The sequence below is a fragment of the Aegilops tauschii genome, chromosome 6 (assembly GCF_002575655.3).
Source record: "Aegilops tauschii subsp. strangulata cultivar AL8/78 chromosome 6, Aet v6.0, whole genome shotgun sequence".
NCBI lineage: Eukaryota > Viridiplantae > Streptophyta > Magnoliopsida > Poales > Poaceae > Aegilops > Aegilops tauschii.
Window position 1 is genome coordinate 426,688,650 of NC_053040.3, and position 143,754 is coordinate 426,832,403.

The 143,754-nt window shown below is 49.2% G+C and overlaps 4 protein-coding genes and 1 long non-coding RNA gene across 8 annotated transcripts; 3 read left to right on the forward strand and 2 right to left on the reverse strand.

Annotated features, from left to right (window-relative positions):
- The first annotated feature begins 68,755 nt into the window (after window positions 1-68,755).
- LOC109754498 (condensin complex subunit 2-like) lies at window positions 68,756-76,878 on the forward strand. The gene is made up of 13 exons (XM_020313401.4): window positions 68,756-69,110; window positions 69,203-69,304; window positions 69,421-69,538; window positions 70,122-70,192; window positions 70,277-70,337; window positions 70,432-70,626; window positions 70,714-70,991; window positions 71,673-71,832; window positions 71,906-72,162; window positions 72,244-72,274; window positions 72,999-73,138; window positions 75,286-75,396; window positions 76,484-76,878. Exons 1-13 carry the CDS (start codon window positions 68,811-68,813, stop codon window positions 76,694-76,696), a joined length of 2,037 nt encoding a protein of 678 aa, XP_020168990.1. The 5' UTR covers window positions 68,756-68,810; the 3' UTR covers window positions 76,697-76,878.
- A 4,191-nt stretch (window positions 76,879-81,069) lies between these two features.
- On the reverse strand, window positions 81,070-82,876 carry LOC109754502 (GDSL esterase/lipase APG-like). Its single transcript, XM_020313404.4, has 3 exons — window positions 82,527-82,876; window positions 82,318-82,448; window positions 81,070-82,121 (listed from the first exon to the last, which is right to left on the reverse strand). Exons 1-3 carry the CDS (start codon window positions 82,786-82,788, stop codon window positions 81,369-81,371), a joined length of 1,146 nt encoding a protein of 381 aa, XP_020168993.1. The 5' UTR covers window positions 82,789-82,876; the 3' UTR covers window positions 81,070-81,368.
- A 15,294-nt stretch (window positions 82,877-98,170) lies between these two features.
- LOC109754496 (uncharacterized) lies at window positions 98,171-103,820 on the reverse strand. Of its 4 annotated transcripts, none has more exons than XR_012188059.1 (9): window positions 103,641-103,820; window positions 103,116-103,188; window positions 102,948-102,992; window positions 102,570-102,658; window positions 99,551-99,631; window positions 99,328-99,395; window positions 99,086-99,140; window positions 98,517-98,569; window positions 98,171-98,334 (listed from the first exon to the last, which is right to left on the reverse strand). It is a non-coding gene; the product is annotated as an uncharacterized lncRNA (long non-coding RNA). The 4 variants fall into 4 exon arrangements; XR_002230729.4 differs by having other exon boundaries at window positions 99,328-99,449; XR_012188060.1 differs by lacking the exon at window positions 99,086-99,140.
- Window positions 103,821-107,671: 3,851 nt separating this feature from the next.
- On the forward strand, window positions 107,672-114,400 carry LOC109754497 (uncharacterized). The gene is made up of 13 exons (XM_020313400.4): window positions 107,672-108,082; window positions 108,164-108,313; window positions 108,811-108,941; window positions 109,403-109,532; window positions 109,631-109,911; window positions 110,215-110,339; window positions 110,670-110,713; window positions 110,821-110,952; window positions 111,316-111,393; window positions 112,283-112,365; window positions 112,699-112,821; window positions 113,839-113,899; window positions 113,992-114,400. Exons 1-13 carry the CDS (start codon window positions 107,795-107,797, stop codon window positions 114,145-114,147), a joined length of 1,782 nt encoding a protein of 593 aa, XP_020168989.3. The 5' UTR covers window positions 107,672-107,794; the 3' UTR covers window positions 114,148-114,400.
- Window positions 114,401-135,126: 20,726 nt separating this feature from the next.
- On the forward strand, window positions 135,127-139,257 carry LOC109754495 (TORTIFOLIA1-like protein 3). The gene is made up of 5 exons (XM_020313399.3): window positions 135,127-136,129; window positions 136,226-136,355; window positions 136,570-137,111; window positions 137,896-138,284; window positions 138,779-139,257. The coding sequence occupies exons 1-5, from the start codon at window positions 135,335-135,337 to the stop codon at window positions 138,786-138,788; spliced, it is 1,866 nt and encodes a 621-aa protein (XP_020168988.1). The 5' UTR covers window positions 135,127-135,334; the 3' UTR covers window positions 138,789-139,257.
- Window positions 139,258-143,754: the final 4,497 nt, after the last annotated feature.

Sequence of the window (143,754 nt, forward strand, 5' to 3'; positions counted from 1 at the left end):
TCTTCCTAGCGTCTGTACCCAGACAGTTTGCTTCCGCATGTGCTTGTATGATTGTATGACTTGAGTGTCGGGTCATGTGACCCCTATCTGTATGAACAAGTTATGTAAGGCTCTCCGGAGCCCTTTAAATAAAGTACTTTGAGTTATAGAGTTTTGTTGTGATGCCATGTTGTATTTGCACATATCGAGCATATTGTGTGTATGATTGAAATGCTTGGTATGTGTGGGATCCGACAATCTAGTTGTTTATCCTTGGCAGCCTCTCTTATGGGGAAATGTAGTCTAGTGCCTCCTTGAGCCATAGTAGTCCGCTACAGCCCGGTTCACCGGAGTCCTGCTAGCCCAGCACTACTGCTCTGGACACTTGACTGGCCGGCATGTGATTCATATCGTTCCTGTGTCTGTCCCTTTGGGGAAATGTCACGCGGTGACATCCGGAGTCCTGCCTAGCCTGCTACAGCCCGGGTTCCCGGAGTCCTGTTAGCCCCGTGCTACAGCCCGGATTCACACGCTGCTGACCAACACGTTCGATGTTGATTCATGTATGCCTGTCCCCATACGTTAGTGCCGCTTTGGGTTCACGACTAGCCATGTCGGCCCGGGTTCTCTGTCATATGAATGCTAGCGACATTGTCATATACGTGAGCCAAAAGGCGCAAACGGTCCCAGGCCATGGTAAGGCGACACCCGTGGGAGTACCATGCGTGAGGCCGCAATGTGATATGAGGTGTTACAGGCTAGATCGGTGTGACTTAGAATCGGGGTCCTGACAGCGTTGGCATCAGAGCCGGACTGCCTGTAGGTGCGTTAAGCCAAACTGGTCGATGTCGAGTCTAGAAATGCTTTAGTTATATGTAGGGGAATTGATTGTGGGAGGGAACGTAAGGTGCTTTTACTCCTTTACCTCATGCCCTCTGATCTGAGTCATTCTCTTCTCATTCTACGTGGGTTAAGGACTAGGCTCTCTCCTCTCTATCAGGTTCACGTGTTACTAATCCGTAGTAACTTATAGGATTGTTGGTTCCATGCTTCAGTTCAGTTTCTACTACCTTAGTATGTTGTCGGTTGAACCAGAACCTTGACATGATGTTGTTGAGTGGTATTGCAAACTGTTGCGAATGTCTCAAATCCTTTTCCGAGCATTTACAGCTGTTATGCTGTCTGAATTCTCCTAGAAATACTAATGCCTTGCATTATTCGTGCTTTCAGATGGCCACCCGTTCCCAGAATCAAGTGGTTCGTCTGACCCGGTGCCTCGGCGTACCTGGTCACACGGCCATGCTGGTCCGAGTGATGGTTGAGACAGGCTATCGTTGGTATCCCGAGTATACCGTCGAGGAGCAGTTTCGAGACTTCAATCAAAGCCAATATTTTTGCATAGTCAGGATTTACCCATCCTATCCTGGAGCCACTGAACCCCTCCATTGCTCTTATGGACTTGGGATTGCCATCGAGATGTCCGTGCAGGACGCAGCTTACTCAATGATGACTATCATGCGAGCCAGAACTGCCTTGCTTCAGAACACTGACTTCCGCTATATGCCAGCATCACTCCGTGGGACACAGGGGTACTATCAGGCTACCTACTGTGATCCTACCCATGAGGATTCACTACTCCGCACCACCACGGAGATGCTTGAGGACAAGGACCGTGAGAATCGTGCCCTGCGAATGGAGCTCTTTAATGCTCGTGCTGATCACTGGGCCACTCTGACACGGTTTGCACCTGCCGTGCAGGCCGGGTATATGGACATGAGGGACTTGTACCCCGTGCGGTCTGGTCTGCCAGAATGTATGGAATGGTGTGATGTAGGAGGCATCACCCCTCCTCGTGGACCCCGTTTGCCACCGTTTGTTGGACCAAGGCCACACCCGAGTCCTTATGGACCGCAAGCTCCACAGGACCGACTGTTTCCAGATGATCATGTTCAGCTCCCAGGACATGGTGGTGACTTCTATGAAGATTACTATGGAGACGTCTGAGTTGGTGGTAGTTCCACTAGTATTGTAATAGTTGTATTCTCCACAGTCCTGCGTGTCTTGTGGGATACGACTTGGTGTGTATCACGTTCCGGAGGTGTAGAAAAATAATGTATAGGAGCTTGGAATGCCTCTGATGAGATGTATCGTTTTTCATCGTAGTTGTACCCTAGCCTGGGCTTGTACTAAACTATGTATGGTGTGTATGACCGTTGGTATATGTATGTCGGTTGCTACATTACCATGTCATACTGATGATCATCTCTGCATTCCGTGTTATCCATTACATTCCGCATTTCCCTGCCAAGATTTATCCATCCTTGTCTAAACCGTTGTTTTGTTTCTCCTAGGATGGTTAACACCCGCAACAACCCTGCTGTCCAGGCGCAGGGTGAAGCCAATGCAGTTAGGGGAGAGAATCTGCCTCAACCGCCTTCTCTGGCTGAAGTCATGCTGGAGGCAGAAAGAAACAAGCGTGAGACTAACCGCTTGCTAGAGCGAATTGAACAGAACACTACACGTCATCAGAGGAACGACTTGGTGTCCATCAATGACTTTATCAAGTTGTACCCACCGAAGTTTAACCACTCCGTCGAGCCCCTCGATGCGGATGATTGGCTTCGCAGCATCACCCATAAGCTACATTCTGCCAACGTAGCCGAAGCTGATAAGGTTACCTACGCTGCCTATCACCTCGAAGGCCCTGCTAGCCTTTGGTGGGAAAACTTTGAGGCTATGCGCCCAGCCGGCCAAATCACTACTTGGGTTGAATTCAGTGAGGCTTTCCGTGAGCATCACATTCCGGAGGGTCTCATAGATCGTAAGCGTGAAGAATTCTGCAACTTCACCCAAGGCAGACTGACTGTGGATGCATACAGCCGTGAGTTTGGAAATCTAGCACGCTATGCTCCTGAAGAGGTATCCACCGACGCCAAGAAGCAGGCAAGGTTCCACAACGGACTTAGCCCCGAGCTTCGCCGTGATCTTCGTCTGCATGAGTGCACCTCCTTCCAGAAGTTGGTCAATAAGGTCATCAGTGCCGAGACAGGTTAGACTGACTATGATGCTACACGCAAGCACTCTCGCGATTTTGGTTCCACATCCGGCTCCGGATCCCAGAAGCGTCGGGTCTAGATTCCAAACACTGCTCTGCCACCTAGGTTCACTCCGAGGCCATCCTTCGAGGCGCCTCGCCCCAACCAGCAGTATGCGCCGCCCAAGGTCTATGGTGGCCCCGCTACTAATGCTACTCCACGCCCCAATGTTGTGACATGCTTCAAGTGTGGAGAAACGGGTCACTATTTGCGCGAGTGCCCCCGAAACAACCTCAATCAACCTGGACAGTCCGTTGGCCGTGGTAAGCCAGCAGGAAAGACTTACTACGCCAAGCCAGCCACCACTGCACGTGGCCATGTCAACTATGTTTCAGCTGAAGAAACTCATGAGGATCCCAACGTCGTCCTTGGTACGCTCCTTGTTAATTGCCATCCGGCAACTGTTCTTTTCAATACTGGAGCATCTCATTCATTTATCTCTGAGAGCTATGCTCGATTGCACAACACCACATTTTGTGACATGCCCACCTCCATGGTAATTCAAACCCCTGGTTCTAAGTGGCAAACCTCTAGGATAAGCCATGGAAATGAAATTCTTGTCGACAGATTGGTCTTCCTTGCATCACTAATAGCTCTCAAGTCCTCGGACATAAACATCATCTTGGGTATGGACTGGATGTCAGCTCATTATGCTAAGATTGATTGCTCTACTAGAACTGTTCAACTCACTCATCCGTCGGGCAAGACAGTCAATGTTTTGACCCGAGTGTCTAAGCGTCAGCTTTACTCATTAAATGCCAACCCTCTTCCAGACCTCGAAGATGTGCCGGTAGTCCGTGACTTCCCGGATGTCTTCCCTGAAGAACTGCCAGGTATTCCACCTGACAGGGATGTCGAGTTCGTGATAGACCTTGTTCCAGGAACCGTCCCAATCTCTAGAAGACCTTATAAGATGGCACCCCTAGAGCTAGCCGAGCTTAAGAAACAACTCGATGAGTCCTTGAAAAAGGGTTTCATCCGTCCTAGTTCTTCTCCGTGGGCTTGCCCCGTCCTCTTCGTCAAGAAGAAGGATGGTACGGATCGGATGGTTGTAGATTACCGACCTGTCAACCTAGTCACTATCAAGAACAAGTATCCGCTCCCCAGGATCAACGACCTGTATGATCAGCTCGCTGGATCCTCAGTCTTCTCTAAAATGGATTTGAGGTTGGGCTACCATCAAATCAAAATCAAGAACGGGGACATTCCTAAAATGGCCTTTGTTACTCGTTATGGCCAATACGAGTATACCGTCATGTCTTTCAGTTTAACCAATGCTCCAGCCACCTTCTCTCGGTTAATGAACTCAATCTTCATGGAGTATTTGGATAAATTCGTCGTAGTATACCTCGATGATATACTCATCTACTCCAAGAATGAGGAAGAACATGCCGAGCATCTAAGGCTAGTATTGACGAAACTTCGAGAGCATCGCCTTTATGCTAAATTCTCCAAGTGTGAATTCTGGTTGCCAGAAGTGACCTATCTAGGCCATGTAATCTCTGGTAAGGGTATTGCTGTCAACCCCGAGCGAGTTCAAGCCATCCTTGACTGGACTCCACCTGAATCGGTCAAGCAAGTTCGGAGTTTCCTTGGCTTAGCGAGCTACTGTCGCCGCTTCGTCGAGAATTTCTCCAAGGTTGCTAAACCTCTAACTGAACTCCTCAAGAAAGATAAAAAGTTCGAGTGGACCCCACAGTGCGAGTTCAGCTTTCAGGAATTGAAAAGATGCCTGACATCTGCCCCCGTACTCATACCACCAGATTTTTCTAAGGACTTTGTTATCTATTGCGACGCCTCGCGACAAGGACTAGGTTGCATACTCATGCAAGATCGTCATGTGATTGCCTACGCTTCCCGACAGTTGCGTCCACATGAGGATAATTATCCCACACATGATCTAGAGCTTGCAGCCGTAGTCCATGCACTCAAAACATGGCGACATTACCTTCTCGGTAACCGTTGCGAAATTTTCACTGATCACCAAAGTCTGAAATACATCTTCACCCAACCGGATTTGAATCTCAGGCAAAGACGTTGGGTCAAGTTGATCACAGATTACGACTTAGGAATAACTTACACCCCGGGCAAAGCCAACGTCATGGCTGATGCGCTAAGCCATAAATCTTACTGTAACAACTTGATGTTACAACAAAGTCAACCACTTCTCCACGAGGAATTTTGTAAGCTTAACCTTCACATTGTTCCTCGAGGGTTTCTATCCACCCTGGTGGCGAAACCTACCCTTACGGATCAGATCATCAAAGCTCAGAAGGTAGATCCGGGAATCTCCCGTATTAAGAGAAACATCAAGAAAGGAGTTGCGGATTGCTTCTCCGTTGATGACCAAGGTGTTGTGTTCTTTGGAGACCGCCTAGTGGTTCCCAAGGTACGCAACCTGAGGCGATTGATCCTTAAGGAAGCTCATGAATCTCCTCTCACCATTCATCCCGGTAGTACTAAAATGTATCAAGACCTACGCCAGAGGTTTTGGTGGACTAGAATGAAGAGAGAAATTGCTCAATACATTGCTAATTGCGACGTCTGCCGTCGTGTTAAAGCAGAGCATCAACGGCCTGCTGGCACCCTTCAGCCTTTGGCTATTCCTGAATGGAAATGGGATAAAATCGGTATGGATTTCATTACCGGGTTTCCCAGGACCAAGAGAGGGAATAATGCTATCTTCGTTGTTGTAGATCCTCTTTCCAAAGTAGCCCACTTCCTACCTGTTCGTGAGAGTATAACCGCGAGCCAGCTAGCTGACTTGTACATCTCCCAAATAGTGTCTCTTCATGGTGTTCCATTGGAAAGTAACTCAGACTGTGGAAGTCTCTTCACCTCTCGATTTTGGGAAAGTTTCCAAAATGCTATGGGAACTCGTCTCTCTTTTAGCACCGCCTTTCACCCTCAATCAAGTGGTCAGGTAGAACGAGTTAATCAAATTCTGGAGGATATGCTCCGAGCTTCTGTCATCTCGTTCGGCATGGATTGGGAGAAATGCCTTCCATTCGCCGAGTTCGCTTATAACAATAGTTATCAAGCTAGCTTGGGCAAAGCTCCTTTCGAGGTTCTCTATGGACGAAAATGTCGAACGCCTCTTAACTGGTCAGAAACCGGGGAAAGACAACTCTTTGGCCCGGATATGATTCAGGAAGCAGAAGAGCAGGTTCGCATTATTCGTGAGAAATTGAAAACAGCCCAATCTCGCCAAAAGAGCCATTATGACCGCAAACATAAGGCTATGACTTTTGAGGTTGACGAGAAGGCTTACCATCAGGTTACTCCTTTAAAGGGAACCCATCGATTCGGTATCAAAGGCAAATTGGCTCCTCGTTACATTGGACCCTTTCGCATTCTTGCCAAGCGAGGAGAAGTTGCCTACCAATTGGAACTACCTCCGCATCTTTCCAAGGTTCATGACGTCTTCCACGTTTCTCAACTCAGGCGTTGCTTCTCGGATCCTATCCGTGGAGTGTACCACGAAACGCTTGATCTCCAAGATAATCTCACATATCGGGAATATCCCGTTCGAATCCTTGATCAAGCCGAGCGTACCACTCGACGCCAAAACATCAAGTTTCTCAAGGTTCAATGGTCACACCATTCCGAGAAAGAAGCTACTTGGGAAAGGGAGGATCGTCTTCGACTTGAGTACCCCACCTTCTTCCCAACGGATCCTAAATCTCGGGACGAGATTCTTTTGAGTGGGGGTGAGTTGTCACATCCTAGCTAGTTCATGCATTAGAGTGTTGCATCATGTCTATTTTCACAGAAACTTGAAATGGGGATGCCAGAAACCCCCAGCACACCCCCCTGAAACAACTAGGGTTTACTAAAATCCTTTTCAATGAACCTGAAATGCCCTCCATAAATGTTCACCATCTTTGGTCCTGGCTAAAACCTCTGCCAAAAATGGTTTCATATTTTTGGAGGCCATTCTTGATTTTTCACCAAGCCATAAGTATTTGCATTTGGGCAATTTAAATCCTATAAATATTTTAAAATGCCCAAATAATCTTGAAGGTATTTTTAGGCTGTTGAGAATAATTTCAAAGGTGCCTCTGAATATTTCCAGGATTTTCCTAAATGAAATAGTATTTTTACTATTTCAAAACACAGAACAGAAATAAATAAAAAGAGAAAAACAGAAAGCAGAGAAGGACTTACCTAGCAGCCCACCTGGCGGCCCAACACTGTGCTGGCCCATAGCCAGTCACCTGCCTGCTCTCGCCAGAGCAGGCAGAGAGGTGACGCCGGCGAGCGCCAGCTCGCCACGGCGCCACCTGCTTGCTACCTCGCCCGTGGACGCGCTGGACGACCTCCACGACGCGCCCCCGAGCCCCTGGACACCCCCTTTCTCCCCCATCGCCTCTCCCTCGCCTTCCTCCACCATGGCCGACGCAGCCGCTGCCACCTCGCCGGAGTAGCCGCGCCCACCGTCGTCCTCGCGTCGTCCCACCGTGTCCAACAGCTCCGCCGTCGCCTTCTCCCTCGAGCAGGTCGAGCCCCGAGCGCTCGCTTGCCCCGAAGCCTCTGCTCCGACCTCGCCTTCGCCGCTCACCGTCGGAGATCCCCTCCGCCGTCACCACCGCAACAGTTCGCCCCCGACCTCGCCGTCCGCTCCGTCGCAACCACCATGAGCCTGGCCACCTTCCCATCCTCTCCTTTCTCCCTCTCGAGCTCCGTAGCCACCGCACGTAGCTCACCCGTACGCGCCGCCGCACGAGCTCGTTGCCGACGAGGCTCCGGCCATCCAACGGTCGCACCACCATGGCCGTTAGCTCCACTGCATCGCCAGGAGCCCGTAGCACCATCGCACGCCCCTCGCCGTGCTCTCTAGCAACGGGTTCGACTACACACGTACCCCGGCAGCCGCACGGCTTGTCGCCGGCGTCGATTCCGGCGACCCCGAGCTCCACCACCACCACCAGTCGATGTGGTTTGCTCCCAGCTACACGTAGGTGCCCTCCGCCGTCCATTTGGTCGCCGGAGCACGAATCCCGCACTCCACCGCCGCGTCTGGACGTCGCCGGCGGCTAAACGCCGGCGAGTCAGCGTGGTTTGACCACGGGTTGACTCCCCAGAGTCACTGACAAGTGGGGCCCGCCTGCTAATTAATCTGAGTTAGAGTTTAAAATTAATCCTAATTAGTTAATTACCTAACAGTGACACTAACAAAGGGGACCCACACGTCAGGTTTGACCTGGACGACCCCGTTGACCGCTGACGTCATCATGACACCCTGCTGACGCATTAAGCAATTAATTACTGGAATTATTCTTATATTGGAAATTCCAGAAATTATCACAAACTTCAAAAAATCGTAGAAAATAATCTATAGCTCAGAATGAAAAGATTTATATATGAAAAATGATCAGAAAAATCCATTCTATCCATCTGTACTGGTTTCATGCATGTTTAAGCAAGTTAACCTACTGTTTAATGTAGAACAAGATAAAGCACTAAAAGAAGCCACATATGAACTTGGAATTTGAATCTTTGATTCAAAATAGTCCAAACCCATCTGGTCTTAGTTGCATTAGCCCAATACATCCATTTTGCCATGTCTCATGCATGCATCATATTGTTGCACTTGCTTGGTGTTCATTGTGCTTCGGTATGTTCATTGTGGTAGGTCCTGCCTCCGAGGATATTCACGAGTATCCAACTGAAGGGCAGTATCCCACCACCACTCCGTCAGGCAAGCAACCCATTGATCATTTCGATACAAACCCATCTTCTCGCTTCTGCTCTCATTTACTGCATTAAGACAACGCGATTCAAACTGCTGTGTGTTGCGGTAGATGAACCCACTTTCCTTTGCATGACCTGTCATTGCCACAGTAACTAGATGAAACCCACTAGCATGTGTAGGAGTTGATTGAGCCATGTTGTGTTCCTACAATGCTATGCTTGCTACGCTTAGAGTCGTGTCAGGTCTGGCTCATCAGGGTGATGAACTAGAGTGAAAGCGTGTGTCGGTAATGAGAGTGAGGTGTTGAATATGATTTGGTAAAGGTATCGATGGGAGGCCATGTAGGAGTACATGGTGGGTTGTTTCATTGAGACCGTCCCTAAGAACTGAGATCTGTATGCGTGATTTAAGATTCAGCTACTACCACGCATTGGGCCCGAAACCAATGGACCCCCTCGGCTTCTTAATCACCCTTGTCCTCTGTCCAGGAGTTGCACGTAGTTTCTGGTGTTTGTAGTAAGCTGGAGGCCGTGGACAGCGCTGACCAAGGGGTGGGCTATGATGCGGTAGGCTCGTGGCACGGTGTACCGAGTCGCCCGTTTGGTGTCCGGGAACCCTGCACACATCGTTTGGGGCCGTATGTGGAAACCTCGGCCGGACTCCCTGCGGATGGAACCTAAATAGGCGATAAACCTGGACTAGAGACTCGAGTGTTTGGGTAGGCTGTGGCCGACACCCACGTTGGGCTTCCGCTTGAAGGTTGCCGAGTACACGTCGTGTAGCGACGGTAAGTGGTGAGAGCGTGTGTGACGAAGTACACCCCTGCAGGGTATGAAACTATTCGAATAGCCGCGTCCGCGGTTAAGGACTACTTGGTCGCTTATGCAGTTCATAGACAAGTAAATGGATACTATTAAAAGCCTCAAGATAAGTGTGAGTACCGCAGATGGCTCTCTCGTGGGATGACGAGGGTGGATCCACGGTGGAGTATTGAAATGGTGTGTAGTGGACTCGTGTGCGAAAACTATTTCACAAGTGGTGTCTCGTAGGATAGCTTAGCCAAGAGTCAAAGCTGGCTTGCTGCAATAACTCCACTACCTTCTTGAGAATGAACATGTATAGTAGGATCTGTTGTAAGACTTGCTGAGTACCTTTGTACTCGTGTTGCTTCAATTACTGTTTTCAGACGACAACACCGCCCCTTCTGATGGGTTCTATGTAGAACTCGACGACGACGAGTGACTTGCCACCCAGGTGGTGATCTAGGCTTGTGAAGGGCCTACGTAGATAGACAGGCTTCGTCAAGCCTTCTTTCTTCCTAGCGTCTGTACCCAGACAGTTTGCTTCCGCATGTGCTTGTATGATTGTATGACTTGAGTGTCGGGTCATGTGACCCCTATCTGTATGAACAAGTTATGTAAGGCTCTCCGGAGCCCTTTAAATAAAGTACTTTGAGTTATAGAGTTTTGTTGTGTGCCATGTTGTATTTGCACATATCGAGCATATTGTGTGTATGATTGAAATGCTTGGTATGTGTGGGATCCGACAATCTAGTTGTTTATCCTTGGCAGCCTCTCTTATGGGGAAATGTAGTCTAGTGCCTCCTTGAGCCATAGTAGTCCACTACAGCCCGGTTCACCGGAGTCCTGCTAGCCCAGCACTAATGCTCTGGACACTTGACTGGCCGGCATGTGATTCATATCGTTCCTGTGTCTGTCCCTTCGGGGAAATGTCACGCGGTGACATCCGGAGTCCTGCCTGGCCTGCTACAGCCCGGGTTCCCGGAGTCCTGTTAGCCCCGTGCTATAGCCTGGATTCACAACCTGCTGACCGACACGTTCGATGTTGATTCATGTATGCCTGTCCCCATACGTTAGTGCCGCTTTGGGTTCACGATTAGCCATGTCGGCCCGGGTTCTCTGTCATATGGATGCTAGCGACATTGTCATATACGTGAGCCAAAAGGCGCAAACGGTCCCGGGCCATGGTAAGGCGACACCTGTGGGAGTACCGTTCGTGAGGCCGCAATGTGATATGAGGTGTTACAGGCTAGATCGGTGTGACTTAGAATCGGGTCCTGACACACATACCATGCAAATCAACTTGCACAGCTGTATGTATCAAGAATCGTCAGTCTACATGGAGTACCCAAGACTATCACCTCCGACAGGGGATCTCTTTTCACCTCCGCATTTTGGTCCCGACTACATCAAGCCTTGGGGACCGCTTTGAAGTACAGCACGACTTATCATCCTCAGACAGATGGACTAACTGAGCGAGTAAATCAAATACTCGAGGATATGCTCCGGGCATGTACATTGGCCCAAGGAACCAAGTGGGAAGACTGTCTGCCCTATGCCGAGTTTTCCTACAACAACAGTTTCCAGGCCAGCTTGAAGATGTCACTGTTGGGGAACGTAGCAGAAATTCAAAATTTTCTACGCATCACCAAGATCAATCTATGGAGTAATCTAGCAACGAGGGGAAGGGGAGTGCATCTACATACCATTGTACATCGCGATGCGGAAGTGTTGCAAGAACGCGGATGAGGGAGTCGTACTCGTAGCGATTCAGATCGCGGTTGATTCCGATCTAAGCACCGAAGAACGGTGCCTCCGCGTTCAACACAGGTGCAGCCCGGTGAGGTCTCCCACGCCTTGATCCAGCAAGGAGAGAGGGAGAGGTTGGGGAAGACTCCATCCAGCAGCAGCACAACGGCATGGTGGTGATGGAGGAGCGTGGCAATCCCGCAGGGCTTCGCCAAGCACCGCGGGAGAGGAGGAGGAGGGAGAGGGGTAGGGCTGCATCGAAAGAGAGACGTTCTCATGTGTCTTGGGCAGCCCAAACCTCAACTATATATAGGGGGGAGGGGGCTAAGCCCCCCTCTAGGGTTCCCACCCCAAGAGGAGGCGGCCAGCCCTAGATCCCATCAAGGGGCGGCCAAGGGGAGGAGAGGGGGGCGCCCCACTAGATGGGCCCTAAGGCCCATCTGGACCTAGGGTTTGCCCCCTCCCACTCTCCCATGCGCCTTGGGCCTTGGTGGGGGGCGCACCAGCCCACTTGGGGCTGGTCCCCTCCCACACTTGGCCCACGCAGCCTTCTGGGGCTGGTGGCCCCACTTGGTGGACCCCCGGGACCCTCCCGGTGGTCCCGATACATTACCGATATCACCCGAAACTTTTTCGATGACCAAAACAGGACTTCCCATATATAAATCTTTACCTCCGGACCATTTCGGAACTCCTCGTGACGTCCGGGATCTCATCCGGGACTCCGAACAACATTCAGTAACCACGTACATACTTTCCCTATAACCCTAGCGTCATCGAACCTTAAGCGTGTAGACCCTACGGGTTCGGGAACCATGCAGACATGACCGAGACATTCTCCGGTCAATAACCAACAGCGGGATCTGGATACCCATGTTGGCTCCCACATGTTCCACGATGATCTCATCGTATGAACCACGATGTCGGGGATTCAATCAATCCCGTATGCAATTCCCTTTGTCTAACGGTATGTTACTTGCCCGAGATTCGATCGTCGGTATCCCTATACCTTGTTCAATCTCGTTACCGGCAAGTCTCTTTACTCGTTCCGTAACTCACATCATCCCGTGATCAACTCCTTGGTCACATTGTGCACATTATGATGATGTCCTACCGAGTGGGCCCAGAGATACCTCTCCGTTTACACGGAGTGACAAATCCCAGTCTCGATTCGTGCCAACCCAACAGACACTTTCGGAGATACCCGTAGTGCACCTTTATAGCCACCCAGTTACGTTGTGACGTTTGGCACACCCAAAGCATTCCTACGGTATCCGGGAGTTGCACAATCTCATGGTCTAAGGAAATGATACTTGACATTAGAAAAGCTCTGAGCAAACGAACTACACGATCTTGTGCTAGGCTTAGGATTGGGTCTTGTCCATCACATCATTCTCCTAATGATGTGATCCCGTTATCAACGACATCCAATGTCCATGGTCAGGAAACCGTAACCATCTATTGATCAACGAGCTAGTCAACTAGAGGCTTACTAGGGACATGGTGTTGTCTATGTATCCACACATGTATCTGAGTTTCCTATCAATACAATTCTAGCATGGATAATAAACGATTATCATGAACAAGGAAATATAATAATAACCAATTTATTATTGCCTCTAGGGCATATTTCTAACAGTCTCCCACTTGCACTAGAGTCAATAATCTAGTCCACATCACCATGTGATTAACAGTCATAGGTCACATCACCATGTGACCAACATCCAAAGAGTTCACTAGAGTCAACAATCTAGTTCACATCACTATGTGATTAACACTCAATGAGTTCTGGTTTGATCATGTTATGCTTGTGAGAGAGGTTATTAGTCAACGGGTCTGAACCTTTCAGATCCGTGTGTGCTTTACGAATATCTATGTCATCTTGTGGATGCTACCACGCGCTATTTGGAGCCATTTCAAATAATTGCTCTACTATACGAATCCGGTTTACTACTCAGAGTCATCCGGATTAGTGTCAAAGTTCGCATCGACGTAACTCTTTACGACGAACTCCTTTTCACCTCCATAATCGAGAAAATCCTTAGTTCACTAGATACTAAGGATAAGTTCGACCGCTGTCATGTGATCCATTCCCGGATCACTATTGTACCCCTTGACCAACTCATGGCAAGGCACACTTCATGTGTGGTACACAGCATAGCATACTGTAGAGCCTACGTCTGAAGCATAGGGGACGACCTTCGTCCTTTCTCTCTCTTCTGCTGTGGTCTTCAGTCTTACTCAATACTCACACCTTGTAACACAGCCAAGAACTCCTTCTTTGCTGATCTATTTTGAATTCTTTCAAAATCATGTCAAGGTGTGCGTTCTTTGAAAATATCATCAGACGTCTTGATCTATCTATAGATCTTGATGCCCAATATGCAAGCAGCTTTTATCCAGGTCTTCCTTTGAAAAACTCCTTTCAAACAACCCTTTATGCTTTCCAGAAATTTTACATCATTTCGGATCAACAATATGTCATTCACATATACTTATCAGAAATGTTGTAGCGCTCCCACTCACTTTATTGGAAATACAAGTTTCTCATAAACTTTGTATAAACCCAAAATCTTTGATCATCTCATCAAAGCGTACATTCCAACTCCGAGATGCTTACTCCAGTCCTTAGAAGGATCGCTGGAGCTAGCATACCTTTTAGCATCCTTAGGATGGACAAAACCTTTCTGATTGTATCACATACAACCTTTCCTTACGAAAACTGGTAAGGAAACTTGTTTTGACATCCATCTGCCAGATTTCATAAATGCAGCTAATGCTAACATGATTTCGACGGACTTAAGCATCGCTACGGATGAGAAAATCTCATCGTAGTCAACTCCTTGAACTTGTGAAAATACTCTTTGCCACAAGTCGAGCTTCATAGACGGTAACCTTACCGTCCACGTTCGTCTTCTTCTTAAAGATCCATTTATCTCGGATTTCATGGCTTCTAACCATTTGTCTGAATATGGGCCCACCATCGCTTCTCCATAGCTCATAGGTTCATCGTTGTCCAACAACATGACTTCCAAGACAGGATCACGTACCACTCTGAAGTAGCATGCATCCTCGTCGTCCTACGAGGTTTGGTAGTGACTTGATCCGAAGTTTCATGATCACTATCATAAGCTTCTACTTCAATTGGTGTAGGTGCCACAGGAACAACTTCCTGTGCCCTGCTACACACTAGTTGAAGTGACGGTTCAATAACCTTATCAAGGCTCCACCATCCTCCCACTCAATTCTTTCGAGAGAAACTTTTCCTCGAGAAAGGACTCGTTTCTAGAAGAAATTACTTTTCCTTCCAGATCTAAAATAGGAGGTATACCCAACTGTTTTTGGGTATTTTATGGAGAAGCATTTATCCGCTTTGGGTTCGAGCTTATCAGCCTGAAACTTTTTCACATAAGCATCGCAGCCCCAAACTTTTACGAAACGACAACTTAGGTTTCTCTAAACGGTGTCGTCTCAACGGAATTGCGTGGTGCCCCCCCTTTAAAGTGAATGCGGTTGTCTCTAATGCCTAACCCATAAATGATAGTGGTAATTCAATAAGAGACATCATGGTATGCACCATATCCAATAGGGTGTAGTTATGATGTTCGGACACACCATCACACTATGGTGTTCCAGGCGGTATTAATTGTGAAACACTTTCCACAATGTCTTAACTGTGTGCCAAACTCGTAACTCAGATACTCATCTCTATGATCATATCACAGACATTTTATCCTCTTGTCACGACGATCTTCAACTTCACTCTGAAATTACTTGAACCTTTCAATAATTCAGACTTGTGTTTCATCAAGTAAATACACTCAGCATCTACTCAAATCATCTGTGAAGTAAGAACATAACGATATCCACTGCATGCCTCGGCATTCATTGGACTGCACACATCAAATGTATTACTTCCAACAAATTGCTCTCTTGTTCATCTTACTGAAAACGAGGCCTTTCAGTCATCTTGCCCATGTGGTATGATTTGCATGTCTCAAGTGATTCAAAATCAAGTGAGTACAAACGATCCATCTGCATGGAGTTTCTTCATGCATATATACCAATAGACATGGTTCGCATGTCTCAATCTTTTCAAAAATGAGTGAGTCCAAAGATCCATCTACATGGAGCTTCTTCATGCGTTCTACACCAATATGACTCAAGTGGCAGTGCCACAAGTATGTGGTACTATCATTACTATTTTATATCTTTTGGCACGAACATGTGTATCACTGCGATCGAGATTCATTTTAGGTGCAAGACCATTGAAGGTATTATTCAAATAAACAGAGTAACCATTATTCTCCTTAAATGAATAACCGTATTGCGATAAACATAATCCAATCATGTTTATGCTCAACGCAAACACCAATCTCGATGGTAGAGAGAGCATGCGATGCTTGATCACATCAACCTTGGAAACACTTCCAACACACATCGTCATCTCACCTTTAGCTAGTCTCCATTTATTCCGCAGCTTTTATTTCGTGTTACTAACACTTAGCAACCGAACCGGTATCTAATACCCTGGTGCTGCTAGGAGTACTAGTAAAGTACACATTCATATAACGTATATCCAATATACTTTTGTCGACCTTGCCTGCCTTCTCATCTACCAAATATCTAGGGTAGTACTGCTTCAGTGATTGTTCCCTCATTACAGAAGCACTTAGTTTCGGGTTTGGGTTCAACCTTGGGATTCTTCACTAGAGCAGCAAACGACTTGCTGTTTCATGAAGTATCCCTTTTGCCCTTGCCCTTCTAGAAACTAGTGGTTTTACTAACCATCAACAATTTGATGCTCCTTCTTGATTTCTACTTTCGCGGTGTCAAACATCGCGAGTTGCTCAAGGATCATTATATCTATCCCTGATATGTTATAGTTCATCACGAAGCTCTACTAGCTTGGTGGTAGTGACTATGGAGAACCATCACTATCTTATCTGGGAGATTAACTCCCACTCGATTCAAGTGATTGTAGTACTCAGACAATCTGAGCACATGCTCAACGATTGAGCTTTTCTCCCTTAGTTTGCAGGCTTAAGAAACTTGTCAGAGGTCTCATACCTTTTGACGTGGGCACTAGTCTGAAATCCCAATTTCAGTCTTCGGAACATCTCATATGTTCTGCGACGTTTCAAAAACGTCTCTTGTGCCACAATTCTAAACCGTTAGCATTACGCACTAAACTATCACGTAGTCATCAAAACGTGTATGTTAGATGTTTCGTAACATCTACAAACGACGTTGAGGTTCAGCACACCGAGCGGTGCATTAAGGACATAAGCCTTCTGTGCAGCAATGAGGACAATCCTCAGTTTACGGACCCAGTCCGCATAATTGCTACTACCAACTTTCAACTAAATTTTCTCTAGGAACATATTTTAAACAGTAGAACTAAAGCGTATGACATAATTCGCAAAGACCTTTTGACTATGTTCATGATAATGAAGTTCATCTAATTATTGAATGAACTCCCACTCAGATAGACATCCCTCTAGTCATCTAAGTGATACATGATCCGAGTCAAACTAGGCCGTGTCCGATCATCACGTGAGACGGACTAGTCATCATCGGTGAACATCTCCATGTTGATCGTATCTGCTATACGACTCATGTTCGACCATTCGGTCTCTTGTGTTCCGAGGCCATGTCTGCACATGCTAGGCTCGTCAAGTCAACCTACGTGTTTCGCATGTGTTCCGAGGCCATGTCTGTACATGCTAGGCTCGTCAACACCCATTGTATTCGAACATTAGAATCTATCACACCCGATCATCACGTGGTGCTTCGAAACAACGAACCTTCGCAACGGTGCACAGTTAGGGGGAACACTTCTCTTGAAATTTTAGTGAGGGATCATCTTACTTACTACCGTCGTTCTAAGCAAATAAGATGCATAACATGATAAACATCACATGCAATCAAATAGTGACATGATATGGCCAATATCATTTTGCTCCTTTGATCTCCATCTTCGGGGCACCATGATCATCTTTGTCACCAGCATGACACCATGATCTCCATCATCATGATCTCCATCATTGTGTCTTCTTGAAGTTGTCACGCCAACGGTTACTTCTACTTCTATGGCTAACGCGCTTAGCAATAAAGTAAAGTAACTTCCATGGCGTTATTCAATGACACGCAGGTCATACAAAAATAAAGACAACTCCTATGGCTCCTGCCGGTTGTCATACTCATCGACATGCAAGTCGTGATTCCTATTACAAGAATATGATCAATCTCATACATCACATATATCATTCATCACATCTTCTGGCCATATCACATCACATAGCACATGCTGCAAAAACAAGTTAGACGTCCTCTAATTGTTGTTGCAAGTTTTTTACGTGGCTTGTATAGGTTTCTAGCAAGAACGTTTCTTACCTACGTAAAACCACAACGTGATATGCCAATTTCTATTTACCCTTCATAAGGACCCTTTTCATCGAATCCGTTCCGACTAAAGTGGGAGAGACAGACACCCGCTAGCCACCTTATGCAACTAGTGCATGTCAGTCGGTGGAACCTATCTCACGTAAGCGTACGTGTAAGGTCGGTCCGGGCCGCTTCATCCCACAATGCCGCCGAAACAAGATAAGACTAGTAGCGGCAAGAAGAATTGGCAACATCTACGCCCACAACTACTTTGTGTTCTACTCGTGCATAGAAACTACGCATAAACCTGGCTCTGATACCACTGTTGGGGAACGTAGCAGAAATTCAAAATTTTCTACGCATCACCAAGATCAATCTATGGAGTAATCTAGCAACGAGGGGAAGGGGAGTGCATCTACATACCATTGTAGATCGCGATGCGGAAGCGTTGCAAGAACGCGGATGAGGGAGTTGTACTCGTAGCGATTCAGATCGCGGTTGATTCCGATCTAAGCACCGAAGAACGGTGCCTCCGCGTTCAACACACGTGCAGCCCGGCGACGTCTCCCACGCCTTGATCCAGCAAGGAGAGAGGGAGAGGTTGGGGAAGACTCCGTCCAGCAGCAGCACAACGGCATGGTGGTGATGGAGGAGCGTGGCAATCCCGCAGGACTTCGCCAAGCACCGTGGGAGAGGAGGAGGAGGGAGAGGGGTAGGGCTGCACCGAAAGAGAGACGTTCTCATGTGTCTTGGGCAGCCCAAACCTCAACTATATATAGGGGGGAGGGGGCTGCGCCCCCCTCTAGGGTTCCCACCCCAAGAGGAGGCGGCCAGCCCTAGATCCCATCAAGGGGGGCGGCCAAGGGGAGGAGAGGGGGGCGCCCCACTAGATGGGCCCTAAGGCCCATCTGGACCTAGGGTTTGCCCCCTCCCACTCTCCCATGCGCCTTGGGCCTTGGTGGGGGGCGCACCAGCCACTTGGGGCTGGTCCCCTCCCACACTTGGCCCACGCAGCCTTCTGGGGCTGGTGGCCCCACTTGGTGGACCCCCGGGACCCTCCTGGTGGTCCCGGTACATTACCGATATCACCCGAAACTTTTCCGGTGACCAAAACAGGACTTCCCATATATAAATCTTTACCTCCGGACCATTCTGGAACTCCTCGTGACGTCCGGGATCTCATCCGGGACTCCGAACAACATTCGGTAACCACGTACATACTTTCCCTATAACCCTAGCGTCATCGAACCTTAAGCGTGTAGACCCTACGGGTTCGGGAACCATGCAGACATGACCGAGACGTTCTCCGGTCAATAACCAACAGCGGGATCTGGATACCCATGTTGGCTCCCACATGTTCCACGATGATCTCATCGGATGAACCACGATGTCGGGGATTCAATCAATCCCGTATGCAATTCCCTTTGTCTAACGCTATGTTACTTGCCCGAGATTCGATCGTCGGTATCCCTATACCTTGTTCAATCTCGTTACCGGCAAGTCTCTTTACTCGTTCCGTAACTCACATCATCCCGTGATCAACTCCTTGGTCACATTGTGCACATTATGATGATGTCCTACTGAGTGGGCCCAGAGATACCTCTCCGTTTACACGGAGTGACAAATCCCAGTCTCGATTCGTGCCAACCCAACAGACACTTTCGGAGATACCCGTAGTGCACCTTTATAGCCACCCAGTTACGTTGTGACGTTTGGCACACCCAAAGCATTCCTATGGTATCCGGGAGTTGCACAATCTCATGGTCTAAGGAAATGATACTTGACATTAGAAAAGCTCTGAGCAAACGAACTACACGATCTTGTGCTAGGCTTAGGATTGGGTCTTGTCCATCACATCATTCTCCTAATGATGTGATCCCATTATCAACGACATCCAATGTCCATGGTCAGGAAACCGTAACCATCTATTGATCAACGAGCTAGTCAACTAGAGGCTTACTAGGGACATGGTGTTGTCTATGTATCCACACATGTATCTGAGTTTCCTATCAATACAATTCTAGCATGGATAATAAACGATTATCATGAACAAGGAAATATAATAATAACCAATTTATTATTGCCTCTAGGGCATATTTCTAACAGTCACCCTATGAAGCCATGTATGGCCGGAAATGCCGCACCCCTTTGAATTGGTCTCAAACTGGAGACAGCCGTATTTTCGGGACTGATTTAATGCTTGAAGCAGAGAAGCAAGTCAAGGAAATCCGGGACAGATTGCAACTGGCCAAATCCTGACAGAAGAGCTACTATGATGCCAAACATCGTGAGATCAGCTTCAAACCCAGAGAACGCGTGTATCTCCGAGTCACCCCTATGAAAGGAGTCAAGATATTTCAGACCCGGGGAAAATTGGCACCCCGATATATCGGTCCATTCCCCGTCATGGCCAGAGTCAGAACAGTTGCCTACCAGTTGGAATTGCCATCAGAATTATCAGAAGTACACAACGTGTTTCACATCTCACAGCTAAGGAGATGTATCTCGCCTTCGGAGAAAAGGACTGATATGGCAGAAATAGAATTGGCTATGGATTTTACTTATGAGGAAAAGCCAATCAGAATATTGGATCAGACAGAAAGGGTCACTCGCAGCAAAGAGATAAGGTTTTACAAGGTTCAATGGGAGCATCACACCGAAGAAGAAGCAACCTGGGAAAGAGAGGAATTTTTAAGGACTGCATACCCAGAATGGTTTTCCCAAGCAACCAAATCTCGAGGACGAGATTCATTCTAAGTGGGGGAGGTTTGTGACAGCCTGGATTTTTGCCTTCTCTCTTTTGTCGAACTTGCCTTCTCTCTTTTTCCGGACTTGGTTTTCGCCGTGGTTTTTGCCCTGATTTGACTTGGTTTTTGAATAATTTCATATGGACTTGTCACTTGGGCATATCCTTGGCTTTCACCCAAGTGACCTATCTACATTATTCTTCCAACAAATTCCCAAAATAATCAAATGAATATTTTTCCTAAAAAGAAAAATATTCACTTCCCTCTCTGAAACTCACTTTAGAACCTTGTGCTCCAAAGCAACCTCAATTTTTCTTGCTCAAAAAAATCTGAGATAATTCATGAATATTCTTAGGACCCTGGCACACCTTCCCATGCAAAAATATTGCATCACTTTTTGTAATATTTTTGCTGTAGAAAATCTTTTCACTTCTGGACCAAAAATGCACTTTGTACAACAAGTGCATTTTTCCTTGAGCTTTTGGCCTTGAGTTTTCTTGAGCTTAAACACCTTCCTAAGAAACCCTAAACCCTAGGAGATTAGCCCTAATGGCCTTCTAGAAGGTGGCCAAACTTGGCGACCAAGTTTCTGACCAGAAACTTGCCAGCTTCGTAGAGTCACGTCTGGTCGGCCTGGGTATGATCCATCACCTCTCCTAGACGTAACACTGCACGGTCGAGCGTGTAGACAAGGTTCCGCTCCTGGCCATCGTTTTAACCATGCCAGCTTGGTGACCGCGCGAGGACACGGCGCCTGGCAGCGTCTCGACGCGCTCTGGCTGGCGCCTTGCTCTCTGTTTCGCGCGTGCTCGTTCCAGCGCTCGCCCCCGACTGCCGCACCGCGCCTCAACCCTCGACCCATCAAGCTTGACCCCTCCCTGGCGCTCGCCGACGCCGGAGCCACCGTAGCAAGCACGGGCGCGTCGCGGCCAAAACGCCACAGTGCGCGTGTGTGCTTGTCTGTTTCCCCAACCGCCTCTTGTGCGCGTCCGCAAGCGTGGGCAAGCCCCTGAGTCAACGTAGCACCTTGCCCCCTCGCGTTGGAGCTTCTCGTCGACGTTCGCCGTGTGTCCAGAACGCTCCGGCGGCAACACGTTCCCCCCTCTTGCTTCGGTTATATAAATCCACCCCAACTCGAATCCTGGCCACGCACCACTCCACACAACCACCACGAACACGTAGAACGGCCGCAGTTCGGTCGGGCAGGCCTCTAGCCATCGCCCCGACCCGAGGACTCCAGCGATCCCCGCAGGCCAGTGCCGTTCTCCAGGGCCTCTCGAGCTCAGGCAACTGCTTGGGCAGGGCCTTGGTGGTCTGTTGGTGCTGTTTGGAGGCCGCCAAGCCCTCGGAGCTGCCTCTAGCCGCCGTCTTCAACCTCTCCGGCGAACCCCGTCCACCACCAAAGCTTGCAAGCTCAACCCCGAGCTGCTCCGTCCACCTCTCGCCAAAGCCACGGGTACGGGCAAGTGTGCCGCGAGTCCCGCTTCCAATCTATCCCTCTAGCCTAGCCCCAAACCCCCTCGTCGCGGGCGTGAGCTCCGGCGAAACACTGCCCCTCCTCTGATCTCGATCCCCCTCTCTCTCCTGACTGGCGGGCCTAGTGTCAGCCTCACCACTCGCGCCTGAAGCGGTACGAGTGGAGGCGCACTCCCGTTTTACGTCTTCGACGTCACCCCCCCCCCCCCAGGATTTTCTGTTTATTCAAATTTAATTCAGAAATTTGACTAAACTTTGACCAGCCACCATTTCTAAACCATAAGTCCAAATGAGTTGATTCTTTTTGCATTGTCTTTGTTACATAAAGCTCTAACAGCACACCAAAAGGTGGATTTTTCCTTGGTGTCTAGAATTTCTGGTGATTTTCAGAATGTGTTTTGACATTTATTTTTGTGGTTTTAAATTATTTTTCAGAAGGAGAAGCTTGTCTTGAAGCAAACCAAGAGGGGTGTGATCCTCCTCTACACTAAAGCAAGCTACGCCAGCATTTGGATGGTGTTACAATATCTATGATTTTCTACTTGAATATGAGTTCTTATTTACATTTAAAATTTGGTAAATAATTTTGGTAAATTGTTAGTTACTTTATTCTGTTAGAAATGCTTGTTTTAGTTACTGGTTGCATGCATTGAACTTGTTTGGTTAGGTAGAGTAAGATTTTGCACTATACATATTGCTATGGAAATTAATGGTAGTAATTTTCACTAAGTGATACTTTCATTTAAATAAAGAACTAATAAAAATGTTGCTTGCTGGGAAAAATGAGGTATAACCAGAAAGTTTGATCCTTAGTGTTGCAAGATAGTTGTGTGGTTAAGTTTGATCCATGAACATGAATTGTTTACTTTGCATGACGAGTAGTTGCATGATTTCCGGTATTATGTCATGTTAGTAATAAAAAGTTTTCTTAAAGTTAAACCTGATTAAGTTCAACTTGAATATGAGGTTGATCACATCATGGTGCCACTGAATCGGGTTTTCAATTCAGTGCGACCACATTTACCTAATGGGAAGGTCTTGATTCGGTCCTTTGTTGTGGCTCTCACCGGTGCCTCCCGCGAGGGAAGGTTATGGGCATGCATACCCTGGCCCGGTAGGCAGACATAACCTTGTGTGCTCATTTTTGTTTTTATGGTACCTTGTCCCCGTTTGGGACCGTTTTGCCACGACGGTGGCCGTTGGTGTCTTTGGTAGACACAGGGCCACCCAAGACCTAGCCCTGAGAGGGAGATGGTCGGAGTGGTTGGGGAGAGTGCATGACAAGGGGAGGGTTTCGTCAGAATATTTTGGTCCACCCGAATGGGAGTGCGAGGCCAGGTACTCCGTAGTGTGGGTAAAGTGCGCTACCTCTGCAGAGTGTATTTAATCTATCAATAGCCGCGCCCTCGGTTATGGGCAAGACTCGGGAGTAAGTCACACCATGGATCAACTTTTATAATTAATCTTGTAAACTAAGTGATTGTTGTGATGCATTGTTTCGTGGTGAACCTTGAACACTCAAGGTGTTCATGGATTTTTGGTTTAGGTGTGACCCCGGTGTGGTCACCGTGTGGTTACGAGGTAACCGTCTGGTAAGCGAGTCCGCGTGACTCGGTGCACTGTTTGGCTGCATTGCATCTGTAGTATTTCTTGCATTAACTTAACTTGCTTAATTATCATGATATTGTCTGTCATCATGCTTATGTTTGTTGTGAGCTTGCAAGTACATTCAATGTACTGACCTGGCGTGTTATGCCAGCAGGCAAGTCGATTCGCGTCGGAGCGCATCTCGTGTCTAGGCCGTGTCCACGTCGGTGTCCCTGTGCTATGGAGTTCCGCTACGTCGTTCTTCCGCTGCCGTGTAGTTTCGTGTGACTGAGGCCCCAGCCATGTTCATTAAATAATGTACATACTGTCCAACAGCACCGTGTGTGCCGCTTGGCCTCGCATCTTGATGTAATATCGGACCTATGTATCCCGCTAGTATCAATAAAGCGGTTATTTCTGTACCATGTTTTGTTGTGTATTGCCAGAAGACTCGATCTCTGGGCTGGCAATGCAGGGTAAACCGGTTGATCTGAGCCGGGGTGCCACAGCAAATGGCCTGCAATTTTTTAGGAAAAACATAAATGGGCCGCATGGACGCTACATTATTTGTTCACCCAACCCAGCTAATGGACTGTAATTCAAAAAAAAAGATCAAATGGACTGTAAATTCTACCCCCAAAAAAAGACTGTAAATTCTGAAAAAATGGGTTGAATACGTGCCACATTTTTGGAGGCTGAAATGTGGGCCAATAGGTCGAAGCCAATGCAAGTCGTTGTCAACTTAGTCAAAAATGATTCTGACATCGTTAGCCGTTGGATTTACAATCAACAACTGGCATCCATCTTCAATCTCTCGTCTTCTTCCTCCAGCGCCGCCGGGACCACCAGCTCCCGCCTCCTACTGCTAGCAGCTCTGCTTAGCACGCTTTGCTGTGAAGCGCTACTCCACCGGCCAGGCCATCCCTCCACCCCTCCACACCTCCTGTTCTTCTCCACCGACTGCCGAACCACACCGCACCAGAACCAGTTAACCCTCGTACACCTCTCCGTCTCCGAATCTACTCCCGCGTCTTCCCATCTCCGGCTCGTTGCTGTCCGGGGCCTCACCGTCGTCCACCACCTTGGATGCGCTTGGCGCGGAGTGGTCAACGTGGTCAACGAACGACACCATCGGAAGTAGACTGTGCACGGAGAGGCTGACAACTGGGTCCACGGCCGCACGCAAGGAAATTCCTCCTTATTACGCGCAAAATAATGATTCCTCCACGTGACAGCTAGGACCCACCGAAAGGGCCTTTGTATTTCACGAAAAATATTCCCACCGCTGACAGGTCGGACCCACCAGCTATATCTTCGCACACAAGGAAGTGCCTCCTTATTACGCACAAAAAAATGAATACCCCCTGCTAGCTGGGACCCACAATAGTGGGAGGCTGACTTGTGGGCCAACTAAGTTGACGGGGATGGAGGGCTTTGTCAACTTAGTCAATATGAACGATTCTAGCTCCAGTTACCGTACGATGTCCATCCAACGGCCGTAGTGCTTCTTCAACCTCTGGTCTTCTTGCTCCAGCCGCCCAAAGCAGCATCGGTCGTGCCTCGTGCTCCTGCCTCCCGTGGCCGGATGCGATGTCGTAGAGGCCTCACCGCCCCCTACTACTCCCACCGCTGGCCAGGCCATCCCTCTACTCACCCACACCCCCTATTATTCTGCGACAATGGCAGCCTCACACCGCAGCGAACCAGTGAACCCTCCTACTCCTCTACGCGTGGGCATCCACTGTCGCCTCTTCCCCGGCTCTGTGTCATCCCCTTCCTAGGCCTCTCCGTCGTCCACCGCCCTGGTGCTGTCAGTGCGGCGTGGTCAACGTGGTCAAGGAACGGCTTCCATCGGACATGGACTGTACATGGAGAGGCTGACAGCTGGGTCCACGGCCACAGCAAGGAAGTGCCTCCTTATTACGTGGAAAATAATGATTCCTCCACCTGACAGCAGGGACCCACCAGACGGGTAACCGTATTTCATGAAAAAAACGTTTCCCCCCTGACTGCTGGGACCTCCCAGCGACATCTTCGCACGCGAGGAAGTGCATCCAAGCAAAAAAATGATTCGGCCCCCTGACTGCCGGGACCCACCAGCTACATCTTCGCACGCAAGGAAGTGCCTGACAATCGGGACCCACCTAGTCGAAGCGTACGTAGCATTGTCATTCTAGTCGCGAACATGTACGTATATACTGGTCGATGTAGAGGTGCGCACGTGTCGTAGTAGAGGCGCGCACATAGCATGTACACGTACGTACAGCGTCCAGGGTGCAAGAAAGTAAATACGGCCACGTACGTACATACGGGCGGGGTCTCGAACGCCTACTCACGCGTACGTACGGCCAGGGCTCATGTACATGGTTGGGTCGGAGCGGAGAAACTGCGTCGTCGTCGTGTTCATGGGGAGGCAACAGAATGCGTCGTGTTCATTGGGAGGCAACGGAACGCGTGGGAGCCAACCGGCTTGGACGGAACAGCCAATGGAAACGAGGCCTGGCATACCGCAGAACGGAGGAAACAGCCTTGTGTTCGATCGGCCACGTTCGAAACGGGATCATGTTCATCGAGAGGGGTCTGGCGTACCGCAAAACAAAGGAAACGGACCTCCTAAGGTCGAAACGGGGGTCCTGTTGATCGGGAGGGGTGTGGCGTACCGCAAAACAGAGGAAACAGACTTGTGTTGGAGCGCTAGGGTCGAAACAGGGGTCTTGTTCATCGGGAGGGGTGTGGCGTACCGCAAAACGGGACTCCACAGGATACTGTTCATCTCCACCGTCGACCCCCTCCAGCCTCCACGGGCTACTGTTCATCCACCGTCGACCTCCTCCAGCCTCCACCTGTGACTGTTCATCCACGAGCTCCTGTTCATCCAGCCTCCACCACGCGCTACTCCACCGGCTACTGTTCAACCAGCCCTCTCCATAGGCTACTGTTCAAACAACCCTCCACGGGGCTACTGTTCATCCAGCCCTCCACCGTCTACTGTTCATCCAGCCCTCCACGGGGTGGTCCTGTTCATCCATCCCTCCACGAGGTCCTGTTCATCCAGCCCCAACCGGCTCGATCGATCGGGGTCCTGTTCATCCAGAGGCAACACCACGGGGTTCTGTTCAGCCACCCCCACCGGGAACTGTTCATCCAAACCCCCCCCCCCCCAGCAACGCTCACTGTTCATCTAGAGGCAACACCACGGGATCCTGTTCATCCACCCCCACCGGGAACTGTTCATCCACCCCCAGCAACGCTCACTGTTCATCCAGAGGCAGCATCGATCGGCTTTAGTTACCGGCAGTAGCGAAGGAATCGCTCGATCGGGTTCAGTTAACAGCCATCGATCGATCGCTCGGGTTTAGTAACGCGTAGCCTGCAGTGCAATCGCTTGGGTTCAGTTAGAGCCCAACGCCTCGCACCCACGTGCGTGCATGTACGAGTGAAACGCGCAGCGCTCGGCCCCGACCACCCACCGTAACCGGGAACACCCCGATATTTTCCTCGCCCTCGCTTCTACCACGGGTTTTTCCGTCATGGACGGCCCAAAGAATGTCATGCAGCTGTGTCTCCGGCCCGCCCAGGACGAAAAGCCCATTTTCTGTCATGATATTTTTGTCATAGAAGTAGGAGCCCACCATCTATGATGATACCGGATTTTGTCACAATTATCGTCATAGAAGTGTCATAAGTATGACAGAAAAAAAATTCGTTCGGCCCAAAATGTCACGGATGTGTCTTTTTTTTGTAGTGTGGGGACAATACCGGGCCTTGGCCACCCCTTGCTAGAGGAAAATTTACATAATATGCTTATATTTTTACTAATCCCTCTACTAATCATCCTGCATGTCTGATCACCCTAACCTTTTTTATGTCATGCACTTGTTTTGGCCCCTCCTAATATTTGTTTCATGCTCCGCCACTGTCCACGGGCTCCTGTTCATCCACCGTCAACTGCCTCCACGGGCTCCTGTTCATCCACCATCGACCTCCTCCAGCCTCCACCTGCGACTGTTCATCCACGGGCTCCTGTTCATCCAGCATCCACCGCGCGCTCCTCCACCGACTACTGTTCAACTAGCCCTCTCCACGGGGTCCTATTCAACCACCCCTCCATGGGCTACTATTCATCCAGCCCTCCACTGGCTACTGTTCAACCAGCCCTCCACCGTCCACTGTTCAACCAGCCCTCCACAGGGTCCTGTTCATCCAGCCCTCCACGGGGGTCCTGTTCATCCACCCCCAACCGGCTCGATCGATCGGGGTACTGTTCATCCAGCGGCAACGGCCTCTACTACCACGGGGTCCTGTTCATCCAACCCCCCACCGGGAACTGTTCATCCAAACCCCCCAACAACGCTCACTGTTCATCCAGAGGCAGCATCGATCGACTTCAGTTAGCAGCAGTAGCGAAGGAATCACTCGGGTTCAGTTAACAAGGGATCGATCGATCGCTCGGGTTCAGTAATGCGTAGCCTGCAATGCAATCGCTCGGGTTCAGTAAGGGCCCAATGCCTCGCTCGGGTTCAGTTAGAGCCCAATGCCTCGCACACACACGCGTACGTACGAGAGAAACGCGCATCGCTCGGCCCCCGACCACCCACCGTAACCGGGAACTCCCCAATATTTTCTGCGCCCTCGGTTCTACCATGTTTTTTCCGTCATGGACAGCCCAAAGAATGTCATGCAGCTGCGTCTCCGGCCCGCCCAGGACGAAAAGCCCATTTTCTGTCATGATTTTTTGTCATAGAAGTAGGACCCCACCACATCTATGATGATACCGGGTTTTATCACAATTATCGTCATAGAAGTGTCATAAGTATGACAAAAAAATCGTTCGGCCCAAAATGTCACGAATGTGTCTTTTTTTGTAGTGATGAGATCATCATGTTTTGTAGAAGTTGTCGGCAACTTGCAGGAGCCTTATGGTTGACGCTTTATTGTATGAAATGCAATCGCCATGTAATTGCTTTACTTTGTCACTAAGCGGTAGCAATAGTCGTAGAAGCAATAGTTGGCGAGACGACAACGATGCTACGATGGAGATCAAGGTGTCAAGCCGGTGACAATGGAGATCATGACGGTGCTTTGGAGATGGAGATCAAAGGCACAAGATGATGATGGCCATATCATGTTACATATTTTGATTGCATGTGATGTTTATCCTTTATGCATCTTATTTTGCTTAGTACGGCGGTAGCATTATAAGATGATCTCTCACTAAATTTCAAGGTATAAGTGTTCTCCCTGAGTATGCACCGTTGCTACAGTTCGTCGTGCCGAGACACCACGTGATGATCGGGTGTGATAAGCTCTGCGTTCACATACAACGGGTGCAAGCCAGTTTTGCACGTGCAGAATACTCGGGTTAAACTTGACGAGCCTAGCATATGTAGATATGGCCTCGGAACACTGAGACCGAAAGGTCGAACGTGAATCATATAGTAGATATGATCAACAAAGAGATGTTTACCATTGAAAACTACTCCATCTCACGTGATGATCGGACATGGTTTAGTTGATATGGATCACGTGATCATTTAGATGACTAGAGGAATGTCTATCTAACTGAGAGTTTCTAAGTAATATGATTAATTGCACTTTAATTTATCATGAAATTAGTCCTGATAATTTTTGCATATCTATGTTGTAGATCAATAGCTCGCGATTAGCTCCCCATTTATTTTTGATATGTTCCTAGAGAAAAATAAGTTGAAAGATGATAGTAGCAATAATGCGGACTGGGTCCGTGATCTGAGGATTATCCTCATTGCTGCACAGAAGAATTATGTTCTTGATGCACCGCTAGGTGACAGACCTATTGCAGGAGCAGATGCAGACGTTGTGAATGTTTGACAAGCTCAGTAAGATGACTACTTGATAGTTTAGTGCACCATGTTTTACGGCATAGAACTGGGACTTCAAAAACCATTTTGAACGCCACAGAGCATATGAGATATTCCAAGAGTTGAAATTGGTATTTCAGACTCATGCCCATGTCGAGAGGTATGAGACCTCTGACAAGTACTTTGCCTACAAGATGGAGGAGAATAGCTCAACTAGTGAGCATGTGCTCAGAATGTCTGGGTACTACAATCGCTTGAATCAAGTGGGAGTTAATTTTCCAGATAATATAGTGATTGACAGAGTTCTCTAGTCACTATCACCAAGTTACTAGAACTTTGTGATGAACTATAATATGCAAGGGATAACGAAAACGATTCCCGAGCTCTTCGCGATGCTAAAATCGGCGAAGGTAGAAATCAAGAAAGAGCATCAAGTGTTGATGGTTAACAAGACCACTAGTTTCAAGAAAAAGGGCAAATGGAAAGAACGGGAACTTCAAGAAGAATGGCAAGCAAGTTGTCACTCCCGGGAAGGCCCAAAGCCGGACCAAAGCCTGAAACTGAGTGCTTCTACTGCAAAGGAACTGGTCACTGGAAACGGAAACTGCCCCAAGTATTTGGTGGATAAGAAGGGTGGCAAAGTAAACAAAGGTATATTTGATATACATGTTATTAATGTGTACTTTACTAGTGTTCATAGTAATACCTGAGTATTTGATACCGGTTCAGTTGCTAAGATTAGTAACTCGAAACAGGAGTTACAAAATGAACAGAGACTAGTTGAGGGCGAGGTAACGATGTATGTTGGAAGTGATTCCAAGGTTGATAAGATCACCATCGCATACTCCATCTACCTTCGGGATTAGTGTTGAACCTAAATAAATGTTATTTGGTGTTTGCGTTGAGCATGAATATGATTGGATCATGTTTGTTGCAATACGGTTATTCATTTAAGTCGGAGAATAATTGTTGTTCTGTTTCCATGAATAAAACCTTCAATGGTCATACACCCAATATGAATGGTTTGTTGAATCTCGATCGTGGTTATACACATATTCATAATATTGATGCCAAAAAGATGCAAAGTTGATAATGACAGTGCAACATATTTGTGGCACTGCCGTTTAGGTCATATTGGTGTAAAGCGCATGAAGAAACTCCATGCTGATGGGCTTTTGGAACCACTTGATGCTTGCGAACCATGCCTCATGGGCAAGATGACTAAGACTCCGTTCTCCAGAACAATGGAGCGAGCCACTGACTTATTGGAAATAATACATACTGATGTATGCGGTCCGATGAGTGTTGAGGCTCGCGGCGGGTATCGTTATTTTCTAACCTTTCACAGATGATTTGAGCAGATATGGGTATATCTACTTGATGAAACATAAGTCTGAAACATTTGAAAAGTTCAAAGAATTTCAGACTGAAATGGAGAATCATCGTAACAAGAAAATAAAGTTTCTATGATCTGATCATGGAGGCAAATATTTGAGTTACGAGTTTGGCCTTCAATTAAAACAATGTGGAATAATTTCACAAACTCATGCCACCTGGAACACCATAGCATAATGGTGTGTCCGAACGTCGTAACCGTACTTTATTAGATATGGTGCGATTTATGATGTCTCTTACCGATTTACCACTATCGTTTTTGGGTTATGCATTAGAGACAGCTGCATTCACGTTAAATAGGGCACCGTCTAAATCCATTAAGATGACACCATATGAACTATGGTTTGGCAAGAAACCTAAGTTGTCGTTTCTTAAAGTTTGGGGTTGTGATACTTATGTGAAAAAGCTTCAGCCTGATAAGATCGAACCCAAATCGGAGAAGTGCGTCTTAATAGGATATCCAAAACTGTTGGTTACACCTTCTATCACAGATCCGAAGGCAAGATCTTTGTTGCTAAGAATGGATCCTTTCTAGAGAAGGAGTTTCTCTCGAAAGAAGTGAGTGGGGGGGGGTAGAACTTGATGAGGTAATTGTACCTTCTCCCGAATTGGAAAGTGGTTCATCACAGAAATCAGTTCCAGTGATGCCTATGATACGTCTCCAACATATCTATAATTTTTTATTGTTCCATGCTATTATATTATCCATCTTGGATGTTTTACATGCATTTATATGCTATTTTATATGATTTTTGGGACTAACCTATTAACCTAGAGCCCAGTGCCAGTTTCTGTTTTTTCCTTGTTTTTGAGTTCTACAGAAAAGGAATACCAAACGGAGTCCAATTGACGTGCCAATTTTGATGATTTTTTATGGACCAAAATAAGCCTCCGGAGTAAAAGAGTTGGGCCAGAAGAGTCCTGAGCAATCCATGAGGGTGGAGGGCGCGCCCCCCTGGGCGCGCCCCCTATCTCGTGGATGACTCGAAGACCCCCTTGACGTGAGACCGACACCAAAAATTCCTATAAATATAGAAACCCCCAGAAAGAAACCAAGATCGGGAGTTCCGCCGCCGCAAGCCTCTGTAGCAACCAAAAACCAATCGGGACCCTGTTCTGGCACCCTGCCGGAGGGGGGATCCATCACCGGTGGCCATCTTCATCATCCCGGCGCTCTCCATGACGAGGAGGGAGTAGTTCACCCTTGGGGCTGAGGGTATGTACTAGTAGCTATGTGTTTGATCTCTCTCTCTCTCTCGTGTTCTTGATATGGCACGATCTTGATGTATCGCGAGCTTTGCTATTATAGTTGGATCTTATGATGCTTCTCCCCCTCTATCTTCTTGTAATGGATTGAGTTTTCCCTTTCAAGTAATCTTATCGGATTGAGTCTTTAAGGATTTGAGAACACTTGATGTATGTCTTGTGTGGGATACCCGTGGTGACAATGGGGTATTCTATTGATTCACTTGATGTATGTTTTGGTGATCAACTTGCGGGTTCCGTGACCTTGGGAATCTATGCATAGGGGTTGGCACACGTTTTCGTCTTGATTTACCGATAGAAACTTTGGGGCACTCTTTGAAGTTCTTTGTGTTGGTTGAATAGATGAATCTGAGATTGTGTGATGCATGTCGTATAATCATACCCGCGGATACTTGAGATGACATTGGAGTATCTAGGTGACATTAGGGTTTTGGTTAATGTGTGTCTTAAGGTGTTATTTTACTATGAACTCTAGGGTTTTTTGTGACACTTATAGGAATAGCCCAATGGATTGATTGGAAAGAATAACTTTGAGGTGGTTTCGTACCCTACAATAATCTCTTCATTTGTTATCCGCTATTAGTGACTTTGGAGTGACTCTTTGTTGCATGTTGAGGGATTGTTATATGATCTAATTATGTTATCATTGTTGAGAGAACTTGCACTAGTGAAAGTATGAACCCTAGGCCTTGTTTCCTAGCATTGCGATATCGTTTACGCTCACTTTTACCACTTGCTACCTTGCTGTTTTTATATTTTCAGATTACAAAAACCTATATCTACCATCCATATTGCACTTGTATCACCATCTCTTCGCGGAACTAGTGCACCTATACAATTTTACCATTGTATTGGGTGTGTTGGGGACACAAGATACTCTTTGTTATTTGGTTGCAGGGTTGTTTGAGAGAGACCATCTTCATCCTACGCCTCCCACGGATTGATAAACCTTAGGTCATCCACTTGAGGGAAATTTGCTACTGTCCTACAAACCTCTGCACTTGGAGGCCCAACAACGTCTACATTAAGAAGGTTGTGTAGTAGACATCAAGCTCTTTTCTGGCGCCGTTGCCGGTGAGGTGAGTGCTTGAAGGTATATCTTTAGATCCTGCAATCGAATCTTTTAGTTTCTTGTTCTATCACTAGTTTAGTTTGTAAAAGAAAACTACAAAAAATGGAATTGAGGGTGCCTCATATGCTTCATCTTTTTAATATCTTTCGTGAAAATGTTGGAAAGGAAAATTGTGCCCAAGTGTTAGAAGAAGAATGCATTAAAATGTTTGGCACTAAATATTTGAATGATGAGCATGATTGCAATGTTGTTAGTATGAATTCCTTGAATATCCATGATGCTAATGATATGCAAAGCCACAAGCTTGGGGATGCTATGTTTGACGAAGATGATAATTTTTGTCCCCCAAGTTTTGATGAGCAAATTATTATGATGATAGCATGCCTCCTATTTATGATGATTATACTGATGAAAGTGGGTTTGGAAGAGTGTCAACTTTAGAAGTAATGATCCCACTATTTTGGAGGGTGTTGAATCTTATTGTGATAATTAGGAAAGTGGATTTGGAGAGGTCATGACTTTATTTAGTGATGAATCCACTATTTCGGAAGAGGTTCCAATTGATTATGAGAACAAAGTTGCTATTTATGATGATTATTGTGATGACATATATGCTATAAAGAATAATGATAACCAAGAAACTTGTCAGCATGATTTTAATTTTCAATTGGATTATGCCTCACATGATAGTTATTTTGTTGAGTTTGCTCCCACTACTATTCATGAGAAGAAATTTGCTTATGTGGAGAGTAATAAAATTCTATGCTTGTAGATCATGAAAAGAATGCTTTATGTGATGGTTATATTGTTGAATTCATTCATGATGCTACTAAAAATTATTATGGGGGAGGAATATATGCTTGTAGGAATTGCAATTATATCAAGTTTTCTCTCTATGTGCTTAAAATCTTGAAGTTATGCTTGTTTTGCTTTCCTATGCTAGTTGATTCTTGTTCCCATAAATTGTTTGCTCGCAAAATCCCTATGCATAGGAAATGGGTTAGACTTAAATGTGCTAGTCATATTCTTCATGATGCTCTCTTTATGTTTCAATTCTTATCTTTTATGTGAGCATCATTGAAATCATCATGACTAGCTAGGGGCGTTAAACGTTAGCGCTTGTTGGGAGGCAACCCAATTTTATTTTTGTTCTTTGCCTTTTGCTCCTGTTTAGTAATAAATAATCTATATAGCCTCTGGTTAGATGTGGTTTTATGTTTTAATTAGTGTTTGTGCCAAGTAGAACCTTTGGGAAGACTTGGGTGAAAGTTAATGCGATCTTGCTGTAAAAAACAGAAACTTTGCGCTCACGAGATTAGCCGTCATTTTTTACAGAAGAGTGATTTTAAGTTGATTATTTTTTCAGAAGATTAATAGGAAGATTCCTCAGGTCCACCAATTTATTTCAGAATTTTTGGAGTTACAAAAGTATTCGGGAGTTACAGATTCCTACAGACTGTTCTATTTTTGACAGATTCTGTTTTCTATGTGTTGTTTGCTTATTTTGATGAATCTATGAGTAGTATCAGAGGGTATGAACCATAGAGAAGTTGGAATACAGTAGATATTACACCAATACAAATAAATAATTAGTTCACAACAGTACCAAAAGTGGTGATTAATTTTCATATACTAACGGAGATTATGAGTTTTCTGTTGAGTTTTGTGTTGTGAAGTTTTTAAGTTTTGGGTAAAGATTCGATGGAATATGGAATAAGGAGTGGCAAGAGCCTAAGCTTGGGGATGCCCAAGGCACCCCAAGGTACTATTCAAGGACAACCAAGAGCCTAAGCTTGGGGATTCCCCGGAAGGCATCCCCTCTTTCGTCTCCGTTCATCGGTAACTTTACTTGGAGCTATATTTTTATTCACCACATGATATGTGTTTTGCTTGGTGCATCATTTTATTTTATTTTTTTTTGATTTCTGTTTGAATAATATCCCAAGATCTGAATTTCTTAAATGTTAGAGAGTCTTCACATAGTTACATAATTATTCGACTACTCATTGATCTTCACTTATATCTTTTGGAGTAGTTTGTCATTTGCTCTACTGCTTCACTTATATCTTTTTAGAGCACGACGGTGGTTTTATTTTAAAGAAATAGATGAACTATCATGCTTCAATTATATTATTTTTAGAGTCTTAAACAGCATGGTAATTTTCTTGGGTTATAAAACTAGTCCTAATATGATGGGTATCCAAGAGGGATATAATAAAAACTTTCATATAAAGTGCATTGAATACTATGAGAAGTTTGATTCCTTATGATTGTTCTGAGATATGAAGATGGTGATATTAGAGTCATGCTAATTGAGTAGTTGTGAATTTGAGAGATACTTGTGTTAAAGTTTGTGATTCCCGTAGCATGCACGTATGGTGAACCGTTATGTGATGAAGTCGGAGCATGATTTATTTTTTGATTGTCTTCCTTATGAGTGGCGGTCGGGGACGAGCGATGGTCTTTTCCTACCAATCTATCCCCCTAGGAGCGTGCGCGTAGTACTTCTTTTCGATAACTAATAGATTTTTGCAATAAGTATGTGAGTTCTTTATGACTAATGTTGAGTCCATGGATTATACGCACTCTCACCCTTCCACCATTGCTAGCCTCTCTTGTGCCGCGCAACTTTCGTCGGTACCGTACACCCACCATATACGTTCCTCAAAACAGCCACCATACCTACCTATTATGGCATTTCCATAGACATTCCGAGATATATTGCCATGCAACTTTCCACCGTTCCGTTTATTATGACATGCTTCATCATTGTCATATTGCTTTGCATGATCATGTAGTTGACATCGTATTTGTGGCAAAGCCACCATTAACAATTCTTTCGTAGATGTCACTCTTGATTCATTTGCACATCCTGGTATACCGTCGGAGGCATTCACATAGAGTCATATTTTTGTCCTAAGTATCGAGTTGTAATTCTTGAGTTGTAAGTAAATAAAAGTGTGATGGTCATCATTATTAGAGCATTGTCCCATGTGAGGAAAGGATGATGGAGACTATGATTCCCCCACCAAGTCGGGATGAGACTCCGGATGAAAAATAAAAAAAGAGAAAAAAGAGGCCATAAAAAAGAGAAGGCCAAAAAAAACAAAAAAAGAGAGAAAAAGAGAGAAGGGGCAATGCTACTATCCTTTTACCACACTTGTGCTTCAAAGTAGCACCATGATCTTCATGATAGAGAGTCTCCTATGTTGTCGCTTTCATATACTAGTGGGAATCTTTCATTATAGAACTTGGCTTGTATATTCCAATGATGGGCTTCCTCAAAATGCCCTAGGTCTTCGTGAGCAAGCGAGTTGGATGCACACCCACTTAGTTTCTTTTTGAGCTTTCATACACTTATAGCTCTAGTGCATCCGTTGCATGGCAATCCCTACTCACTCACATTAATATCTATTGATGGGCAACTTCATAGCCCGTTGATATGCCTAGTTGATGTGAGACTATCTTCTTCTCCTATTTTTCTTCTCCACAACCACCATTCTATTCCACCTATAGTGCTATGTCCATGGCTCATGCTCATGTATTGCGTGAAGATTGAAAAAGTTTGAGAACATCAAAAGTATGAAACAATTGCTTGGCTTGTCATCGGGGTTGTGCATGATTTAAATATTTTGTGTGATGAAGATAGAGCATAGCCAGACTATATGATTTTGTAGGGATAGCTTGCTTTGGCCATGTTATTTTGAGAAGACACGATTGCTTTGTTAGTATGCTTGAAGTATTATTGTTTTCATGTCAATATTAAACTTTTGTTTTGAATCTTATGGATCTGAATATTCTTGCCACAATAAAGAAGATTACATTGATAAATATGTTAGGTAGCATTCCACATCAAAAATTCTGTTTTTATCATTTACCTACTCGAGGACGAGCAGGAATTAAGCTTGGGGATGCTTGATATGTCTCCAACGTATCTATAAATTTTTATTGTTCCATGCTATTATATTATCCATCTTGGATGTTTTATATGCATTTATATGCTATTTTATATGATTTTGGGGACTAACCTATTAACCTAGAGCCCAGTGCCAGTTTCTGTTTTTTCCTTGTTTTTGAGTTTTACAGAAAAGGAATACCAAACGGAGTCCAATTTACGTGCCAATTTTTGATGATTTTTTATGGACCAAAAGAAGCCTCCGGAGTAAAAGAGTTGGGCCATAAGAGTCCCGAGCCATCCACGAGGGTGGAGGGTGCGCCCTACCCCACTGGGCGTGCCCCCTATCTCGTGGACGACTCGGAGACCCCCCCTGATGTGAGACCGACGCCAAAAATTCCTATAAATACAGAAACCCCCAGAAAGAAACCAAGATCGGGAGTTCCGCCTCCGCAAGCCTCTGTAACCACCAAAAACCAATCGGGACCCTGTTCCGGCACCCTGCCGGAGGGGGGATCCATCACCGGTGGCCATCTTCATCATCCCGACGCTCTCCATGATGAGGAGGGAGTAGTTCACCCTCGGGACTGAGGGTATGTACCAGTAGCTATGTGTTTGATCTCTCTTTCTCTCTCATGTTCTTGATATGGCATGATCTTGATGTATCGCGAGCTTTGCTATTATAGTTGGATCTTATGATGCTTCTCCCCCTCTATCTTCTTGTAATGGATTGAGTTTTCCCTTTGAGGTTATCTTATCAGATTGAGTCTTTAAGGATTTGAGAACACTTGATGTATGTCTTCTGTGGGATACCCGTGGTGACAATGGGGTATTCTATTGATTCGCTTGATGTATGTTTTGGTGATCAACTTGCAGGTTCCGTGACCTTGGGAATCTATGCATAGGGGTTGGCACACGTTTTCGTCTAGATTCTCCGGTAGAAACTTTGGGGCACTCTTTGAAGTTCTTTGTGTTGGTTGAATAGATGAATCTGAGATTGTGTGATGCATATCGTATAATCATACCCGCGGATACTTGAGGTGACATTGGAGTATTTAGGTGACATTAGGGTTTTGGTTGATGTGTGTCTTAAGGTGTTATTTTACTACGAACTCTAGGGTTGTTTGTGACACTTATAGGAATAGCCCAATGGATTGATCGGAAAGAATAACTTTGAGGTGGTTTCGTACCCTACAATAATCTCTTCATTTGTTCTCTGTATTAGTGACTTTGGAGTGACTCTTTGTTGCATGTTGAGGGATTGTTATATGATCTAATTATGTTATGATTGTTGAGAGAACTTGCACTAGTGAAAGTATGAACCCTAGGCCTTGTTTCCTAGCATTGCGGTATCGTTTATGCTCACTTTTACCACTTGCTACCTTGTTGTTTTTATATTTTCAGATTACAAAAACCTATATCTACCATCCATATTGCAATTGTATCACCATCTCTTCGCCGAACTAGTGCACCTATACAATTTACCATTGTATGGGGTGTGTTGGGGACACAAGAGACTCTTTGTTATTTAGTTGCAGGGTTGTTTGAGAGAGACCATCTTCATCCTACGCCTCCCACGTATTGATAAACCTAATTCGTCCACTTGAGGGAAATTTGCTACTGTCCTACAAACATCTACACTTGGAGGCCCAACAACGTCTACAAGAAGAAGATTGTGTAGTAGACATCAGCCTACATCAATTAGTGAGGAAGCTAATGATAATGATCATGAAACTTCAGATCAAGTTACTACTGAACCTCGTAGGTCAACCAGAGTACGTTCCACACTAGGGTGGTACGGTAATCCTGTTCTGGAAGTCATGTTACTAGACCATGATGAACCTACGAACTATGAGGAAGCGACGATGAGCCCAGATTCCGATAAATGGCTTGATGCCATGAAATTTGAGATAGGATCCATGTATGAGAACAAAGTATGGACTTTGATTGACTTGCCCGATGATCGGCGAACCATTGAGAATAAATGGATCTTCAAGAGGAAGACGGACGCTGATAGTAGAGTTACTATCTACAAAGCTCGAATTGTCTCGAAAAAATTTCGACAAGTTCAAGGTGTTGACTACGATGATATTTTCTCACTCGTTCGATGCTTAAAGTTTGTCCGAATCATGTTAGCAATTGCCGCATTTTATGAAATCTGGCAAATGGATGTCAAAACTGCATTCCTTAATGGATTTCTTAAAGAAGAGTTGTATATGATACAACCAAAAGGTTTTGTCAATCCTAAAGGTGCTGACAAAGTGTGCAAGCTCCAGCGATCCATCTATGGACTAGTGCTAGCATCTCGGAGTTGGAATATACGCTTTGATGAGGTGATCAAAGCATATCGTATTATACAGACTTGCGGTGAAGCCTATATTTACAAGAAAGTGAGTGGGAGCACTACAAACTTTTTGATAACTATATGTGACTGACATATTGTTGATCAGAAATGATGTAGAATTTTCTGGAAAGCATAAAAGAGTGTTTGAAAGGAGTTTTTCAAAGAAAGACCTCGGTGAAGCTGCTTACATATTGGGCATCAAGATCGATAGAGATAGATCAAGACACTTGATAAGATTTTTCAATGAGTACATACCTTGACAAGATTTTGAAGTGGTTCAAAATGGAACAGTCAAAGAAGGAGTTCTTGCCTGTATTGCAAGGTGTAAAATTGAGTAAGGCTCAAAACCCGACCATGGTAGAAAATAGAAAGAGAATGAAAGTCATTCCCTATGCCTCTGCCATAGGTTCTATAAAGTATGCTATGCTATGTACCAGACCTATTGTGTACCTTGCCATGAGTTTGGCAAGTGGGTACAATAGTGATCCAGGAGTGGATCAGTGGATAGCGGTCAAAGTTATCCTTAGTTACCTAAGAGGACTAAATAAATATTTCTCGGTTATGGAGGTGATAAAGAGTTCGTCGTAAAGAGTTACGTCGATGCAAGCTTTTACACCGATCCAGATGACTCTGAGTCTCAATCTGGATACATGTTGAAAGTGGGAGCAATTAGTTAAAGTAGCTCCATGCAGAGCATTGCAGACATAGAAAAAATGCAAATTACATATGACTCTGAATGGGACAGACCCATTGACTAAACTTCTCTCACAAGCAAAACATGATCACACCTTAGTACTCTTTGGGTGTTAATCACATGGCGGTGTGAACTAGATTACTGACTCTAGTAAACCCCTTGGGTGTTGGTCACATGGCGATGTGAACTATGTGTGTTAAATCACATGGCGATGTGAACTAGATTATTGACTCTAGTGCAAGTGGGAGACTGGAGGAAATATGCCCTGGAGGCAATAATAAAGTTCTTGTTTATATTTCCTTATATCATGATAAATGTTTATTATTCATGCTAGAATTGTATTAACCGGAAACTTAGTACATGTGTGAATACATAGACAAACAAAGTGTCCCTAGTATGCCTCTACTTGACTAGCTCGTTAATCAAAGATGGTTAAGTTTCCTAACCATAGACATGTGTTGTCATTTGATGAACATGATCACATCATTAGAGAATGATGTGATGGACAAGACCCATCCGTTAGCTTAGCATTATGATCATTTAGTTTTATTGCTATTGCTTTCTTCATGACTTATACATGTTCCTCTGACTATGAGATTATGCAACTCCCGAATACCGGAGGAACACCTTGCGTGCTATCAAACGTCACAACGTAACTCGGTGATTATAAAGATGCTCTACAGGTGTCTCCGAAGGTGTTTGTTGAGTTGGCATAGATCGAGATTAGGATTTGTCACTCCGTGTATCGAAGAGGTATCTCTGGCCCTCTCGGTAATGCACATCACTATAAGCCTTGCCAGCGATGTGACTAATGAGTTAGTTATGGGATGATGCATTACGGAAGGAGTAAAGAGACTTGCCGGTAACAAGATTGAACTAGGTATGTTCATACCGACGATCGAATCTCGGGCAAGTAACATACGATGACAAAGGGAATGATGTATGTTGTTATGCGGTTTGACCGATAAAGATATTCGTAGAATATGTAGGAGCCAATATGAGCATCCAGGTTCCGCTATTGGTTATTGACCAGAGATGTGTCTCGGTCATGTCTACATAGTTCTCGAACCCATAGGGTCCGCATGCTTAACGTTCGATGACGATTTGTATTATGAGTTATGTGTTTTGGTGACCGAAGTTTGTTCGGAGTCCCGGATGAGATCATGGACATGACGAGGATTTTTGAAATGGTTGAGAGGTAAAGATTCATATATTGGAAGGTTATATTCGGACATCGGAATGGTTCCGAGTGATTCGGGTATTTTTCCGGAGTACCGAGGGGTTACCGGAACCCCCGGGGTAAGTGTTGGGCCAACATGTGCCTAAGGGAGAGAGAGAGAAGCCCGTGGGGGGTGGCCGCACGGCCCCCTTCCCTTTCCCTCTCCCTCTCCTTCCTATTCCCTCCGGTGGAAGAAAGGAAAGGGGGGGCAAATCCTACTTGGACTAGGAGTCCAAGTAGGACTCCCCCCATGGCGCGCCCCTCCTGGCCGCCGGCCTCTCTCCCCCTCCTTTATATACGTGGCCAGGGGGCACCCCAAAGACACATTAGTTGTTTCTTAGCCGTGTGCGGTGCCCCCTCCACAGTTTACCACCTCGTCATATTGTCGTAGTGCTTAGGCGAAGCCCTGCGCGGATCACATCACCAACACCGTTGCCACGCCGTTATGCTAACGGAACTCTCCCTCGACCCTCTACTGGATCAAGAGGTTGAGGGATGTCATCATGCTGAACGTGTGCTGAACACGGAGGTGCCGTACGTTCGGTACTTGGATCGGTTGGATCGTGAAGACATTCGACTACATCAACCGCGTTACTAAACGCTTCCGCTTTCGGTCTACGAGGGTACATGGAGACACTCTCCCGTCTCGTTGCTATGCATCTCCTAGATAAATCTTGCATGATCGTATGAATTTTTTTGAATTACTATGTTCCCCAACAGCACATGGCAAACAGATAAGGAATTTGCCATCAAACACAAGGCAAGATTTAGGAAATTAGTTCTCTGAAAAGACATGGCAAGTTTTTGAAAAAATTGTAAATGGTTTCATGGAAAATTTATTATAATTTTTCTTTAAAGTAAAAAAAAGATGACAAGTTGAGAACATTTGGCATGGGCCATTAAAAATTTAGGATATTGTTCTCTAAAAACAAATGGCAACTTTACAAATTTTTAGCAATGAAACATGGCAACTTTAGGGATTTGTATTTTTTTAAAGGATGGGGAATTTATATATCGAGTTGGACCTAAGTTCCCGATAGTTTCTTGCGAGTCGGGTTGACCATGAGGGTACCCGTGAGTTGATGTGAAGTCGGATTGACATGGAGGGTACCTGCGAGATTTGTACGCGGCACGGCCGGGCATTCTTAGCCCTGGCCGTAAGTCCGTGAGATGGGGCGACGGGACCACATATCGTGGATCATTAATCGTTACCACGCTCCCAAGACACCAACGGTTTGGATATGTGATCCGAGTAGGCCTCTGGCCTTTTCACACTGACCACCACGCGAGAATAAGTATGGGCACTCTGCATTGTATGTATCAGCCAAAGCTCTTCAGACGTCAGCGATTGAGCGGTGCGCGCCGGGTTGGACTGGTTATGCATGCGCTTGTATAAGGGGCTAGGTCTTCTCACCAGCCACGCATGCAACGTGCAGGAGTGCAAAGGGCGATGGGCCGAAGACCCCTGTGCGCTTAGGATGTAGACCAGTGTGCTGGCCTCTCTGTTGAGCCTAGGCAGGCCTACAGCATGTTGATCGGCCAAGGCCGGTCATGACCTGATGGTGTGTCCAGCCGGAGTTGATCGAGCGTGTTGGGTAAGTTGGTGCACCCCTGCAGGGAAGTATATCTATTCGAATAGCCATGTCCATGGTAACCGACGCTCGGAGTTGTATCCCAATCGATACAACTAGAACTGGATACTTGAGATCTGAAATGGATATGATGGCTCCGGGATTGCTTTCTCCTAGGGAGTCGAGAAAGGATCTCTGGGCATGGATGCTACAACATACTTATTACTTATAATATGTTACTCTTACCTCTTCTGATGATGCAAGATGCTTGAAGATGTTAATCTTCGATAGGCTAGGGTTTCCCTTCTCTTCTGGCATTTCTGCAGTCTAGTCCAAAGATACAACCCCATTCCTTTAATACTGATGTATACTTAGCATAGATCTGATGTAAGTCTTGCGAGTACTTCGGATGAGTACTCACGGTTGCTTTTGAAGGAAATATGCCCTAGAGGCAATAATAAAGTTGTTATTTATATTTCCTTATATCATGATAAATGTTTATTATTCATGCTAGACTTGTATTAACCGAAAACTTGATACATGTGTGGATACATAGACAAAACACAGTGTCCCTAGTATGCCTATACTAGACTAGCTCGTTAATCAAAGATGGTTAAGTTTCCTAACCATAGACATGTGTCGTCATTTGATAAACGGAATCACATCATTAGGAGAATGATGTGATGGACAAGACCCATCCGTTAGCTTAGCATAATGATTGTTAAGTTTTATTGCTATTGCTTTCTTCATGACTTATACATATTCTGTCGGGGGTGTCGTGCGACATATGCCAAAGGATGGCTTATCATGGAGGGGGCTAATAAGACATCGCCGGTGCCAGGAAACGGGATGAGGCGAAGACATGCACGCCGGCGAATCTTACCTAGGTTCGGGGCTCTCCTAGGAGATAACACCCCTACTCCTGCTCTGCGGGGTCTCCGCATGATCACTCAAGCAACAATGGTGGCTACAGGCTTGCTCCTTGAGCTATTTCTCTAGAGGGGGAAGAAGAACAAGTCTAGCCCTAGCTTCCTCCCTCTATATGGGTGTGTGGGTGATCTAGAGTCTGAACCCTTTGCATGGGTGCCCTAGGGGTTTATAAGGCCTACCCCCCAGGGGTACAAAGGTAATCTGGCTGGGTGGTGGCCCCGGTTGTCAGTGTCTACGGTCGTCGGCTTCTCCGCCGGCCGCTGGGGCCCGCCGCCTGGTGGGCCCCGCTAGTTGTCTCGCGCTTTGGCCGGCAAGCCGCGCCCGCCGCTCGCGGGTCTTACCGGCTGCTCAGTACTGTAGCGACGCTGGTAATGATGCATACTTTGTCGGGGGAGGCATGGCTACAGTACCGCCGCCTGGCGGGCGTTCACTGTAGCCACTCCCCGTCTCTTCTGATTAATGGTGCATTAACTCCAAGGAGAGGAAGGCCGCCTGGTCAGAGGTCGGCCCCCCTACGAGCCGACTGGTCTGGGCTCGCCGCCTTCTGGCTCCTCACGGGCAGGTAGGGCCCGCAGCTTGCGGGCCGTACCGACAGCCCGTCGTGGGAGCATGGCTCCCTCTGACAGGGGTGAGGTAATGGGCTGCATGGCAACAGTGCCGCGCCGAATCGGAGATCTCCGTCTGATACGGCACACTGTGGCCATGCTTGACCCTAGATTTGGGGGTGGCAGGGCGTGCTGTAGCCACGCCCTGTCTTATCGCATTTATGTGGGCGTAGATTCTGAGGATGCCTGGGGCCGCCTGCTAGGAGCCGGCCTACCTCATGACCGCCTGCTGGGCTCTGCCGTCTCCTGGCAGTCGGCCGCTTGGACCAGCCGGCTGTGAGGAGGCGGTGAGTGACTCTTTGAATCTTGAGGGAGCAGTCGGCCCCGATGTCTTGAAGCGCCATGGAGGGACGATGAGGCTACCCGTGGCCAATTACTCCGACAGTAGTCCCCAAAGCTGGTGAGGCTCCATGGCTGGAAAAAGAAGGGAGGAGCCTCGGCAGCTTCCTACTCCAAGTGGTTTATTTGATCTTGCTCCGTCCATCTTCTGACGCGCCGACTGCTAGGAGTCGGATCCGATGAGGCAAGCCGTCTGGTGGTTTTTGAAATGTCTTGGCGGGAGCTTGGTGGTGCGCCAGCCTGGCGCCAGTCTTGCCGCCGGTCAACTGTACGCCACGTGTCGCCAGCCGGCCAGGCCACCTGCCAGCCCACCCGCGCGATGGGACATCGTAGCAGGCCGGGGCCCACCACTACCGGGTCTCGGCCCGCGCGCGGATCTGCTGTGGCCGAGGCAGACGGTTGGGATTCCGTGGCGTGATTACTCCGCGTCGTTATTACACGGTAAATGAGGAGTCGTGGGGTCGTGGGCATAGTTAATCCCATGATCCCCATGCCCCGTCCCCTCGGCTTCATAGCCCAGGGCTATAAGTAGGGGGAGGAGGGAAGCGGCTCTGGCTCGGGCGCCCTCCTCTCCCTTCGTTCTATTCTTCCTCTTCTCTCTTGCCGCCGCCGCACTCCCGTAACACGCCGAAGTGCGGCCGCGGCCTGTTGTTGCCGAGCTTTTCTCCCCCGCGGCGCTGCTGCTCCACTGCGGGTTTGCTCCTCCTCCACCGCGCCGTGCCTCCATCGAGCTCCAAGCACACATGGCGCGCGACAAGGCGAATTCCGGTGCCTGGGACGGTTCCAACGTCTAACAGGACCACCTCGACTTCCTACACGACACGAGGCGGCTGCCCGGCACAGGTTATGTCGAGACGCGCGTCCCGCCGGAGAAAGAAATCACGCCGGCGCCGAAGGACGGCGAGCACGTCATGTTTCGATCGCACTTCCTCCGCGGCTTCGGCCTGCCGGTTAGCGGCTTTCTCCGCTCCTTCCTCCAATTCTACCATCTCCAGCCGCACCACCTCACACCGAACACGGTGGTGCTGCTGTCGGCCTTCGTCACGCTGTGCGAAGGCTACCTCGGCGTCCTCCCCACACTCGAGCTGTGCGGGGGAGTTCTTCTACACCAAGCTCGGTGTCTCTGCCAGGGAGGAGGCAGCCCAGTGCGGCGCCTTCGTCGCGGTACGGTGCCCAGGAGCCGGCAATCGCTTCCCGTCCATCACCTTGACCCAGTCCGTCAAGCTGTGGCAGAAGTCATACTTCTACGTGAAGAACGTCAACCCGGCGCTGGACTTCGTCAACCTGCCGGACTAGGAAGCCGGCCCACCAGCCGAGCCATGCACCAACTTGGCCTACAAACTGAAGCACCTGTCGCCCGCCTCCACCGCTGCTGTTGCCAGGCTCAAGGAGATGACGGACTTGGAGGGCCTCCAGGCGTCCGACTTGCTGACGGCCTCCGTGGTGCGCCGGGTTCTCCCTCTCCAGGGCCGGCCTCACATGATCAGTCAGGTGAGTGGGCACCGGGACCCATGCTGGTTGTCCACCTGTGAGATGCCGGTCGCGGAGGTGGCCCGCATGGTGAACGAGATCGCGAACCTCAAGCTCTCGGAGTCGGACTGGCAGTTCAGCAAGCAGCCGTACTCCCGCGCTCATCCGCCTCCTGCCGTAAGCTCCCGGATCTTCTTTCTTTCTTGGTCTTTCTTCTTCTTCTGAGTTCTGTTTTGCCGACTGATCAGTCGGATGTGTCGCAGCTCCTCACGACCCAGCAGGCAGCCAACACCCGGCGCGAGGCCAGGAGTTCCTGCTGGACCGAGCGGTGAGCGACGCGGACGACCCCGACTTGGGGGACGGCCGCCTTGGAGGACGACGCCACAGGCGGTGGCGACGGGGCAGGCGACTCCGGTGGGGGGGGGGGCAGCCTCGAAACGTGGCCGGATGACGATGAAGAGGAGGCCGAGCCGCGCCGCCAGCCGGCGGCCAACAGGGGGAGGGCGAGCTCCTCAGCGGCACCACCCGCACCAAAGCGACGGGCCGGCACGCAGCTGCAGGGCGGACGGTCGAAGAAGCCCAAGGGCTCGGCCGCAGTGACCAGGAGGGAGGAGGCCGCCGCGAAGGCGGCCCGGTACCAGAGGGCCCCAAAGCAGCCGCCGATGGTGTCCGCGTAAGTGCTTGTTCTTCTTGAGTTTTTCTTTGTCTTTTTGCAAACTCCTGAGTTTGTCTTTTCTTGCTTGAATCAGAGCCTCGCTCTCTCTCGAGCAGTCGACCTCCGCCTCCATCTTCGGGGGAAGGGAGGGCTCCGCCGACACTCGCCGCATCAACCCGCCTGCCGACCTCTGGGAGGTGACGGAGAGGAACGCGTGGGAGGCGCGCGAGGAGAAGGAGAGGGCGGAGCAGGCGAAGGCGGACGCGGCCAGGGCGGCGCAGGAGGAGGCGGATGCGGTGGCCAAAGCTCAGGCCAACGCCACGGCCAAGGCCCGGGAGGAGGAGGCGACCAAGGCCCAGGCAGACGTAGCCGCCGAGGCACGAGCAGGGGAAGCAGCGGGTAGCCAGGCCCCACAGCTGGTCATCTCGCTGCGCTCCATGCCGCCGGCGCCAGGGATCTCGGTGCCGACTGGAGCGGCCGGCAATGACCAGCCGGTCATGGAGAGGGAGGGCGGCGAGGCCATCGTTCCCAGGGCGGAGGTGCCTCAACAGACGCCGGCCGCCAAGACCCAGGGCAGTCGGCGTAACGCGCCACCGGCGCCTCAAGTCAGCGGCGAGCTGGTGGTGGGGACGACTCCCGTTGCCCGCACTCCGGTGCGTCAGTGCGCGGCCAAGGCGACTTCAGCGCCGCGTCCTCAGGAGATCGAAGCCTCTAGCTCGTCGGCCCTGGAAGCAGAGGCCACTAGCATCATCCCTCGGGCGTGGACGACTGGGGGCGGGACGGGCATCCTGAACAAGGCTGCGCACGAGGTCCACTCCCTACTTCAGGCCCAGGGCGACGCTCTCAAGGACTACACAGAGAAGTTCCTGGCGTTGCGAGCCGCCGTCCGGGTATGCTCCTTATGCTTTGCTTTTGATTTCTTGCAATCTTCTGTGGGGGTGCGCCAGCGCACCCACTGGGTGTAGCCCCCGAGTTCCGGGCCGGCTGCTGATTAGGCGGCTTGGAACTTAAAGGCGAACTCCGAGTGCTGACCCTTTCTTTCTTTTGTCGATTCTGTTGTAGGATTACCACAACGTTCGTGCGGCCGCCTACAACTCCCAAGTCAAGGAGCTGGCCAAGTGGACCGCCGAGCTGACGGACAGCCGGAGTAAGCACTCCATTCTCCATTCTCGCGGGGACGCGCCAGCGCACCCGCGGGGTGTAGCCCCCGAGATTCGGGCCGACTACTGAGCAGTCGGGTCGGATCTTCCGGCGACCTCTTTCTCTTTTCCTTTGTTGAGTCATTCAATCCTTCACGGGGGCGCGTCAGCGCACCCGCGGGGTGTAGCCCCCGAAATTCGGGCCGACTGCTGAGCAGTCAGGTCGGATCTTCCGGCAACTATTTCTTCCCTTGTTGATTTGCTGACCTCACCTCACCCTTGTCTTCTGCAGGAGCCAATGCCACCTTACGGCAGCAAATGGGCAAAGTTCAAACCGCGCTGCACGCCAAGGAGGAGGAGCGCCTCAAGATGGAGCAAGAGCGAGACCACCTGGCCAAGCAGCTGGCTGACCAGGCGGACAAGCACCAGGCGGAGCTGCGAAGGCTCAAAGACGCGGAGGAGGCTCTCCAGGCCGAGTTCGAGACTCATCGCTCGAACTGGGCTGACAAGGAGAAAGCCCTGGAGGCCGGCTATGGCGATATCGAGGATATGCTCGATGGTGAGTTATTCTTGTCCTTCTTCTTCCTGCCGGTTTGTCCTGCAAGCTGGCCTCCGACTTCTCATTTTTCTCTTCTTCCTTTGAGCAGAGTACTTCCCTGGCTACTCTGTCGCCGCCAGCCAGGCCGTCGAGGCTCATCGTGACGAGCGGAGGCTGGCTGGCGCGACGATCGCGCCCGGCGCCCCTCGGACCCTTGCCGAGCGGATGCTTGCCATCCAGGCTCGTCTCCAGCCGGCGCATCGGGCTCTCCGCCATCTTCAGCGCACTGGAGCCCAGGTGGTGTCCGCCCGCTGGCCGGGCTTTCCTCTTCTGCGCACCGCCAGCCGGACCTCCGACTGGTTGGAGGTGGCCATCGGCCACTTCGAGGCATGGAAGGGCTCCTTTGCCCGGGCGGGCACACGTCGGGCCCTGGAGTTCGTCAAAGGGTGGTACCCTGGGCTCAACCTGGACCAGTTGTCCACTCTCCGTGCTGAAGCTCGCGAGGAGTTGGAAGCGATGGCGCCCCAGCTTTATCATCGTGCCGCGGCGATCGCCGAGTACATGGACACCGGCATCTTCCTCCCCGAGCTGGATGAAGCAGGCGCCGAGGTGCCGCCCAACTGGTTCGGGCTGAACCCGGCAGGCGGTGAGGACTCAGTGGAGGAGATCGCCTCCAGTGATGAGGGCGAGGAGGAAGAGGATGAGGATGAGGGCGGCGAAGATGACGCGCCGGATGGTGAAGACGATGGCCGGCCTCAGCCTGACCAAGTCTCGACCAACGGACGAAGCGCCGGCGAGCCGACTGTTGTCGTCGCTGATCAGGCCGAGACCCACCAGGCAGCCGCTCCACCACCCGGAGCCTCTACCTCCGCCGGCCCCTCTGATCCGGCTGCTGCTCCTCTGGCCTAGGCGGCCCAATTATCTTTTCTTTTCCTGTTTTGTAATCGCTTGGCCAAAAATTGTTAAGCCTGCACAGTTCCACCCGCTGGGGGTGTATTCAAACTCTGTTGAATGCTGGCCAAGGGCCTTTGCTGTAAAAAATTGTCTTTTGCCGATTTCCGACTTGCCTTGCTTCTTTACTCCTTTGGCTTTTTCCTTTGCCGCCTTTCCTTGGTTGTCGCCTTGCCAGCCGGACAGCCGCTCTGCGGTCTATGGCTGGGTGAAGTACTTGGCTATTTCGGGAAGGCAAGTACTTTAGCCATTTGGTAGAGTATAGCAAATTAACTTAGAAACCGGCCGGCCGGCTGCTCAGCAGCCGGTCGGCGGAAGGAAGAGCCGTCTTGGCCTATGCATAATGTTGTAGTCCTTAGCCATTTTTCGTGTGGGCATCGTTTCCTGCCTTCATCTCTTGCCAGCCGGTCAGTCGCTCTACGAGCTGCGGCTTGTGGCAATAGAGGGCTTAGGTGCCGACACACTACTTGTCCGACTGCAGGTAGCATTGACATAGTACAAGGCGGCAAGCCCCCGGGCCGACTGGCCGAACCCGGTGCCAGGCAGAATAATGGAATAACACACTCATAGGCATAGAACTTATCATATAGATATAAGGGGTAGCCCCCGAGTGCTCCTCGAGGGCCCCGATGTCTTGTACTTAATACAAAAGGTAGCGTGGTACATACTGGATCAACTGTAAAATCTTCGGAGGAGATTTGCGTTCCATGGGCGCTCTGTTTCCTTGCCCGAATCATCTCTCTTGCGTGCTCTTGGCTTCTGCGCGCTGATGAGGTAGTAGGAGTCGTTGCCCAATGCTTTGTTGATGATGAAGGGGCCTTCCCAAGGGGCGGAGAGCTTGTGCTGGCCGGCTGTTCGCTGGATCAGCCGGAGCACAAGGTCTCCCTCTTGGAAGGATCTTGGCTTGACCTTCCGACTATGGTAGCGGCGTAAACTCTGCCGGTAGATGGCGAACCGGCTGAGTGCCAACAGTCGGCCCTCTTCCAGTAGATCGACGCCGTCTTCTCGTGCTTCCTTTGCTTCCGCTTCCGTGTACATGGTGACGCGAGGTGAGTCAAACTCAATGTCAGTCGGGATGACAGCCTCGGCACCGTACACGAGAAAGAACGAAGTGAAGTTGGTTGATTTGTTCGGAGTGGTGTGGAGGCTCCAGAGGATGGCTGGCAGCTCGTCGATCCAGCAGCCGGCCGACCACTCCAGAGGCTCAACTAGTCGGGGCTTGATGCCGTAGAGGATGAGGCCGTTTGCTCGCTCGACTTGTCCATTTGACTGCGGATGGGCAATGGACGCTAAGTCCAGTCGGATGCCCTGCGTCGCGTAGAAACGGGCCAAGGCTCCTTTGGCAAAATTTGTGCCATTTATCGGTGATGATGCTGTGTGGTACTCCGTACCAGGTGGTGATGTCTGCAATGAAGGTCACAGCAGTCGGACCATTCACCTTCTTGACTGGTTTTGCTTCAATCCACTTGGTGAACTTGTCCACGGCAACGAGCAGATGGGTCATGCCGCCGCGTGCTGTTTTGAATGGTCCCACCATATCCAACCCCCAGACGGCAAAGGGCCAAGCCAGGGGATGGTCTTGAGTGCAGAAGCTGGTAGATGTTGCTGGGATCTAAACTTCTGACACCCTTTGCAATGCTTGACCAACTCCTTGGCGTCTTCCAACGCAGTCGGCCAAAAGAAACCATGGTAGAAAGCCTTGGCAACAAGGGATCTGGAGGCCGCGTGGTGGCCGCACTCGCCTTGATGGATATCTTTGAGGACTGCTTGGCCTTTCTCTGATTCTACGCAGCGCTGGAAGACTCCAGTCACACTGCGCCTGACGAGCTCTCTGTTTACTATCGTGTAGGCTCCTGCTCGGCGCTGCACTTGCCGGGCCGAGATCTCGTCGGCCGGCAGCTCTCCGTTCACCAGAAACTTGAGGATGGGATCTGCCCATGGCGGTGCTTGAATTTCTTCTACTGCCACTACAACTACTTGTATGATGGCGGTTGGGTTGGGAGGCGGCGGGTTGGAATCGATTGCCGCTTGCTGCGTTGTAGAAATCCCCGGGCCGACTGCTGCAGCTCTCGGGCCGGGTTGTGAAGTCCCCGGGCCGGGTGCGACTGCTGCAGTCCCCAAGCCGCTTGGTGAAGTCCCCAGGCTGGCTGCTGCAGCCCCCGGGCCAGGTGCGGCTGCCGCAATCCCCGCGCCGCCTGCTGAAGTCCCCGTGCTGGCTGCTGCAGCCCCCGAGTCGGATCCGACTGCTGTGGGAGGAGCCGGCACGAAGATGGACTCAGATTCTGGGGAAGGCTTGATCGACGGCTTGCGGAGGCACTGAAGGGAAACACCAGCTGGTATTGCTTGACGGGTGGAACCGATGCGTGCCAAGGCGTCTGCCTGCTCGTTGTCGTTTCGTGGCACGTGAAGGAACTCACACCCTTCAAAGTATCCGCTGAGCTGCTGGACGAGGAAGCAGTAGCTCGCCATGTTTGCATCCTTGGCATCCCAGTCACCAGACGACTGTTGGACCACCAAGTCGGAGTCGTCGTAGCACAGGATCCGACGGATGTCGATCTCTTTGGCCAGCCGAAGGCCGTATATTAGTGCTTCATACTCGGCTACATTGTTGGAGGCGGCGAAATGGATTTGCAATGTGTATCTAAGCTTGTCGCCTTTGGGAGAAGTGAGAACAATGTCAGCTCCCAAGCCGATGCGCATCTTTGAACCATCCAAGTGCATCCGCCAATGAGTGGAGTCTGGAGCTGGCGGCAGGTACTGGGTCTCGGCCCAGTCGACAAGGAAGTCGGCCAGTGCTTGGGACTTGATGGCGGTGCGTGGCTGGTAAAAGATGGTGTATGGGGCCAAATCGATGGCCCATTTGGCCACCCGGCCAGATGCATCTCTGTTGCCAATGATCTCGGCAAGTGGGGCAGTGCAGACAACCATGATTGGGTGCTCTTGAAAGTATGGCTTCAGCTTCTTGGCGGCAAAGTGCACGCCGTAGCACATCTTCTGGTAGTGAGGGTAGTTCTGCTTCGAGGCTGACAACACCTCACTCAAATAGTACACAGGCCTTTGGACGGGATGTGCTCTGCTGTCTTCTAGACGCTCTACCACCATAACTGTGCTGACCACCCGGCTGGTGGCGGCGATGTAAAGGTACATGGGTTCTTTAGCAGCCGGAGCCGCCAGGACAGGCGGCGTGGTCAACATCTTCTTCAGCTAGAGAAAAGCTTCATTCGCCTTGTCATTCCACTCGAAATGAGTGGTCTTCTTCATGAGCTGGTACAGGGGAAGAGCCTTCTCGCCCACCCAACTGATGAAGAGGCTGATGGATGCCAGACAACCGGTGAACTTCTGGACGTCTCTCAGTCGGGTGGGATTCTCCATCCTCTCGATGGACTTGATCTTGATAGGGTTGCACTCGATGCCGCGCTCTGAAACCAGGAAGCCGAGGAGTTGGTCGGCTGGTACTCCAAAGACGCATTTCTCTAGGTTGAGCTTGATCTGAAAACGGCGCAGATTTTCAAAAGTTTCCTTGAGATCTTCCAAGAGGGTACCGCGTTTCTCTGTCTTCACCACAATATCATCTACATAGACGTGGGCATTTATGCTAAGTTGCTTGAGGAGGCACTTCTGCATGCAACGCTGGAATGTGGCACCAGCATTTCTCAAGCCGAATGTCATGGTCAGGTAGCAAAAGGCTCTGAATGGTGTGATGAAGGCGGTCTTCAGGCGGTCTGTCGGGTTCAACTTGATCTGGTGGTAACCTGAGTAAGCATCCAAGAAACTCAACAGCTCGCATCCGGCTGTGGAGTCTATCACTTGGTCAATCCGGGGTAATGCAAACGGATCCTTGGGGCAGGCTTTGTTGAGACTGGTGTAATCAATGCACATGCGCCACTTGTTGTTCTTCTTCAGTACAAGGACTGGGTTTGCAAGCCGTTCTAGGAAGAAAACCTCCATGATGAAGCCGGCTGCCAATAGGCGGGCGATCTCTTCTCCAACAATTCTTCTCTTCTCCTCCGACAGTCGGCGGAGGGGCTGTCTGACTAGTTTGGCATCTGCTCTAACATGTAGCTTGTGCTCGGCGAAATCCGTCGGAACACCTGGCATGTCTTTGGGAGACCATGCGAAGATGTCCCGATTCTCATGGAGGAAATCGACGAGCTCGCTTTCCTATTTGCCGTCAAGGTTGGCACCTATGACAGCGTGCCTCTCTGGGTGCTCAGGGTCCAAGGGAATCTTCTTGGTTTCTTTGGCCGGCTTGAAGGAGCTCTCAGTTTCTGACTCTTTGGGCTCTGGTGACAGGTCCGGCTGCTTGCTGGCCATGGCCACCACCCGGTCGAGGAGCTTCTTCTCAGCCGCAACCACGAGGGACTCCGCCAGCCGGCTGCTGGCAGCAGCATAGGCAGACGACTTCTCATAGTCCCTGTTGATCGTAATTGTCGGATGTGGGGTTCCAGCAAACCCTTAAGGTTCGAACACTAGGGTGCGCGCGAAGTCTTTCCCTCCTACCGATCTACGCCCTAGCTCACTAAGATCTCGCGGACGAACTCGACAAACTCACAACACAAAGAGACATGGGGTTTATACTGGTTCGGGCCACCGTTGTGGTGTAATACCCTACTCCAGTGTGGTGGTGGTGGATTGCCTCTTGGACTGATGATGAACAGTACAGAGGGAAGAACAACCTCCTGAGGTTGAGGTGTTCTTGTGCTTGGCGAACTAGTGTGAGTTAGGACTCAATGCCTCTACTGTGGTAGCTAGCTCTACTTATATAGGCCCTGGTCCTCTTCCCAAATATTGAGCGGGAAGGGAGCCAACAACGGCGGGCGAATTTGAAGGGGGACAGCTAGTACAAGCTATCCTGACAAAAGTGGTCTTCGCCTACAAAAGGCTCTGGTGGTGACGCCGTCTTGGGCTCCACGATGACCTCCGTATTTCCGTCCTCCTGGTCTTGGTCTCGTTGCACCGATATAGCAACATTTGCCTGATGCCTCGGTACTCCTCGCCTGCGCTGGCCTCCTTAGCACCAAAGAGGAAACAAGGACGCTGCGCGCGCTGGCGCCCGCCTGGTGCCAATCGTCATGGCTCACGTCACGAGAGCCTCGTGAGGTTCGCCCCGTCTTGATATCTCTGCTCCTCGTGAGCCTGCCTGACTAGGCCACTCCTGAGGAGGTCTTGCGTCGTCCGCCTCACGAGGCTTGGCCCCTCGCGAGGGTCTTGGATGCCTTGTTGATGAAGATGGGTCGTACGGCCTGCTGGCTTAGCCACGCCGTGGGCCGCAGGCAGGCAAGTCTGGGGACCCCCGTTCCCAGGACGCCGACAGTAGCCCCCGGGCCCAAGGTGCGCTCGGGCTTGGCTTCACGGCAAAGCCAAGGGTCAAGTTCGGAGCACCGCGGGCCCCAAAAGCCTGCGGCCTTGGTTGCCGCGTGGCTGTTGATTGGACGTGGGCGTCTCCGCTTCCCCACGCTGCCCTTGAATCCACCTGGCTATGCGGCCCCCGCCTCTCGCATAGTTATTCTTTCTTTGCCCACGCCCGGCTCCTCCAATCTCCCTGCTTCCTCGAGGCCCTGCTTTCCCCTTCCAATCTGACTTACGCTCCGCCTGCTTCATCGCCATGGCGCCGAAACAAGCTGAAAAGGGGAAGAAACCCCTGTCGTTGCCAACTGCGCCTCCGTCTTTTGAGCCGGCGCTCGGCCGGCCTCGGGTGCTCAACGACGAGGCCATGGACAAGGTGCGCCCCATGCTTGCCTCCAGTTTCAACGAGTGGGGAGAGACGGTGGCTTGGCCCGCGTCCCGCACTCGCATGGCTCGGGCAGCCACTGAGGTCGCGATCTTCATAGAGGCCCTCTGGGCTGGCCTGATTCCTCCCTTCTCCGCCTTCTTCAACGCGGTGCTCGAGCATTACCAGATCCACATGCTTCATCTCGACCCTCAATCTGTGACCCTTCTGGCCGTCTTCGCCTTCTTGTGCGAGGCCATGGTGGGCGTCGCTCCTTCCGTGGCCCTCCTCCACCATTTCTTCTCGTTGCATCTGACCGGTCCCTGGCAGAGCTCGGGGTGCGTGGGCTTCCAAGCCGTGGCCGCGACAGCGGGCGAGGGGATTGACTTCGAGCTTCCTGCGTCCACGAGTGAGTTCCGCATACGATGGGTGTTTGTTGACGCTGGCGTGCTCAACCCTCTGCTCCAAGTTCCGGCGGGGCCCGCTGTTCCAAACTCCGGCTGGGGCCATCAGAAGCTCGCGAGCCCTCGCCTTGCCCCCGTCTGGGCCAGGCTGAGGTGGTTGAAGGACCTCGGCGTGACTGCGCCCATGGTGGTGAAGGAGTTCGTGAAGCGTCGAGTCGCTCCACTTCTGCGCCACTCCCGCCCGATGTGGGACTTGCTCCGCAGCCAGGACCGCATGAGGTTTCAGGAGAAGGGGCTTCCCCTTGCGATGCGGCAAACGGTGCTCATGGTCCTGTCAGGTGTCCCTCTGCCGGATGAGATGCCCCGGAATAGCTGCCTGTTGTACCGCTGCGAGAATAAAGCCGCATTTGCCGCGAGCATGCCTTCCTTTGACGAGTGGGGGCCGCGCCCAATCGGCCTGGTGGGGTCCCGCGAGAACCCCGTCATCGTGGTTCCCTTCTTCGCCACCGGTGCCGAGCTCGCCCCAGGTGACGGTGCGGGAGAGCGAGCTCCGACGGGGGCCGGTGACTCGAGTGCTGAGGAGCACATGCCGAGTGATGATCCTGAGGCGTCTTCCTTGGGGGCCTGCGACCCCCCTCCTGAGGCGTTGTCACTGAGGAGGCGCGGCATGCGGCTCCCGAGGCCAAGGCTCCAGGAGCCTCGGGAGGTTGTGGTGAGACGGCGCCCGGCTGTCCGCCGCAACCGGGCGCCCCTGAAGACATCCTTCCAAGCTCTTCTTCGTCCCCGCTGCGCACCGGCTGTCACGTCCAGTGCTTCGGTCATCTTTATGTGGACTTCGAGGAGCTCCGCAAGAGGAAGGGGTCCCCCAGCGGCAGCAATATTTTTGGACCGTTGAAGCGATGAAAGTACATCGCCATTGATGCGTAAGTATCTTGTTATCATGGCTCCTTGTATGTAGCCTTCTTATCCTGACATCAGTCCTTTAGGGATCCTTCTGCTGAAGCTGTTGCATCCTCTAAGAAGCGGCCTCCTCCTTCACCAGCTCCCCCATCGGCCTTGAGCGTTCCTGGTCTGCCTGCTGCCCCTCGAGCAGGGTCGGTTGGGGGAGCGTCCCTGCCCTTGTGGTGTGCTGAGCCCGCGGCTGGGCCACCCCTCCCCCACGGTCTGGCGTGGAGCTTGACGGGCGTGCCCAAGACTCCTCCTTTGCTCATGGACAACAGCTGGTTGGCCTCGATCTTTGGCTCCTCCTCAAGCAGCGTGCCCCGAGCGGCTCGGGCTTCTCGCGAGGACTGGCTAACGTCAGGTGCGGCGTCAGCCCCCAGCCCCCTGCCGGGAGGTGGCGCGCAACTTGGCGCCCTGCCCGCTGCCCCGGAGGTGGAGGACAAGGTGGGCCGAGCGTTCGAGCTCGAGTGCGGGCAGAGCGTAGTTCGTCACGAGCTCTTCCAGGAGGCGATGGGCGTGATGAGTCGGCTGGGTGAAGAGCTCGCTGGTGTCGACTCGCGCCTTGAGGCTGAAGGTCTCCGGCTGGTGGAGGAGCGGCGCAAGCTGAAGGTGGCCATCAACCTCGGTCGCTATCAGTGCGACCTTGAGAATGTGAAGGCCGAGGCGTCCCTCAAGATCGCCCATGAAGCTCGCTCGCGAGCCTTGGAAGAGGCTCGTGGGCTGACCGTCGTCGTGAGGCTGCAGAGGAGCGCGCGTGGGAGCTCCAGGCCTAGAGCGCATCCCTTGAGCAGCAGGTGGAGGCGCGCAGGGCCGCTCTTGCATCGCTGAGGGGGTCGCCCGCAGAGGAAGAGGAGGTCCGGAGACGCGATGAGACGCTGGCCCTGGAAGCCGTGGAGCGCAGCCTTGAGCTCGAGCAACTAGAGACGAGGGAGCGTCAAGTTGCTCAAGCAGAAGATGCCGTCGGGGCTCGCGAGGCCAGAGTCGAGGAGGAGGTCAGTCGCCGGGTGGCCGAGGTTCGTGCAGACCTGAAGGGTAGATACGACCTGAAGCTGAAGCTCGCGGGTATGGAGGACGCGGGCAGGGCTGCTGCCCTCAGGCCCAGGTTGGATGAGGCTGAGAGGCGCGCGGAAGCCACGGCCGCCGCCCTGGTTATGGCGCAGGCGGACTTGGCCTCCGCCCGCGCCGAGCTGCGTTCCCTTCGGAGGTGGGTTGATAACACTGAGGCCGTCGCACGGCAAAACACGGAGGAAGTGCTCCAACGACGAACGCTGGAGCGTGAGCATGCCCCTATGCTTCAGGATCTCCGGAACAGGGCCAATATCGCCCTGGGCCATATTTGCGACGTGGATGCGCCGGCCCCTCACTCGAATGACTATGCCAGCCACCTGACCTTCTTCACCGAGGTGGTGACATGCCTAGAGGCTCGATCTGCCAGAGCTCGCCAGCTTGTGGAGGAAAGGGGGCGTGGCCTGCTTGAGCGCGCTTTCTCCCGTGTCTTCAGCCACCTTCTGAATGCCGACCCCAACTTCGATTTCGACGCCGCCATCGCCCCCGTACCCATGGCCGTCCGGGGTAACCTGGCGCGTTGGGTTGAGGACAATGTAGACGCGTTGGTCAGGGCATTCACTTCGGAGGATGACGCGGTGGTGGTCGTCGCAGACGAAGGCGACGTGGTTGACGACGGCACCGGGGGCGTCGCCGACGGCGTCGACGATGCCGACGAAGACGATGACGACGCGAGTGACCCGTCCGCGGGTGATGTAGCGAGTGACATTTCTGGCTGATCCCATGTTCTCCTGTCGTTTCACCCTGTACACAAAACTCGGGCGTGGCCCTTGGAAGACTTGTAAGAGCATTTTGAGAGGGGGAGCCCCTCATGTAAGATAATTGCAGTTTTTACTTTCCCATGCGATGTGAGTATGTGTCCTCGTGAACCCGTGAATCCGTGGGCGATTTTTCCATCGTGGTTTACTTAGCCAACGCCAGCTTCGAGCTGGGTCGTGAAGCGACGAGTTTCTGAGAATCCCGCGGAGCTTATCGCCCTGTCCGAGGGGGGCCCACAAGAGGTGAGCACCAGTTGCAGTGCTAGCGCATGCTTGGCGTGCGCGTGCTTCGCGCAGTCCCGCTCGCGAGGAGCTCGTGAGGGGAAGGCGACGAACATGAGTCCCAGACAAAACGAGATCCAGAAGGCAAGAAATTGCTCAAGCGAGAAAAGGCTCCCCCCGCGCGCATCGATAAAAAATCGGCTTCAACTTAAATCCAGATCCAGAAAACAAAGCTACAGAAAGAGAGATCCAAAGCAAAAGGCCGCGTCCGGCACCTAGTCTAGTCTTCTGGTCTTCAAGTCTTCTCACCAGCGCGGAGCTAAGTGCTACCACTAGGCGTGGGAGGGAGCCCCAGGGCCTGAGGCTGGCACCCCTGAGACTCTGGGGCGTGTACAGCCCCAACTCATTATTACGTGAGAGTGTCACGGGCGGCGAGCTTCACAGGCACTGGGCCTTCTTCATAGGTACCGGCCTTGCTTCATATCGCCAGACGAGGGCCCCGCCTTGCGCCACCCTCGACCTCCTTTGAGCCGACCGGTCACCGTGACGACACAAAAGAGGGAAAGAGGACGCCAGCGGTGCCCTCGGCGACCACAAGTCCTCTGCCAGGGGAAGGGTCGTCGAGGCCTCCCCGGCAGAGGGCCTACCTCCGGGTGTCGCCAGGCGTCACGCGACGCGGCGAGGGGCCTTGCTCCTGGCTCCCTCCTGGCGGCTCCCAGCGTGTTTCCCTTGTTGGAAGGGGTGCTGCCGTGCCAGGGTTGTCGATTGACGCTGCAACCTGATTCATCTGTAGCCCATGGTTAGCGTAAGCCTGTTCCTGAGAGATTAGTGGTACCCTGTAGTTGTCGTTGCCGGCGCGATCATCGTGGTTCTCCGTTGGTTCTTGGAAAGCTTCGACTCCTAGCGCCCCCTCTCCCCAATCTTCTCCAACGAATGAGCCGGGGTCGTCCTCCGATGCGTACTCTTGGTCCATCATGCGGGGCACGTAGGCCTCCGGAGCCGTCACCCCGAACACCTCGCCGTAGTGCCCCACACTCCATGTTGCTCGGCCCAGGGTGGCGTCCTGAGGATGGTAGCATGGCATCCGGCTAGGACCATGGGGGCCGACGCTTGCGCCCATGCTTGTCACGGGCGGCATGGGGGCGGCGGAGCCCCCTACGCCGCTGGCCGTGCTGATGTTGATGAAGCCCCCGGGCGTAGCTGATGGCGCGCGGTTGTGGTGAGGCCCTCCGCGTGGCCCTGCAGTGGCCTGAGGGGAAAGTCGATAACATAAAGATGGTGCTCCCGAAGCCGCTGCATCCAGTAGCTCAGCAACACGCTCTAGCAGTGCATCCCGGCCGCTCTCCATCAGCCTGCATCGCAGTAGCTCCCTTGCCACGGTGAGCGCTGCCCACATGTTTGCTTGCTCCCGCCGCGAGTGCGGCGCCGTTGCTGCGGCATGGCTCGCTGCTCTTGCAGCGGCTCGTACTTGCCGCGGGGTGAGGGTGGACGACGCCTGGCCGCACTGCCCGCGCCCGGTGGAGTTTGGCGGCGCTCGCGCTGCCTGGAGCGCGGGGTCGAGGTCTTCATGGGCAGGTGGCGCTGCCCGGGCTGGCCAGGCTGCCCAGCGGTCGGAGCCGGCCCTTGAGTCACCGGACATCGTGGTTGTGGAGCGTCGGCAAGCTGGTCGGCGAAGAAGAAGCTCCGGCGCACCCCTACCTGGCGCGCCAAATGTTGGATGTGGGGTTCCGGCAAACCCTTAAGGTTCGAACACCGGGGTGCACGCGAAGTCTTTCCCTCCTACCGATCTATGCCCTAGCTCACTAAGATCTCGCGGACGAACTCGACAAACTCACAACACAAAGAGACACGGGTTTATACTGGTTCGGGCCACCGTTGTGGTGTAATACCCTACTCCAGTGTGGTGGTGGATTGCCTCTTGGGCTGATGATGAACAGTACAGAGGGAAGAACAGCCTCCTGAGGTTGAGGTGTTCTTGTGCTTGGCGAACTAGTGTGAGTTAGGACTCGATGCCTCTACTGTGGTAGCTAGCTCTACTTATATAGGCCCTGGTCCTCTTCCCAAATATTGAGCGGGAAGGGAGCCAACAACGGCGGGCGAATTTGAAGGGGGACAACTAGTACAAGCTATCCTGACAAAAGTGGTCTTCGCCTGCAAAAGGCTCTGGTGGTGACGCCGTCTTGGGCTCCACGATGACCTCCGTCTTGCCGTCCTCCTAGTCTTGGTCTCGTTGCACCGATATATCAACCTTTGCCTGATGCCTCGGTACTCCTCGTCTGCGCTGGCCTCCTTAGCACCAAAGAGGAAACAAGGACGCTGCGCGCGCTGGCGCCCGCCTGGTGCCGATCGTCATGGCTCACGTCACGAGAGCCTCGTGAAGTTCACCCCGCCTTGATATCTCCGCTCCTTGTGAGCCTGCCTGACTAGGCCACTCCTGAGGAGGTCTTGCATCGTCCGCCTCGCGAGGCTTGGCCCCTCGCGAGGGTCTTGGATGCCTTGTTGATGAAGATGGGCCATACGGCCTGCTGGCTTAGCCACGTCGTGGGCCGCAGGCAGGCAAGTCTGGGGACCCCCGTTCCCAGGACGCCGACAGTAATAATGCCCTTGGTCCCTGGCATCTTCATCTTGAGGTAGGCGTAATGAGGCACCGCCATGAACTTGGCTAGGGCAGGCCGGCCTAGGAGTATATGGTAAGGACTCGCCAGGTCAACCACCTCAAACCAAATTGCTTCTCGGCGGAAATGATCTTTGTCTCTGAAGAGGACATCTATCTTGACTTTGCCGATTGGTGAGCAGGACAAGCCGGGCACAATGCCATGAAACACAGTCCGACTGGGCAGCAGTTGCTTTTCTTTGATCTTCAATTTCTCCATGGTATCGCGGTAAAGGATGTTGATGCTGCTACCGCCGTCTATTAGAACCCGAGAGAAGCGAACAGCTCGCCTCTCCATTGCAAGGGTAGCATCCAACACCAATGCATAAGAACCTGGGGAAGGCATCACTTCCGGGTGGTCAGCCCGGCTCCAACTGATAGGCTTCTCAGACCAGTGCATGAACTCTGGAGTAGTTGAGGCAACGGCATTCACTTCTCGGTGTTGTTGACGCCGGCTGTGTCTGTCATTGGCAACGCTGGTGAAGACAACATAAGCATCGTGCTCTTCAGGGTAATCATCTTGGATGGCTCTGACTGCTGGACGGGCGGCCGACTGCTGAGGAGGCGAAGTCGGCGGGCCAGCAGGCGGTGGGGGAGTCCTTCTCCCTTAGCAATGCAGACAAGCCAGTGGCACTTCGGGTGGTATGGTTGGACGGCTTCGCGCCGCTATGAAACTTGCAGGGGGCATCGAGGGTCTGCTCAAAGGATAAAGCAGGTAACCAAACTAGCTTGCCGCCCTTCTGGCGCTTGGGGAGGGGTTGTCCTTCAGGTTGCTAGTCCTCAACCGTCGCCACCTGCCGGCTGGTGGATGCCGGCTGCTGGGCCTTGCGCTTGTTGTCGTTCGGCTGCTGGCGCCGACTGTTGTCTCCAGCCGGCGTTCAAGGAGCCGGAGGGATCACCTTCCCAGAAGTATCCACGCGGAGCTCTGACTTCATGGAAGAGTCGACAGTAGCATACTTGTCCGCTATGATCAGCAGTTCGTCGAGTGTGGCCGGTTCGTCCCAGAGGAGTCGGTGCTTGAGTAAGGTGCCCCCTCGGCACCCGGCAGTGAAGTACTCGATTGCTTGGACCTCGTGCACCCCTTCGCAAGAGTTGCGCAGTTCAGCCCACCGTGTTAGGTAGTCGCGGGTGGACTCATTGGGGCCTTGGACGCACAGTGAGAGTTGGCGAGGCTTGGGCGGCCGCTTGTAGGTGCTGGTGAAGGTGCGGACGAAGACTTCAGTGAAATCTACCCAGCTGTTGATGCTGCGGGGCTTCAAGCTGTTCAGCCATGTCCGAGCCGTGCCCTGGAGCATGAGCGGAACGTACTTCACGGTAACGCGCTTGTTGTCGTTCGCTATGCTGACGGCCGTATAGTAGTCGACCAGCCAGTCCTCCGGCTTCACAGAACCATTGTACTTCGGCGTATCTCAGGGAAGCGTGAACCCTTTGGGAAAGGGCTCGTCGCGGATGCGGGGGCCGAAACAGGGCGGACCCAGCGCGTCTTCTTCTTCTAGCGCCAGGGATCGATTGAGACGGTCGATCCGGTGGCGGGCGTCGTTCTCTCCGACTCCTTCTCGGCGGCCCAGCCGGTCGCCGAGAGTTGGGTGGTCAACAGGCGGCGGGGAGGCACGCCTCTCCCTCCGAGGAGGAGGAGGCGGACAATCGCCCCGTCGTTCCACTGCTCGTGGGCGGCCGTCTTGGTCGCGCTCGATGGTGATGCGTGTGCGGTTGCGGCTAGCAGCCGACTCTTTGTCTCGCTTGTCGCGGACGCCACCAGTCATGTCCGGGAGGTCGCGCCGTGATCTCGGCGAGGAGGCGGGTCGTCATTCCGCCGGTCGGGTTCTTCAGCGCGGCAGCCGGCTTCTTGCTGCTCGGCAGCCGCGTCAATGAGCCGCTGGACGCTCGTCGCCCTCGAGGTTGTCCAGCTCGTCTGCTGCCGCCTGGGCAGCTCGGATGTTTTCCATGGGCATGGCATAGATAGGGCGGTCTGCCTCGAACATGCTGGCAATGGCCGCGCCACGTTGCCAGACCGTGCCAATGCGGCTGGGCCCGTCAGGGGCCGGCGTGCCGCCAACAGCGCGGTCCATCTCGCGCTGATAGGCCTCCGAGAGGCGTCTCATGCTGGCCAACTTCTTGGCACTCTCGACGAGCAAGACGCGGCGAGCTTCCAGGGTCTCGGCGTCGGCATCTTCTGCGATAGGGGCAGACAGGTCTCGTAGCGTCGCTTCAAGCAGGTCTTGGGCGCCGCCACGAGATGCTCCATCTGGCTGATGATGAGCACCTCCGTGACGGTGCTGCCGCCGCTGTCGGGGCAAGGGAGGGGGTCGTCGATGACCACCACATTGGTGGGGAAGGCGTCAAGAGACGCGGTGTCGGAGTCGACAAGCATCGGGTCGGTGGAGCCAATCGACTCCAGGTCGGAGGCGGGCTCATTGGCGATGTCGAGCTTGCCAAGGAGATCGACGAGGCAGCTCTCGCAGCTGGCCGCGCCCGCGCCTGGTGCGGGCTCGTCGGAGAGGCGGATCTCGCCAAGGTCAGCGAGGCCAGCCGCTGCGCAGGCAAGCTCTGCGCCATGCGGCGCGTCGGCGCTAACGCCATCGGGCGTGCCGGGCTGGCTGCGCTCGCTGGGGAGGAAGAGGGTTCCCGTCCAGAACAGATCTCCGGACGACGGTGCACCTAGCCCCACGGTGGGCGCCAAATGTCGGGGGTGTCGTGCGACATATGCCAAAGGATGGCTTATCATGGAGGGGGCTAATAAGACATCGTCGGTGCCAGGAAACGGGATGAGGCGAAGACATGCACGCCGGCGAATCTTACCTAGGTTCGGGGCTCTCCTAGGAGATAACACCCCTACTCCTGCTCTGCGGGGTCTCCGCATGATCACTCAAGCAACAATGGTGGCTACAGGCTTGCTCCTTGAGCTGTTTCTCTAGAGGGGGAAGAAGAACAAGTCTAGCCCTATCTTCCTCTCTCTATATGGGTGTGTGGGTGATTTAGAGTCTGAACCCTTTGCATGGGTGCCCTGGGGGGTTTATATAGGCCTACCCCCCGGGGGTACAAAGGTAATCTGGCCGGGTGGTGGCCCCGGTTGTCAGTGTCTACGGTCGCTGGCTTCTCCACCGGCCGCTGGGGCCCGCTGCCTGGTGGGCCCCGCTGGTTGTCTCGCGCTTGGCCGGCAGGCCGCGCCCGCCGCTCGCGGGTCTTGTCGGCTGCTCAGTATTGTAGTGACGCTGGTAAGGATGCATACTTTGTCGGGGGAGGCATGACTACAGTACCGCCGCCTGGCGGGCGTTCAATGTAGCCACTCCCCGTCTCTTCTGATTAATGGCCCACAAACTCGAAGGAGAGGAAGGCCGCCTAGTCAGAGGCCGCCCCCCCCATGAGTCGATTGGTCTGGGCTCGCCGCCTTCTTGCTCCTTGCGGACAGGTAGGGCCCGCAGCTTGCGGGCCATACCGACAGCCCGTCGTGGGAGCATGGCTCCCTCTGACAGGGGTGAGGTAATGGGCTGCATGGCAACAGTGCCGCGCCGGATCGGAGATCTCCATCTGATACGGTGCACTGTGGCCATGCTTGACCCTAGATTTGGGGGTGGCAGGGCGTGCTGTAGCCACGCCCTGTCTTATCGCATTTATGTGGGCGTAGATTCTGAGGATGCCTAGGGTCGCCTGCTAGGAGCCGGCCTCTCTGGAGGCCGCCTGCTAGGAGCCGACCTACCTCATGACCGCCTGCTGGGCTCTGCCATCTCCTGGTAGCCGGCCGCTTGGACCAGCCGGCTGCGAGGAGGTAGTGCGTGACTCATTGAATCTTGAGGGAGCAGTCGCCCCCGATGTCTTGAAGCGCCATGGAGGGCCGATGAGGCTACCCGTGGCCAATTACTCCGACATATTCCTTTGACTATGAGATTATGCAACTCCAGAATACCGGAGGAATACCTTGTGTGATATCAAACGTCAGAATGTAACTGGGTGATTATAAAGATGCTCTACAGGTATCTCTGAAGGTGTTTGTTGGGTTGGCATAGATCGAGATTAGGATTTGTCACTCCGAGTATCGGAGAGGTATCTCTGGGCCCTCTCGGTAATACACATCATGATAAGCCTTGCAAGCAATGTGACTAATGAGTTAGTTGCGGGATGATGTATTACGGAACAAGTAAAGAGACTTGCCGGTAACGAGATTGAACTAGGTATGAAGATACCGACAATCGAATTTCGGGCAAGTAACATACCGATGACAAAGGGAATGACGTATGTTGTCATTGCGGTTTGACCGATAAAGATCTTCGTAGAATATATAGGAACCAATATGAGCATCCAGGTTCCGCTGTTGGTTATTGACCGGAGATGTATCTCGGTCATGTCTACATAGTTCTCAAACCCGCAGGGTCCGCACGCTTAACGTTCGATGATGATTTGTATTATGAGTTATGTGTTTTGGTGACCGAAGATTGTTCGGAGTCCCGGATAAGATCACGGACATGACGAGGAGTCTCGAAATGGTCAAGAGGTAAAGATTGATATATTGGATGATAGTATTCGGACACCGAAAGTGTCTCGGAATGTATCGGGTACATATCGGAGTACCGGGGGGTTACCGGAACCCCCCGGGGGAAGATATGGGCCATAGGAGGGAGGCAGGCCAGCCCACAAGGGGTGGCACGCGCCCCCCAAGGGAGGAGTCCGAATTGGACTAGGGGAGGGGCGGCGCCCCCCTTTCCTTCTCCTTCTCCCTCTCCTTTCCCCTTTCCCCCTCCGATAAAAGGAAGGGGGGGCGAATTGGACTAGGAGCCCAAGTGGGACTCCTCCCACTTGGGGCACCCCTAGGCCGGCCTCCTCCCCTCTCCCTCCTTTATATACGGGGGCAGGGGGGCGCCTCTAAGACACACCAATTGTTCTTAGCCGTGTGCGGCGCCCCTCCATTGTTTACTCCTCCAGTCATATCGTCGTAGTGCTTAGGTGAAGCCCTGCGCGGATCACTTCACCATCACCGTCACCACGCCGTCGTGCTGACGAAACTCTCCCTCGACACTTTGCTGGATCAAGAGTTCGAGGGACGTCATCGAGCTGAACGTGTGCAGAACTCGAAGGTGTCGTACGTTCGGTGCTTGATCGGTTGAATCGACAAGACGTTCGACTACATCAACCACGTTAAGCTAACGCTTCCGCTTTCAGTCTACGAGGGTACGTGGACACACTCTCCCCCTCTCGTTGCTATGCATCTCCTAGATAGATCTTGCGTGATCGTAGGATTTTTTTTGAAATTGCATGCTACATTCCCCAACAGCTTTGCTACCTCTTTCCCCCCCATACCCGATTTGTTGCAATCAAATAACGGATCCCAGGAGCCAGATGTCACCACCAACGACTACTATTACCCCAAGGGTGCCTACTACTACGTGGAGGCCGCCGACGACTAGGAGTAGTTAGGAGGCTCCCTGGCAGGAGGCCTTGCCTTTTCGATCATCGTTGATGCTTGTGCTAGCCTTCTTAAGGCAGACTTGTTTATTTATGTATGTACTCAGATATTGTTGCTTCCGCTGACTCTTGTGTATCCGAGCCCTCGAGGCCCCTGACTTGTAATATAAAGCTTGTATGACTTTAATTTGTGCCTAGAGTTGTGCTGTGATATCTTCCAGCGAGTCTCTGATCTTGATCGTGCACATTTGCGTGTATAATTAGTGCGTGATTGAATCGGGGGCGTCACAATCTCCACCCGTCTACTTGCCTAGGTTGAACTCTTCCTGAAATATATTCGAGGAAAACATTAGTCCAACAACATGTATGTTGACATGAATTATCAAAACCACCAAGGGAGCAACTGTGCTTTCAGGTTGGCTGGTTGTAGACCGTGAGAGGTCGTCAGGCCGGATCGCTGGACCAGAGCCGACGCGGTAGCTCCCATCTAGCTAGACACGGAGGAGACGGGAACACCCGAGAAACATGGGGAGTATGGACGTCCGGTAGTGGGGAGAAGTTGACGGCGACCTGGCCGGCCGCTCCATCGCTTGCAAGTGTATGAATCTGCTAGCGGGAAAGAAAAGATTTTGAGGAACTCCATCGCAGAAGAATTTGGAGGAACTCCATCGCCGGCGAATCAAGTACAATATGAATCCACTCACCTCCTAATTTGGTTGCCTGAGGAATTCCATCGCCGGCGACAACCCCTGGATCCAGAGATTCGAGGAAGGGGATGGGGGAAGGTGGGATTTTTAGGGTAGGGAGGAGGGAACGGGGGAGCTGCGCGGCACGACAGTGCAGAGTGGTGGAGTTACAAGGCGTCGCGACATCGTGGAGAATCGGTGGAACGACGCGACGGAACGGCGTCGCAGAGAAGCGTGGAACTGCGTGAAGTGGAGCTGCGCTGTGTTGGAAAGGATGGACCGCGGGTTTGGTCCGAGAAAGTTGGAAGCTTTTTTCTTGTAAAAATGACCCTTGCGACATTTTTTTTTGGTTGAAAGGGAGTACTCATTATGTATTTGAGCTGAAAATATGTTGTTTGTAAGGTCAGATGGGTTGTTAGCACCCGACAAAGAAATAGATTACAACATCCGATGATCTCAGAATACCATGAATTGTATGCTAAAAAGGGGATACCATGAATTTTATCGCTCTTATTGGGTTGAAATTTTTCGCCTACCATGCTAAAAAAAAACAAATGATAACGCACACACGTATGACATGTTTGTACATCGCCCACACGCCTTGATCCACGTTGATTCTATTTTGCACGAATCCTAAAGAAATTTGTTAGAATCTGAGTGCCACGTGGGCATCATCGTATGTGTAGGCGTTGGAAAGTTCGCCCACACGCCCCGCAACACGCGGTTTGCCAGCTGCGTTGTGTGGGTGAACTAATTTCTGCCCACAGAGCCACCATCTAGTCCACACGCGTGTGGGCGAACTGCTTTTCGCCCATACGACACTCGTACGTTGTTGGATGGCAACTGCAGTTGCGCGTACGTGGCAACCAGATAAACATACATGGCAACTATAGCTGGACCACACGTGGCAACTAGGTAAACACACACGACACTATTGTTTGACCATATGTGGCAAGTAGTTAATTACAAACGGCAACTATGGTTTGACTACACGCGGCAATTACCATAAATTAGACATGACAACTATAATTAACCAAAACAGAGGGAGTTGCCATGCTTTTACAACTACATTTGCCATTCCGGATGGCAACTAAATCGTCATCCACAGGTACCTAACGTAGCTGCGCCAGGACGTGTGGGCATATTTGCTTCGTGCCACACACACGGGGTGGGGATGAGTAGTAGTACCTGTTGGGCGTGTGGCACGAAGTAGCTGCACCCACATGGGTAATTCTAATGTTCGCCTACATACAACTCGTGTGGACGGATCTCTAATATGCCACCGTGTGAGCAATATCAAGAAAAAAAAAGCAGCCCATTGGATCGAAGAGGAAAAAAAAAAACTGCCCGTTGGATTCGCGAGTCGCCGATTGCCGCTTCTAGCGGCTCCCGAAAATTTGAACCCCGCTCCCCCGGGATTTAGCCCGAACGACACCAGACTTCTCCAAAACACCCCAAGCGGAGTGTAGAAAAGTAACCCCCGCAAATCCCCCGAACCCGATCCCCTTTCCCTCGCCGCCGTCCTCCCCCACGAGATGCCGCCCGCCGAGGACGCCTCCGCTGCCGCCGCCCCGCGGGCGCCGACCCCGCCTCCCGCCCGTGGGATGGCGGCCGGCCCGAGGCTGCTGCTGCAGTCGCCGCCGCCTGCGTTCCCGCTCGGCTCCAACGACGACCAGCTCGAGCGCGCTCGCGCCCGCGCCATGGCCCGCGCGGCCTCCGTCCGTCGACGCTCCCTTGCCGCATCTCTCGCCCCCAAGACCCCGCATCCCGACCTCCTCAACCGGGACGAGGTCATGGACCTATTCCATAACTGCATCAAGCTCGCCTCGGAGAACGTACGTGCCTCACCCACCGTCAGAACCCTACATCGCTCCTGGATCTTACTAAGCTTGTTTTTTTTTCTTCTCTGTCCGTGGAAATTTGGCAGAAAATCAACCAGAAGAATACGTGGGAGCTGGGGCTCATCGACCACCTCAGCGAGATCATCCATGCCGGGGAGGAGGAGGACGACGAGACCAACTTCCAGAAAGTGCGCGTGATATGATCTTCAGCTTCCTTTCTTATTTTCAATCTGGAAGGAGCTTTGTGTTTCTTTTTCCTATGAAATAATAAGATTGGGGAAACAAATTATGGTTTTGCGACCAGGCTAGCTGCACGCTAGAGGCTGGCGTCAAGATCTATTCTCTGCGTGTGGATTCGGTGCACTCTGAGGCGTACAAGGTGCTCGGTGGGATCAACCGCGCAGGAAGGGGGGAAGAGGCTGGTATGTATCCACTTGCGTTGTTAGTATCTTCTAATTGTGCACCAATTTGAATTTATCTGTCTTGTTTATAAGCGGCTTGGTATAAATTGCAAATACTCTCATAATGCTGGAAACCAACTTTGCAAGCTAAACTCTGAAATAAGCTGTCATACATGACGTCCGTTTGTGGTTGACTGATAAGATCAGTTTCTAAACTGATGCAAAGGAAAATAAGAACATCTTTTAGGTTTTTAATTTAAAAATATCACCATATCATGACGACCTTAGCACCTTTTTGTTAAGGTAATAATCACAGTGTAATATTACCATTTCTTTGGGAAACCACTCAGTGCTACATACCATGTTATGCTGGTTTACATGAGTGTGCACTTTGCATGAGGCATCAACCTTCTGAGAATGATGTAGGTTTGGTTTGGTACATCTTTTTTGTTTTATATTGTTATATGACTATTGTTGTGAATTCCCTATCTGTTGACTATTGTCATAAACTTAGCTATGTGTTCATAGTTGCAAGTTTAATAACCATAGAAAAATATAAGCTACACAACTTCTTACAGTGTTTTGATTTGGAAATTGTAACAAGATTTGGGAGAAGGTGGCGATGCAGAGCCTGCACAAGAAGAAGGCGTCAACAAAAAAGATGCTGATAGGAGGGTACATAACATTTCTTTAATATGATTTTTCACTACCTGCACTTCACTTGTTCTTTATCTTGACAATGCTGTTTCGGCTATGCAGATTTCACCTGCTTCGACGCTGGAGTCCTCGTTTGAGGCTCTTAACGTGAAGAAGTTTGATGGTATGTTTCAAGCCTTTTCTCATCGTGCTTCTGTGGAATTTATTAATTCTATAATGGGGCTGAAACTACAAGGTCATTTTATTTGCAATTATAGCTGCCTTCACAGTGGATCCTCTATACCATCAGACCACTGCTCAGTTTGATGAAGGTGGAGCAAAGGGGCTCTTATTGTATAATCTTGGAGTATATGGCAGTTGTCGTGTGCTTTTTGATTCGTTTGAAGCGCCAGACAAATGCATCTTATCTGATCCTGAGAAGGCTGAGGTGATTGATCTTTCATTTGCTAAAGGTAATATCAGTTTGTCGCTCTGCTGTGTATGCTCTTTACATGTTGCTTCCAATTGGATTTCAGTGAGTTGCTACTACTCTTTGACAGAACAAATTGAGCAAATGATAGTTCACATGCCTCTACCCAATGACATCTCTCCTACCTTGAGGGATATCGTGGCTCAGTTTGATGAAGAAAATAAAAGGCCCTTACATGATGCATCTCCCGGGCAAATGCTGGTGATGGAAGATCAGGTGGTTGACAGTAATGATGACAGCATGCCACCTGATTGTGGAACTTGGGATTTTGGTGGTTGTGATGATCAGGACAGTGCATACGATGAAAACTGCAACCCAATGAATTTCAACTCAACAAACTATGAAGAGGTACTTGTAAACTAGACAAAATTGAGACATGGTCCTTCAGAAAACTAGTTACTACCTGGTTAGGGAACTATCTGTTGTTTACTTGTGCATTATGTACTCATCCATGCACTCCCTCCATTCCACAATAGAAATCCTCTTAGCCTCTCGAACTTTCCTCAAAATACTGGTCTTTCTAAACTTCGAACGCAGCTTTAGTGACTGTGTTCCAGTTTATTGCTTCATCAATGCCATCAAGAAAAGAGTTAATTAACCCTTCTTGACTTCTTGTGCTTCTGTGCCTTGCTTTTAGGAGGAAAAAGAGGCAATTTAATTCCTTGGTGATAAAAAAGATAAGGGCATGAAAATAACTGAAGGGTAACATGGACATCTCACTCACACTCTTAACTCTTGTGTCCAACTCCCAAACGATATCTTTTGAAACGAGGGAGTATTTGAAGGCATATGAGGAAAAGTCAATTAGTCATAGGGTAGAATTATTGATTTACATTTTGTATCTTGTACCTCAAGCATTTCTTTTGTTGTTATAATCTGCTGCCCACAACTGAGTATTGCTATTCCTCTTCTATTAGAACAATACCCACATCCAAGGTAGTACAAAAGAACAGTTATAGTTTGTTACAAGTTCAAAGTTCCAAACCTGATTCTACAAATTCGTTGTCTTGACTGTGTATTGGTATACAGGGAACCGATGACTATGAGTACACTTTCCAGGGCCCAGACGGTCCTGATGTAGATGAAAGGCTCGAGAAAATTGCAGATTTGTTGTCACTTGGCGCGGGATTCTCTTCCAAAACAAATGCTTGGGCTGGACCCGAGCATTGGAAATATCGAAAAGTTAGAGGTAAACCCTGGCTAGTCCTATTTTGGTTCCATTTCAAACTAGCTTATTTAATACTGAGTTTACCATTGTCTAGATCTGGAGCCTGCCCAAACTTCTTCTGGTGATTTGGAAGTAGCAAAAAAGGCAAAGAAGAAGAAAGGCAAAGACGAGCCTGATATTGATTTCACCAAAGCATTGGAACATGAGAAGGCAAATGTTTTTGCACCTCCCAAGAACCCAAAATCATTGTTGCTGCCTGCAAATAAGGGTAGCTGCAACAATAAACTTCCAGAGGATTGTCATTACCAACCTGAAAGCCTTGTTAAATTATTTCTTCTTCCAGAAATTTTGGTAATGCTTACTTTCATGAAAGTTATTCTTGATATGGGCCTAGGATCGGCTGTAATAACTGTGCATCTTTTTTTTTTGCAGTGTCTGGCTCGAAGAAGAAGAAAACCACTTGGTAAGTTTTGTTACATTCTCGCATTCTGTATTTGAATTGAAGATTTTCTCTTCCTGCTTAAGACTTTACTGTACTTCTTTCTGGACCTGCAAAAAATTGAAGTTTGAAAACAATAGGTTTACTTTTTTTCTTTCTATTTATACTATATGTGTCCTTACAAGTTAAAATTGTTGTTCCTCGTGTATCATATATTCATATTGCATTATTGTACTTCTTTCTGGACTTGCTGGTTTTGATTAAAGACTTTATTGCTCTATTTACACAATCCGGGAAAGATTTAATCTGTCATGAACATTGATGTTAGGTAGCATTCCGTTAGCAGTATGTCTCGGCTTACAGTTGATTTTTGTAATCTAAAAAAAATGGTAGATCCTGGTGCACGTATCTCCCGCTTGCGCAGGGTCCGACCACTTTGTCTTTTGTATGCAGCCTTTCCCTGCATTTCTGGAAGAGGCCGTTTCCAGGAAATTATTTTATAATCTGCTGCAGAAAAATAGCCTCAAAAGTAAAAAAAATTGTCAAGAAAATGATAATTTTGATAAAATCTGGCTAGATGATCCCATTTATCAGAATCCGCCGCAATGCGAAACAAAACCTGCAGCTCATACTAGGTTATGCCTTCAGGAGTACTATTTGCCTATATTTCTGTTGATTTGATTTTGTTATTTTTTCTGACATCATTTATCTGGTACAATGGTCCACGGTGCCTTTGACCTCCTTATAGATGATTCAAGGGACAACAGCGATGACTTTATGCCATCCAGACCTTGGGATGATGATAACCTGGGCAATGATCATGTTGATGAAGGGGATGCGGCTAGTGATGTGGAAGAGCCAGTAAATCTTATTGCCAAACCAAGACAGGTGCATCCTCTGCCCCTTCTGCTTTCAAGACATTCATCTCTATGTACTTATATTTGGACGTTCTCCTGTATGTTTATCTTTCTATGTCCATCTGAATGTCAGTGGCCAGAAAAATCATCAAATGAACAATATTGTAGGCTTAAATGGCAGACAGTGGTTTAATCTCCACCGAGCAATTACTATCACCGGCTGTATTTAATGCTCGTGATTGTCTTTGCCATATTATGTTACAAGTTTACAGTAATATACTGATCCAAGGTCAAGACATGTATAGCAAACAATATTGAAATAAGCAGCTGGAAATTTGCTCCATGGCTCCAAGATACCATTTCCATATTTCACTTGAATTGTTTGAGGATCCAAGTCAGGCAGTGGGTTGTATGCACTATGGCGCTTATGTGGACTTGTGCACCAAGTTCTATAGTTTACCATATAATGGTATGCAAACCTCTGAAATGACTTGACAACATTCAGACGACATGCATGTAAACATGCCATACAATTTCATGTCAAAATTTTACCCACACATCAAAGATCAAAAGGGACAAATTCAGCAGTGAATATTTCCAAATCTGAAATGAAACAATGTTCTGGTGCTATCTAGTACTCCCCCCTTCCCAAAATCTTAGGCAGATAAACTTCTCTAAAAAATCTGAAAATGCAAGGCAGATTTGGATCTCTACCTTCTGGCTCCCAACACACGGTATTCTCTCCCGTACAGTAAAGCCAGATTTGGAACTCTATGTTGCGGTTAGGCAGAGCCCACCTCGCCTAGCTCTCCCCGCGCAATTTCTCCTCTAGAGCCACCCTGTTTGTTATTTTCATGGATCGGACAACCATGTTTGTTACAGATATAGTCTATAACTGTGCGGTTCAGCAACGACCATCTGTATGCTAATTTTTCTGCCAAAAGCTTACGCGCCATAGATAATCATAAGGAGGGAGGACTATGCATAGTCAATTCTTTTCATTATTGTTTCGCATTATGAGGATTGAATCTGGATCTGATTTTTCATTTCATGGAAGATGCATGTAGGAAAAAAAATAGATGTTTTCCTAACTTTTTGAATGTTGAACTAAAGGTGTGGTGCGCTGAGGCGCTGATTGCACCTAAAATCCTCAGTGCTCTCAAGTCTCTCAAAGGATCTAAGCACAATCTTAGATGTTTTTACACGAAAGGCTTATATAAAGCCCCAAACAGCCGGCACCCAACCATACAAACACTGCACTGAGTTCATCAGTATAACAATTACAGCCCAAAACAAATCAAACAATAAAAGAAATATCAAATGTCTGATACAGCGACAACTTAGCACTCGGCTCGAGCTAGGATTGACTCTTAGCCGCCCTAATTGTACTGGCATGTACCTTTGCAATGTTATTGCTAGTACTTTGGTTTGGGTAGCATGTTATCATAAGAATTTGGGTTAAAATGGATTGTCAGGATAAAGTTTGAGTCTTAAGTGGCTAGTTCAGTCTGTCCATGGGCATGCTTTGTAATTTAGTAGAATGCAAGGAAATATAATTGTCCTTTTGACCTTTTCCTCATAAAGAGTCTTCCCTATCACCACCACCACCACCACCAACAACAAAGCCTTTAGTCCCAAACAAGTTGGGGTAGGCTAGAGGTGAAACCCATAAGATCTCGCAACCAACTCATGGTTCTGGCACATGGATAGCATGCTTCCACGCACCCCTATCCATGGCTAGTTCTCTGCTGATACTCCAGTCCTTCAGATCCCTCTTTACGGACTCCTTCCTTCAAGTCTTTTCTATCACCACTGGTTTATTTTTTTCTACAATTATCTGATCTTGCTTTCAAGCCAGCCAATATCTATCGACCCTCTTCTGCACATTATACCCTGTTATGAACTACTGTTTCTGACACTGATGATGCCACATAATGTCTGTGCAACATCGGGTTAGTTGATACTCGACTACCGAGGGCTCCTCCAATCTACAGTTGTTGGCCTTTGGGCAGAGTGCTAAGCCCGAACAGTTATATACATAATTTTTTATTGTTCCAGGCTGATGACTCTTATAAGTCTGAAATTGACTTATGTTGCTCTTTGTGGTATAACCAATTTACTTTTGGGCCGTTGGTCAGTTCTGAGCTGATGCCTGTTTTCTTTGTGATTGAATCATAGGTCAATAAGATTGATGTACAATATGACAAGGTATCGAAACAAGTCGATGTTCATGCCTTAAAGGAAGTGCTCTGGAATCACATTCATACATCTGCTAAGACTGCTGATCTGGTAATACACGTGCTTTGGTTACTACTAAGTACTATCATCAAATATAGGTCTAACTGTCATTTTTTATGTAGATTAGCTGTGGCATCCCCTCTTAAAAGTACTTGTTTAGCACAATAATTTGTTCAATTTTTTTGATGAAGTGCTTGTCATGATTATGACTTTTCCTATTCATTGCAATGCTACATATCTTGATGGATTTTTTTGATATATTACATACGGGGCCACTGTAATCTAATATATACCAAGTAACAACCATGCTATTGCCATTTACTGGCTTTCTTGGTCCAAAACAGTTTTTGGTAATCAAGTTGCTTAGACTAAGGTGACATTTTGGGTCTGAGTTTTCGTATTTGATAGTATACATACTATATATTTGTAAGGATATTCTATTTGTCTGTAATAAGCAATCGCTTACTGCTCATCGCTGGAATGTTGCAAATTGCTATGGGCGGTGTGTCCAACCTTTAAGGGGCTGAAAAGAAATACCTTTAGACGTAGAAAACAAAATTTGTTGTGGTTTGACAATTTTTGGGTGCCATATATTCTTATTTTGATTTAAGAAAACATAAGAATTTGTGTTGTGACCAAACGTGGAATATTTGAAAAAAGGATCATTTGCAACACAGGCAACTGGAGTTATGTAGTACTACTTACATTCATATGCACCTACATACCTAATACGTTGCCCATGTTTTATTGATACCTTTAAACAAAAAACAAGGGTTTTAATAATAGTATAGTACTTAAAATCAACCCTCCTACTTGACTTTATATTCATTAGCAGCACGGGCAACTGGAGTTATGAACCTATATTCATATGCATCTACATACCTACTCCGGTAGTGGCATAGTGCACTCATGCATTTAAACGGACTTAAAAGAACATTGTTACTTTACAGGTTTGAGTACATGTACATTTTTGTCAGGGGAATAGAATAAGTTTACATGTAAACAATTAACATCACCATGTGCACACATTATATTTACATTCTTCACTAGTATTATGATTTCCTTACTTTGTTGGTAAGAACCATTTTCCCTTCCCGTCTTATGATTTACTTAAGCCTGATTGTAATTGGTCCTGCAGGAAAGAGATGACATAGAACCGTCTCTGTGCCTGACGAAGGTGCTGCATGATCTTCCATGCAGTAACAGAGATGTTTCAACGACTGAAATCTCGCCACACCTCTATTTCATTTGTCTCTTGCATCTGGCAAATGAACACAGCTTGACGCTGCGCGACCGACCGACGTTGGATGAGATTGACATATACATTCTGACTTCACCGCTTGTGAAGTAATCTCTGCTGGTCTGATGTTTTATTACGCCGCCACTGCATTTTGTATCATGTATTTATTTGATGCCATTTCTAATTGATCGGGATTTCCCAGGATGTATGTGCTAACCTGCAAGTGCTTGATGACTATCTGTAATCACCTTTCGTGGCATGGCTTATGTGATGAACATCGACGTATTTTGCTATTTTTTTAGCAAACATGTTTTGCAGTTCTTTTTCCACATGTTCTGCCCTTGTCTGGTATCTCACCAATAGCAAGAGAATTAATGGTTGATCTTTTGGTTGACATGTGTTATTTTCACTAAGACATTGCTAATCATCACTGAGGGGATTTTATAACGTGGACACAGAAGCCAAAGAACAAGCAAATTCGTGGAGTAAATTTGCCCTGTAGCATTTCTATGGCACGCATCATATCATTTCTTTACATCAAGAATGTATCATAAACTTGTTGCATGTCATGGTGTGGGTACCCTGGTCTAGTATTTGACCAAAACCATTGACTGTATGCGCAACAATGATGTGCACAATGCCGGGTTGATACTTCGTGTCAGATAAGTGCCTGGAGTACTATAATCTTATTGATTCTTCTGTGCAGAAATTCGAGTACGTATCTCATCGCACTTCACATGATGTTATTTTTAACTTGTATGAAAATTCTTTTCGCATGAACCTCGAGGAATTTAGTGAGTTTTAAAATTCCCTATCGGGGGACATGCACTAAGCCTCGCAAATTTGGTTGCAATAAATTTATACTTAGTATTACTAGGGGTGAAACTAGAGGCATAACAGGAGCCATTATGGGGAGCATTCATTTTCCTGCTATACGTTAATTTGCTCTGTTCATAGGTAGATGCATTAATGATAAACATATAGTCATCTTTGCGCTCCTGATTTGAGCATCCTTAAAAGTACGATGTTGAGAGATAAACAATTTAACATGGGGGCCATTGTTGCACTTCGTTTACATAATAATGCCCTAGTTGGTGATTTCTTTGGTGAAATTTATGCTACACGCTTAGCTGCTCATAGTACCCATTAAAGAAAATGATACCTTGTTGCCACCTAGTTTTCTTGATTACGATGTTATGAAACGCCACCAATTCCTTGAAAGGAACGACCCTTCGCTTAGATACAGACTAATCTTTAACAAGCGTCGTGTCTTTCATATTACTTTGCCTGCTCTTGCCTTCTTTAATTTCCAAGAAAAACATAGTCATTTCATACTTGAGGAGGAGGCCTAGGAGTACGAAGGGCGGTGGAGACCGCCCATCTTAATGAGGCAGGACGCCAAGCCATGACAACTGCACTTCAGTACAACCCGACCTACAACTACGGGTACTATCGAGGCTACCAGGGGCAATAGACTAACTTAGGACAAAAGGCTAAGCTTTGAGGAGTACGTATTTCTTACCGACATTACATTCATGTGCTACACATTCATTATCGTTGTCGGTGTTCATTCTTTTTCATTGTATATCCATGTTACTTTTATTTTCGCTTTCTTGTGCGTTTGAAAAACTTTGAAAATCCAAAAATATTTCTCGCATCTTTTTTGTTTTTCTTCCTTGTTAGTTATTTCTTAGTAGTAAAAGAAAACCCAAAAAGATTTCTCACTTTTTCTTTTGTTTGTTCGGAGCTTTCCCATGTAAATAGTTTTTCTCGTTTTCGTATTTCCTTCGTTAATTTGCTTTCTTAAAAAAAATTCAAAAAATTTCAGTGTATTTATCTGAAATTCTTTTTTTTCTTTGAGTTGTCGTAAGGAGAAGACCATGATGAAAATGTTGAGTGGCTCTCGTATGCTTTATTGATGATTTAATAAGGATCTCATATTACATTGTCTTCTTCTTTGAATAAAATGTTTGCAGATTTCAGCTTAGTCCATGGCACACCTGCACTATTATTATTTTCATATCATTCAGTCGAGCAAGTGAAAGGCAATAATAACGATGATTTGGTGAAGTGATTGCGGTGAAGGAAAGCGGGTATGAACTCTCCTTGTTTTTGTTTTTATAAATATGTTTAGCTCGGTCGATCTTGATTCAACATATTATGAGTAAACATATTTGTGATGACAATTAGAGATTATAGTTGCTCATGCCATACTTAAATAGCTAAGAGTGAATAATGATTTATCTTGAGTATCAACATGCATTAAAATGGTTATCATGTAGTATGATAATATGGTATCTCCCTCTGAATAATTCAAGTGGCTTGACTTGGCACATATTCATACATGTAGTTGATTCAAAAGCAACATAGCCTCCACGATGTTTAAGTTCATGGTGTTTATATCCTACTCATGCTTGTGCTCGATGTTAATTATCCTCAATGCATGATTATGACCGTTTTCGCTCTCTGGCTGGTCGTTTCTCAATCTATTTGCTAGTCTTCGGCTATACTAAGCGGAAATATTGCTTTGTTCCAGATGAGTCCACTATATCTACTTATATGCGGTATTACGTTGCCGTTCCAAGTAAATTTGCATCTGCCACCTCTAAACATTCAAATAAACATCTGTTTTGTATGCCCGTATCGCTCATGGAGTGACAGGGGCGGTCAGTATCTTCCATACTAAACGGGTTATTCTCACGATGAGTGTTTATTCACTTGTCATTACATGAGGGGGGCTGGTATTCGGGATGTCCGGTCCTATGATCAATACGAAAATAATAATAAAACAAACTCCCCCGGAAAGTTGTTGGTATGGAGGGCACCCGAGGATTCGGTTAGCCATGGCTTGTGCTTGTATGGTGGGGAGAGGGGGGTAAACTTTACCTTTCTGCTTGGGAACCGCCACTAATGTGTTTAGCATGGAAGATATTGAAAACTCTTAGTCGTGACGTTGACAGAAAATGCATACCTCTTAGAATTGTATTCATCTCTATTTTAAGCTTCAAGCTCTGCCACCTCTTCAAATCAACGCTTCCCTCTGCGAAGGGCATATCTATTTACTTTTATTGTTGAGTCACCACCTTCTTATTCAAGCACCAGTTGGAGAGCACTATTGTCGTTCTTATGCATTGAGTATAGTTAATGTTGGGTGTGACTCGACTGGATCTCCTCTACCATGAATTACAATATTTAGTCGCTACTTGAACTTCGGAGGTGCTCTGCATTTATGCTTTGCGGTCTGAGAAAGCCTAGCGAGATACTATGTTATCATATTATATCATGATTGTTTTGACAAAGCGTTGGCATCCGAGATATCTTATTATTGCTCGCTAGTTAGTTATGCTATTGACATGAGTAAATGTGAGACCTAAGTATGACAATTTTACTTAAAATACCATGGCAAATTTTGATATCCTTCTGCCAAGGCAATTTTTGGTCATATTTTGTTTTGTATTGTCCATTCTTCTTTTTACATGGTAATTTTTGCCATGGCAATTTTCTTGTTGCCATCTAAGCATTACCATGGCAATTATAATTTTATTGTTTGTAGCATGGCAGATTCATTTTTTGCAACATGGCAAAGTTGTAGGCCAGACCATTGCAAATTTACCTTTCTAACCAATGACAGAGTTAAAAATTTGGACCAAGGAAAATTCATAGATCATGGAAAAAAATTTATTTTTGAACATGGTGACTTTCTTTTTAACCAAGGCAAAAAAAATCAAACCATGTGCAAATTCATTATTGGGATCATGGCAAATTCGTATTTTAAATCATGGCAAATTTATATGTTTTGTGCTTGAGACGACTGCCACGCAACTGTGGCGATGCATGCTAGAACGGGTCAACAAGGGTGTTACAACTGTGGCGACAAAAAGCTGGAACCGGCCGCCAAGGAAGCTGCAACCGGCGAGAGCAGTACTGGAAGCCGTGCCGCTGCCGCCATCAATGCTACAACAGTATGCACAAAAGCTGGAACCGGCGACGTAATTTGTTGCAGCCGCGAGAGAGTGCATGTGTCATCGAGGCCGATTGCTGGAACCGTTAACAATAAATGTTGTGACCATGTAACGAGGAAGCTGCAACAGGCAAAACGACGACGCTGCAACCTGGAGCGCAGAAAAAAATGCTACGAACTGCGGTGCGCTGCGCTAGCACGTGGGGGGGGGGGGGGGGGGGGGGGAGGAAGGGGGAGGTGCAAGCTACTAGCGGAGGTCAGCCGTCGGCATGGGGGTTTCTCGCGGGGGTGTGCGAGCGCGCGGTGGCGTTGTTCCACGCGCAGGATGTGGAGGAAGAAAAAGAAAGAAGATAAGAACATGTAGATAAGGCCGTGTGCGAGCGCACGAGCGACCGGGGCCTGCCGGCCACAAGAGTTTACCTAAAAAAGCACAGACGCATGGACACTAATTCACTTGCATGAACACTGAGAGGAGACACGAAATTTTTGCGACGCTTGTTATCTTTGCGTCTTTTCTGTTTCTCTTCTTTATTCAGTATAAGGGATGTTCAGTAAGGAATCAAACATGACCGACTCCTATGCCACGATCTGTTTCTACCATGCCACGATCAGCTTGTAACAATGCAGCCCACTTATACGACGCGCCTCCACGCAAACAAAGTACGTGTCAGGTTCTTTATTTTGCACGATACAAAACGTCCAAACTAGTATACTACTTACTGAGCACATGCAACACATCTGCTGTGCTCGATCGACATAGAACAAGGATAAAACGGACATGACGGAACTGCTAACAGAGAGTAGCAGCAGGCTTGACACTCACTAACTCGTAAGTAAATTAACGGCTGACGGTGTGGGTTGATCATCAAGAAGCAGCTGCTTGAAATTGATGGGTGCGGTGAAATTTAGCCCTACCGGCGCGGCAAAGATGGCCTCAGCGCCCTTGTTGGAGGTGGCCTGGGTGCAGTGCACCGCGTCCCAGAAGAGATGGTCGTCGTGGTTGGGGCAGGTGGTGACATCGGGCACGCACAAGGTCTCCATGCCGAACATCCCGCCGCCGCAGCACGCGCTCTTCACATCGTCGAACCCGGCGGCCTCCGGGTGCGCCGTGTAGTTGGTCACCAGCTTGTAGGAGCTCCCCACGGAGTACCTCATCCCAGGCAGCGAGTCAGCGAGCTTCGCCATCTCGATGCTCAACTTTTTGTTGAAGCCCTCAGCGAGGCCGTTTGCGACGCGTTCGCACATGTCCAAACCGGCCTTGGAGAGTATATACCGCATCATCGGCACGCATCCGACAGGTGGCACGTCAATGAGACCGAAACGCCGCGCCCCGAGCCCATACAGCGTCTGGACATACTTGGTGTAGTTGGACAGAAGGTCCCGGTGGAAGGACGGAAACTCAAAGATCGACCGTCCCTTGAAGATGAAGTCAAACATATCGTTGCCGCCGTCGCTAATGAGGAAGAGCGACTTGGACAGCAGCGCATCGATGTCCACGGTGCCATTCTCTATCATCTTTGCCTTGGTGGCCGCGAAGTACTCCACCTGCTTGCTCAACGGGAGGTCTGCATTATGCTGTCGATGCAAACAAGAAACAGGATTAGTACAAGTAACTCAGACATGGTGAACTAATGCAAACAAGTTGTTGTTAGAAAAAAGATAGACGGATGTGCATACAAAATGGATATAAAAACTGTGGGGAAAGAATGTGAATAGAGTGTCGGCATTATGGAACAAAAAGAGGCGCAATTAAAGAAGCGGCAGTACTGACAGTGATGTCGAGAATGCCGGATCCACCGGAGGCGTAGTTGACTCCACCCAAGCCTTTCAGGATCTCAACGCTCGTCTCCGGCGTCAGCGACAGGTAAGCCGGCGGGCTCATATCAAAACCCAGCAGCCTCGCTGCATTTCAGTTTGCATATTTCTGTTAGTTTCATGGGTAGAATGACATGATAAAAAGTTCCTGCGCGTAATTCTTACAGATGGAGTCGGCCATGTTGTATCCGTTGCTGAACCTGGGCACGATGCCCAGCGGGAGGTCGACGCCGTAGGGAGGCGACGGCGTAAAGTTTCCCAGGTTGCCCACGTCCATCGTCGAGTCGCCGAACACGTACACCGCCGGCACCAGGGGCACCTCCTCCGCGGCCGCCGGCGAGGCCACCACTCCGCCGCCGGCGCAGATAATAGACACTGCAACCAGTATCATCAGAGCCTTGCCAGTGGCCACTCTCACCCCCATCATGGCGCCTGCAGCTATATCTTTTTCTTTCCGAACTGCAGAGTAGCTGGAATGTGTGCTTGGAATGGTAGCGGAGCAATCTACCGGTGAGTTGGAGCAAAAGCCCAGGCCCTCCTGCCTATTTATACACTATATGATGTACTGTTGCAACAGCAATAACGCACGTGATATCAACCGGCCGGCTAGATATGTTGGTCACTTGCAAGGACTTGGTTACCGAGTTAAATACCGCAATTACCGACCATATAAACGTGTTTGAGTAGATACTATTGCTGAAAGAAAATTTCTGGTTTTGTTTGAATTTTAGTAGCTATGCCTGTACAAATGTGTTGTCTTCACTACATTTCACAAAGTTGATTGTGGTGTGATGGTCTAGGATAAGTTACTCTACCCTTGTTCAAGCGCTAGATGGCGTATAAGCTCACCTACCAATGAGATGCTACACATGTCTTATCATTCTTTTACTTCATTTTGCGAAATAATTTTTGCATTACTCAAAGTTAGGTGTTACAATCTTGTCCAAAAAATTTCAGGACATAATCTGGGCTAGAGCCAAGCTAGACAGTTGTTTGGCCATGCAACCTATCAAAGTTTGTCATGAAATGATTAGCACTATTTCTGCTCCGATGAATATCAATGATGCAAGAATCACGTTCCCCCATACTGAATTTGATCTCTCAAATGATGAAAGCATACTACACATGTGTTAACATTCATTTTATAACATATGAAATTTACCCGTAATTTATGCTTACCACGGGATCTCAAATTTCGATACCCCCCCCCCCCCCCCCCCCCCCCCACAAAAAAGCCAGTCCGTAGCCAAATCCTTGGTCACTGGCAGTGTCTTGGCTTCTCATGACAAGTTCCACTTCTAAGTGGCACACTACATGCATGATCCATATACTACATCCAACTACCTAACGGCCTGACACCACTTTACAAATACTCGTCTCTTTGCGCCTGCAAAAAAAGGGAAAATTTAAGTGATGTATATGGCCAAAATCTGACTAGGGATGGCAACGGGGCCCCATACCCGCCAAACCCATGGGGATTTCATTTATTAGGGGGTGGGGATGGGCGAAAAACATCCCCATGGGGATATTTACCAAACTAATTTATTCCCCGTAGGGTACAACGGGGATGGGGACGATATCCTATTGCCCAGATCCAATACCATCGGGGACCTGGTTAGTAACTACGACACTGCGGTCAACCTTAAAATATTCACAAACAAACTTGCGAAAACAAAAAAAGCTCTGAAAAAACCCTTAAACCTATCTCACGTCCTCATCTCAGCTGCCACCATGACCAAGAAGTCAGTATGACCTAGATATGCATTAGCAGGACAAGGACAATACCATTTATGTATGTTGATTATAGGGTGTCATTTTATGTATATGAGTATTTGTTTATGTGGATGGGGACCCTAATGGGGCCCCGTTGCCCAGTGGGGCATGGGTATGGGGAAATTTCATCCCCAGTCATGTAAACGGGGATGGGGATGGGATGATAGGGAATAGATGGGGATGGGGATGTTGTAGGTATCCCCATAGGGGATTGTCCCCATTGCCATCCCTAAATCTGAGTGGTATATATATGGAAATAACTCAAAAAACAAATCTAGATGAAATAACTCAAAAGGTTAGATGCATCACTTATTGATTTTCCTTTTTTGTAAAATGATTCGTGTATTACTCAATCAAGGGATACAATCACACCCAACAGTGTCCAAAACGACCTTTGGTCCAGACCCAAGCCATAAAGCAGTTCAACCTTGAGTTCTACCAATGTTTGCCAATACATGCCTAGAAGAATTCCCACTACAGCGAATGTGGCTAATACAAGAACTACGCTCAGACATGCTATCTCTAATCTCTCTGATAAGAAAAACATTACCCGCAAAAAAAAATACTTTGATCTGTTTGTGTCTCCGCTTCTCACCATGTTGACTACCTCCAAATTGCCAGTTTCAATATCAATTGCGAGATTGCTCCACTGCAATGCTAACCTTTTGATTTTCCTTACACCCACAAGCACAAAAATTGAATTGAACGTTAGCCATCCACATGCCTTAGGGCATCTCCAACGCCGACCCTCAAACCGCCCGCATACGTCCGGACCGTGCGGTCCTACACCTCCGGACCGTGCGGTCCTACACCCAGACAGGCACGCAGCAGTCCTACACCCAGACCGGCGTGGGCACACAACAATAACAACATTGGGCCGCCGGACAGCAGGAGGGGGAAGGAGGAGGAGGAGGAGGATGGCGTGGACGATGATCCGGATGATACGGCCGGCGATCTGAAGAAGATGGGTAGAGGAGAAAGCTTCAACATGCGAGAGGACGAGCTGTTGTGTGATGCATCGTTGGCCACTAGCCTCGATCCGATCCATGATATGAAGCAAAAGGGCACAACATTTTCAACATTCACACTTGGTTCCACGAACACAAGCATTTTGCCCCCTACTCCGACGCGGTCATCCGCAACCGTGAATCGAAGTCCCTCAACCATTCATGGTACGCCATCCAAGAGGCCGTGTCGAAGTATTGTGGGCACTTGAAGCATCTCATCGCACGATGGCCTAGCGGTGCACATATCACCGAGCAAGTAAGTCGATCACTAACCGGATATGCTTAGTTTTGTTGCTCACTATCGGGATATGCATTGTTGACAATGTTTCACTTTGTAGCCTTCTCGTGCTTGTTTGGTGTACAAGAAGTTGGAGAAGAAATACTTCCGTCATGCATTGTTGGTTGAAGCTGAATGGACAACTAAAGTGAAACCTTTTCATAGCCATGACCGCCGCCCAAGCCACCGAGGAAGAAACCGGTGACCCTACTGACCCAACCCAAGAACCGCCAAAGAAGGTTAGAAGATTTTTACAGGGGAAGAAGTGGGAGGAGGAGAGGGCGAAGCAAGAAGGTGTAGTGGCCAAGCTGACAGAGAGGTTCGAGGACATCTTGGCGTTAGAAGGAGGCATGCGTGAAGCGCTCGGACCTCAAGGAGGACAAAAAGGCGGAGAGCTTCAAATTAGGCGACGGACAAGAAGCTCAAATTCAAAGAGATGAGGACCATGACCGGAGAGAGGAAGGCCGCGCTTGAGGAAAAGAAGATGAAGAATACCGCAAATGCTGAGGACGCCAAGATGTTGTCCTTGAATGTGGCCTCTTTAGATGCCGACGCAAGAATGATCGTGCAATCTGTTCGCTATCAAATGTTGCAGCGGAAAAAAGATGAGTTAATAGCGGCGGACAATGAGGACACGGTGGAGGTTGCCTACGCGGCGGCGACGACACCTTGATCGGGGAGTAGAAGGCTAGGATTGCCGGTCCGGCAGGGCAGAAAATTGCACGGACTGCCGAATTGATGTTTTTTGGATTCAGGCATGTAAAAACTAAGCATACTTGCCTCTATTTTTTTATGATCGGACAATGCGATCCGGCTCTGATTTTATCCGGCGCGTTGTGTGGATCGAACTAAATTTTAAATTCAAATTGCCCTTTACTAACGGACATGTACAGCATAACATTGGATGCTCGTGTCCCGCATTCGTACCCGCGGACTGGTCCCTGTTTGTGGACGACTGCTGGAGAGAATTTGCCGGTCGGCGTTGGAGATGCCCCTAGTAGGGATGGCAATGGGGACAATTCCCTATGGGGATACCTACAACATCCCCATCCCCATCTATTCCCTATCATCCCATCCCCATCCCCATTTACATGACTGGGGATGAAATTTCCCCATACCCATGCCCCACTGGGCAACGGGGCCCCATTAGGGTCCCCATCCACATAAACAAATACTCGTATACATAAAATGACACCCTATAATCAACATACATAAATGGTATTGTCCTTGTCCTGCTAATGCATATCTAGGTCATACTGACTTCTTGATCATGGTGGCAGCTGAGATGAGGACGTGAGATAGGTTTAAGGTTTTTTTTCAGAGCTTTTTTTGTTTTTGCAAGTTTGTTTATGAATATTTTAGGGTTGACCGCAGTGTCGTAGTTACTAACCAGGTCCTCGATGGGTATTGGGTCTGGGCAATAGGATATCGTCCCCATCCCCGTTGTATCCTACGGGGAATAAATTAGTTTGCTAAATATCCCCATGTTTTTCGCCCATCCCCACCCCCTAATAGATGAAATCCTCATGGATTTAGCGGGTATGGGCCCGTTGCCATCCCTAGCCCCTAGCCGCAACATGCAAAACACTGCGTGCTACCTAACCATATCACTATTGTAATGTAATCGTCTCAATTTGTTTGGGTACTAATCCAACCATATTTAAGCCGGTTTGTCTTAACTCGACCATGACGACTTGGATAAACTGTACTATAGTACTGCTCAACGTGAATAGCATGATAGTCTTAGAGGGTGCTTGGATCCAAGGGACTTATTTTAGTCTGACTAAAAATAGTCTTTTTAAGATGCTAAAGTTCGAAGCACCCCTGATTAAAGAGGGGCTAAAAACTAGTCTTGAGACTAAAAATTTTTAGTCAGAGGTACCCCTACTAAAATGTGGATTAGTCCTCTTTCTCCTCATTTAACTCCTCTCATTAACACATGCGAGTTCTAGATTGGAGGGTTTGGAGAATAATAAATGCTCATTAACTTGATTTTAGTCTTTTTAGTATTTGAATCCAAGCATGGATGAGGCTAGTAAGTTTAGTCCCACTACTTTTAGTCATGAGACTAAAATATATCCAAACACCCTCTTAATCTAGTACGTACGTATTGAGACAAACTAACAGAACCCAAAAACTAGGTTTGTTAGAGACCACCGGAGCAATGTTGGTCTGCACTTGGCAGACTCTATGGAAGAAGCACATCAGGATGATTAATTATGCAAGGCCGGCGAATGATGTCTCGGAGGGTTTTATACATCATCGATCCGACAATCCTGGTACTAATATAACCGGAGAATGGTGTGCACCTCGTGGCGCCAAAAATGTTTTGTTAATTTCCAGCTCCCATTGGCCATGTGAGAGGGCAAAACTCGTGTTATCCGTTTCAAAAATACTGACTTGTGTCAGAACCAGAGCGAGGGTAGGAGAGAGAGGTTTTGTGCAACGCTTGATTTCATTGATACAAAGATTACACGTATATGTAGTTACACAGCTCAACTGAACCAAACGAGAACCAGCCGTAGGAATAGGGCAGCACTAACCACTAACCACTAACCCCACTCCTCTATACATGGAGTACACACGATCGCTAACACCCCGCCGCAGTCGAGTCGTCGTCCGCTGGTAAGACACAGAGACTGGACCTGAAAGCTTGAAACGAGCTGGTTGGCAAACCTTTAGTCATGACGTCGGCTAGTTGTTGAGTAGTTGGTACATGAACAACACGAAGCTCGCCGAGAGCCACCTTTTCACGGACAAAGTGGATGTCCAACTCAATGTGCTTAGTGCGGCGATGATGAACAGGGTTGGTAGACATATACACAGCTGAGATATTGTCACAGAACACAACAGTGGCCTTGGAGAGAGAGCAGCCCAGTTCGCCGAGAAGTTGCCGCAGCCAAACACAATCAGCCACCGCGTTGGCAACGGCGCGGTATTTCGCTTCCGCGCTGGAACGCGACACGGTGGCTTGTCGCTTCGATGACCAACCGACCAAGGCGCCGCCGAGGTAGACGCAATAGCCGGACGTAGAACGGCGCGTGTCCGGGCAGCCGGCCCGGTCCGCATCGGAGTACGCCACAATGTCAGTCGAGGGAGACGCGGGTAGAAGAAGACCCGAGGTAGCTGTCCCGCGAACATAGCGAAGAATCCGCTTGAGGAGGGCGAGGTGGCAATCCCATGGATCATGCATGTGTAAACAGGCTTGCTGGACGGCGTTACGGGAGAAGGGCATGCAGGCCATGCAGGGGGAGGGTCGTGATCGACGTGATCCGAGGCGGGGGGATCGGAGATTAGATCCAGCTGGTCGTCAGGGGATTTAGGTAGAGTTTTGAACGGAAAAACAGACTCTACAAACGTCACATGACGGGAAAAAAAGATGCGCCTGGTGGTTGGATCATAACAACGATACCCCTTTCGCTCGTCGGGATAACCCAAGAAAACGCACGCCACAGAGCGAGCAGCCAGCTTATGTGGCGAGATAGCTATGATATTGGGATAACATAAACACCCGAACACACGGAGATGACGGAAGTCTGGGACGTGGCCGTGAAGGAGCTCGTACGGGGTGGTGAGGAGCCGAGGTTTGCACGGGCGCCGGTTAAGGAGGTATGTAGAGGTGGAGAGGGCTTCGGCCCACCAGCGTGGTGGCATGGAGGCATGGAGAAGAAGGGTGCGGACTCCGTCATTAAGTGTACGAAGAATGCGCTCGGCCTTGCCATTTTGTTGGGACGTGTAGGGACAAGAGAGACGAAAGCGGGTGCCATGTGACTCGAGAAGAGAGCGATTCACAATGTTGTCGAACTCGCGTCCATTATCCGTTTGGAAAGCTAGGATGGGGCGGGAGAATTGTGTGCGGACGTAGGCATAGAAGAGAGTGAGAAGGCGGTGAACTTCAGATTTCCGACGAATGGGAAAAGTCCAGGCATAATGTGTGAAATCATCAAGGATCACTAAATAATATAAATAGCCGGATACACTTGGTACAGGACTTGTCCAGAGATCACAATGACATAGCTCAAAGGGAAATGAAGTTTTAGTAGTGGAAGAAGAGAAAGGTAGCCTAGTGTGTTTGCCCGTCCGACAAGCATCACAGTGTGTCGAAGGGCTTTTATTGAAACTAAACTTGTAGTAGGAGGATGCCTTGGCGAGGGTGGCGACGCCGGGGTGACCAAGCCGCTGGTGCCACAAATCGGCGGCGACGGTGGCGGTGAGGCAGTGATGAGGGCGGACGAACGGGTAAAGGTCGCCGGAGGAATCACATCGGAGAAGAACCGTCCTGGTGGCCAAATCCTTGATAGAAAAGCCATACGGGCCAAATTCAACAGAGACAGAATTATCACGAGTGAATGCACGTACGGAAACTAGATTCTTAATTAAGGAAGGAGAAATCAGAATGTCAAGGAGGGAAAGTGAACGAGAATTTGTGGGAAGGGAAGCAGAACCCACGGCGGTGATTGGTAAGGCAGAGCCATCACCAACAATGATCGTGGAGGGAGTGGAGGGATGGGGAGGCGAAGAGAGTATACCGGATCCTGAGCCCATGTGCGAGGACGCGCCGCTGTCGAGAATCCACTCGCCGCCGGGCGCGGACGGAGGCTGCACCGAGAGCTGGTTGAGGGCCGCGATCAACGCAGCCTGATCCCACTGGGGCGCGGACGGCGCGGGAGCGGAGTACGACGCCTGGAGGGCGTGAGGCAGGGCCGGCGCGGGCGGCCGGGCGCCAAGGAGCCCCGGGGCGGACCAGGCCTGAAAGGTGCCGGCCACGGCCGGAGCGGTGGGCGCCGGTGCGCGGCAGCCGGCATGGGAGCCACCAGGTGCCCCGCCATGGTGAGGAGCCCCGCCGGGAGGTTGGGAGGGCAGCGGAAGCTATGGATCTTAGGCTCTGATACCATGTCAGAATCAGAGCGAGGGTAGGAGAAGAGGTTTTATGCAACGCTTGATTTCATTGATACAAAGATTACACGTATATGTAGTTACACAGCTCAACTGAACCAAACGAGAACCAGCTGTAGGAATAGGGCAGCACTAACCACTAACCACTAACCCCACTCCTCTATACATGGAGTACACACGATCGCTAACAACTTGAATTGCCCCCGTAATCGATTCCACGACAAAAACGATGCGACATTCCTCCGAAATTGTCGAGTTCCTACCAAAGTTGATATTTTTCACTTGGTTTTGCTTGTGTCATTGAGGACGACATGGGCGAGTGAGACATATATACGTATGATATACACCATGGGGAACACGATGGATGATATTGCAGATTGAGTGAGCGAGCGTATACCAGTAGTACAAATGATGAGAAAGAAAATACCTGTGAATGGCGAGGAAACCATAGGCATATATTCTACAGGCTACAGCGCATTAGAGCATCTCCAGCCGCGCCCCCAGAAAGGCCTTCCAGGCGATTTTTTCGCGTCGGCGCCGAAAAAACGGCCCAGTCGCGTCTCAGGAGCCCGATTTTCGCCGGCTTGCGCCGAAATCAGCGCCGACAGACCCAGCCCGAACCCGGCGCGCTGGGGGGCGCTCGGGGGCGCCGGGTGAATCGTTTTTGGCGCGAAAGAGCCGCGGGCCCTCCTTGCCAGCGACTCGCCGCTTCGTCGTCCTCATCGCCTCGTTTCCCGCGGCGAATCAATGCCAAAGCTGTCGCGCGCTGCCGCGCCGGTCAGCCTCCTCCATTGATGCCTCACGGGCGGCGCAGTGAAGACCGGACGACGCGCGTCCCTCGCCCGCCATGCATACACACGGCGGCCACGCGTACGCGCGGCGCCCCCGCCTATATAAGCCGACCCCCAGCGCGCCGGTGACGCACAGACTCTCCACCGCCGACGCGCTGTTTCTCCCTCATTCCTCCCTCTCCTCTCGCCATCTCCAGTTCAACCATGGCCGAGCGCTTCCCAGGTGACGGCGCGGCGACGAACGGCTTCGGCCGCCGCCACCTTCACGAGGACGAAGCTCGGCTCCTCTACGAGGCCGAGTACCCGGTCCCGCCGGACATGCGGGTGCCCGGGTCATGGAGGATCAGTGCCGGCGGGGTCCCGGTGCCACCACCGCCCATCGGGGCGGGGCGGCGTGCGGAGATCGCGCGTATCCGCGCCTCTCTGCCGCGGGCGGCGAGGGAAGGTCCACGGTACGTCCCCGACAGCCCGCTGTGGGAGCCCTACTTCCGCCGCCGCCACGTCGAGCAGCTCGAGGCCACCAACGGCGTCGTGCCCTCCGGAAGGCTCAACTCCGAAGGCCGGCGCCGATGGTGGGGCGTGCCCGGCCTGGAGGCCGTCCTCGAGTACATCGAGGGCGGCAACACGCCGAGGCTGGAGTACCCCGCTCCCCCGTCCTTCTCTCGCCGGCGTGGGAGCTCGTGGACGCCGAGGCGCATGGACCCGGGGGCGTCCTCCTCCTCGTCCGGCTGCTCGTCCGGCCGCTCGTCCGGCTCTCCCTGCCTCCGCCCCGAGCCCCAGGACACGCCTGTCAGCGCGCGCACCCGCAGCTCCGGCGTCCGCATCGACGACTCCGCCCCCGCCTCTGGCCGCCTCGTCCTCGTCAGGCCGAAGCCAGAGCCCGGCCTCCCCGCTGAGTACGAGGAGATAGCCCGGCACGGCTTCTCCGACGAGGACGCCCTACAGTGGGCGCGGGACGACTACCTCCGCGACGAGATGGTCCGTCAGCGCCGGGCCCTGGAGGAGATAGCCGCCCGCAAGCGTGGGCGCGAGGACGAGCACGGTGTGGTGATCCTCGACAGCGACGAGGACGAGGACGCCCCCGAACCGTCCAACCCGCCTCGCCAACCTGGGGAGGGTTGTAGCAGGGACGGCGGCCGCGGAGGAGGCGGCGACGACGACGGCGGCCACGGAGGAGGCGGCGGCGGAGGAGGCGGCGACGGCGGCGGCGGCGGCGACTACACGCGGTTCTACAGCCTCCTCGGCATGTAGAGCTGCAAGGGCGGCGGGCGGCGAGGAGCGGCGAGGGAGACTGCGGGCCTAGTAGCATTTTTTTTCTTTTTTGTAAAATATTTTAAATATGTATGAAATCGCCGAAGTTTGGTTGAATTTGCGCCGTGTTTGTGCCGGAATTTAATTTAAAAAAAACATGGGCGCCGCGACTGGGGGACATCACGCCCCAACACGTGGTTTGCGCCGGTGCGCCCCAGGGGGCGATTTTTAGCGCCTCCTAGGGGGCCAACGGCTAGAGATGCTCTTATATTGCCTCATTGTCCATCATTTCTGTAACCAATCATTTGATGGGGAAAAGCCTGAATAGGACGAAAGTTTTTCAGCAAGTTTTTTAGGCAAACTCGCTAAGTTTCATTGCTCATCAATAGTGTTTAGAGGTACAGAAAAATGATAGTAGGGGAGACTCAGCCATATGGTTTGTCCCAACCCTAGAGAGGTAGTGTACTTAGCGAGGTTGTGTGCTTCATAGTTGAAATCTTGCACCTCTTGTACCATGGTAAATACCGTACATCGGTATGATTTCCTTGATGATGGTACTATATCTCCCAGGTTCTCTGCTTGATCTTATCAACCAGTGTCTTACATTCTGAATCTACAGCTTATGAAGTGATAGATCGACTACTAGAGCTAGGCCTTCTCGGCAGGCTAGAGCATCAAGAGTGCCTGGGCTAGAGCATGTTCAGCCGCGCTTCAAAGGTCTCCCCAAGCGATTTTTTCGCGCCGGCGCCGAAAAAACGGCCCAGTCGTGCCTTCAGAACCCGATTTTCGCCGGCCTGGGCTGAAATCAGCGCCGGCGGACCCAGGCCCAACCCGGCGCGCTGGGGGGCGCCCGGGGGCGCCGGGGCGAGTTGTTTTGGCGCGAAGCAGCCGCGGGCCCGCCGAGTCAGCGAGACGGGCGCTTCGTCGCCCTCATCGCCTCGGTTCCCGCGGGAATCAATGCCAAGGCTGCCGCGCTGCCCCCGCCGGTCAGCCTTGCCATTGATTCCTCACGGGTGGCGCGTCACGGGGCGGCGCGCCGACGCCTCCCCTCCCGCGCACGCATACACACGGGCGCGGCTATATAAGCCGGTGGCCTCCCTCGCCTCTGACCACACCAGCCCTAGCCGCCGAGCTCTACTCCCGTGCGCCGCCGCCGAGCCCTCCCTCTTCCTCTCCCGATGGCCGAACGTTTCCCCGGCGACGAGGCGGCGGCCAATGGCTTCGGCCGCAGCTCGCTCCGCGAACAGGAGTCGTGGCTCCTGTTCGAGGCCAACATCCCGGCGCCGCCGGACATGCGCGCCAGGCCGACGGGGTGGAGGCTCAGCAACGGGGGAGTGCCCATTCCCCCGTTGCCCGACGCCGTGGCACGCGCACCCTACTTCGCCGCCGAGGTAGAGATCGTGCGCTCCTCCCTCACTGACGAGCAGCTCGTCCTGCCCCAGTACGCCGCCGACAACCACGCGGCGTGGACGGCGTACTTCGAGCGCCGTCAGCAGCAGAGGCTGGCGTCCACCAACCGGGCGCCGGTGGTGGGCGACACGAAGAACAGCGAGGGGCGCCACCTGTGGTGGGGCGTCCCCGGCCGCACGCTCGAGGGCGTGCTGACGCACCTTGAGGGCGCCAACTGAAGGAAATATGCCCTAGAGGCAATAATAAAGTATTATATATTTCCTTATATCATGATAAATGTTTATTATTCATGCTAGAATTGTATTAACCGGAAACATAATACATGTGTGAATACATAGACAAACAGAGTGTCACTAGTATGCCTCTACTTGACTAGCTCATTAATCAAAGATGGTTATGTTTCCTAGCCATAGACATAAGTTGTCATTTGATTAACGAGATCACCTCATTAGGAGAATGACGTGATTGACTTGACCCATTCCGTTAGCTTAGCACCCGATCATTTAGTATGTTGCTATTGCTTTCTTCATGACTTATACTGTTCCTATGACTATGAGATTATGCAACTCCCGTTTACCGGAGGAACACTTTGTGTGCTACCAAACGTCACAACGTAAATGGGTGATTATAAAGGTGCTCTACAGGTGTCTCCAAAGGTACTTGTTGGGTTGGCGTATTTCGAGATTAGGATTTGTCACTCCGATTGTCGGAGAGGTATCTCTGGGCCCACTCGGTAATGCACATCACTATAAGCCTTGCAAGCATTGTGACTAATGAGTTAGTTGCGGGATGATGTATTACGGAACGAGTAAAGAGACTTGCCGGTAACAAGATTGAACTAGGTATCGAGATACCGACGATCAAATCTCGGGCAAGTAACATACCGGTGACAAAGGGAACAACGTATGTTGTTATGCGGTCTGACCGATAAAGATCTTCGTAGAATATGTGGGAGCCAATATGGGCATCCAGGTCCCGCTATTGGTTATTGACCGGAGACGTGTCTCGGTCATGTCTACATAGTTCTCGAACCCATAGGGTCCGCACGCTTAACGTTACGATGACAGTTTTATTGAGTTTTGATGTACCGAAGGAGTTCGGAGTCCCGGATGAGATCGGGGATATGACGAGGAGTCTCGAAATGGTCGAGACGTAAAAATCGATATATTGGACGACTATATTCGGACTTCGGAAAGGTTCCGAGTGATTCGGGTATTTTTTGGAGTACCGGAGAGTTACGGGAATTCGTATTGGGCCTTAATGGGCCATACGGGAAAGGAGAGAAAGGCCTCAAAAGGTGGCCGCACCCCTCCCCATGGTCTGGTCCGAATTGGACTAGGGAAGGGGGGCGCACCCTTCCTTCTTTCTCCTTCCCCCTTCCCTTCTCCTACTCCCACAAGGAAAGGAGGAGTCCTACTCCCGGTGGGAGTAGGACTCCCCCCTATGGCGCGCCTCTCCCCTTGGCCGGCTGCCTCCCCCTTGCTCCTTTATATACGGGGGCAGGGGGGCACCCCAAAGACACAACAATTGATCCTTGAGATCTCTTAGCCGTGTGCGGTGCCCCCCTCCACCATATTACACCTCGAGAATACCGTTGCGGAGCTTAGGCGAAGCCCTGCGTCGGTGGAACATCATCATTGTCACCACGCCGTCGTGCTGACGAAACTCTCCCTCAACACTCGGCTGGATCGGAGTTCGAGGGACGTCATCGAGCTAAACGTGTGCTGAACTCGGAGGTGTCGTGCGTTCGGTACTTGATCGGTCGGATCGTGAAGACGTACGACTACATCAACCGCGTTGTGATAACGCTTCCGCTGTCGGTCTACGAGGGTACGTGGACAACACTCTCCCCTCTCGTTGCTATGCATCACCATGATCTTGCGTGTGCGTAAGAATTTTTTTGAAATTACTACGTTCCCCAACACCAACAACCCCCCGCTGGCATACCCTCCCCCGGCGAGGGCGGCCGCCCCGGCCCACCGCCGACGCGCCGGGCAATGGATGCCCAGGAGGTTCGGCTCCTCCTCGTCTTCCTCCTCGCACTCTTCTTCCCACTCCTCCGGCTCTCCGGCGCTGCTCGGCGTCAAGGCCGAGCCCGCGGCGGAGACGCCGCTCGGCAGGCGCACTCACAGCGCTGGCATCGTCATCAACGAGGGCGGCCGGCGCGCCTCCTCGTCGGCTCCTCCGCGCTTCGTCAAGCCAAAGACGGAGCCGGGGCTCGCGCCGGTGAAAACGGAGCCGGGTCTCCTCACCGTGAAGACGGAGCACGGCGACGTGGAGCTCGACGACGACGCGGCCCTGGAATGGGCGCGCAAGGACTCCCTGAAGATGGCAAGGGAGCGCCAGTGCGCCGCCCTGCGGCGGTTCGAGCAGCGCCGCCGGGGCCGCGACGAAGGAGGAGTCGTCGTCATCGAAGACAACGACGACGACGACGACGACGCGCCGCCGCCACCAGTCCGCCATGGCGACGCCGGTCAGGGGTCCACCAGGGACGGCCGCGTCAAGGAGAAGAAGGCCGACGATGACGACAACGGTGAGGATGGCGGCGACGACGGCGACTACTCCGCGTTCAACCAGTTCCTCTTTTAAATATATTTGCTATGTAAAAAGCCGCGTACATGTCTAATATATGACAAAGTTTGCCGAAATTTAGACGTGTTTAGCCGAACTTCGCCGAACGTTTTCTTTTTTGAAAAAATTTAGACGCGTCTGGAGGCGGCCCTGGGGCCGGCGGCTGGAGATCAACTTGCTTCAGGGCGTTTTTTTGCGCCGGCTCACCCCCAGACGGCGATTTTAGGCGCCCCCTGGGGGGCCAACGGCTGGAGATGCTCTTAGAAACCCCTTAAAAATGACTAGGGGTTGGGGCACGCCTCCTGAGACGTGCTGCTGCGGTGCCAGATAGGCAACCGCCCTTTCCATGTATTTTTGCTCTGATCGATTACACATATGCATGTACAGCTGAGACATACTTGCATGAATGGAAGTAATGTAGACCAAATCCATTAGAGGTGGAAGTATATTAAACTTGGGGAGTAGCAGCAGGTTATATACCTGGTTTGAAGATGCATTACATACGATGACTTGTCCAAATGCAATCTAACACTATGTATATCTACGAGATGCTCCTCCCCATCAAGTCATTGTATTGCAGCCCCGAGACTTGCTACTGCAGTTCATCTACGCATAGAACTTTGCAATAGATTCGTCAGCCTTCATGTCCACACCGGCATCATCATCGCCCTCCACTGCCCCTACCGAGCCGACGCTCACCTTCATCATCGCCTACTCAAGCAGTTGCACATATGTGCCATCGTTGACCCACATGTGGGCGTGGCAGAAAAGTAGCGGTCGGAGTAAATAGCATAAAACTACTACTTTACAGGCTATGGTTCCAAAAAACTACCGGTTTTTAATTTTTCTCAGATAACTACCAAACGGGTGGTTGGCTGTTTCAGAAAACCCAAATCATCGAGTCGTTTTCAGTTGATCGCGATTATGACAGTTGGGGCCCACATGTAAGATAATCGTTTGTTTGACCGTTTACTTTGACCGTTAACTTACATGTGGGTCCCACATGTAAGTTTTGTAAAAAGCAATCAGGTCCTTATAAGTTTTCTGAAAAAGCAATCAGGTCCCTGTGAGTTTTTTGAAAAAGCAATCGGGTCCCCGCGGCAGCCGGGAGCTCGATCCCGCTCGGCAGGGCAGCGCTGCCTCCTCCGGCCGGCGAGCCGCGCCCACAGCGGCGGAATCCACGCCGTGCACCACCTGAGGCCGGCGAGCCGCACCCGCAACGGCCGCCATGCCGGGCATCACCTGCAGTGGCGAGCCGCGCCCGCAACAGCCGCCATGTCGTGCCTCACCTGCGCCGCCGCCACGCCATGGCTCGCGCCTCCCGTGCCTCGCCTACGGCCACCGCCACGCCATGACTCGCGGACAAGGCTGGCCTCGTCACCACCAGGAGCTCCGGCTCGGGGGAAAGGGTCGCCGGCCTGGGAGGGGATTGGGGAGAGTCGCCGGCTCAGGGGGAGGGTCGCCGGCCTGGGAGGGGAGGGGGGTTGCCGGCTCTGGAGGGGAGGGAGGTCGCCGGCTCGGGAGGGGAGATGGCCGGGACGGGAGACATAGGGGGAGGGAAGAGAAGAGAGGGAGAGGAAGAAGAAAGAGAAGAGGAAGATGCAACTTACATGTGGGCCCCACATGTAAGTTAACGGTCAAACTAAGGTCAAACTAACGGTGTGTTTAGATGCGGGCCCGACCTGCCATAATCGGTATCAACTGATGAAGACTGGACGATTTGGGTTTTCTGAAACAGCCGACCACCCGTTTGGTAGTTATTTGAGAAAAAATAAAAACCGGTAGTTTTTTGGAACCCTAGCCCGTAAAGTAGTAGTTTTATGCTATTTACTCTAGCGGTCGACACCGTAGAAGCCGGGGGTGTCTGGGACGGAAGGCGCAATGCAGGGGATAAAGTGGAGCACGCGCACAGAGGGGGTGCGAAACCAGTACATTGGTGTCTCGTCAATTGAGAATTCCCACTCGACATGGTACATTCTGGTTCATTGTACATTTTCCTAGAAATTTAAATAAGACTATTAGAACAATTCAGAAAAAAATCATTTAAATAAGAGTATTAGAACAATTCAGAAAGAAAACTTTATATTCTGCAAGATTTTTTTCATCCATTCTACAAGCATGTGCAACATAGTTTGCAGATATAAAATAAATTAAGTCTACAGAGGTGATGAGTACAAACCTTCTTCTGGCACATCCATATTCTTTTCTATTCCCTGGCTGTGAAAATGTTCTCTGCAAAGGGAAGATGAGATAAAATTCATTTGCCTTCTATTAACTCTACAGGATCACACTCTAGTTGTATTTTTATATAAAGGTATTTATGTTCCAAGGTTTAGCTTGGCTTCTAATCTGTATTTCGTTTTGCAGTACTTCTAAACACAACTTGTGTGATGCCTTCAACAAGCATTATCTTTTCTTTAAAGATTTCTAACAAAATGATGTATAAAGATTAGAAGAAATCTCCAAGCCTAGCACTGATACGATCAGTGACAAATGCACCATATCAATATATTCTGTATGTTTCCTCTCTCTCTTTTCTCTTTGGGGTATCAAGACAAGTGGAATCAAAAGCTTCAGAATGCAAGTATGCCATACTAATCAGCAATGATTCACAATGAAATTATAGAGTTTCCTCACCTGCTCCTGCTATTTATAGAAACTATTATGCAACATAGAGCTGAACACATACCAATAGAAATTTCATTACTAATACGAAAGAGGCATTACTAATACACATATCACATTCACCTTGTCACTTTGACAACCAGGTGGTGGGTATGCTCCTAAAGCCTTAGTAGTGATGCTATGAAAGAGAAGATAAAAACAGATATTTTCATTAGCAATCAATCAAGCACTTTTCTGGAATAAGAGTCAATCAAAATCACACCGTGAGACCAACTATATTAGCTAAAAGCATCGTTGGTTACAATGCAAGTGAAAACAAAGTTACAAAAATACACATGATGCTACATGGGGTTCTCTTCGCGTACCAGTTTCATCTCTGCAGGTTGGTTGCTGCTGCTGGTAATCCTTGCTGCGACTAACGCAAGCTTCCAGCCTGAAGATCCAACCATGTCAATAACAGCAGATGCAAATGTTTTGGTCCTACCACCTGAGCCACAGAGAAATGGTGCACAGTGAGTGGCTGTTTAACTAAGCCCATGGGGCAACAACATGAACTGAAAAATGCATGAGATGGGTCTTGTTCGTTACCTGGTGCTACAATGGCTACGATCGTTGCATTACTCTCCTCAAGCTCAGTGACACAGATTCGGAGTCCACCTCATCTAAACCCTGCAGCACACCGGCAGATAACACTGATGTCATCTAATTACATTAGTCGTACAATATATTGAAGATTCAGCACTGACTCTTTGTGCCTGCGTGTATTATTCTACGGTTTCCAACAGAGCCCTTTCCATGGTAGAAATACATATAGCAAGGAAATACTAGTTATACATTCTCGACAAAAAATACCAGTTATACACCATGGATTTTGTGGTCCAACTTTTCTCCGAAGTTGTTCAACATTTCTTTGCAAACATGGAACAATGTCTGTTAAGGGCTAAGAATTCTATTGACCCTGTGAAATTTGAAACTAATAGGTGTACCAGTTAATGACGCTGTATCCATGTGATATTGCTATCTTTTGGGCTCCCAACACAAAATATTTGTATGCGTAGGCACTGTTTTGGTTACCGGTCGAAATTTCAAGATTTCCCATGGTTACCGCGTATTCCATGCCCCTCGGTAAGTCGCCATACCGAGCAAAAAATACCATTTTTTTGAAAATTTTGAATTTAAACACTCGATTTACTGTAAAGTACGTAGGATCTAATTAATGCCATGAGAGTTGGTTCTGGCGTGTTGGTAGCAACCTAGTTCCTGTTTTGAGAGGTCTCTGGTTCGAATATTCGTTCATTCACTTATTTGAATTCAAAATTCAACTACAAACTTCGCTCGAAATATCTCGGTAACCGTGGTAACCACATTTACCAGTCCCCCTCGGTAAAATTGCCTCATTCAGTAACCAAAACCTTGTGCCTAGGACACATTCATGTGGTACTATGAGGCAAAGTATGAAGCCTGAACTTTACCTGCCCAACATACAGATTCTTAGATGTGCTTGGCACAAAGATCCGCTTTGTGTCCTTCGATCCACCGGATGGGTCGAGGATTTGCTAGTGAGAGGATAACATCTTCTACAAGGCAATCAAACCAGGACTGGCTATTCACTAGTAGAAAACAGGGCTTTGGTTCGGCCAGAAAAGAGCATTAATCCCGGTTGCATTACGAACCGGGACATAGTCCCGGTTCGAGCGGCTAGGACGCCGTGCAGGCATTAGTCCCGGTTCAAATGGGACCTTTAGTCCCGGTTGGAGCCACGAACCGGGACTAATGCCTCAATCTCATTAGTCCCGGTTGGTGGCTCGAACCGGGACTAAAGGTCAGACCTTTAGTCCCGGTTCGAGCCACCAACCGGGACTAATGACCTTTAGTCCCGGTTCGAGCCACCAACCGGGACTAATGAGATTGAGGCATTAGTCCCGGTTCGTGGCTCCAACCGGGACTAAAGGTGCATTTTCAAATTCTACCCCCCCCCCCCCCCCCCCGATTTTGAAAAAAACAAAAGAAAATGATAACAAAATTCAAAATTAAAATTCTTCGAGATGTAGTTATGTTACTACATCTACTAGCTAGAAAAATTAAAAAACATAAATTTGGACATGTTTTGCAAAAAAGTGTTATGAAAAAGTAAAACGGTTATAACTTTTGCATACGATATCGAAAAAACCGTATAATATATCAAAATGTTCAGCACGAAAATCCGCATCCGATTTTGACAGCCTACGGCCTGTTTGCAAATTTTTAGAATCCTCAAATTCTAATAGAAAAAAAGTTATGCTCAAATTTCAGTTTTTCTTGAATTTTGGTCAAACTACTTATTCAAGAAGTATTATTGGTACTAAATAATTATTCAAGAATATTAGTGTTACTAAATAATTATTTCAGTTTTTTTGAATTTTGGTCAAATCTGGTCAAACTGTGGTCAAACTATGGTCAAACTACTTATTCAAGAAATATTAGTGTTACTAAATAATTATTGTTTTTTAAAATAATAGTTTCAAACTCAAACAGTGAAACGTGTGACTTCATACTCAAGCTAAACTCCTGAGGGTTAATAGGATTGACATCTTACTATTGTTAGGAAAACAACAAGTGCAAACTTGGAAACGAGGGGGAATAGAACCCGGAAGTTAAGCGTGCTCAGGCTGCGGTAGTGAGAGGATGGGTGACCGGCCGGGAAGTTAGATGATTTGGAATGATGATGGGTGATTAAAGATTAGAGGTTAAATTGAGCAGTGATGAGGGATGATTAGAGATTAAATAAAATAATTCAAAAATAAAAAAATCGGAATTTTTTTAAAAAAATTCTAAAATTTTCAAAAAAAATTCGAAAAAAAATCCTTTCGTCCTGGTTGGTGTTACCAACCGGAACCAAAGGTGGAGCTCCAGGCAGCGGCCATGTGGATGGCCATTAGTCCCGGTTCGTATAAGAACCGGGACTAAGGGGGGGCCTTTAGTACCGACCCTTTAGTCCCGGTTGCAGAACCGGGACTAAAGGCCCTTATGAACCGGGACAAATGGCCCTTTTTCTGTTAGTGATTGGTTAGGTTCAGAGATAGGAGCTTTTACTGGGTCGTTCCCATTTTGAAACTACATGTGCAAATTAGTCATATTATTATTTGGATGGCGTTAATGGGCACACTGGATGTGTTTTGTGTTTGCTGACTCTTATTAAGATAATTAACCGTGGACATCTCAAGTAATTGTATCACATGGAAAAGAAAAGTAAAACCACCATACTTCGACACAGGAGATCAGACAAAATGATGGCCACTGTCGGCGAACAAATAAGGAGTTACGCCGTGGAAGCGTAAAGAAGTGATATAACATGAAAGATGAGGAGACCCCTGACTATTTCCTACCCTCGTCAATAGATAGATGAGCAAAATTTACAGTAACATGGGCTTATCTGATGTCTCAAACAATCCAGCACAAGTATATTCTCCCAGGTTGATATATTTTATTAAATGATAGGTTGCGCCGACAAGTCCCATAACCCAGGGGCAATTTATACTGCAGCCAAGTCATAAATTCTACAGCTAAATTTCAGAAGGAAGAAATTATTGAAAGACAACAGAGGATAAATATTACATAGCCTCCATACCTGGTGAGTAGTACAGGGTGGGGTTGAAAGCAGACAATATCCATAGCATCAAGAATCAAGATTCAACAATAGCACTACCTTCAAAGGATCTGTACAAAAACATAATAAAAGTGCAACCAAATGGAATCGCATGTAATCAGAAATAGTAGCGCCCATGGAATACAATAGCACATGCATGCAATTTAATGTATTAGTAAACTTCATACAAAATAAAGGCAAGGTCTCAGAGCTAGATAGAATACCAATTCTGAAATTAGAATCTAGTAGGATTTAACAAATAAAGTGATTGAATATCAAAAGCATGCATGGACTACAAATCATGAAAAATCAAAATCGGAGGACCAACATGTTCACAAGCTATGGAAAAATGTTCTTCACCTAAATTTTACTGCATCTTGTTTCTTTTCTGTTTCTTTCATAAACCTGCACAATTGTGACAATTATGACATTTAGGAAAATATTAAGAGAAACAAAAGGACTGAAGAGACATGGAAGTGTGACAGGCATAATCAAAAGGGGCAGAATGAGAGGAAGGCGGAGCTTCACCTGGTACACAAGGACTTCCCTCGCCCACACTACCCCGCTCTTCCCTTGATACGGAGGATCCCTGCCAAAGCATCTAAGATAAAAATCATAAAAAAAATGGATATTGTTTCAACGATCACCCAGCTACAATATGCAAATGGATGCTTTCATGGCCAAGAGAGAGATTTCCCCAAGTTAGCATCATGCAGCAACTTACAAAACACTGAATCAAGTTGTCCATGTGTTATCTAAAAGAGATATCTATACAAGTGTAAATGATATCTTTTCTTGTTCTCTTTCTGAACCTGTACTCATAGAATTGAGGATCCCTTTTGAAAAATCTACAAGTTGGCTCATCTCAGTCTCACAACAACAATTAGTAACCTATGACACCATACAATATGCTGCCATGAGTAGGGCAGATTTAAATACCCAGAAATTGGGAAGGCCTCGTCCCCTCCATACCTTGGAGGGATTGATTGATTTTAGCAACCAAGAGAAACTACGGCTGCGCCTGATGAGAAGAAATGATCTAGATGATCATACCTTGAAGTGAGGAAGGAGGAAAGTGGAGACGGCGGCTCAGATCTACGGCTTGGCGTCGCCGGAACCCACGACCGGACGCCGCGCGGTCGCCAGAGCCCCCTCCAGCGCACACGACGCCGCGTTGGCTGCCGCACGGTTGCCAGAGCCCGGGCTTCCTTACTGGCGGCATCGCCAGACGGAGAGATCTGCGTCAAGGGTCGGGCCTCCTCATCGCCGTCGTTCTCGAGCGGTCGTGGTGGGAGATTGAGGGCCGCTGGGACAAGGGGAGAAGGAACGGGAGGAGGCGGCATGCACGACTGGGAAAGGAGGAGAGGAGGAGACGTGCGTGCGAAGGCGAAAGAGACGACGACGACGACGACCCAAATGAGACAAAAAAACCGCCAATCATAACGAGATTTTCTCCACCAATTACTGTTCCTCTGCCGACGTGGCAAACGCCAGGATGCGCCATAGTCGCGACTCTTATTGGGTTTTATTGCCGAGGCACCTAGATAGAGCTTCACGACTCCTTGACTCCACATAAAACTCATGCACTAGTTGCTGATGTTTTTGGCAAGTGCTCATAGACTGACTGCTCGCGGATGTACGGTCGTGATACCATAACATAAGGTGGTTGGCAGTGTAACACACCGTACAAAAATGGCATGTCGGTCAGTCCAGATGCTGCATCTGGCAAGCACTAGTTAGCACACACATGAATAAGAAAGGTTTGGCCGAAAACTTGACCGACTTTTCCTCCCTCCGACCCCCCGCGTCGTCTCCCTGAGGCGACTCGGGCGGGCACCTCACCGGCCGGTGGCTAAGCCCCTTCCCCACCCACATCCTCTCGTCGCCCGCCGGCAAACGACATCAGGCAAAGCCTGCCGGCGGCTGGCGGCGGCGGGTTCCGCTCTCTCCAGCGAAGCTCGCCATATAACAGCCCCGTTTTTCTCACTCCACCTCCCACCACGCCGGCCATCTTCTCCGCCTGCCCGGATCCGACCGTCCTCCCCACTCATCCGCCTCGGTGCTCGCCGGATCTGGCTGAGGGCGCCCTTTGCGGTGTGCGGCTGCCTTCGGGTCGATGCCCCACGCGGATCCAGATCCATTTGCGCCACGACCACCTCCGCTCGACCTGCTCTGCCCTCCTCGACTCCGTCTGCACCGGCTACGCGACGTGCGCTCCGGGTGGCGCCCCTTGGTTCAGTGCGTGGCCCCCAACCGCGGTGGTCATCAGGCTGGCTCGGGGTCTTCCACCTCTGCGCCCGTGCGCCGCATCCCTCTGCTCCGGCATAATTCCCCTCCCGCCGGTCGTGCATCCTGCTGTTCGCGGCCTGCTGCTCTACGCCACCCAAGTTGGGCTGCGACGCCGCTGGCGTGGCGCGTGCGTCTGCCGTAGCCCCCACCACCCCTCCCTCAGATCCATGCTCATGGGTGCTGGGTGGATTGTCGCGGTTCCCCTGCCTCGGGCAGGCCATGCGGCTCCGGCCCCTCGGCCTGGTCGCCTACGCGGCCGGGCATTACAGTTGCGTCTGGTTTGTGCCCGTGTCAGCCGCGTTTAGCATGGAGGACTGCTGCCACTGGCCGCAGTTCCCTCTGACCTTCGGCTCTCTGTCTCCGGGAGAAATCCCTTCGCTGGTTCCTTGCCAGCGGCAGCAACGGCGACGCCTTCCTGGCGCCGCTTCATCTTCTTGGAGGCGCTGCTGTGGAGTTCAGTGCAGCTATGGTTTTGGACGAAAGTCATGCGATGATGGCGCATGTGGGCGTCATTCTACCTTCCTGAAGGTATCGCAAAAACACATGCTTCAATCCACTCACCTACGCCCGCCCATCCCATCATCGACTTTTGTCCGTCATCCATCCATCCGTCACGTGTTCGTCCTCGGTGTTGTTCCGCGGTGTCGGCCATGTTGCTGTGCATGTTCAAGCCCCTCCCACGGTGGCCATTGTGCTGCGGCGAGCTTAGTGCTCTTGGTGTTGTTCCGGTTCATCTTTGCTCTTCGACGACGCAAGATGCCTCCCCAACTTGCTAATCATCCCGAATTCCCGTGGCGGAGCTCCCAGTCAAGGTTCGTGTTGTCACTCGTTGGTTGTGGATGCTCCTGAGTAGGGTCGTGAGGTTCGGTATGCACGCCGGTGCGGTGCGTTAGGTTGCTTGCTTAGTCTTGGTATTGTGATCCTTCGATGACACCCCTCTTCTACTTGTGCCTCCATGGTGTTGGTCCTTTGGTCTGCTAGCTAGGTCATCCCTTGTTCGCGGCGTCCTTTTTTTCTTCTCTTCTTCAGTGATTAATGTGCGTCATTTTTTTCTCTCTTCTTCTGTAACCTTGTTGCTTGTACGGTTTTCGGCCCGGTTTCCCTTATAAACGGGGTCAATTTGTTTAGGTTTTCGATCATGTTTCCCTTATAAACTGGATCAGCCAAAGTTAAGGGGTGACTCTTAGCTTTGGCAGCTTTTTGAGCAATATATTCAGGTGGGGACCTCCCCCCCGGTGACCGTTCAAAAAAAAGAATAAGAAAGGTTTCCTAAAAAAGGAACATCAAGACACCCTGAAAAAGAAACATAAAGAAGTAATTAATAATGTGTGCTACTTTGTCTTTCTTAGCTCGTTTGGCTCTGTTTGGTTAGTTCAATCTTCTTCCTACCCCCTGTGTCTGTTATTCCAAGGCCAAAAGAAAATGCAGGACACTAAATGTAGATTTTGTCTCCCGACTTAATCTCTCCGATGAAGCAAAGTGTTGCCATGTTACACGACCAGATAGTGCATTTATACATAAATTTCGTATATTGTTTTTGGTAACATTTATGCATCAAGTAATATATTTTTATGCCCCTTTTGCCATTTTTGCAGAACCCTGAAATCACAAGCTTGTCTAACATTTGAAGGAAAACCCCAACTTTTGGAGTCATTTTATGAAGATCTTGCATTCTTTCATCACTTCCATCCTCAGTGAACACTTCATGTTAAGGCCACATTTTAGAGGGAATCGGAGAAGGAATAAAGGCTGCGCATTTCAAAATATCAATGGAAGTGTGTCCTCAGTATAACCTCACAAGAAACATCATGTGGCTTTGGGAGCCCAGCTTGGGTCATAAAAAAGTTCATCGATCAACATGTGATCTATTCCCTCCTTGGGGAGACTTGTATGAGATCTCGCATTTAGGTGAGATCGTGAGATCAACCCCAAAAAATCATATTTAGACATTTAAAAAAATGAAATTATTTGATAACTTTTATGTGGGGTATGTCTACAGCCCCCAAAAAATCAGCTCAAACTCAATGTACATTTAGAGATTCAAAAAAGACAAATCGAATGTGAATAGTAGCAACTTTTGGTGAATAGTACTTTAACACTATTCATATCCAATTTTTTCTTTTTTATTTCTATTAATAAATTAGGAGTTGAAACTTTTTGAGGTTGCACATCAAACATTGATGTGTGCTTATAATTTTTTTGAGAATGTTTGAACAAGCCCCCCCCCCCCCCTCCCCCCAGTAGTTTTGAAGATATTAACGCAAGAAGTGCAACATGAAAATGGTTAGTAATTTGATGTTCAGTTTAAGAGATATTTCATTTTAAACCCTAAACGTTGTGCCGCTTGTCGCCATTGTAGGATCTCGGAAGTTGGAAATAACCTTTACAAAGTGTATCTTTTCTTTGATGGGTATAATGTGTAGTACTGTATCTCTTAACTAGTGATTACCTCTATATAGCACATCGTCGAAAGACCTGAAATAAATCCAGAAAATTGCGACCACCAGTGACCAGTATAGGACTTGAATCTGGTCGATTGGTTTCACCACAAGGAAGGTCGATTTTGCACGTAGGTATCTTCTGTGGCTGTTCGTGGGCCCATTTGGGTCCATCCTTGCACTGAAGTCTTGCACTGGGCCAGTATACGCAGGCCTCCTCTTGGAGATTGCAAAGCGCGAGTTCGATAAGCCACGTAAAACGCCGTTGCCCTCAATAAAAAAAAAAAGTAAACGCCATGAAGGCGCATTCCAAAAGAAGAAGAAAAACGTCATGGAGGCGTACATACGAAATACGCCTTGTTCTTTCGTGAGCAGGGGGCAAAACAAAGGCAAGCACAACTGCGAAACTCCCCGGCGCCGCGAACTCTCCGGTGGCCTCCCCCACACCAGTCTTCCTGGCGGCGAAACCTCGGCACGGCGATGCTTCTCCGCCGACGCCTCCCAGCGACCCGCCTCCTCCGGCAGCTGCAAACCGGGGCGGCGGCGGCCTCCACCACCACCTCCTCCCCTCCCCCGCCGCCTCCTCTCCAAAAGCCCATCGCCGCCTCCGCCTCCGCCTCGCCTTCTACGGCACTAGGGTCGCGCCTAGGGTTCCCCAATGCGAAATCGCGCGCTTCGTCCTCGAGGAGTGCCGCCTTCCTCGCTGCCGGCGCGGCCGCCGCGCTCGCGTCGCTGCCGGTGGTGGCCTACGCTGATGCCAATGAGGAGGTGGCGTGTTATGTTTTTGCTTCTGTCCGGGCTTTCGGTTTTCGCTCAGGGAGCTGGATTTAGCTTGATCTGTGTTTACAGGGCGTGGCTGACGGCGCGGTGAGCACTGATGCGGCGCCGGTGGAGGACTTGGCCCGCAAGGAGAGGAAGAGGATAATGGAGCTGATTGAGAGCCGAGGAATGCAGCCAGGGTCGTACCCGAAGTTTGAAGTTGCAATCAAGGGCCAGAAGGTCGCCCCCCACCACCCCCACACACACACAGCACAAACATTCGAGTTATCTGCTGAACAATGTTAGTTGTGCATACTATGTCAGTCTAAGGGCTAGAGGAATTACTAGTGAGCACTTCGGTGTACATTGTGTCAGCCACTTTGGTGGGAATGCTTTGGTGCACTGATTAATGTAGAAAGTATAGATTTAGCATGTCACAGTGGTAACTGGTAACAAATTCGAGTGAACCTAAGTACGAGAATCAGTCAGTTAAAGAAAGAAGTGTGAGTCTCGGTAGTCGGCACAAGGATACCGTGAGATGCAGGTTAGGTAGAGTGTTGCACGGTTGCTATTAGAGCACAGTTGTAAGTGCGTTTTGTTGATCTGGCATGACATTCAGGGTGGGCTACTGTGTTTACTTAGAATTGCACATTTTCACCCCATAATCAGTAACAGATAGTAACCTTGTGCAAGATTCACTTCATAATTGCATTTAATATCTCTGATTTTTTTTACAGGTGGTTGTTAAATTCAATGTACCGTCAACCTGTAATATATCGCGCCTCATTGTTGATCTCGTAACGCATATCGGACTTGAGGCAGAACAGTGTGTTGGTGGCTCAGAGATACTATTGCGTGCTTGGGACAGGTTAGCAAAAAGAAACAGGATGATATTCAGTTTGGTTCAAAGATATGTGTTGTCATTGCCTGGTTATTTGGTTTTGCACTTGTGCTAAGGGCGATCATATATAGATCGAAGATAATACAGTTTCAGATTTCACCCACATGCATTCTCTTGTGTCCTCGCATCCTCTTTCCATATTTATTTTTTCTCCTTAATCAGAGTCGTTGCCACTATTTCTCTCTGCTTGGACTGGCACAATTTTATTATCTTGTTTGATCAGCTGAAGAGGAATCATAGATACAGATGATACATTGCATTTTTAACTCTTTGTTTATGATTGTGGAAAGTGCAGGCATTATTGTCAGGGTTTCTCATGTAGTCTTCTTACCTGTAAATTGCCTTGTGTTTTTCTTTTCCATGTCATAGAAATAGGTGTTGCCAAGTACCCAATTATATTGTGTTTTGATCAATAATTTCTGTTCCAGTGCAGCTGCGCGTCAAATAACATTGAATCCTCCAAAAACGACAGCAAGCACTGGAGAGAACAAAGAAGATTCTCTTTGTATTTTGATATTTGAGCCACTTGTCGGATCTGAATATGCTGTTAGTCCTTATGTATGTATACTTAATTAAGATTGTTTAAGAAATTTAACCTACACTTTGTCATTATATAAAGATTTAATGCAATTTCTGATCGTTGTGTGTACTCTCAGGAAATTGAATTCATCAAGCCTGACAGTTTTAGTTCGAAAGAACTTGAAGGTTTGGTCAGTGCTTTAAAAATAGCTGGGCAGAAAGATGTTAAGACATCATCAGGGAAAGCGTCAACCAAAGGAAGTGGTCAGAGATATAAGCATCTACCCTCTATAGAAAAAACTGTATCTGATTTAGAGGATATGGGTGTTAGGGTCTATGGGTTTGATGAAACCTCTAGTGTTCCAATGGATGGCACTGTCATGTGGGAGAACATTGCTGGATATGAACATCAGAAAAGGTACAACATCACCAGTTCACTGTTATTTTTAATCTCGTCAGCAGATATTTTTTATATGCAAAGTAAAGGTTTTAGATTGTTAGTATGTAGATGTGTTCATTCAAGCATAATTACAAACGTCCCCCGTGCATTGTACCATTCCTTTCTGCTTTTCTGCTTATTTGACTTCTTTCATTGACAATTGACACATTCTGGTTGGTGCTCGACTGAGCTTACTATCAGTCTTAATAGGCAACTGCTTTTGTGTATTCTATCATAAAGGCATAGTTCTTAAGGTTTATATATGTCTTTTGTTCTTTATAGGGAGATAGAGGATACTGTACTCTTGGCTTTACAGAATCCTCAAATATATGATGACATTGCTCGTGGTACACGTTGCAAATTTGAAACAAATCGACCTCGGGCGGTTCTGTTTGAAGGTCCACCTGGTGCGTGATCTGAATGGCCTTTTACTTCAATGCAAATTTCAATACCAAAAATATTACATTTTGTGTTCTTTTTGTTTCTTAATTAATGTTGACAGCCATGGTAAAAAAAGAGTAGGTAAGTTGGTTATGCCATTTCATAATTAAAGTTATAGTATTTGTTGGTTAGACCATTTACAAGCGAGAAATTGCAACAGATCAGCTCCTGCAATTCCTGATTTTGAGGAATACCCATTGCCCCTCTTTGTGTGCTGATAGTATGGTTGCGTCTGTTTTTTTTTTTTGCTGGTTTGTTTGCTTACTTTACCAGTTACCACTGCCTCATCATTTCAGGGACTGGTAAGACATCTTCTGCTCGCGTCATTGCCAAGCAAGCGGTAACTCATACTCCTATACTTTTGGAAATTCCCTAAAGTAATTTTGTGCAAAAGAAACTGAAATATGTTTTCTGAAGTTTTTCTGCTGATCATTTTACTTATTCTAGGGAGTTCCACTATTATATGTGCCACTGGAGATCATCATGTCAAAATATTATGGTGAAAGTGAGCGCCTGTTGGGATCTGTTTTTTCACTTGCCAACAATCTTCCTGATGGAGGTATTATTTTCCTAGATGAGGTACGCATCGTCATCTTTATAGCATACATTTGCTAAGGATAGTACATCAGTTATGAAATGTATGGTGGTGCTTAACATACTGATGTTGGTGGAATATTTTTGTTGTTGTTCCAAATTTCATAAAAAATGTGTTGTTTGTTTAGGCTTTCAGCCGAATTTTGCCTTCTTTCCAAATGATGATGGCTGGTGAAGTAGAACTACTTATACTTATATGCCTCCAAAACAACTTAACTAGGAGCTCTGCATAGCCCTTTAGCCTGTTTTTGTTCTCTATTTTAGTATACTTCGCTTCATAGTGATTTGATTTTCCTGTTTATACTAAGATGTGAATTTTGCATCCTTCTAATTTATATCCTTGTATAGGTAGACTCTTTTGCTATTTCTCGAGATAGTGAAATGCATGAAGCTACTCGAAGGATATTATCAGTAATTCTGCGGCAGGTAGAGTGCCTCTTACCTCTGCGGGTGTAAGTAATATTGAGTGCCTGTTACCTCTGTTGGTGTGAGTAACCACTGAGCTTATACATACTTCTTTCAATCACTCATCCTGCCTGTTAGGGGGAAAGGAGAGACTATGGGCTTTATTTACTCAAAACCACGATAGTGCATAGCCACGTCTCAAGGGAAGCTGGGGGAACATTAAACGAAGTTACATAATCTTTGCATGTAGACATTATTTCTGTCACACCTAACCAAATGCCTAACAATATGACGCTGTAGTTGCCAGCTTTGTCGCAACCCCTGCACAGTCCACATTCACTTTCACCTCACACCATTGTCAGCGGTTAGTGCCATGGCCTTTCGTGCTTGGAACAGCAACCAGTTCAGTGTAGGCCACTCGCTCCTCAGAATTTGTAGAACCCAGTAGGAATTACCCAAAGTCGTCATGCCACACAACACGACTTCCACCAGAGCAATCTACTTTAGCTAGCCCAGTCTGCACTTCGGCACACACATTGGTACAGTACTTTTGAGACCTTGTATAAACCCCAGAGATTGAATAAGAGATACAATACTCTTAAAACCCTTACTGTGTTGCAGAAACTATGCATTGTAACATGTATGAAAGCGCATGCTTCTTACTGGCAGGACTTTTTATTTCATGCCTGGTTTTTGCTGTTGTTATTTACTTACGCTTTGTGTAAGCATTAGCATGTAAGCCCCTGTTGCTATCCTCCATGTTTTTGGTATCCAATTTTGATAGCTTGATACCTCTCAGTTACCTGACAAAAGACCTGCATGCGGTCTGTTAAGTGCTCCTATCATGCTTATTACAATCACTGCACCTTCCTTGTGTGTTATTGCCATTAATTAAATTTCTTTTGTGAAGATCGACGGGTTCGAGCAGGATAGACGTGTGGTGGTTATTGCTGCAACAAATAGAAAGGAAGACCTTGATCCTGCTCTCATCAGGTTTAGTTCTATTTGCCCACCCCCCTTCTGTGTTCCTGTAAGCAGTCCTAATTAATGTTCACACTGTCTAGTGAATACTGAAGTTCTCATGCGAGTTTTTTTTCGGCTTCCTGCATTTTTCCAAGAGCCGTACATAACAGCATATAAGCTACAAATAAACAGTGCTGCAATATACTGGACTAAACTACTTAACCTTGTGCAAAAAAAAATTTGACGTTGAACCTTGTAACATTTATATAAAACTTAGATATCATGATCAATTTGATCTTATCTTTTATTTGGATTATGTAAACTGTACTCTTTACTTCTCCTGTTTCCTTTGTTAATTTGCAGCCGTTTTGATTCAATGATTTGTTTCGGCCTACCGGACCAGCAGAGCCGTGCAGAAATAGCAGCCCAATATGCAAAGCACCTAACAAAATCCGAGTTGGTTCAGTTTTCCCTTGCTACTGAGGAGTAAGTACTTCATCCTAAATATTCAATTAGGATGTCCCTGTGTTGCTACAGAGCCGCTAATGAAAAAACCAAAAATACCAATTATATACATAAATTTTCCTTTTCAGAACAAAACGAATGTTTGCAAAACCACATTGACAGTTCATTGGAAGAAGATGCTGTCACATTTAGTAGCATATGTTTTGTAGGTCAACTGCTCAATATAACAAATAAAAGGTGTAACATATGGTAAATAACTTCTGCATGCTTTGATATTCAACACTAATTTCTTCACAGCTCCATTGACATATGGTAAATAACTTCTGCATGCTCTGATATTTATATGGCACAAGTAGCTCCATATCATCTCCTAAAGACTATACACATTCGTAAGGACAAATCTAAACGAATGAAACAAGATATATGCATATTGATATATTTGTTTTACGTTCCTCTGAAAAATATTTGAAGGAAAGATATGTTTCTAAACTCAGTGCCGTAATGGTACATAGCCCATCAGAGACGGGGTCACGGGGATCACATGTATATATGATCCTTGTGTACCTGGAAGCGGCAAAGAGATACTCTGAAAATATGTTTGAGTTGTGTCCTAAAACGTCTTACATTTGTTTACAGAGGGGGCACTTAGTGTGGTACATTTTGTAACACAGAAAAATATGCAAGTCCTGATTCAGCCACAAGCCTGTCGTGTTTGCAGTGGCAAATGTCCGGGTTGTCGTTTCCTTTTAACGGTGTATGTATTGAATTTTGATTCTTAAATGCATTACTGTAGATCAGGGAAAGCTGCATCGGTTCCTATTTGTCTATTTGTGACTCTTGACTTGGTTAGCGAGGTTTGGTGTGCTGTCCCATCCCGGTAGTATCTAGGAAATTAGATCGTGTACCAATGTTTCTTGTTTTTCATCTGGACAGTCTGGACAGCTACGCATGCTGCTAAAAGATCGTTCAAGACAAACTGTGTTGTGCTTAGCAATCCATTATCTTTATTATCTTACTAGTTCTGAACATTGAATGCAGGATGGCAGGAAGAGATATAAGGGATATTTGCATGCAAGCAGAAAGACATTGGGCATCGAAGGTATGGTAAACTAGCCCACATGTTATTTCCCCTCTTCTCTTTTTGGGGTATGGTCATCCTTCTCACTTGGTCAATGTGTTTGCCTTCTACAGTTTATCAGGGGACAAATTCCAAAAGACGAGAAGGGGGAGCCCCCTCTTCCTCCAATCGATGAGTATGTCGCATGTGCCGAACAACGAAGAAAGTCTTTACCAGATAGAACAAGACCAGCAGCATCCAGATCCGGCCCACCTCTGAAATTAGCATGAAGAAACCATCTCTTATATATGATATGGCTAATATATAAAAAAGAATGTAATTCCAACGAGGATGTGTATACAATTAGCTAGTTTCATACGTGTTTCTGTATAGTTACCTAAATTTTGAGATGATTGGAAACCGGCTTTCTTTAGACGCTGAGGGATATAGTAGTCTATAAAGGCGTTCTCAGTTTCTTTTCTGTAACAATGTTTGGCTTTTCTTGGCTGTTAGAATTAAACCTGGTAATAGTTTGGGCTGAAACCATAGTTTCAAGTTCGGTTTTCATTTTGGGCTGCTTTGGTTTGGTTGAAACGGACTGAGCTCCTGCTATGATTTGGTTTGGTGTGGGATTTAATGATTGCTGGATTGGTTTGGTTTGGTCTGGACCAAAACAAATCAGTCTCAAACCCTTCTTATTTACAGACAAAATCCAGTCGAGCCACCATTCACAGACCGATTTTGCTTCCTGTACGGTTTGTATTAGTGTTAAGTGATGTAAATGAGTAAAAATAAAATGGCGATGCTACGGCAGCAGTAAGAAAGGGAAATACTTCGTAGTATCAATTAGTTTGCTTTACTTCAAAGAAAATCCTAAACTAGACACGCACTGGACAGCGGCTAACCTAGACACGCACTGTACATCAGCAGCTACGCACTGAACACACACTTGGTTTAAAACTTTGGGTTCCAACTGCATGTAGGAAATGATCTGGATTTGTTTGCCTTGAAAATGCCTACAGTTTGGATTATAGCACTTGCTATTTGGTCTGGTTTGGTTTGGTGGCTGAACATGGACTACATGTACGGATTGGGCTGGGTTTATGTTTGGATTACAAACTATTCCCAGGCTTAGTTAGAATTCATCTTTGAACATGAAATCTTGGTTCAACATTACAACTGAAAGCTACCCAGACACCCATGCGACACTGGCAAATAGAGACGAGCCTTGCTACATGCTTCATGTTTTCTTCCCGGTGTTATTTTGGGTTCATGCATGATTGTTCGTTACACACGGCAGGTTGCATTTTCAGTTGATAGTTTTAAGTAAAATTGAAGAAGAAAAATGTGCAGGTCATCTAACTAAATTCGAACTACCGACAGAACACGTCCGTTTCGGTGGCCATTTGATTTCTGGAACCGAGCGTGGCAAGGGCCCGGACCACGACTCTGGAATCCAGTGCACGTAGATATGGTTGTTGTTGTTTTATTCATCGTGCATGAGACAGAAACGAAATATATTCCATGAGCACGATGCTCCGATCGACCCCCGGGAGAGAAGACGAACGCAGCGGCATCCCACGTTGGCCGTCACTTCACCGGAAAGCTATCGCCCACCTAAGCACCGCCCGGAATGACCGTCGCATTAGGTAACCGACATGCACCGCGTTGTGGAATGAACAATGAATGAACGACCGCGTTTGCATCCGTGCCTGCTGACATGCGTTTTGGCCGGTCAAGCGGCCTCCCCCGACGTTTTGCAGCCTCTTTTCAGCTCGTCGCTCCACCGCCGGGCACCCATGTTCACGTGCAGGCTGTCAAACAAAATCTCAGCTCAACATGTTTCACCATATACATTACTATCAAAGATTAGCAAATGCATGTACTCAGCATATCTACATTTAACCTGTCTGAGCGGGAATAACCATGCTAGAGAGGGAAAGCAACCAAACACACCCGTAGTGTGCGGTGCAGCCCAAGGCTTTCCGGTTCACCTGTTCATGGACGATGACAATGGCGGCATTCTCCGAGATTCACGCGGAGATGGACGGAACCCAATCGAGCCATCTCCTTCACATCGTAACCAGCGACAGCGAGCGGTCTCCGTCCGCAGGAACCTATAGGCTATAGCCCCCCGGTCCCGAGCCCTACGCAGTGTAGGCGTAGGGTATACGTACACGTACACGGGACGGGGACGCGAATCAGCGCAATCATGGCGGAATCCGTCGCTCCGTCGCTACGTATGGCGTATGCCCACCGGACAGCAACCCGCGTGGCAGGACCGGGCGTGCTCTCTACATACAGAGCGACGGCGACGCGCGCGCGCGCCAAGTCCACACGGCCGGGCCGGGCAAACCTTCGGAACGAGAGCGCGCGCGCACAGCGTCGGCGCCGGGCGTGCACCGTGTACGCTGTTCGCGCACAGGCCGGGGCTAGTTCCTTCGAGTTAGCGGGCACGTCCCGATAGATCGGCGACGGGGCCCCTCCCTCCACCGTCCACCCTCTCACGTCGCTGGACGATCGACCCGACCCGGCGCCGGTGGTGCGGCCGTATGACGACCGGACTGGCGGGTGGCGCGGTGCCACGACCTGCCGCTGCCAGAGAGCGCTCTAACTGCCAAGCGCCAACGCTCATGGCTCGTACCCCGTCTGTCCCGCTTCGCCTGCAGACCAAACACCACTGCAGGCGACTAGGCGTGTTCCCGGCTTGGTACCTCGCACGCAGCATATATTCTGCAGCATTAACTCAGCACGTCAGGAGGAGCAGTCGCGAGGTACGTACGTATGATCATCGCGGCAGGAATTCCTGAATGTATTGATGCTTTTGACAAGGTGTGATCAGTCGTCGTGTACGTACGTACTGCCATGCGTCCTGGTAGTATATATATGCTGTCCTGAACGTATTGAATGCCGATTATATAACGTAAACGAGACACAAGATGATGCTCGGGCACACGTACTTGTGTACCGCCACGTTGGTTCGCCTGGCAGTGGCACGGAGTATAACTGTCGATGCATGTGCACAAGCTCACCCTCAAATGGACGACGTCCTGCTAGGCGATTGATTGCCCGGACGGGCAATGGCAGTGTTTAGTTTTGTCTTCAGATAACGATGCTACTAGGCGATTGATTGCAGATCGATCAGATTCAGAGGGTGTAGCTGGGTTTGCCATGTAGCTGATCGATGTTAATATGACGAGACGTTTACATGCTGAGGACTGCACACGACGCAGACTTGGCACCCGAGCTACACACACACCGGTGACCGGCGTATACACCAGATCCAGCTAATTAGCATAAGCTAGCACACCACTACGTGTCAGATAGAGTATTTGTCACTAGGCTTTCACTTGCAGGACAAACCTTGCGATGTTGTAAAATCATAGTCCGGCATTTGAGTGCAGGGCAAGCAAAGCCTGCACGTTTACTCATCAATATAAGACGACACACACACAGTAAACTTGTCCTCCACACATCTTGTAAAGCTCCACAAGAAACAGAGACTTTTGAGCCTTTCTGGTAGTGGTGGTGGGAACCGCTCATCTAGCCCATTAGCAAAAGAGGTCTACTGATTAATCAGTTGTCTTTGCTTCAAACCCTAATTAACCACCCCGTACATACATATATTAGGTGGGGAACACGCACCAGCAATGCTAACTAAGTACTGAAATGCTCTTTAATTGGCAAAGTGCATCACAAATATCTGGTGAAAACCAAACCCCAGCTGATCGCAGCTAGAACAACACCAGGGTGCCGCGTCGTTCTACCACCACCTAATGAGCAGTGACCGGTCACTGGCACCAACCAAGAACCCTGTTCAGTTCCATGGACCTGGGACGAGACAGCGCCATCATGACCACGACGCATCAGGACCGCTCGGTTTATGCACGCCTCAACCCATCATCACGCCCCTGGGGGAGCACTGAACCATGGACGGACGCCATGGTGAAGCTCTGCGACCGTCGAGATCGATCGAGGTGAATAAAGGGCAGCAGGGTAACTAACGTCTGAACCGACACACCGTTGCTTTGCTACTAAGTGTGTCGCCTGGCAACCATCGTCAGGGCTCCTGACAGCTCCCCGCATCAATGATTCACACACAATCATCGTCTCGAATTTTCTATCTTTTTTCTGCTTCTTCTCTTTCGGCGACCAACAGCTCTGAACGAGACCATTACTTTCCACTAATTTTACAAGCTAGAACTGATCACTTCTTTCTCGGCGCCGGAGAAGTGCTGGCTAGTATAGGAATGCAGGATCGTGGCCGGCCGGCGATGGATGTTGCCAGAGGTTCGGTGGTCCGCCGTGCATCATAGCCTTGTGGTGCGTGTGGTGCTCTGCTCCCTGCCCCCTGGGGTCGAAGTTTATGAGGACATGGACAGCTGGATTTATTTTATGCATTCATTCGTGGACCAATCTATAATAATACACCAGTAGGAATGCTACTGTAGGAATGTAGGAATGCGGGATCGTGGCCGGCCGCCGATGGATGTTCCCAGAGGTCCGGTGGTCCGCCGTGCATTATAGCCTTGTAGTGTGTGTGGTGCTCTGCTCCCTGCCCCCTGGGGTCGAAGTTTATGAGGACATGGACAGCTGGATTTATTTTATGCATTCATTCGTGGACCAATCTATAATAATACACCAGTAGGAATGCTACTGTAGGAATGTAGGAATGCGGGATCGTGGCTGGCCGCCGATGGATGTTCCCAGAGGTCCGGTGGTCCGCCGTGCATTATAGCCTTGTAGTGTGTGTGGTGCTCTGCTCCCTGCCCCCTGGGGTCGAAGTTTATGAGGACATGGACAGCTGGATTTATTTTATGCATTCATTCGTGGACCAATCTATAATAATACACCAGTAGGAATGCTACTGTAGGAATGTAGGAATGCGGGATCGTGGCCGGCCGCCGATGGATGTTCCCAGAGGTCCGGTGGTCCGCCGTGCATTATAGCCTTGTAGTGTGTGTGGTGCTCTGCTCCCTGCCCCCTGGGGTCGAAGTTTATGAGGACATGGACAGCTGGATTTATTTTATGCATTCATTCGTGGACCAATCTATAATAATACACCAGTAGGAATGCTACTGTAGGAATGTAGGAATGCGGGATCGTGGCCGGCCGCCGATGGATGTTCCCAGAGGTCCGGTGGTCCGCCGTGCATTATAGCCTTGTAGTGTGTGTGGTGCTCTGCTCCCTGCCCCCTGGGGTCGAAGTTTATGAGGACATGGACAGCTGGATTTATTTTATGCATTCATTCGTGGACCAATCTATAATAATACACCAGTAGGAATGCTACTGTAGGAATGTAGGAATGCGGGATCGTGGCCGGCCGCCGATGGATGTTCCCAGAGGTCCGGTGGTCCGCCGTGCATTATAGCCTTGTAGTGTGTGTGGTGCTCTGCTCCCTGCCCCCTGGGGTCGAAGTTTATGAGGACATGGACAGCTGGATTTATTTTATGCATTCATTCGTGGACCAATCTATAATAATACACCAGTAGGAATGCTACTGTAGGAATGTAGGAATGCGGGATCGTGGCTGGCCGCCGATGGATGTTCCCAGAGGTCCGGTGGTCCGCCGTGCATTATAGCCTTGTAGTGTGTGTGGTGCTCTGCTCCCTGCCCCCTGGGGTCGAAGTTTATGAGGACATGGACAGCTGGATTTATTTTATGCATTCATTCGTGGACCAATCTATAATAATACACCAGTAGGAATGCTACTGTAGGAATGTAGGAATGCGGGATCGTGGCCGGCCGCCGATGGATGTTCCCAGAGGTCCGGTGGTCCGCCGTGCATTATAGCCTTGTAGTGTGTGTGGTGCTCTGCTCCCTGCCCCCTGGGGTCGAAGTTTATGAGGACATGGACAGCTGGATTTATTTTATGCATTCATTCGTGGACCAATCTATAATAATACACCAGTAGGAATGCTACTGTAGGAATGTAGGAATGCGGGATCGTGGCCGGCCGCCGATGGATGTTCCCAGAGGTCCGGTGGTCCGCCGTGCATTATAGCCTTGTAGTGTGTGTGGTGCTCTGCTCCCTGCCCCCTGGGGTCGAAGTTTATGAGGACATGGACAGCTGGATTTATTTTATGCATTCATTCGTGGACCAATCTATAATAATACACCAGTAGGAATGCTACTGTAGGAATGTAGGAATGCGGGATCGTGGCCGGCCGCCGATGGATGTTCCCAGAGGTCCGGTGGTCCGCCGTGCATTATAGCCTTGTAGTGTGTGTGGTGCTCTGCTCCCTGCCCCCTGGGGTCGAAGTTTATGAGGACATGGACAGCTGGATTTATTTTATGCATTCATTCGTGGACCAATCTATAATAATACACCAGTAGGAATGCTACTGTAGGAATGTAGGAATGCGGGATCGTGGCCGGCCGCCGATGGATGTTCCCAGAGGTCCGGTGGTCCGCCGTGCATTATAGCCTTGTAGTGTGTGTGGTGCTCTGCTCCCTGCCCCCTGGGGTCGAAGTTTATGAGGACATGGACAGCTGGATTTATTTTATGCATTCATTCGTGGACCAATCTATAATAATACACCAGTAGGAATGCTACTGTAGGAATGTAGGAATGCGGGATCGTGGCCGGCCGCCGATGGATGTTCCCAGAGGTCCGGTGGTCCGCCGTGCATTATAGCCTTGTAGTGTGTGTGGTGCTCTGCTCCCTGCCCCCTGGGGTCGAAGTTTATGAGGACATGGACAGCTGGATTTATTTTATGCATTCATTCGTGGACCAATCTATAATAATACACCAGTAGGAATGCTACTGTAGGAATGTAGGAATGCGGGATCGTGGCCGGCCGCCGATGGATGTTCCCAGAGGTCCGATGGTCCGCCGTGCATTATAGCCTTGTAGTGTGTGTGGTGCTCTGCTCCCTGCCCCCTGGGGTCGAAGTTTATGAGGACATGGACAGCTGGATTTATTTTATGCATTCATTCGTGGACCAATCTATAATAATACACCAGTAAGAATGCTACTGTAGGAATGTAGGAATGCGGGATCGTGGCCGGCCGCCGATGGATGTTCCCAGAGGTCCGGTGGTCCGCCGTGCATTATAGCCTTGTAGTGTGTGTGGTGCTCTGCTCCCTGCCCCCTGGGGGCGAAGTTTATGAGGACATGGACAGCTGGATTTATTTTATGCATTCATTCGTGGACCAATCTATAATAATACACCAGTAAGAATGCTACTGTAGGAATGTAGGAATGCGGGATCGTGGCCGGCCGCCGATGGATGTTCCCAGAGGTCCGGTGGTCCGCCGTGCATTATAGCCTTGTAGTGTGTGTGGTGCTCTGCTCCCTGCCCCCTGGGGTCGAAGTTTATGAGGACATGGACAGCTGGATTTATTTTATGCATTCATTCGTGGACCAATCTATAATAATACACCAGTAGGAATGCTACTGTAGGAATGTAGGAATGCGGGATCGTGGCCGGCCGCCGATGGATGTTCCCAGAGGTCCGGTGGTCCGCCGTGCATTATAGCCTTGTAGTGTGTGTGGTGCTCTGCTCCCTGCCCCCTGGGGTCGAAGTTTATGAGGACATGGACAGCTGGATTTATTTTATGCATTCATTCGTGGACCAATCTATAATAATACACCAGTAAGAATGCTACTGTAGGAATGTAGGAATGCGGGATCGTGGCCGGCCGCCGATGGATGTTCCCAGAGGTCTGGTGGTCCGCCGTGCATTATAGCCTTGTAGTGTGTGTGGTGCTCTGCTCCCTGCCCCCTGGGGGCGAAGTTTATGAGGACATGGACAGCTGGATTTATTTTATGCATTCATTCGTGGACCAATCTATAATAATACACCAGTAGGAATGCTACTGTAGGAATGTAGGAATGCGGGATCGTGGCCGGCCGCCGATGGATGTTCCCAGAGGTCCGGTGGTCCGCCGTGCATTATAGCCTTGTAGTGTGTGTGGTGCTCTGCTCCCTGCCCCCTGGGGGCGAAGTTTATGAGGACATGGACAGCTGGATTTATTTTATGCATTCATTCGTGGACCAATCTATAATAATACACCAGTAGGAATGCTACTGTAGGAATGTAGGAATGCGGGATCGTGGCCGGCCGCCGATGGATGTTCCCAGAGGTCCGGTGGTCCGCCGTGCATTATAGCCTTGTAGTGTGTGTGGTGCTCTGCTCCCTGCCCCCTGGGGGCGAAGTTTATGAGGACATGGACAGCTGGATTTATTTTATGCATTCATTCGTGGACCAATCTATAATAATACACCAGTAAGAATGCTACTGTAGGAATGTAGGAATGCGGGATCGTGGCCGGCCGCCGATGGATGTTCCCAGAGGTCCGGTGGTCCGCCGTGCATTATAGCCTTGTAGTGTGTGTGGTGCTCTGCTCCCTGCCCCCTGGGGGCGAAGTTTATGAGGACATGGACAGCTGGATTTATTTTATGCATTCATTCGTGGACCAATCTATAATAATACACCAGTAGGAATGCTACTGTAGGAATGTAGGAATGCGGGATCGTGGCCGGCCGCCGATGGATGTTCCCAGAGGTCCGGTGGTCCGCCGTGCATTATAGCCTTGTAGTGTGTGTGGTGCTCTGCTCCCTGCCCCCTGGGGTCGAAGTTTATGAGGACATGGACAGCTGGATTTATTTTATGCATTCATTCGTGGACCAATCTATAATAATACACCAGTAGGAATGCTACTGTAGGAATGTAGGAATGCGGGATCGTGGCCGGCCGCCGATGGATGTTCCCAGAGGTCCGGTGGTCCGCCGTGCATTATAGCCTTGTAGTGTGTGTGGTGCTCTGCTCCCTGCCCCCTGGGGGCGAAGTTTATGAGGACATGGACAGCTGGATTTATTTTATGCATTCATTCGTGGACCAATCTATAATAATACACCAGTAAGAATGCTACTGTAGGAATGTAGGAATGCGGGATCGTGGCCGGCCGCCGATGGATGTTCCCAGAGGTCCGGTGGTCCGCCGTGCATTATAGCCTTGTAGTGTGTGTGGTGCTCTGCTCCCTGCCCCCTGGGGGCGAAGTTTATGAGGACATGGACAGCTGGATTTATTTTATGCATTCATTCGTGGACCAATCTATAATAATACACCAGTAGGAATGCTACTGTAGGAATGTAGGAATGCGGGATCGTGGCCGGCCGCCGATGGATGTTCCCAGAGGTCCGGTGGTCCGCCGTGCATTATAGCCTTGTAGTGTGTGTGGTGCTCTGCTCCCTGCCCCCTGGGGTCGAAGTTTATGAGGACATGGACAGCTGGATTTATTTTATGCATTCATTCGTGGACCAATCTATAATAATACACCAGTAGGAATGCTACTGTAGGAATGTAGGAATGCGGGATCGTGGCCGGCCGCCGATGGATGTTCCCAGAGGTCCGGTGGTCCGCCGTGCATTATAGCCTTGTAGTGTGTGTGGTGCTCTGCTCCCTGCCCCCTGGGGGCGAAGTTTATGAGGAAATGGACAGCTGGATTTATTTTATGCATTCATTCGTGGACCAATCTATAATAATACACCAGTAAGAATGCTACTGTAGGAATGTAGGAATGCGGGATCGTGGCCGGCCGCCGATGGATGTTCCCAGAGGTCCGGTGGTCCGCCGTGCATTATAGCCTTGTAGTGTGTGTGGTGCTCTGCTCCCTGCCCCCTGGGGGCGAAGTTTATGAGGAAATGGACAGCTGGATTTATTTTATGCATTCATTCGTGGACCAATCTATAATAATACACCAGTAAGAATGCTACTGTAGGAATGTAGGAATGCGGGATCGTGGCCGGCCGCCGATGGATGTTCCCAGAGGTCCGGTGGTCCGCCGTGCATTATAGCCTTGTAGTGTGTGTGGTGCTCTGCTCCCTGCCCCCTGGGGGCGAAGTTTATGAGGAAATGGACAGCTGGATTTATTTTATGCATTCATTCGTGGACCAATCTATAATAATACACCAGTAAGAATGCTACTGTAGGAATGTAGGAATGCGGGATCGTGGCCGGCCGCCGATGGATGTTCCCAGAGGTCCGGTGGTCCGCCGTGCATTATAGCCTTGTAGTGTGTGTGGTGCTCTGCTCCCTGCCCCCTGGGGGCGAAGTTTATGAGGAAATGGACAGCTGGATTTATTTTATGCATTCATTCGTGGACCAATCTATAATAATACACCAGTAAGAATGCTACTGTAGGAATGTAGGAATGCGGGATCGTGGCCGGCCGCCGATGGATGTTCCCAGAGGTCCGGTGGTCCGCCGTGCATTATAGCCTTGTAGTGTGTGTGGTGCTCTGCTCCCTGCCCCCTGGGGGCGAAGTTTATGAGGAAATGGACAGCTGGATTTATTTTATGCATTCATTCGTGGACCAATCTATAATAATACACCAGTAAGAATGCTACTGTAGGAATGTAGGAATGCGGGATCGTGGCCGGCCGCCGATGGATGTTCCCAGAGGTCCGGTGGTCCGCCGTGCATTATAGCCTTGTAGTGTGTGTGGTGCTCTGCTCCCTGCCCCCTGGGGGCGAAGTTTATGAGGAAATGGACAGCTGGATTTATTTTATGCATTCATTCGTGGACCAATCTATAATAATACACCAGTAAGAATGCTACTGTAGGAATGTAGGAATGCGGGATCGTGGCCGGCCGCCGATGGATGTTCCCAGAGGTCCGGTGGTCCGCCGTGCATTATAGCCTTGTAGTGTGTGTGGTGCTCTGCTCCCTGCCCCCTGGGGGCGAAGTTTATGAGGAAATGGACAGCTGGATTTATTTTATGCATTCATTCGTGGACCAATCTATAATAATACACCAGTAAGAATGCTACTGTAGGAATGTAGGAATGCGGGATCGTGGCCGGCCGCCGATGGATGTTCCCAGAGGTCCGGTGGTCCGCCGTGCATTATAGCCTTGTAGTGTGTGTGGTGCTCTGCTCCCTGCCCCCTGGGGGCGAAGTTTATGAGGAAATGGACAGCTGGATTTATTTTATGCATTCATTCGTGGACCAATCTATAATAATACACCAGTAAGAATGCTACTGTAGGAATGTAGGAATGCGGGATCGTGGCCGGCCGCCGATGGATGTTCCCAGAGGTCCGGTGGTCCGCCGTGCATTATAGCCTTGTAGTGTGTGTGGTGCTCTGCTCCCTGCCCCCTGGGGGCGAAGTTTATGAGGAAATGGACAGCTGGATTTATTTTATGCATTCATTCGTGGACCAATCTATAATAATACACCAGTAAGAATGCTACTGTAGGAATGTAGGAATGCGGGATCGTGGCCGGCCGCCGATGGATGTTCCCAGAGGTCCGGTGGTCCGCCGTGCATTATAGCCTTGTAGTGTGTGTGGTGCTCTGCTCCCTGCCCCCTGGGGGCGAAGTTTATGAGGAAATGGACAGCTGAATTTATTCATGCATTCATTCGTGGACCAATCTATAATACAGCTTGGCTCATGACCACGAGGCACGTACTACGTAGTACATGCTTCCCGTTTGCTGCACGTCAATTGCCCCCGAATTCTTGTCGCCGATCCTTGTGGAAAGTCGCAGCGATCTCTTGGAGTTTGCAGCAGACGTTGTAAATAAATATATGTCGAGGAAGCATACGCGGAGCTCTGGGGTGGTTCAAGTGCCATGATCGTTCGCCGGGGAGTTCGGTCCAAGAAAGCGAGCACATGGCTGACGGTACAAGAGGAAGCAGGCGCCGGAGTAGACGAGTCCACGGCCATGCATGATTGCGCGGCCGTGCATGTGGAGATGGATAATTGAGCGCGGCGCCGGGCGCCGGGCGCCGGACGCGTGTGTATGGCCTCGCGTAACGCTGCCGTCGCACGTCCTTTGTCGAGCCTCGACGGTTCCCCTGCGACATGGCATTCCATTTTGTTCAGTGGGAGTACGAGACTTGACGGTACTACGTGGCTTTGCCATTGGGCCACGCCAGCACCGCGAAGGCACATCACATGCCGGCGCCACCGGCCAGATCCGCCCGCGAGACGGACGGGAGCCACCCAACAAGCGTCAGCGTTGAGAGAGCATTGCTTACGGTGATGAATTCCATTTCCATAGCTATCGAGGCACCGACGGCTCACCTGCACCAAGTTTCCTCTGCCCAATTAGCCTAAGGGAGGTCACCCACCGGCCACCGCACAAATGCGCGCCTGTTGGGACATGGGACGTGCACGAGCGGGCAAGAGGATAGGCATGGGCGTCAGCATTTGGACTTTGATTCAGACACTGTTGAATCTACCACTACTCCAATACCAAAACTGAGACATGCACAAGCTCGAGGGAGGGGATCGCATGTTCGGACCTCCCTCTATGCTGATGACGCGCCGATTTTCATCTCGCCGACGCGGGAGGACGTCCATAACCTTGCTGCCATCCTCAGATATTTCGGCGAGGTCACCGGGCTGTCAACCAACTTTCAAAAAAACTCTGTAGTTGCTGTTCGGTGTGGTCACATGAACCTGGATGACATTCTGGCCAGCCTTCCTGCTATGCGGACGTCCTTTCCGATGAAGTACCTGGGTCTTCCCCTTTCGATCTGGCAGCTCAAAAGGGTTGACTTTCAAATCCTTGAGGATAAAGTTGCGGCAAGGTTGCCCCCCCGGCAGGGGCGGAACATTACCACGATTGGGCGGGCGGCCTTGGTGAAATCGGTCCTCACCTCACAAGTTATCTACCACATCACCCCACTCACAGTCCCCCCGGTGTGCTGCAAAGCATCAACAAGATTGAGCGGGCATTTTTGTGGTCAGCTAGCGACACAACTACAGGAGCAAAATGCAAGGTCAATTGGGAGACAGTCTGCCGCCCTACACAGCTCGGTGGGCTTGGCATACTCCACTTGGGGAAATTTGCGAGAGCTCTCAGGATGAGATGGCCCTGGATGGCATGGAAGGACCCGTCTAAGTTGTGGGTTGGCCTGGGCAACCCATGCTCCGAGGTGGATATGAACCTTTTCTACGCATCCACAGTCATCACCTTGGGCAACGGAGGGAAGACACCTTTCTGGGAAGCGCCATGGTTAGGAGGGAAAAGGCCAAAGGATATTGCCCCCCTCATTTTTGCGGCCTGCAAGCAAAAAAAAATGGTGCGTGAGGGAGGCCATGCGCGACAAGGCTTGGGTGCACAAGATTAACCCTTCTACCGACCTCACGGTGGGGCACATTGTCCAGTTTGTTGACCTCTGGGTGCGGCTTCTAGGCATACAATTACCAATGGACGTGGACGACGACATCACTTGGAAATTTGAGGCAAATGGAGAATACTCGGTAGGCTCTGCTTATAGGGCACAATTCTTGGGCTCCACCTCCACAGTCAGGAACAAGACCATCTGGAAGGTTTGGGCGCCTCCCAAGGTCAAGTTCTTCTCATGGTTAGCCATCCAAAACAGGATATGGACTGCGGATAGGCTGCAGAAGAGGGGTTGGGAGAACTGTGGCCTATGCACCCTCTGCAGGAGGGCCACCGAGACATCCGGTCACCTCTTCTTTAAATGCCGGTTTACCCTGCGTATTTGGAGAATGGTCAAAGCATGACTTGGACTTGGGGCGTTGGAGATGAATGGGTGAGGGACGGAACGCAACACCAAGTGTTGGTGGACAGGCATGTCCAAACCAAATACAACAAACAGGAAGGCCATGGCCTCACTTACCATGCTTGTATGTTGGGTCATTTGGAATGAGAGAAACGATAGAGTCTTCCAGAAAAAATCGACGCCGCCACACTACATTCTCAAACTCATCCAGGAGGAGGCTAGGACGTGGGTCACCGCGGGGGCTAGACATGTGAGTATCATCATGTCGCGAGAGTAATTTGTTTGCACCTTATGTTGATGGGCTATGTTGTAAAGCCGGTTCTCATGTACTCAAAACTCTCCTTCTTAATTAATGCCTTTTGCCTCTGTTTCAAAATAAAAATAAAAACTGAGACCTGCAGGCATGCTGAGGACGGCGTCCTCGCTCCGACGGGAGTGGAAAACCCTTTTCCCAAGCGCGTGCAATGGGGAGTGAAGCCGTGAACACCAAAGCTGCAGACACTGAGTAAATTAACCAAAAGAATGTTACCAGATCCATGGCAAGGCATGGCTCGCTTTCGAACGCTGGCGGTGGTCCTCGTACGGGTTGATGGCAACCACGCAGGGCCACGCTTCTTCTCCCTTTCTTTCACTGCCCTCACGTGATGATGCACCGCCACGGTTAAGCGCTGATTTTTATGAGCTCTGCCCACCCGCCGCAGATGTGTACCACCACGTACTAGTATACACAGGGGTGGGAAATTCGGTCATGTGGAAACTGTTCCGGCCGAATTCGATCAAAATTTGACGATTTTTGGCCAAAACCTTTTTTTGCATTCGAACTTGATCAAAAAATAACTTGATCAAAGCTGCAGGCAAAAATAACCTGATCGCGCTCTCACTGAATTGGTCAGGGTCCAGGGAGAGGCTCAATTCACTATCATTTGCATCGAGCTGCCGGGAAGCATCGATCGGCAACATCCCCAAGTGGCGTCCACTGGAACCCCCTGCCTAGATTCACCAATTGAGGCCAGCCAGGTGGAAGTGGATCCCATGCCATTCAATATCCACTCGCCCACGACACCAACCCGCGTTGCACTGGTACTACTACTCCTTTTGAGCAATGATCAACTCTCTTTTACAATACCAATTCTGAAAGAAGAAAATGGAAATCGCCCAGCCGTATAGTATAGCCACCGCTTCAAAACGTGACGCTTTCACTGCAAAGCGCTTTCCTTTCCTGTGCTCTCCTCTCATCTCATGGAGAAGGCGCCGGTCCCATGCCGCCGCGCGGCGCCGATGGCATGCATAAAATGGAACGCCTCGCGCCATGCGTGAACGGGCAAGCGCACAGAGATAGATACGTCGTACGAGCTGTGGCTGGTCACATGCGGACGCGGCGTTGGAAGGCTCGGGGCAGCGGCACATGCGAGAGCGCCGGGGCGACGCCTCTTGCGGTGCGTGGGACGTTGGCCGTTTCCCGCCCGCGAATCACAGGATCGTGATAACGGCGACGCCGCGACGGATGGATTGGATGCATGCATGCACATGCGTGTGATTGGATCGTGTTGATCTGGACGCGCACGATTCTCGTTTGGACTCCTGGGGTCAATCTTGTGTGTGAGAACAGTGGCCATGACTGTGGAGGGAGGTGACATATACCGGCGTGACTGTGGAGTACTACAGTAGCGGTGGTGGCGGTGAACGGGGAACAGTGCTGTGACCTTGTGTTTCCTGCGGTTGACGGCACCCTCCGTGCGAGGAATCTGACAGGCTGACGGTCGTGCAGTTATGCTCTTCTCACAGGCTGTGCCGGGCCGTACCCCTTGGCCTCTGCGCGCGGCCGAACCCTTGTCAATCTGTCATGTGAAATAACTCTGTTCCTAAACAATCTATCCAAGTCCACCGTTGATCAATCATTATCGGGAAAAATTATCCACGTCAAATCGCCTGTGCATGCATGTGGCGCGTGATGGAAACAGAATGCAGTGCTATCCACTCAGATATGAGAGCTCTTGCTTGACCGGGCAATGTTTCATTTGTGATGCCATTCTGATGCACGGATGCCTCAACGTCGATGGAGTTGAATAAAGAGGCACGTACACGGTACACCATTGTGTCTTGCATGTGACACCCTTTTTTACTTTGACTCTTACGAGCAGCCAGGCATCACATGCACATATTCACTCCGTTTTTAGCTTTAAAGCGTGCTCCGGCGAAAGACGGTGTCGCGGATAAGTAGCTTTTTTTTTTCTTGCTGTAGTATTTATACGTGCCTACACAGAACCGTGCTCTCTTTTAGTCTTTTCGCCGCTCGGTCTCAAAGGCGAGGGTGCGCGGCCAGCGGTGCGTCACGTGCCCCGGCTCGTCCGTACTGGCTGGCCACCCTGGCCACCCTGATCCGCTGGGCCGTTCGGGGAGGAGACCCCACGTACGTACGCCTTGGCCTAGCGCGGGCGCCACCCTACCGCGGTGCGCGGCGGCCTTTGGAAGCTCTGCAGCTCGCCCCGTCCCACGTCCCTTCACGCCTATCGTTCATTCACCGAAAGATCACGACCGGATGTTCAAAGGACCATTGAAGCTCACATAAACAATGGACAGCTTAAAACTACATCTAAAATTGAAATTAAATTGGAGAACGCGCCGTACTCCGTCAGTAACCCGCGGCGACGGCGGACAGAGCTCTCTGCCGCGTCTCTCCCCCTTGCCCGCTACCTTTCGCGGCGGGCGGCGCGCGCCTCCGACTTCGGCGTGCGCGTCCGGGCCGGCTGGGCGGGGACAAGCACCCACCGCTACCCGCGTGGGGGAGCAGCAACCGGCAGGGGCAGGGGGCGGCATGGGGGAGGCACAGATTGCGCAGCCCGCGCGGAGCCAAGCGCAGGTTGGGAGGAGCCAGCGCCGGCGGAGGAGAGGCCCGAATTTGTCACCCGTGTCCACCTTGGACCTCTCAAAGGCAATGCGGAGGGTCGGCTCCTTGTCGGAGTCGGAGGAGGAGCGGCTGCCAACGCTCGACATGGTCGCTGCAATCGCCGAAGTCGTCGGAGTGGATCGAACGGAGAAATCGAAGGGAAGAAGAAGAGACGGATCTAGAGTGGAGTGAGTTAGGGTTTTCAGATTGGGTGTGGGGTCGGGTGGGCCGGGCTGATGTGTCAAACGCGCCCGGACAGCCCCATATCCGTCCTATATTTGGGCTGGATATGAAGGACGCCGGACAGCCCGAGCGTTTGAGGCCCATTTCAGGTGCCCGGCTGGGTCAAATTTTTTTGACCGGTCAATGACCGAACGGGCCGCTCGAACGTTTGAGCCGGTTTGGGACGTCCGGCTGTAGATGCTTATAGAACCATTTGTGGAAGTGCAAATGAGTTGGGAACCAACCACCGTAAAGCAACTAAAACAATTCCGTCATGGCAAAACCGTGGGTATATACTTATTCGAGAAGGCTACCGGTGGCGAGGTTAATTGGAAGTGAAGACTGGTGTGACAAATGTGTCTAAGCTGCTCGTGTTGCGACGTCTAGATCAAATCATCAATCATCATTCGGTGGGGATGCCATAGGGGTGCTCGGCGTCTTCCGTTTCATTTTTGGTCTTGTTCCAAATGGAATCGGCGGTATCCTAAGGTTTTTCTGGCCCCAACTCACGTGATTCATAATTGGTGTTTTGTTTGACTTGATATGGATCCCTCAAAGGCACCGACAACGATTAACGTCTACTAGTAGCTTATAGTACGTGATGCATTTTACGGACAGTCATGTGCACACTACTGATGGTTGATTGACAGTGGATCCTATTTGCCGTGAAAAGAAAACAGTGTGTTACACAGATGCTTGAAAAGAAAATTTTGTAGATCGACAACGGGTGGTACTAGGTTGGTGTAGCATGTCTGACTCTGACAGGTGACGAGCACCAAAAGCCGCGGCTGTACGTACGTAGGGATGCTCTTTCACTGTTTCACGTGACTTGCAACTGCAGATTAGTCAAATACAGGTGTCAGCGTTTCTTGTTTTTCACATGCTTGTCCGATGGAGTTCCCCGAGTGTTGCTTGTGCCACAAGCAGAGGTGCTCCCATTTCACTGTGCGTGCGTGCTAAATTAATCAGGATTTGGTGCTCTTCTCACTGGCAATAAATTCACACGGAACGTGAGTTGGCAAATCTTGGGTAATCGTAGTAGTACTATTTCTTTCTATGTCCGTAGAGTTTGGTCCGCAGTGAATAAATTTGCATGGCGTGTCGCAAACAAGATGAATTTCTGTCGTCAAATATACTTTTAAGTTCTCTGATCATTTTAATCGACCAAACATTTCTAAGTTTGACTATCTAAAATTATTCATGTAAATCGTTCTCAAAATAAAGCTAGGGATAGCTTAGCTAGGTTTAGAAGACTTGAGGGTAGAACGATGACCTGGGTTGGGTCTGGCCCGGCATTTTCTTTAGGGCTAGTTGTTGCTGATTGTAAGGACCTTGTGATTTGAGTAATACATTAAATTTACCCGCAAAAAGAGAAATAAAGAAGTACTGGTAACGGAAACATCGTATAGATATTACTAATTTTACCATATGATATTTCCTTTAAAATAGATAGTTTTTTTTATAGACAACATGCTTGTGCTGAAAATCCAACTTGGAAATTGTATCAGCTTCCTACGACGTTTGTAAGCACCATGTTATGTTCGGAATATGTGCGTTATTGTTCATTTGCATGTAGTGGCCAGCGGTGTCAAGTAAGTAGTACGTCATCTTCTACTATGCAAAAATATTGTTGACGTAGATGAGAGAAAATAAAACAAATGCCCGGTTAAAAATAATCATACGCTTTAGTGTCTGGCGAACTAGAATCACGGAGAAATGGGATTGCCATGTGTTGCTCGAGGGCGACTAGGGTGGCGCCTCCTAGCCACCGATGCTAGCTCCATCTTCCGTGTCTCCTCCACTTGCCGCCACAAGGGCTTGCCTCCAATGAGACGGCAATGTGGTGGCGCGGAAGACCTTGGTGAGTTGGTGGCACTGGAATGTGTTCCCGGCGGGGTGTGGAGTGAAGCGAGCAGTGGCCCTTAGTGGGGTTTTCGACGGGGGCTCGGTGATGACCAGTGGTGGCCCCTTCTCCTCCACCACCTTCCTTTTTCTGTAGTATCCACCAATGATTTGCAACGGTGGTGGGCTTCTTTCGCTGTCATTTCTCGTGACGATGCAAGAAATTCATGGCAGCGTGAACCCAACTTTTATGATCGACATCTGACACATCTTGGGTGCCCATCGACATAGCTTTTGTGGTCCTCGTCATTGGAGTTGTGCAGGCCAACGATCTCATGTTGATTTGGCAAGGGGAGCTCACATGGGTTCGACGAGGCTTCATGGATCCAAGCGTTGGGGTCATACAACCACGAGGTTTTGAATTTCCAATCTCTCGGGCTAGGTGGCAGGGCTGGGACTTTTCAGCTTTGAGAGGGTGGGTTTCGACATTAGCGCATTTGATATCGAGTATGTATCTCCTTCGGGCGAGAACCCATCATCTAGCCTTCTCGCTACATCAGAAAACATCGACTTCTGCACAATGTTTCCTTGTTTAAGGTGTTGGGTGCTGGGGGTGATAGCCCCATGTTCAGCCTTTTGGTTGGACCCGATGACGATTGTGTTTGAGCAGTGGCTCCTACTTAAAAACGTAGTCTTGGCATTTTTTGCACTTTGTTAGGTCACATATAGTTCGGCATATGTATTAATGATTCACTGTCGTAGTGTTTGGGGTAGGTCGTGGAGACGGTGGGTGAGACAGATCCAATGTAGATGGCGTCGACACTTCTTTTCTTTTTAAGCCGATGTGTTAGGTTTCAATGCTTGGCAATGTTCAGTAACAAATCATATTAAAAAAGACTTATGCCGTAGGAGAAAAAGAGCGAACATCAATGTCTTTATATATGTCAACTAATTTTCTTTTTAAGCCGATGTGCTGGGTTTCAATGTTTGGCATTGTTTAGTAACAAAACATATTAAAAGACTTATACCAACGGAGAAAAGAGCAAATATCAATGTCTTTACATATGTCAACTCCTTAGAGCTGGTCTAAGGTGCATCTTACTATATGAGTTATCTTTTTAAAACATCATGACGGTACAAAGAACATCAGAAGTAACAAAAATTACGTCCATGTCCATAGACCATCTAGCGACGACTACAAGCACAATAATGAGTTGAAGGCATGCCGCCATCGCCCCTCCCTCACCAGAACTGGGCCAACCTTGTTGTAGTAAAGAATCGGAAAATCGTCGTGCTAAGGCCTCAAAGGGCCAGTGCACCAGAAAACACCCGTAGTCGATGTAGAGAAGCGTAGATCGGAAGGTTCGAACCTATAAACACACAAACACAAATGAACGAAGACCGTATCCAAGTAGGTCCATCAAAGACAAACACCGCCCGAATCGCGTGAGATCCATGAAGATACACGTTCACACACCCTTTGACGACACTGGATGCACCGTCGAAACGGGGCTAGGCAGGGATAACCTTATTCCATCTTCAGGGAGCCGTCATCGTCTCGCCTTCCTAAGCAAGCCAAAAACCCTAAACAAATTCTGAAAACACCTAAAAATGAAGCAGAAACCCTCCCGCCGACAAGGGCCAGAATCCATCGTGCCTCTATGGCACTAAGGCCATAGAAGATGAGGTAGATCGACGACACTGGTGGTGGGAGGCAAGGAAACTCTAGTCGGCTTGGACGCGCTCGCGTTTGAGCAATGACTCCTGCTTGGAGATGTTGTCTTGGAGTTTTGTGCATTTTGTTAGGTTACATGTTGTTTGACCGATGTATTACGATCTATAGTCATAACGTTTGCGGTAGATCGTGGAGACGGTGAGTGAGGTATATCCAATGTAGATGGCGCAAATGCTTCTTCCCTTTTTCAAGCTGATGTGTTGGGTTTCAATGTTTGGCATTATTTAGTAACAAATCGTGTTAAAAAGTTATACAGTAGGAAAAAAAGAGCGAACATCAATGTATTTATATATGTTAACTCCTTTTCTTTTTAAGCCGACGCGTTGGGTTTCAATGTTTGACATTGTTTAGTAACAAACCATGTTAAAATTACTTACACCGTAGGAGAAAAAGAGCGAATATCAATGTCTTTATATATGTTAACTCCTTTTCATTTTAAGCCGATGTGTTAGGTTTCAATGTCTGGCATTGTTTAGTAATAAATCATATTAAAAAGGAGTAATGCCATAGGAGAAAAAGAGCAAACAACAATGTCTTTATATATGTTAACTCTTCCTATAGAGTTGGCCTAAGGTGCATCTTACTATATGAGTTATATTTTTCTGGAAAAAACTTCCATTCCATACATCAAACATCATGCAGTACTAAGAAGTAAACAAAAAACTACATTCATATCCGTCATCGCTCCTCGTTCATCAAAACTGGGCAAACCTTGTTGTGGTAGACAGTCGGGAAGTCATCGTCATCGCTCCTCTCTCGTAGAAACTGGGCAAACCTTGTTGTGGTAGACAGTTGGGAAGTCATCGTCATCACTCCTCTCTCATCGAAACTGGGCAAACCTTGTTGGGATAGACAGTCGGGAAGTCATCTTGTTGTGGTACACTTCTCTACATCAACGACTGTTGGCTCAAATTATGTAAAATGCTCTTAACGATGATATAGACAGATTACTACTCCATGCCGGTGGATTGATGGGCAAACAAAGCTGCTCCTCGGTGCATACAAAGGGAAGAAAGCAAGAGAAGAAAAGGGTTAGAAAAAGGATAAAACCAAAAGAGAAGCATAAATACATCGCGCCATCCCGGATCTCCCCTTCCTCTACCACGGAGGTAGAGCTCCCCACCCGCCCGCGGCCCGCCACCTATTCGGTGTCGCTCCTCAGTGGCTTCCATGCCACTCCTCGGTGCCGCCTCCTCCTCCTTCTCCCCCTAACCACCCTCGCCCCGCGCGCGCCATTAATAAAGCCCGGCGCCACTCCCTTCCCGGCTCCTCGCCGAGCCGCTCCACCGCGCGCCAGCTGCTGTCCATGGGCACCGCCGCGCGCCCGCGCGGCGCCCCCGAGCCGCTGAAGCAGCGCGTGAACCGCTGCCTCCTCCGGCTCTCGGACCGCGACACCGAGGCCATGGCGGCGGCCGAGCTCGACGCCATCGCGCGCGCCCTGGCCGCGGACGAGCTCGCGGCCTTCGTCTCCGCCGTCTCCGACGCGCGCCCCACCGACAAGACCCCGCTCCGGCGCCACTCGCTCCGCCTCCTCGCGCTCGTCGCCGCGTCGCACCCGCGCGAGGCCGTCGCGCCGCTCGTCCCGCGCATCCTCGCCGCGGCGCTCCGCCGCGTCCGCGACCAGGACTCGTCCGTGCGCGGCGCGCTCGTCGACGCCGCCCGCGCCGCCGCGGCGGCCTCCGCCTCCGCCGCCGCCGCGCTCGGCCCCCTCGCGGACGCGCTCCTACACGAGCAGGACCAGTGCGCGCAGCTCGCGGCCGCGCTCGCCACCGTCGCCGCCGTCGAGGCCTCCCCGCTCACCGCCGACCTCGCCTCCTACCTCCACAAGCTCCAGCCCCGCCTCCTCAAGCTCCTCCGCAGCAATGCCTTCAAGGCCAAGCCCGCCCTCATCGCCCTCATCGGCGCCTCCGCGGCCGTGGCCGGCGACGCCGAAGTGACCGCCTCCATCCCGTGCCTCCGCGAGGCAATCGCCAGCGACGACTGGGCGGCGAGGAAGGCCGCGGCTGAGGCGCTAGCCGCATTCGCCCTAGAATACAAGGATCTTCTCATGACCTACAAATCCTCTTGCCTTGCCTATTTTGAGGCCAGGAGGGTCGATAAGGTTGGTCTTTCGTTTGGTTGGATCTGCGTGGTGTGACATATTTTTCTGGATCTGTGGTTCGACGCTTAGATTTTCGGTGCCTTTTCGTCAATGTAGGTCAAGATTGTGCGGGACTCGATGAGCAGGATGATCGAGGCGTGGAAAGAGATACCAGACATCGAAGAGGAAGAATTATCCTCGTGTACGGCGCCGGCGTCACTTTCACAACGAAGATCTTCTCTCGCAGGTGATGCGTCTAACGTGGAACATGTCAAGTTTTGGTTGCTACTTGTGCAGATCTGATAAATTGACGGTTGGCTCAACTAATCGTTGATACTGCTACTAGTAGAAACTAGGAAAATCATGTTGTACTAACTATTTGATTTCCCAACAAAACTCTGAACTGTTGGGGCTCTGCTGTTTCTTTCTTTTTTGACACAACTCATCTTGTGATCAAGCAGGGAGTGTAAGTGATGGGAGATATCCAGCTGCTTCCTTAGGCTCAAACTCCGTTCAATCGGCGACAAGGAAGAATAGATTACCTACGAGCAGGTCGCCTCCTCCTGATGTGTCACCCGGTGTCACAAGAAAGCACAGCCCCTCATCCATCAGAAACAAGAGGCTGTCACCGCCTTCAGACCGCAAGGTAGGCCAAGCGAAGAACTGCGACTACAAGGTTGACACTGCAATTGCACCTGATGCTACCCCGATCAAAGAGGTGACGGAGGAGAAGCTTCTGAAAGGAGGCAATCTGAGATCTAGGCTGGAAACAAGGAGGGCGCTTTTCCAGGGCAATGAAGAGAGGGCAACCAAGTTGGCTGGAGCGAAAGCTGGCTCGCGAGTTGTTCCGTATGAATGTGGTGGTAACATGGAAGAGATTTCTGAGGTTGAAGGTGGTTCAGAGAGGGCTCAGTCAGGTCTCAAAGACGAGGGCTTATCAGAGATAAGGTCGCAGCTGCTTCAGATTGAAAAACAGCAGACTGGTTTACTTGACCTTCTCCAGGTGATTTTGCTTTTTTATGCTGGACATTATATTTTACAATTCTATTCAACTAGGACCATGAACTTTCATGTTAAGGGCAAAAAATTAGCTAGTGCTAGCTGTTCAAGCAGGTTCAGCATGTTCTTACGGTTTGCTCAGTTCATATTTATTAGCAAGAATGTACAATTGCTATTAAAAAATGGGGCGTGGCTTGTCAGTACACTGGATCTTTTGGCCTTTGAAAACACTGCAGAACTTTACGCATAGCAATATGGCATTCCCTGCGAGGGTTATAGGTCTTGTATCCATGAAAACTGTCTGCCAAACTTAATAAGTAAAAAATGCTCATTGCATTGGCTATTTTATAAGTGTCATGAACTTCAGGCAAGCTAAGTTATGCCTACCGTGACCGTAGTCAGATATTCGATCGATATATTTGTGTTGGTGTTGCGAAGAGGGTGCATTTATCTTTCATGTCTAGGTGACACTAGCCAAATTGTGACATTGACAATTTCATGCTATAGGGGGAACCTGGACAGGAACATGGCTTATGCTTTATAACAATGTCTTAATCTGCAATTATCATAATTTCGAATCTGACCTTGCAAACAGTACGATTTTATTTATGTGTTTTGCTGGTTTACCTGAGTCTGTCATCCATCAATTGATATGTCAAATTGCAAGCCTTATACTGCTAGTAATTAGTAGCATGGGCCTTATAAGCAGTAACTCACCTGACATGCTTCTGATTTCTTACATGTGTATTGGAAGCTTATCTGACATTGTTGTTCATCTTATTTATCAGAAATTTATGGGGAAATCTGAGAATGGCATGAATTCTTTGGAGACAAGGGTCCATGGCCTAGAGATGGCATTGGATGAGATATCACGTGACTTGGCCGTTTCTTCTGAAAGGATGTCAAGCAGTGAGCCCCGTGTGAACACCTGTTGCATTCTGAGCCCAAAATTCTGGAGAAGGCATGATGGTGGTAGAAACTCTTCCAGGTTTTCTGCCTCCAGTGTTCCAAACAGCTCGGAAGGGAGCAGAACTTCTTACAAGTGGGAAAGGCAGAAGTTTGGAGTTCAGGGTGGATTTGTCACCAACCCGTTAGCTGAGCCAAATATTTCTTCTGTTGGGAGAACTGCGGTCACTCAAGAAGGCAGGAGGAAGGATTTGGCTCTACAGAAGTCAAGGTATTTGTTTTCTTGTGCTAAATCATGACTGATAATCTTACCTCTCTGCGATTTAGTCAGTGGGATCTGATATGGTGGTTGGGGCAATCAGATTTCCCTATATGACAAATTACGAATTGACAATTGCACATCAACGTAAAAGTTGTACCTCTCTTACATATAATATAGTAGTACATCGAAATGGTGGTTGGGACAATAAGATTTCCTTATATGACAAATTATGAACTGACAATTACGCAGCAACGTAAAAGCTGTACTTTTTTAAATATAATATAGCACATTGAAATGATTATCAGGTAGTCCAGTTATGGTGCCATCTCTATATTACATGTGCGCAATGCATACTGGTGAAACTTTCCTTTAGGAGACTGCTGGGGTTTCCTTATCATTTCCCACCAAACCACGCTTAATAAATCTCTATATTTGCCTAGCTTTATTCCTCTGTGTCCCAACTACTTGACAACTAATTTCTCTATTTCTCCTAACAATTTTAGGGTTGGTTAGGTGAGATGAAGACATTTTGTTTGATGTACGAACCACTCAAGCTAGAGCATATAAGCATCGAGGCAGGTAAAATTTCCATCTTGTGCTGCGACTTTTGGAGGGTTTTTCTCTGTCGGAGCAATGAGCATGTGGCGTACATGAATCACGGAGATCCAAGTCGCCTCATGCAATGCCAAAGTCCCTGAGCTGGGCATTAAGTCTGAAGTAGAACTCAGCCTCTTGAGCTGCATCCTCACTTGGGGTTGAAGATATAGTGGCTGAGGCTCCTCTATTACCCAAAACGTGTCCGAGGCGCTGGGGCATGGGATGAGGACGGCCCTTGTCTTTTGTTCCTTCTACTCCAGACTACGACTTGCTACTACTTCAGAACGGCTAATTTCGTGTAAGAATGCAGTCGCGATGTATCACCGTAAGGAACTTATGGATGTATATAGTTTGGATAATAAAACAGCTTGGCTTGGCCGTGATCCACCGTTGTTTTCAGGTGTGTTTTACAGCTTCAGGAGATGGCAGTGTGCCTGGTAATTTTGGTTGTGTTACTTGTTGTTATCAATGCTGCTTCACTGCCTCTGTGTACGCTATGAATTCCCTAAGTGTGGCACTCAGTACTCACTGCCTCCATTTAGCATTGTGAGTAGAGTGGAGGAGGTGGGTGCTGAAGCTAGTTATATGCAACCGGGAGCCCATTGTTGTAGCCCCAAAACTGCCAGAGGATTCACCTGGACCGGTCCATGTTGCTGAGATTTATAGGCAGGAGGGCCTGGGAGGCTCCAGAACTGCATTCTTATAAACATAAACAACTACTGTAGATGACACACCGTTGCTACGGAAATTGGTTGCAATATGTTTTCATGAGATTTGATTATATGAACATGAATATTTGAATTAATATTGCATATATTTGATGAGATCATATGACCCAGTTACCGGTACGGAGTAGGGGAAGAAAACCGGGTAAGGACACATGCATGTAATTAATTTCTAAAACTTATTGGGATGCTGAGGTGGCAGAGTGCCGCATGTGCTCTAAAATAGTTGGTGGGGGCTAGCTATTTACATATACTCCCTCCGTTCCAAATTAGTTGACTTGGATTTATCTAGATACGGATGTATCTAACACTAAAATATGTCTAGATATATCCGTATCTAGACAAATCTGAGTCAACTAATTTGAAACAGAGGGAGTAGAAGATAAGTACTCCCTCCGTCCTATAATATAAGAACGTTTTTGACACTACATTAGTGTCAAAAACGTTCTTATATTTTGAGACAGAGGGAGTACATTGCAGATTACAGCAAAAAGCAAAGAAACTAAGATATTACTCCCTCCGTTTCAAAATAAATGACTCAATTTTGTATTAACTTTAGTACAAAGTTGGGTCATCTATTTTGAAACGGAGGGAGTACAAACCAATCCCCGACTTATGCAAAGAAAACCTTAAGCAGAGAGTGAAAAAAAGCAACCAGGTCCCATACAACTGCACATAATTAACCTTGCCGCCGTATGGGACGAGCCCACTTGGGATGCCAAGACTTCCACCTCTTCGTCCCCTGTAACCTCCGGGAATAGAAGCCATGGACTCCGAACAGGAACATAATCGCCTCCTTTTTTGCACATTGCCTTGGAGGAAGAAGTGTAACCGCCCTTTGGCCAGAAGATGATGACGGAGCGATGTACGTCGACCACCGTGGGTGTCGTCGTCGCGCTGCAAACGTCATTGTCGATGAGATCGAACCCAAGCAGCACATGCCAACTCCCCGGATCTCTCCTTCTTCATCACCAGAGTAGCATTCTGAGCTGAAGAAGAATAGAATGACCTCTAGCAAATTAGAGCGACACACAAGCTAGTTTGGGCACAAGATTATTGTAGAAAGAAATTGAGGGAGGGGTAGGAAGGAAATCAAAGCAACAATGACCAAAGCAATGTTGACATCGACATTGAAGCCATTGACGTCACCAACACCTCATTCATCGTGGGGATCATCATCGCCAACTTCATCTTCATCAACACCATCACCACTTCCATCTTCATCTTCGTTTCAATCTATGAACTAGTACCTCAAAAGCTGAGATTGCTTCCTACTATTGACTACTTATTCGTAGTTGATGCTTAATGATTATTATGTAAAAGATTTGTGTGTTCAAATTATTATCCATATCATTACCCCATTGATCATGATCAATACGATGTCTTGTAAGTAGTCTATTACATTTTTGAGGACCAGAGAGAAGCCCGGTTGTTAGAAATCATGTGAAATTGCATAAAATTTAATGTCTTGATATTATGTTGTGGTGTAATTCTCTATTGGTGATATGCGAACATCGACTGCATATCACTTCACCTATAAGGGCAAAAAGAGGAGAGCATTACGTGATTAGTTTGTTTTATGATGGGGTCGGAGTGATAGATATTACCGATCCACGAGTTTATAAACTATTGCATTGGGAATTGATGGGGACCTTAGACTTTAATGTGAAAGTGCAATTCATAACAACATATAGCTCATTGCACTAATGATCATTCAAGTTGATTATTTCAGAAAGTTTAATGATTGGCATGGCATGGACTAGAGATGTGGACCCCTCAAAATGCTAAGGACAAAGATTGGCAAAAGCTGAAGACTCTTCATTTTTCATTTCAGTGATCCAAGATCACATTGAGTCTATAGGAAAGCCAATACTATTAAAAGGGGACGAGGTGTTGCTTAATGGTCTACTTGCTCAAAGTGCTTAGTGATATTGCTCCAAACCCCTCAACCACTTTCCCACTCCAAATATGTCCAAAACCCAAAGTCAAACTCGGCCCCACCGATCTACTCTATCCGGCGTCACCGAGTTTAGTTGGCATAGCCACCGCCAGAAACCCTAGACAATTCGGTCACACCGATACGGATCTCGGTCTAACCGAGATGGCCCTGCAAACTCTCTGTTTCCCTTCGTAACATTTCGGTCTCACCGAAATGAGCGATCGGTCCCACCGAGTTTGCTTGATATCCTCTCTGTTTGATCTTTGCTGAAATCGGTCTCGCCGAGATGAGGTTTTGCCATAGCCCTAGCACATCGGTCACACCGAGTTGATCATGTCGGTCCCACTGAGATTCCTAACGTTCACATTTTGAACTAAATCGGTCTCACCGAGTTGGGTCAAATGTGTGTAACGGTTGGATTTTGTGTGGAGGCTATATATACCCCTCCACCCCCTTCCCCATTAGTGAGAGAGCCATCAGAACGTGCCTACACTTCCACTACTCATTTTCTGAGAGAGAACCACCTACTCATGTGTTGAGACCAAGACATTCCAATCCTATCACTAGAATCTTGATCTCTAGCCTTCCCCAAGTTCCTTTCCACTCAAATCTTCTTTCCACCATATCCAAATCTGTGAGAGAGAGTTGAGTGTTGGGGAGACTATCATTTGAAGCACAAGAGCAAGGAGTTCATCATCAACACACCGTCTATTACCTTTTGAAAAGTGGTGTCTCCTAGATTGGTTAGGTGTCGCTTGGGAGCCTCCGACAAGATGTGGAGTTGAACCAAGAAGTTTGTAAGGGCAAGGAGATCACCTACTTCGTGAAGATCTACCCGAGTGAGGCAAGTCCTTCGTGGGCGATGTCCATGGTGGGATAGACAAGGTTGCTTCTTCGTGGACCCTTCGTGGGTGGAGCCCTCCGTGGACTCGCGCAACCGTTACCCTACGTGGGTTGAAGTCTCCATCAACGTGGATGTACGATAGCACCACCTATCGGAACCACGCCAAAAATCTCCGTGTCTACATTGCGTTTGCCTTCTCCAAACCCTTCCCTTTACCTTCATATGCAATGTTTTACTTTCCGCTACTACACTCTTAGAATTGCATGTGTAGGTTGATTGCTTGACTTGTACTTGTTGCTAAAATCTGCCAACACTTAAAATTGGGAAAATGCTAGATTTTTATTTGGTCAAGTAGTCTAATCACCCCCTCTAGACCTACTTTCGATCCTACAAGTGGTATCAGAGCTTTGGTCTCCATTTGCCTTGATTTCCATAGCTTTGGTGATCATAGCCTTGGTTTCACAACCTAGGAGAGTATGGCGTCTAGCGAGGGAATTACCATTGTAGAGGTCCTTACTTTGATGGTACAAATTTTGCTAGTTGGAAGCATAAGATGAAAATGCATATTCTTGGTCATAACACCGTCGTTTGGGCTATTATGCGTATTGGTTTGCAAGGTGAATACTTCGAGGATGAAGAGAACCGGACCGTGAAGCGTTCGCGGAAGAGTTGAAGATGCTGCAATACAATGCTCAAGCTTGCGATATTCTCTTCAACGGTTGTGCCCCGAAGAATTAAACAAAATCAACCGCCTTGAGAATGCAAAGGAAATTTGGGATAGTTTGGTTGATATGCACGAAGGTACCGAGTCCGTCAAGGAATCCAAATTGGATGTGCTTCAAAGTCAACTTGACAAGTTCAAAATGAAGGATGGTGAAGGAGTCGCGGAAATGTACTCTAGGCTTGCTCTCATCACAAATGAGATTGCCGGCTTAGGAAGCGAAGAAATGACCGACAAATTCATCATCAAGAAGATCCTAAGAGCCTTCGATGGAAAGTATGATACTGTGTGCACATTGATCTAAATGATGCTGTAAGGGCATATTTCTCCCTAAGTGGTTTTGGTGATTGATGACAATGCATTTGCGGACTAATCGTGTGCATTGAGCATTTCAGATATCTCATGTCTAGGCACAAGACGATTCGGTGCCCCTCAGAGCCTATCGAAGACGGCTGTTCTCTACGTTTCTTTTCGGTGGATTTGAGTCGTAGGAAAGCCGTACTATTAAGAGGGGGTCCGCTTCAGAAAGGTTAGGGTGGAATCAACACGTACACATATGTTCCTTTGCACCATCTTTCCTTCGCTTCGATGGAGCACCGTCCGTTTATCCATGTCTCTGCGATATAAAGGCTGCCAAATGCTAAAGCCTCTGT

Coding starts and splice junctions, on each gene's coding strand:
- LOC109754498 (XM_020313401.4), top strand. CDS start 68,811: ATGCCGCCCGCCGAGGACGCCTCCGCTGCCGCCGCCCCGCGGGCGCCG. Junction 71,833..71,905: donor GAAATATCGAAAAGTTAGAG/GTAAACCCTGGC, acceptor ACCATTGTCTAG/ATCTGGAGCCTGCCCAAACT. Junction 75,397..76,483: donor CTGCTAAGACTGCTGATCTG/GTAATACACGTG, acceptor TTGGTCCTGCAG/GAAAGAGATGACATAGAACC.
- LOC109754502 (XM_020313404.4), bottom strand. CDS start 82,788: ATGATGGGGGTGAGAGTGGCCACTGGCAAGGCTCTGATGATACTGGTT. Junction 82,449..82,526: donor CAACATGGCCGACTCCATCT/GTAAGAATTACG, acceptor ACTGAAATGCAG/CGAGGCTGCTGGGTTTTGAT. Junction 82,122..82,317: donor CCGGCATTCTCGACATCACT/GTCAGTACTGCC, acceptor TTGCATCGACAG/CATAATGCAGACCTCCCGTT.
- LOC109754497 (XM_020313400.4), top strand. CDS start 107,795: ATGCTTCTCCGCCGACGCCTCCCAGCGACCCGCCTCCTCCGGCAGCTG. Junction 111,394..112,282: donor TATCAGTAATTCTGCGGCAG/GTAGAGTGCCTC, acceptor TCTTTTGTGAAG/ATCGACGGGTTCGAGCAGGA. Junction 113,900..113,991: donor AAAGACATTGGGCATCGAAG/GTATGGTAAACT, acceptor TGCCTTCTACAG/TTTATCAGGGGACAAATTCC.
- LOC109754495 (XM_020313399.3), top strand. CDS start 135,335: ATGGGCACCGCCGCGCGCCCGCGCGGCGCCCCCGAGCCGCTGAAGCAG. Junction 136,356..136,569: donor ACGAAGATCTTCTCTCGCAG/GTGATGCGTCTA, acceptor GTGATCAAGCAG/GGAGTGTAAGTGATGGGAGA. Junction 137,112..137,895: donor GTTTACTTGACCTTCTCCAG/GTGATTTTGCTT, acceptor CTTATTTATCAG/AAATTTATGGGGAAATCTGA.